The 144,179-nt window shown below is 46.5% G+C and overlaps 1 long non-coding RNA gene across 1 annotated transcript; it reads left to right on the top strand.

Annotated features, from left to right (window-relative positions):
• Positions 1–68,888: 68,888 nt before the first annotated feature.
• On the top strand, positions 68,889–69,742 carry LOC138515597 (uncharacterized). The gene is made up of 3 exons (XR_011282095.1): positions 68,889–69,297; positions 69,403–69,525; positions 69,633–69,742. It is a non-coding gene; the product is annotated as an uncharacterized lncRNA (long non-coding RNA).
• Positions 69,743–144,179: the final 74,437 nt, after the last annotated feature.

Genomic DNA, 144,179 nt, shown 5'->3' with positions numbered 1-144,179 from the left:
CTCACTACCAGCGCACCCAGGCTACCACAACACATTCCCCCCTCACTAGCAGCATACCCAGGCTACCTCAAAACACTCCTCCCTCATTGCGTCCCTCACTACCAGCGTACCCAGACTACCACAAAACATTTCTCCCTCGCTGCGTCCCTCACTACTAGTGCACCTAGGCTCCCACAAAACTTTCCTCCCTCACTGCAGCCCTCACTACCAGCGCACCCAGGCTACCACACAATGTGTATCCCTCACTGCGTCCCTCACTACCAGTGCACCCAGGCTACTACAGAACATTCCTCCCTTGGTATCAGCACACCCAGGCTACCACAACACATTCCTCCCTCGCTGCGTCCCTCACTACCAGCATACTCAGGCTACCACAAAACCCTCCTCCCTCAATGCGCCCCACACTACCAGCGCACCCAGGCTACCACAAAACACTCCTCCCTCTCTAAATCCCTCACTACCAGTGTACCCAGACTACCACAAAACATTTCTCCCTTGGTGGGTCCCTCACTACCAGTGCACCCAAGCTAACACAAAACACTCCTCCCTCTCTGCATCCCTCACTACCAGCGTACCCAGACTACCACAAAATGTTTCTCCCTCGCTGCGTCCCTCACTACCAGTGCACCCAGGCTACTACACAACATTCCTCCCTCGTTGCCTCCCTTGCTATCAGCACACCCAGGCTACCACAACACATTCCTCCTGCGCTGTATCCCTCACCACTAGCATACCCAGACTACCACAAAACATTTCTCCCTTGGTGCGTCCCTCACTACCAGTGCACCCAAGCTAACACAAAACACTCCTCCCTCTCTGCATCCCTCACTACCAGTGTACCCAGACTACCACAAAATGTTTCTCCCTCGCTGCGTCCCTCACTACCAGTGCACCCAGGCTACTACACAACATTCCTCCCTCGTTGCCTCCCTTTCTATCAGCACACCCAGGCTACCACAACACATTCCTCCTGCGCTGTATCCCTCACTACTAGCATACCCAGGCTACCACAAAACCCTCCTCCCTCAATGCGTCCCACACTACCAGCGCACCCAGGCTACCACAAAACACCCCTCCCTCACTGCGTCTCTCACTACTAGCACACCCAGACTACCACAAAACATTCCCCCCTCGCTGCGTCCCTCACTACCAGCGTACCCTGGCTACTACAAAACACACCTCCCTCACTGTGTCCCTCACTACCAACGCACCCAGGCTACCACAAAACATTCCTACATTGCTGCACCCCTCCCGACCTATATTTGTAGCATATATTTCCTGCCTTATCTTCCCACCCTAAAACGGGTGCCAGCATAAGTGCCTCCAGTGCCATAAACGAGAATCTGCGTCTGGAGTTCTGATGGGTTTAGCTAGCAAAGCACTAGCTAACAGCATGGCAAAACAATACAGTAAGTGTCTGGCCACTGTACTAGAAGTTACAAATACAACACACATAGAACAGATAACAACCAGGGAAGTCCACACATTTTCGGAATGGGCACACGCTCATAACGAAAGGAAGGATTGGGCAAGGGGGCATTTGTCAGCTGTAGTATACGTTGCAAAACTCCAAGGAAACTCAGACCCTACACAGAGCGCGTAAATCAGTTACACCCTCAAAGGTTGGGGAAAAATGGAAGGAACACATAAAGACAAGAGGCGCACACTAAATTTCGAACAAATAGCAATACTTCTAAGTACCTGGGGAGAAACATGCTCTCCCAAATACGAAGCACAACTTTTCAAAACGGCATTCTCGCTAGCATATTCCAGAGCATTGAGAGTTAATGAACTTATACCATCAAGCACTAAGGCAGATGATGGGCTAGGAATGCTAGAAACACGGGTAAGAGAAAACAGCATTTCCATAGAAATATTAAAAGCAAAAACGGGAAAAATGAGAGTGATAAACCTGTATTGCATAGAAGACCAGTGAAACTGCCCAGTGTGCATAGCAAAGTATTACTTGAAAGTTTGCCCCCTTATTGGGGGTGGTTTTTGATTCACGAAGACGGCAAAGCACTCAGCCGCTTCCAGTTTCAGGCAGTGCTTAAGAAAACTATAACAAAGACAGGATGGGAGAGCACAGAATTTGGTACACATTCCTTCAGGATAGGCGCAGCCACATCAGCTTGGGAAGGGGAACTGGGTGCGCAGAAAATCAAACAGATTGGGGGGGGTCTCTGACTGTCACAAAAAAAACATAAGACCCAAACTAATATAAACACATTTCTTTGACAGAACACAGAGAGCCCCGTGGAATGGCCTTAATCGTGGGTCACTCCTTTATTTTTAGGACAGGCAGATGGGCACAGGAATGAAGGTTGAACCCATCCTTCAGGAACATCAACATACTCTGGTGGGGCACCAGGGGCATGAATTGGGATGAGATCCATATAAACTTGCTGATTTGGTGGCTTTTAGGAATCCCCCAAATGTCCTAATTAACCATCTAGAGGGCAACGACCTGGTGCAGAGGGGCAGAAGACAATTGCTCAACGACACATGCACGTCCTTAGCAGGGATAGCGCACAGCTGGAAGGACACTGACATCTTTTATTCAAAGATCCTCCCCAGAAAGAAATGGCAGGGAGCGTTATCATACAAAGCGATAGACATCGCTAGATAAAAGCTAAACAAAGGGTTGGAAAGATTCGGCATCAGCAGGGGCATCACTTTAATCAGACACAGTGCAATAACTCTAGCAGACACAGATCTCTTTCATAAAGATAGGACTCACCTCTCAGAGAAAGGCATGGAGAAGCTTCACAATGCAATTCTCGCCATCCTAAGGCAAAGAGGGTGGAAATAGGAAAGGGACCTTTTGGGGGGGATCCTGGACAGCCGGGAACCTATCCAGGTGTGGCGGCACGGACCAAGGGGACTTTTTCATGTTTGTCATGCAAATTTTATGAATACAATTTTTATTATGATATATGTAATTGTGCAATAAAATCCACAGCCTGTTATTGCCAACACTAACTACAATGTATCAGCAAGGTTGGGAGGAGGGGGTTAATAACATAAAGGCCCAGTGGCCATCGCTGCTCCTCATTGAAGGGCTGGCGCCGCAAAATAAGGGCACCATATGGAGCTAGAGAGCACAGGAACTTAAGCGGGTGCTGCGGGGACACATAAGGCACTATAGCGGCACAGAAGCTTTACAATATGAGTAAGGAACAGTAGTTACAAAACACAACTGTGCCTATCCAACTCTTCCCACCTAAGTTCCCGCTTTCCTGCCCTCTCAGCCCCTCCTTTAGCCACACAACTACAAAGAGGGCAACCTTTTGGGAACTCAAAGGGCAAGGAAGGATCTCACCCCATGGTGCCAAAAGAGCCCAGGTGTGAACACTCAGAAACAAGAAAGGAAGTTAAGTAGGGGCTGCCAAAGGAGGAACGGGGACACACACACATATGCATAAATTGTGTGTAGGCAAGGCCACCGCCAAACGAATGGCCCGAGGCTACTAAATGCGAATAAGAGGAGAGCCTGGCAGCAAGGGTCTCCAGATTGCACAGCACTCCGAATGGAGCGCAAAGGAGCCATTCTGCGACCCCAGAAGACTTCTGATTTTTTCACCCAACCCACCCGGGAAAAGAAGAAGGAAGACGGGAGCAAGACACAAAAGGGAGGACAGGACAACGAACGTTGTCTCACAGTTTTGGGATAAGAAGGTGGCACACGCCAGGGGGACGCCCACGTGATCAAAAGGACTTTTTTCATGCAAATTTTATGAATAACATTTTTATTATCATATATGTAATTGTGCAATAAAATCCACTGCCTTTTATTGCCAACACAAACTACAATGTGTCAGTAGTCTTTGGACAATAACCCAGCAAGGCTGGGAGGAGGGGGGTAATAACATAAGGGCTCAGTGGCTTTCACTGCTCCTCGGCTTATGACAAAAGAGAGAAAGGTTAATTAGGGTTATCCAGAGTGTTCCTACCACTGAAATTCTCGGATTCCCTGCAGAGTCCAGGCTACCAGAGGCAGACGATCCAAAAGGAAACTCCACGGCAGAGTGAAGTGCCAACGATGACCGAACAGTGCTTCAATACGACGAGACAAGCTTGGCTGGAAGTGACAACAGGGTGGGTCCCAAAGGCAAAGCACTGACAGGTGAAATCTTCAGACTGAATCTTGATGATGTCTGTGTTATGGGCTACCTGTGCCCGTAATAAGACGCAGACTCCAGATACATCTTAACTCTTGCTTTATTCAACATTAACTGCCGCCTCTCCCTTTCCCGCCTCCCCTCCTCCCGCCCCGCCCCTTTTCCCTTTTTACTTTCACTTCAGCTTAAAGGGCCCCATGTCCTTTTCCTTCCACAACACCCCTCCCTTACTTATCGACTGAGTCCGTGGCCTACATTTCTTCGATGAGCCGAGTGGGCTTTCGGGTCGACTTGTGAGGTCGTCCGGCTTGTTCATTTCTTTTGCCGCCCGGGCAGGCTGGCAAGGGTGCCTCGGGTGGGTCTGCGGGAGTCTCTGGGTCCACGGGGTCCTCCTCCTCTAGCGGCATGTCCTGAGTCTGATCTTCTTGGAACATTCTCCTAAAATATGATGCGTTTCTGGTTATTTCACCTTGGTCTCCTATTGCGGTGACCATGGTTCCTTTTACTTCCGTCACTATCATAGGCTCAAGCTGATGTCTCAAGTCTGTTTTCCGGCGCTGGGCTTGCCGGACCAGGACGGTCTCTCCTACTGGGATTAGGGGTTCCCTAGCTTTCCGTTTCCTGTCAGCCCATTCTTTGGCCCTTTGTCTTTTCTCCGCTTCTCGTTGTCGGATCTTGCAGTCCTCCTCTGGTGTCTAATCCTCGAGTTGGGGAAGTCGGGACTGTGGCTTGTACTTGATCATGAGTTCGGCTGGGGTACAGCCGGTCGCCTCGTGTGGGGTGTGCCGGTAGCTCTGTAACATCTGTGAGATGGCTTGTGGCATCGTGATTTGGTCTGTCGCCGCCTTCTGGTGCGTGCACTTGATGTCCGCCATGAAGCGTTCCACCATCCCATTGGCCTGGGGCCATAGTGTTGTGATCCTTTGGTGGTGGAACCCTAGGTGTGCTGCCAACTTCTTAAATTCCTGTCCCTGAAATGGGGACCCATTGTCCGTTTTCACCATGTTGGGGATGCCCCACTCGCTGAACAGTTCATCTACTATGCCTACCACGTGATGGAAGGCTGTGGACTGCACGTGCTTCACCAGTGGGAATCGTGAGTACTCGTCAATAGCCACTAGAAGGTGGCCTCCCTCTTCCAGTGGGCTGTAAAAGTCGAGTGCTACGCGCTGCCATGGTCCATCCGGGAGTGGAACTATCTGCAGTGGGCATGGTGGTGAGCCGGCTGCATTTACTTGGCACGGGTTGCAGTGTCTTAGTATGTCGTCCACAATGGTGTCCATGTGGGGGAACCACACCTGGTTCCGTAATATCTTTTTCATGTTGGCCACGCCTCGATGGCCTTCGTGAGCGATCATGACCAGTGGCTTCCTTAGGCTTTTGGGTGCTACCAGGCGATTTCCTCTGAGTAGCGTGCCTTGGCTTGTTGTGGCCTGTCTTTGTGTATTTTCTCCATTCTGGCTAGGTCTCTTCTGTCTACTTCCCCCCCAACCCCCAGCTCAAAGTGTTTGTTGGCCGCCTGTCGCCACTTGTTCGTGTTGGTGAGGTGTACTGCTGCCCTGATGGTGGGGTCTGCTCTGCTCTTTTCCGCAAACAGTTGTGCTGTGATGGCTGGGGGAAGGGCGTTTAGTGACAGGTATGTGACATATCCGTCGGCTTCTCCTTGCATGGTGGTGTCGGACGCCCCGTCCGGGTGTCGTGACAGATAGTCTGCGGGGTTTGCATCGCCTTCAGGTTTGTGAATGATTGTATAGTCGTAATCCCGGAGGTGGATGCCCCATCGTTCGATGCGCGGTGGCATTTTTATTTTCGGGTTGCAGAAAAGGGCCAGCAGGGTCTGGTGGTCCGTTATGAGTGTGAAGGTGTGTCCGATGATGAAATGGTGAAATTTTTTGCACGCCTACACGGCTGCCAAGCTCTTGCGCTCCGCCTGCGAGTATGCTTGTTCGATTGTGTTCAGTGCATGACTGGCGTATGCTACGATGTGGGTTTTGGTGTTGTGCTGTGGATCAGTTTGAGCCAGAATTGCACCTAGCCCTACCGGACTGGCGTCTACGGTCATTTCGGTGTGCCATTGTGGGTTGAAGTATGCTAGTTGGTGATTGGTAGCCAGTTCTCGTTTGATGGAGGAGAATGCCTGTTGGCACTGGTCTGTCCATGTGAAAGGTTGATCTTTCTTCAGCAGCTGTCGGAGCGGGCACGTGAGTGAGGCGTACTGTGGGAGATAATGGGAACAGTACCCTGCCATGCCCAGGAATGAGCGAAGTTCAGATGTGTCCTGTTGGGTAGGTTTGTTATAGCGCAGATTTTGTCTGGATCGGCTTTGATGCCCTGGTCCGAGAAAATGTGGCCAAAGAAGCATATGGTTTGGGTATTGATTTCGGATTTCTGGCTGTTGAGTGTGAGCCCAGCGTCCTGCGTCCTGGAGGATATGGCAGACTTGGTGTAGAGCTGCGTTGTGTTGGTCTTGGGTGACTCTGAATATGAGGATATCATTACTGCAATTGAATGCATTGGTGACCGGGCTGATGAATCTGTGGATTGTTTCTTGGAAGATTTAGGCGGCAGATGAGATGTCGAAGTTTAGCCGTTGTAGCGAAATAGGCCCTCGTGAGTAGTGAATGTAGTGATGGGTCTTGATTCAGGATCGATGAAGAGCTGGTGATATCCTTGGTTGAGATCCAACTTTGAGAATTTGGTGGCTTGGTTGAGCCTAATTAGCATATCTTTGATGTTCGGGCCTGGATGCCTATCCCGTTGGATGGCTGTGTTGGGAATCCTCATGTCCACGCAGAGGCGCAGGCGTCCGTCTGCTTTGGGGACGACAAGTGGGGACACCCACGGTGTGGGCCCTGTTGCTCTCTCTATGATATCATTTGTTTAATAGGGTCTGCAGTTCATGGGTGACTTTCGCTTGTAGATGGAAACCTATCCACCTGGGGTGTTGTGGCACCGGTCGTACCTTTGGCTCGATGTGTAGTTTGATAACACTGTCTTTCAGCATGCTCACTCCTTCGAATAGGGCCGGATAGGTGGTTTTTAGGATTTCAATGTCTAGGGCCTTGTGGTCGATGGCCTGTATGAGCTGAGAGTTGGGCGGGATCCCTTGAATTGCGTCCGATTCATTGTAGTGGATGTCGATGAGATGCAGGGTGACAGCGGTTTTGTGGCTGAGTAGGCACCTTCCTGTTGCTGGGCTGTGGATGACGTGTATCGTCATCTGGGTTCTCTTACCACTGTGGATGAAATCACACACAAACTGTCCTTTGGAAGTCAGTGGTTGCGTTGCGCCCCATTGGAATATGTGGGCGTGTGATGGATGTAGTGGGAACTTATCTGCTACGTGTTCATACGTTAGGTGGCTCATGACATTTATTTATTTATTTTACATTTATAAAGCGCTCACACAGCCCGCAGGCATCGAGGCGCTGTTACAGGAATTGTTAGTTTTTCTTAGTTGTGTAATTGTGTTTTTTCTTTGTCTTAGTTACGTATTTATAACGCGCTTAAACACTCAGAGGTTTCTAAGCGCGGACCCGGGCATCGAACCTGTTGTTGCTTTGTGTCGTCTTGCTTCCAAGACGCGCACGCTGCCGCTGTGCTATCCTCCCGGGACATTGACAGTGGCACCGGTATTTACCAGGAACGGGGTTTCAATTCCCCCTAGTGGACTGTCACCTGGGGTGCAGTGCTGTCGTCTGAGGCTTCTGAGATGAGGCGGACGTACTCTCGGCTGTATCGGTCATATTCTGTGTATTGTTCCTGTTCCGTTGGTGGTTCTTCAAGTGGTGGGTTCTCATAGGGGTCCCTGGTGACACTCTCCCTCTGGGGTTCTTCTTCCGGGTAGGATTGCATGTGGTATATGTGTTCTTGGTTAGCATAGGTCTCATTCGCCTGTTCTACTTGCAGGTTCTCTACTGCTCTGATGAACCCGGTGTTGGCCGCGGGTCTGGGGTTGGTGGCGGTCTTGGTATGCTCCCGCTCAGGGTATGGTTGTGGGTTGAAGGGTCTCGGCACCTCAAATCACCTCACTGTTGTTTGTTGGTTAGGCGGCCGGTATGCTGGTAGTAGGGGTGCCTTTTCCCAGCACATGCTCTGGAAATGATTCTCTTGGCCACACCTCATACACATTTGGCCTATTGCGGGGCATTGGCCCTTGTGTGGAAACTCAAACCCGCACCGGTAACATTGTCTTTCTGGCGGTGTACGTCTCGTGTTGTTCCACTGGTCTTGTCTGTACGTGTTGCTGTGTTGGCAGCTTGGTTGGCTGGTAGTGATGGCCGCAATGGAGTCCAGCTTCTTTGGGTTCTCCATGTGGGCAGCCTGGATGTCCACCCTTTCATACACTCTGGCCAACTCAGCTATCTCTTTCAAGGGTAGCGGCTTCTTCAGTAGGTGTTTGTGGAATATTGATGACAAACATCCTTCAATGACCCTTAGACGGATAGCTTAGTTGTCATTGAAGTTAGCGAAGTCGCAGTACGTGATTTTCCTTTGCAAACGTAATATGCACTGTCTGATCATTTCTTGGGGCATAGGGGTGCTCTGATTGAAGAGGTAGCGTTCATAGTCTCTATTTGGAACGACTGCTAGGCAACTGTTGATGGCTTCGATGAGTTTTTGGTATGTTGTCCTTTCTGCTGTTGGGATGGTCTTGATGACACTCTTTATGTCTTTCCCCACCAGATTTGTGAAGATGTCTAGCGTGTTTGGTGCGTCTTGGTTTCCTACCACCCTCATAAATTCTTCGAACTCGTCCATCCACTCTTGCCATCTCTGTCCTTGGTTCTCCTGGGGTTTTAGTGAGAACGGGTTCGGGCGGTGTAGGAAAGATACCGAGTTGGTGGGCGTCACTCCGGGTGTGGTGAGTGCTGTGGTGTCTACCGCTGCGCTCCCAGACTGTGACATGGTCAATGATGCTTGGGCATGGTCGTGGTGCCGTGGCTTCGGCCCTCGTGTTCAAGTGTCTTTTGATTGGCACTAGCACGTGTCTTTGGCTCCTCGCTTTCAAGTGGTTTATGGTTGGCACTGGCATGGGCCTTTGCTTCCTCGCTTTCAAGTGGCTTATGGTTGGCACTGGTGTGTGCCTTTGCTTCCTCGCTTTCAAGTGGCTTATGGTTGGCACTGGCGTGTGGCTTTGCTTACTCGCTTTCAAGTGGCTTATGGTTGGCAATGGTGTGTGCCTTTGCTTCCTCGCTTTCAAGTGGCTTATGATTGGCACTGGCGCATGCCTTTGCCTCCACGCTATGGAGCGTATTATGTCTGGGCAGTTGCGGTCGCCCTGTGTCCCTCCCCCCACGTGTTGGGTCCTCCCAGTCTTCGTTTTCGTACCTGTGTGTACGTGGCTTCTCTGACTCTGCTGGGCAAGGCGTGCTGCCGTCCTCTCGTGCTGCTGTTACGGGTCTCCTTTGGTCTCCTGTGGCAGTCGGCCTTCTTTGTTGGTGGTGTCGCTCAGCGCCTCGCTGGAGTCCCTCCTCGACTCCGGCATCTCCCCGCTTGTCTCCTGTTCCTTTTCCCTTCGGCCGGCGTGCTGGATCTCCTCTCCGGCGCTGGCACGTCGCTGCTGTGTGGTGGCGCTGGATCCCTCTGTGACTTTGCGGCTCGCCGAACTTCTCCGTCTGCTGGATCTCCTCTCCGGCGCTGGCACAACACTGCTGTGTGGGGGCGCTGGGTCCTTCTATGACTCCGCAGTTTGCCACACTTCTCCGTCTCCTTTTGCTTCTTTTGGCGTGTATTGCCGGACCTCCTCGCAGGTGTCACTCCTCCGCGTACTGCAGTCGGCGCTGGGTCCCTCCGTGACTCCTGCTGCTTCCTTCGCTTCCTCGAGAGCTGGGTTCCTCCTTGCTCGTCGCCATTTGTTATGGGCCTACCTGGGCCCGTAATAAGACACGTACTCCAGATACGTCTTAACTCTTGCTTCATTCAACACTAACAGCTGCCTCTCCCTTTCCCGCCTGCCCTCCTCCCGCCCCGCCCCGCCCCTTTTCCCTTTAAACCTTCACTTCACCTCAGGGCTCCGTGTCCTTTTCCTTCCACAACAGTCTTGGCCCATGAAACAAACTTAGTGAACCTGTAGAGCAGTTAATGTGCGAGTGAATCTGAGCAGGTTCCTGGCAATGGAGAAGACATAAAGTGCACGAATCACTGAAGCGGCGGGCGAACGCGCCGGCGAAGCAGGCATGGCGAGCGCCGCCCCTTAGTGGGGGCGGTACAGGCCGCCCTTCCCCTCCCCCCACACACGTAAGGGAAATGCGCCGGGGGGGCGGAGGATGACGGAAAGGGGCCCGCCCCCCCCTGGCAGGGCGCGAAAGCTTCGGGGCAGGGCGGGAAACCGGGGAGAAGCCGGGTATAAAAGCCCGTGCTGGTGTGAGCATTCACACATCCTCCCTCGGTTTCCCGTCTTGCCGGAGCTGCGTTCTTTTTTTTTTTGGGCCGTCGAAGGTGGTGGACAGCGTCGTCGAATCTCGTCGGGATAGGAAGCAGCGGACGTGTCGAGGAGTTCCTGTGTTGCAGCGGTCGGTTCCAGATACAAACGGTGGAGGTAGGCAAGGGGGGATACATGTTCGTTGGGTCGGGGGGAAACGGGGGAGTCGAGGTCGACGGGGGCCGCGGGCGGATGGGGGGGGGTAGGAGCATCCATTCGAAGGGGTGCAGCTCCGCTTAGGGAGCCGATGATATCGCGGGGCGTGGGCCTCTGAACGTCGTCCGTGTGCACCACAGGGGTGGCTAGTTTTGTAAAAATCAGAACTATGTTTACGCGATCGCTGCGAAATATGTGCTTTGGGCATGCTACATAACGTGATAGGATTGGGAAAATGCTAAGATGTAATATGTATCAGAGTCCAGCCAGTGTGGTTGGCAAGTGCCCGTGCGCCCCCTTCCTAGCCCGCCCCGTGCCAGAAAGAACACGTTCTTCTAACGGATAATTAATATCAATAATGACTATGGGGATCTATGGACTCACTGTGCGCCCCGTAATTTCATGTATGATATGTATGTAATATGTTTGGGAATGCATATTTCAGGGAGTCTCCGCGGCCGCAGTATGTGTTTGATTTGCCATAGGGCCGCCGTCCTCCGTGTGCCCCACAGGGGTGACTCGCGCAGTTTTGTTTGGAGAATCAATACCGTTGTTTTAAGCGTCCGCAGCTTTCGTTCGCGCCTGAATATTCCCGGGGACAGGCGAGATCACGCAAGTCTGCCACATGCCGCACTGGCGGGGTAGCGAGTGGGGGGCATGGGGGCTCCTCGTTTGCTGGGGCGCGAACACATTATCACCTCGGAGCCGATGAGTTACGCGCTGACGCAGGTTGTGCGACTACTGCTTAGAGAGTTACTCCATCTACTAACCCCCTCTCTCTAACCTCACTCCTTATTGTTCATGGCAGCCCGCGGTGACTAGGTCTGGCGCGACCTCTTATCCGCTGGGTCCGCCAGCCTCGCTACCCCATCCCCTCTGCAGCCGCAGCACCTCCTGGATCTGTTAACATTTAGTTGTGCTTTTCAGCCTTTTAAAAACCGACTTTGCTTCTACCACGATCCAACCGGTTCACTGTGTGTGCCGTATCCCAGTCCCTTCCCTCATTGCCTCTACTGGCTTTCACTCACTACCCCATGCCCCTATGGAAGACGGCCATCTTGCCTTCCTGTTTAAGCCGCCTTCTCAGTGTTTTTTCACGGTCTCTGCCTTGGTCCGTGTTTCTGGCAGCGAGCGGGATGCAGTGTGTTTGGGGGTGGCTGCCGCGGGATGTGTTTGGGTGGCCCTGGGGCCGCCGTCCTCCGTGTGCCTCGCGGGGGTGGCGCGCGGTGGTTCGGAGGGTGGAGAGGTTGTTTTAGCGATGTCGGCGCTTGGGGGTGTGCGCGGTTTGGGTTGCCCCGGTCTGATTCGTATGTACCTTATGTACCGTACCGTATTCGTACCCTCCTGAAACGATGACAGCATTCCTGTGCGTTACGGATTTCATTAAATGAGAAGTCACCGGGGGAACCAGACTCCTTGTTATTAAATAGTGCTACCACATCACGTTATTGATTCCCCATGCAAGTATCTGGTCATTGTCGGCTTGGTTAGCTAGTCATTGCATTTTAATTATTTCTTCTGTTTAATTAGCACTCTATCTTCACAAAGAATTAAGAGTCTAAAGATGTTGGCGCTACTCATTCCTATGAGATTAGAAAAGCACCTACTTCTGCAGAAGAAAATTATGTTAAGCCATTATTCCAATCAATTACGCAGCCATTTTGGTTTATTATGACGGAAGGCCCAATTTCCAGTGAAACTGGGTTTAGAAGCAAAAACAAAGGTGATGGCTGGAAGGTTTAGACTGAATCTTAACCTCTGGGCCCGCGGGGACTTCTCCCTCGCGCTCGGACACGGCCTTGTCGGGGGGGGGGAGAGCCATTGTGGTGGCGAGGGACGACGCTCTGCATTGTGCTGTTGTGCATGTCGTGGGTTTTTCGCGGGCCTCCCTGGGAGGGGTGGGTGCCTTGTGGAGCCCAGTCCCAGCGGCGGGGGAAGGAGGGGGGATTGCAGGGAAGAGGGTCAACGCGTGGGAAGGAGGGTGGAGAGCATGAGAAATAAAGGGGAGGAAGAAAAGGGAGGAAAAAAAAAAAAAAAAAAAAAAAAAAAAAAAATATTCTGTGTGGGGGGGCAGTGGTGGGTTAGTACAAGTTTTTGAAGGGAGGTCAGTGAGAGAGCGGGTTCAAGTTGTGTCGGTGGTATTCCGCTGGGTTTCAGGTTGGGGCTAGTCACTGAGGGTATCCATCCTCAACATGGGTTAGGAAGGAGTCCCCAGTTTGCAAGGGGGCACACCATTAGGGAGATTTGAAGTTCTTCGGTGCAGAGTATCCCGCAACTTTGGTTTGTGCGTTGAATTCACCCGGAAAGGCGCTGGGGCTTGATGTTCGCAAATACACAGATGCGTCCTCGATTGGGGCCAATTCCTGCCTGGAAGTGGGCGGCCAGACTATGGATTGTGTTGGTTAAATTGACTTGTGCCCAACGCCTCGCCTTAGCATGGGCACACGTGGATAGGGGAAGACATGTATAGGACTGCTAGGAGGGAAGTGGGTACAAACGTCTTGGGGCATATGTTCATAAATTGCGGGCATATATAGACATTGTTAGGACTGCTGGTAGGGAAGTGGTGTCAACTGGATCTTTCAGGCCGTCTTGCCGGAGCTGCGTTCTTCGTTAGCTCGCTCTATTCTCTGTGTTCGAGCGGCTGTTTGGTGTCTGGGTTTCCCGCGGTTCGGGTGGAGGAGCGAGGAGTTCGCGGTTCCAGTGGAAGAGTGAGGAGTTCGGGAGTCGCTGGCGAAAGTTGCTGCCCGGAGATCGTTTGTCGCCACATGGTGGATTGCAGGTAAGCGCTCGAACGTCGGGCCGGTTGTGCGGGTCTCGTGTGGACGGGTTCATGGGGGGCGATAGTGGGGGGAAAGAGTTCTCGGGGTGGTGTGGCGCAGGCCCTCATAACGCAGAAGTTCGGGTGGGGATTGTGCGGTGGCCTCGACGCTAGTGCGCAGGTACTGTTGGGTAGTGAGCGAGGGCACCGTCCGAATCCCGCCCAGGGAGGATTATAAGACGGTGGATTTGGTAAGTATGGGGGGGGAAGGGAGAAGGGTCTGCTCGCTGGCCGCCGCGCCAGCTGGAGCGGACCCGAGGAATACAATATTTTACGGGATCAATCTCCTTTTCTTTTAATTGTACGTCAGCATCAGCAGTGGCTGTATGCAGGCTTCAAAAAGGGGTTGTGCAGTGGAAGCAGCCTGCACTACAACAAGTGCCGAATCTTCTGCTCCCGACCACCTTGTGGATTGTGTGGTGGGGAGGAGCAGAACTGGGGCTGTCTGCCGTGTTACTTGTGTGCTTTGGGGCCGCCGAGTGCGGCGGTACCGATCGCGGTGGCGCGGGCAGCAAATCTGCTGGCTTGGCTGGCTTGGGTGGGCGGGGGGTTCGTGGGTTCACGTTGGGCACCCTGACTTTGTGGTTAACTGGTACCGGGGCCGCCGTGCCTCGGGTGTCGACGAAGCAATTTTAAAAGCGATGGTGTGTTTTTCGTTTTAATTGGGGCCGCCGTGACGATCAGGGCCCCGTGCCTCGTTTGTTCAAGAAATGGGCTGTTACCACGACGGCATTGTTATGGCGTGATATGTTTACAGCATGGAAAAACTAAATAAAGCAGCTTTAACGAAAGCTGCTTTATTTAGAGTGAATTTTACGTTTGTTTAGCGCAGCCGCCAGTGGCGCAAGCGTTAAGGGCTTGGACTGGTAATGCGGGAGACCGGGGTTCGATTGCAAGGTGCGGAGTCTCGTGGGCATGCGCCTTTTCGTATGGCGCGCCGAAAGTTTTGGTTTATATGATGGCCACTGTGCCTCGGGTGCCACAAAGTAATGTTTTGTTTTAAGCCCGTTGTACGGCTTGTCTGTTTACATTGGGGCCATCGCGAAGGCTTTCTGTGCGTCAGGGAGCGCCATGGCCTCATCGATGCTCGAGGCAGGTAATTCGGCGCACTTCTCACTCTGCATGGGGTCCTAGATAGAGGTGGGGACGAGAGGGGTGGGTTCACACAGTACCTGTCCCCTCCCGTCGAACGCGTGGTGAAGACGGACCTACAATTCCCAGAGTTCGCCTTTCAAGACTACAACCCCCGGCAGCCCCTCTGCCTCCCAGGAGGCTGCAGAGTCTCCGCCAGGCCCAGCTGGTAACACACCCCCTTCCACATAGAATGGTCCATTCTAAAACAGCCCCCCAACCGCTCAGAACAACCAATGACTCAATTACTCCCACTCGCCACACAGCCCTCAAATACGCCAACACCGGCCACGAGGTTACTAAAACGAAACATGACGGGATACTAGAGGGGTGCCATGCAACAGGGATGGGGGGGGCGTATCAATGTGCGAGGGGAGTAAAGGAGGGTGGTCAGCTGAGAATACCCCCCCCGTGCAGAAGCCAAATGCGCCGTTCAGGACTACGTGTTGCCAACGGCCACGAGGAATAATTATATAAAAAAAAAAAAAAAAAAAAAAAAAAAAAAAAAAAAAGTCCCCCGGAGATAGCAGACGGGGGATTGGAACTGGGGTCCTCGGCGCTCCAAGACCAAGCACTTACCACTTGAGCCACTGGAGGCTGCTCTAATGCCAAAAACAAATAATCAGCTGTTGTGTGGCGCGGCGACCATCTGCTGAGCATAAAGTGAAGACATGGAAAAACATTGCTTGCAATGCATATTAACTAAGTAAAACGTGACGGCGAAATCTATTCCTTCCTCCCTAAATAGGGCCCGCTCAAGCTGACGCGGCGGTCGGCGAGCAGACCCGTTCGCCTACCCCCCAATACTTACCAGATCCGGCGTGGGTGGATGGTGATTAGGACAAGGCGGGAGCTGCTAGAACAAAGGGGAGAACTCGCGGCACCCTACCAGCCTCTCCGAACTACTTCTGAACGCCTCCCGCCGTCAGTGTAACCCGCGGGTGTGTCCTCTAGGGGGCGCTATTCTTTGGTTCGCAGATGGGTTTGCACTTTATGAATCCTGTACATTATAATAGTAAGTTACAGCAGAGCCCACAACTGTAGAGAGTTGCCCTATGGGTTGATAGACTATAGTAAGAATTCCCAGGAAACCTTTGCTCCAGCTGTCTGTCACATAGTCGCTGACATAGCAGTCATCTCTGCGCCTCAGCACAATCCTCTGCATAATTTTGCAATGTTTTTATACCAGTCAGCTCTGCTAGCAATTGAATATGAACCCAATTCTAGTCATTATTTGCATGTAATGTGATGCTCTTTTCAAGTATATGTTTGCACAGACTATGGTCTTCTGAAGGGCCTTGCAACCCACAGCTCTCCACAACCTCAAGACTACATTTGAGGCGCTAACTTCAGCGATGGTGGGGGAGGGGCACACTTATTGGTGTGGGGGCATCCAACTTCTTTACGCATTCTAATAAGACTGTTCTAGTGCAGCTTCAATGTTACAGGCAATTAACTCTCTCCTTTAAGTCTGAAAGCACCCACTCCAGGAGTGCTGTGAGGATGGGAGGTCTCCTGTCCCCCTCTCCATCATTCCAGACACCCCCCTTACATGCAAGTTCTAAGCCCCCGTCATGACTTTAATTGCCCTAAAAAAAAAAAAAAAAAAAAAAAAAACAGGGAGTGCCCTGTGGAAGCAAGCTGGGTGTGGGGGAACTCTCTGCCGCCGGCAACCAGCAGAGAGTCTTGGAGGAATCACAGGCCAATCCCTGAAACAAAGCACTGCTAGCAGACCCACAGGGGAACGAGCAGCCAAGAGTTTAGATGCACGGCGCCCCAAGAGCAATCGGCTTGGGGGAGGCCCTGGGAAAAAAGGGGAGGGATGTAGGGGACTTGGGAGGCAATTCCAAGACCCAAATTGCGGGGGGGGGGAGGGAACGAACAACAAACTAAAAAGAGGGCAGCAAGTGAAGCTGGTTGGAGGGGAACAAGAGGAGAATACGGGGGGGTATGCTACCGGGACAAAAATTTACAGCAGGGGTAAGTCGTCACGGAGGGGGAGGGGCAAGAGGGAGGAGCTCGAGGAGGGAGGAAGAAAGGTAGGAGCATCGGGGGCGGGGGGAGTCCGGACAAGGAGGGCCAGCAAGGACAGGAAAGAGGGGGCCTGGGGGGGCGCAGCATAGGGGACCGGGGGAATGGGGGAGACAGTTGGGAAAGGAAGACAGTACGAGGGACAGGGAATCTGGAAGAGATATGACACCAGCCAAGGGGGGGAGGACACCTGCTAAGGCTGCAGTTGGAGGGGGGGGCCCCTTGAGTGAGAGGGAATTGCGATGTTTCTGGGGGGCTCGGGGACACAGCAGGGAGACCTGGGGGGGGGGGGGTTTGGCATAACGGGGGTAAGACTAGGATGCCAATAACCGGAACAACGCGAAGGCGTAGGGGGGGCTGAGCAGAGTTTGGCAAGAAAAGGTTAGATGGACGTCGCAAGCGACGGCCAACTAGGCAGGCAGAAAGTGGGGGCCGGCATCGGAGGGCGGTGCCGGCCCAAATACGGATACGTACATAAATTGTAAGGGCACTTGTGGTGGTGCCGGTATAGAAAAATGTAAGGGCACTTGTGGTGGTGCCGGTATAGGAAATTGTAAGGGCACTAGTATGGTGCCGGTATAGGAAATTGTAAGGGCACTAGTACGGTGCCGGTATAGGAACCTGATGTTAGCGAGGCACCGCGTGGCTGCCGGTTTTAGCTAGAGCCCGAGCAGGAAACGGGGCAAGTGTGCGGGGGGTCGGGCACCCGCAACAAGACCTAGACATGGGCACGGGGGGAAATGGTGGGCACACCAAAAAATTCACTGCAAACAACGGCCGGGGTAGAGAGAGGTGGATAGTCAGGGCCGGGCTCGATCCGAGGCGTCCACCGGACGAGGACGATCAAGGGGGGGGAGGGGGAGGGGGAAGCCCTAGGTAGCCGCACTCGAAATAGTGTATCGGTGACGGTGAATTACGGATTGCCTGTAAGATAACTCCAAGACTTTATGCAAATAAAGCTGCTGAGGCATGTTAACTTTCCACACAAACTGGTGTCGTGTCAATTTTCTACTGCTTGCATGGTATGACTGATTAGGAATAGAGGGGGGGGGTAAGAAAGGACGGATAAAGGGGGGGGGAAGGCAAGGCGCTGAGTGCCCACGCTACGGCGGGCGAACGCGCCGGCGAAGCAGGCATGGCGAGCGCCGCCCCTTAGTGGGGGCGGTACAGGCCGCCCTTCCCCTCCCCCCACACACGTAAGGGAAATGCGCCGGGGGGGCGGAGGATGACGGAAAGGGGCCCGCCCCCCCCTGGCAGGGCGCGAAAGCTTCGGGGCAGGGCGGGAAACCGGGGAGAAGCCGGGTATAAAAGCCCGTGCTGGTGTGAGCATTCACACATCCTCCCTCGGTTTCCCGTCTTGCCGGAGCTGCGTTCTTTTTTCCCACCCACCCTCCCGACAAAAAAAAAAAAAAGTATGTGAATAATTTTTCAATTTTGTTTTACAGGTCGCCCAGCGGAGTTACATTGCAATCCCTTTACAAAGCACTGCTAGCAGACCCACAGGGGAACGAGCAGCCAAGAGTTTAGATGCACGGCGCCCCAAGAGCAATAGGCTTGGGGGAGGCCCTGGGAAAAAAGGGGAGGGATGTAGGGGACTTGGGAGGCAATTCCAAGACCCAAATTGCGGGGGGGGGGAGGGAACGAACAACAAACTAAAAAGAGGGCAGCAAGTGAAGCTGGTTGGAGGGGAACAAGAGGAGAATACGGGGGGGTATGCTACCGGGACAAAAATTTACAGCAGGGGTAAGTCGTCACGGAGGGGGAGGGGCAAGAGGGAGGAGCTCGAGGAGGGAGGAAGAAAGGTAGGAGCATCGGGGGCGGGGGGAGTCCGGACAAGGAGGGCCAGCAAGGACAGGAAAGAGGGGGCCTGGGGGGGCGCAGCATAGGGGACCGGGGGAATGGGGGAGACAGTTGGGAAAGGAAGACAGTACGAGGGACAGGGAATCTGGAAGAGATATGACACCAGCCAAGGGGGGGAGGACACCTGCTAAGGCTGCAGTTGGAGGGGGGGGCCCCTTGAGTGAGAGGGAATTGCGATGTTTCTGGGGGGCTCGGGGACACAGCAGGGAGACCTGGGGGGGGGGGGGGGTTTGGCATAACGGGGGTAAGACTAGGATGCCAATAACCGGAACAACGCGAAGGCGTAGGGGGGGCTGAGCAGAGTTTGGCAAGAAAAGGTTAGATGGACGTCGCAAGCGACGGCCAACTAGGCAGGCAGAAAGTGGGGGCCGGCATCGGAGGGCGGTGCCGGCCCAAATACGGATACGTACATAAATTGTAAGGGCACTTGTGGTGGTGCCGGTATAGAAAAATGTAAGGGCACTTGTGGTGGTGCCGGTATAGGAAATTGTAAGGGCACTAGTATGGTGCCGGTATAGGAAATTGTAAGGGCACTAGTACGGTGCCGGTATAGGAACCTGATGTTAGCGAGGCACCGCGTGGCTGCCGGTTTTAGCTAGAGCCCGAGCAGGAAACGGGGCAAGTGTGCGGGGGGTCGGGCACCCGCAACAAGACCTAGACATGGGCACGGGGGGAAATGGTGGGCACACCAAAAAATTCACTGCAAACAACGGCCGGGGTAGAGAGAGGTGGATAGTCAGGGCCGGGCTCGATCCGAGGCGTCCACCGGACGAGGACGATCAAGGGGGGGGAGGGGGAGGGGGAAGCCCTAGGTAGCCGCACTCGAAATAGTGTATCGGTGACGGTGAATTACGGATTGCCTGTAAGATAACTCCAAGACTTTATGCAAATAAAGCTGCTGAGGCATGTTAACTTTCCACACAAACTGGTGTCGTGTCAATTTTCTACTGCTTGCATGGTATGACTGATTAGGAATAGAGGGGGGGGGGGTAAGAAAGGACGGATAAAGGGGGGGGGAAGGCAAGGCGCTGAGTGCCCACGCTAAGAGGTGGAGAAGCATAGACACATGAACGCCATGGAAATAAGACAGTCTGTGCAATAGTTGCATTTATAATTTATTGGATCTTAAAACGATAACCAATGATTCGTTCCACCATTTCAAAAAGGATTTTCAGATTCTGTTAAGGATGATCTCATCGTTCCTCACCCTGAGCGTCACTTTATGCAAGGAGAGCTGATGGGAAAATGTCAAGCAGCACTTTGCGCTGCCACTTCTTAGCTGCTTGTCTGGTCCATGTTGAGGTGAAAATGTCAAGCCAAGAGTGGGACAGCCTCCCTATACCCAGTGCCTTAAGTGGCACTGGAAAATGAGTCGGAGCTCATCAAGGGGGTGTGGCCTAATGGCAGGGGGGTCGCCTGTCAGTTCGTTATGCCACGCTCCCTTGACGAGCTTTGGCTTAATGGGCCGCAGGCACCCCTGCCAGGCAGTCCGTTGTAGAGATGAGCACCCTCTCTCTGCATTATGTACTAAAGGCTTGCATGGCAGGAGACAGCGCCTCGCCTTTTCAGCCTTAATGGAGGCACTGCCCCTTGCCAGGCATCATACCTGGGGAGGGACAGCAGCACCATTAAGGCTGAAAAGGTGAGGCTGTTGGAATCCGAGGCCTTTTTTCCCTAAAGCCTGAAGCTCCCATGAATGAGTACGGGCAGGCAGGAGAGGCAGCGACACACAGAGCAGCCTGCAAACTGGCCCCATGAAAGGAGACCACACGGCAGTGAGGCGGAGCCTCGTTGTGCAGTTGTCATGTCTGAGGTGGCCTCATACACCGTACATGTATACACTATAGACATCCTGCGGAAAATGACACCAGGCTTTGTGTGTTGCCGCCACATTATAGGTAGGCTTCAAAGTGGTCAGATGCGACCAACACCCAGCCTCCATGTGGAGTACAGTCTCCAGCCAACCAGTGAGTAATGCGGGGGAGACACAAAGCACGGCACTATGATTAATTACCCCAACAACAATGTTGAGGTTGGTCTTCATTTTCCAATTTCTTTCTATCAAGAGTTTTGCAACGACTAGTGATTTTGTGAGGCACATCCTGTTATCTCTTATAATGCTAACAAAACTAAAAAAGATAGTTACAAATTACTGATCCGGGCTTGGATGCAGTTTGTTTTTAGTAAAGAAGTTGTAATTCACTATCTTGGCGCAAATGCATTTTATACAAGTACTGTTTTATGGAAAGTAATATCGCCCCATCTCCCCACCAATCCCAAAGTTAAAAGGTCAATGCAGTTACATATCTGAGTGGGTCCACAAACCATACACAAAATAAGTTTTATCTATACTCAGAACTCTTCCTTGGTCCAAACTCAAACAAAGCACTAATGTCAGGACAATCCTTCCTCAACGGATGCACCACTTCAAAGGTTTCTTTCTCAAGTTCACCAGAATTTGGGGTGCTTCCCCAGCACCGAGTATCTGTGCTTGTTTTCCAAAAGTCTTCTAGTTGGTCGCTTCCCAGATTCCTTCTGAAGATTGTGTAGATGTCACTGTGTCTCTACCACTAGCCTTAGAAACTGCTAGAACTAGACAAATAGGGTTGCCGGCCCCAGTTTCCAGGGAGGAGCTTCAGAGGGCCTCATCACTTCCTTCCTCTCGGGTCCTGATCTCAACCCTTCCTACTCCTATTCAGGTTCTGGCCCATCTCCATGCAAGGCTGCTTGCTCATTCTTGTTGTAGTGGGTTCAGACCTCTTCTGGTCGGGGTACTCCACATTCCCCTTCTTTGGATGATGCTTGCCTTCTTGTTCTTTCCTACTCTCTCTAACTAGTAGCTTACCAGTTCTGAATTTCTCCTGCTTCTTTCTGCCCCATATATTCTCCTACTACCACTTCAATATGTTTACTCCCTTCCACATCCTGATGGTCACCTCTTGGCATCTCTTGATACTATCTGCCTGCCACATCCAGATACTCCCATCCTACCACCTCTTGATGTTTTGTCTCCATGTCTTGTCTACCAAACCATCCACTTCTCACTTCTCTCACAACACAACCCGCTTCTCTCCTGAATTGCCAACCCGCTCCAAACTTTGAGTGTTTTGAGTAAGCCATGCGCAGTGTATCCTCTTTTGGGCTGGACTATCGGGGGTCTGCAGCTGTGCGGTGTGGTTGTGCAAGACTTTGGAAGGCTCTTTGTAATTTCTTTACAGTGATCAGCTGTGTCTGATTTGGTAGCATTTTCCTCTCTCACGATGAGGTCCTCAGCTTTAACACCTGGGTCATCCATTTGGAAATGGATAAAGGGCCTTTCCACACATGCATGCAAGTACTCGGATCCCGAAGCAGAGCCGCATCTGTTTTCCTCTGTGCTGTGTTTGTGGGACGCTATTTGCTAGAGTGAAATTATCATGAAATTTGGATTCCTTCCTGTGATGCTGGCAATGCTTTTGGAGGGACATGGCCTCCTCGTCCTTGTCCTACCACTTCCCTGTATGCGTTTTATGTATGTTTTCTGCACAGGAATCCCATTTGGACTCTTGGCAGTGCAGCTCTTCATTTTTTATTCTTGGTGAACAAAGACCCATGGGATACCCTTATGGCACCCATGGGTAGGGGTACCCCTTGGTACCTCTAGTTGTATCAGGTAATATTGACCCCGTATACAATGTCGCCATACATATAGTCACCAGGAAATGGCATAGGTGACATTTTATATGGGGACAATGTATGGGGTAAATGGAAGCAGGGGTACCAGGGGTCCCCCCACAGGTTCCCTGTGATAATGTCTCTGCAATAAAACGGCGACATTCTTGCATGGCGACATTTTTGCGGGGACATTATCACATGAAACCACCCCTAGTGTGTGCTTTTGGTCACCTATGTGTTGCCAACAGAGCAGGGTATGAGCTGGTGGCAGCTACATGCTGACTTGACAGTGGCTCTGGGACTACTCCATTTTGGATACCCAGGTCCAGCCATAGGAATCAATGGATGCCTGAACAAAGGCAAGATTACCAGTGTAGCAAGTCCTGAGAAGCCCTGGCTCTGTTCTCCCCCCTGATTGGATGTTGGGTGGAAGGGCATGTATGGCTCTCGGGCTGCTCCTGCTAGACTGGTAGGAGCCTTCCCAGGGACTGCTTGTTTTTAGGTACACCAAAGGGGTGGGACCTGAATGGATGGAGAGAAGAGTCAAATCACATCCTGTGTTGTGGGTGTCTGGTTTTGGTTGCGTGCCACAATGCCTGTGGTCTGCCTGAGCCAGCCCTTACTGAAAATGGAATGAATGCAGGGTGTGCTCTGAAAGGCTGGGAGTTGCCTCCAATACACATTCACTCTTTTGGGTGTCTGGTTTTGGGTGAATGGCCTGAACACAAATAATGGCAACACTTGATAGAGAATCACTCTATACGAGTATTCCACAAATGGTGACATGGTTGATTGTTGATCAAATTTTGGGAGAGAAAACACCTACATTGAAATTCCAAAGATACTGATTGTTCAATTGGCAGAAATTGCCTTGACTAAAAATGTACGACACCAGCGTACCCAAGTCTGAAATGCAACATGCTGATTGCAGCACAGTTAATGTGTTTTTCAGAATGTATATGTCAAGGTCTAAGTGATGAATAGTGATGTTTCTCCTGAAGAAAGTTCTAATACGCTAGAACATGAACTGAAACTTGTCGAGGCATTATACTAGTGACTAAACAGGTTCGTTTTTCCAATTGAGATCTAAGTGTAGATCATAAATTCATCTCTATATCGAAATTGAATTAGAGGGGTGGAGCTAACCGAAGTCAGATTGACATCGGGGATGAACGATCGCGACTTATACATGTTTGTTGTTATCACAAGCACTTTGCATATTATTGATAACCTTTTATCAATTGGATTACATCTTTTTTATATTGTTTTTATGTATATTTAATAAAAGAAAATGTATATATATTTTTTAACAGTGTTTTATGGGTTATTGCTGTGGGTATTCTGCCCTACCTTGCTGTTATGTATAATTCTCGTTAAAGAAAACACACCATAATGTATAGAAAATCTTTGGGAAATGGTGACATCATTTGGTCCAACATTTACAAGATCTGCATGCAGAATCCACCCCACTGGCCTTTTCTTAGACCAGAGTGGTGACCCTGGCAGTAATCTGTTTGTTACATAGGACGATTTGTTTTTTACACAATTCATTTTCCTTGTATTGTCTGTTGCACCGTCCACACATGTATATTATTTAATTGAAGAGCCCAACACCGGGGAAAGGAAATATCCTTGAATCTATGGTCTACTAGCTGGGGTACCCGGCGTTACCCGTGTCCTGATCGAGTGGTGTCATGTGCCCTAGAGGATGTTGCTCTTGTCCTCTTGTCAGCAGGTCTTACTTCAGTTTGCTCTGGAATTTGATTTGCCCTGGAGAAAGTTGCTCTTGTCCTCGGGTCGGCAAATCGTGCTGCTGTTTGTTGTTGTGTTTCAGAAGCTCTTGATATTGATTTTCACTTTGCATCAGATGGAGCTTTTCCGAATGATGTTCGTTTTTTGTACGCCATTTTTCAGTCACTTAATCAGCACATTTTAGAAAATGTCCAAGAAAGATTGATTAATTGTGCTGTCTTCTCGTGAATGAAATTAAGTAAACTGTAACCTTGCCATTTCCCATATTTGGAGTGGCGTGATAAAAAAAATTCCCTTTAAAAATTATTTAATAAACACTTTCGAACTGTACACAGCAATAATACATTTTAAAGGGATAAACAACATATCAATCATTTTGCTTCAGACACTTTCCAAATTTTGCCTCCTCCTAGCACCTACTGTAGTGAATCAGGGTGAGATTAATTAAATGAGGGTGTCTACGGAGTACATTTTTTGCATCCAAACATAGACTACGATCTTGCCCCCAGACAAAAGAAGAATCCATGCAAAATTTTGTAGACGTGGGTTGAACGGTGTGGATTTTGTATAGCCGTACAAACATACATATACAAAAATGTTTTGCATATAAGATTTTTGCATCCAAATATAGACTACGATCTTGCCCCCAGACAAAAGAAGAATCCATGCAAAATTTTGTAGACGTGGGTTCAACGGTGTGGATTTTGTATAGCCGGACAAACATACACACATACATACATAAAGATTTACAGAATCCCACATTGGGAAGGCAAAATGTCTTTTCATAAAGGGCCATATCTGTTTGGATGTGCCTGTGGCAGTCCCCTAACCACTGGCAGAGACTAGGTGGGAATGGCCATCGGATTCTCCCTATGCCAGCCCGCGCTCCATCATCCACTAGTTTGGGGAGGGACCCAGGCCCTTAGACACCCCACTAAGTGTCCACAAAATAAGACAGGGGACACCTTGTGTGACACATACCTTTGAATAGCTAAGTCCTGAATTGTAAATGCTAAATCTAAGAGCCAACCTACCTCTAAAGTGAGTAGCTAGCTAGGACTTAATCTAAAGATTCTGTGAGGTTAGTTAGCTACATAAACATTGCTATCTTTAAAACAAATGATATCTTTCATTTGGGTTCTTCCCCGTACTATTAACTTCAAGTTGTTCACTGCATTATATTATTGCTTGTGACTGGCCTTTGGTTGCCTGTGACAATACACATGATATGATATGCTCAACCTAAAACGAACTTCAAACTGCTCAGAGGCTGCATTTGATTATCTGGCATTGCGAGCTGCATTGGGCTCTTGCCGGCATCGACGTACCGTTGTGCTTCCTGGAGGAGGCGGGGCATCATCAACACGTGACCTGATCACGTGACTCTGGGCTCCTTCAAAGGACGGAGGTTGCCACCCGCACTGTGTGTTGCTCAACCTAAAACGAACTTCAAACTGCTCAGAGGCTGCATTTGATTATCCGGCATTGCGAGCTGCATTGGGCTCTTGCCGGCATCGACGTACCGTCGTGCTTCCTGGAGGAGGCGGGGCATCATCGACACGTGACCTGATCATGTGACTCTGGGCTCCTTCAAAGGACGGAGGCTGCCACCCGCACTGTGTGTTGCTCAACCTAAAACGAACTTCAAACTGCTCAGAGGCTGCATTTGATTATCTGGCATTGCGAGCTGCATTGGGCTCTTGCCGGCATCGACGTACCGTCGCGCTTCCTGGAGGAGGCGGGGCATCATCAACACGTGACCTGATCACATGACTCTGGGCTCCTTCAAAGGACGGAGGCTGCCGCCCGCACTGTGTGTTGCTCAACCTAAAACGAACTTCAAACTGCTCAGAGGCTGCATTTGATTATCTGGCATTGCGAGCTGCATTGGGCTCTTGCCGGCATCGACGTACCGTCGTGCTTCCTGGAGGAAGCGGGGCATCATCGACACGTGACCTGATCACGTGACTCTGGGCTCCTTCAAAGGACGGAGGCTGCCGCCCGCACTGTGTGTTGCTCAACCTAAAACGAACTTCAAACTGCTCAGAGGCTGCATTTGATTATCCGGCATTGCGAGCTGCATTAGGCTCTTGCCGGCATCGATGTACCGTCGCGCTTCCTGGAGGAGGCGGGGCATCGATACGCGGCCTGATCACGTGACTCTGGGCTCCTTCAAAGGACGGAGGCTACCACCCTTGCGGCGTTAAGCCCGTCAGGAGTAAAGCCCAGTGACTGTTGAGCGACTGTTTGGCGCACTGGGGTCGCAGCAAAAAGGTAAATAAATCCAAGGTATATTTATTCACCATTTTAACAATATTTTACATTCTACGCTTTTAATGAGATTACGGAGCTCTCCTTCCGAGGAAGAGATGGCTACCCAGGATGGTCCATACCTGGAGACGGGGAGCGAGGCTTGGCAGGAGGCTTCTAATGTCTCTGACCCTGCCCCAGTACAGCTGGATCCAACTGTCAGCCAATCTCTCAGCCACACAGACAGCCAGCAAACCCCTGAGGTGGTATTCCCAAATCTCCATATTCAGAAGGGTTGGAAACGAGGGTTAGAGTACACCTTGACGACAAGAAAAATTCAGAGCAGAATCAACGATCATTTCCTTAGAAAAAGAAATAAGAGTGCTAATGACTTGGTCGATATCATGGATACCACCTGGCAGCCACCTGTCTATAATCATATGAATCTGGGAAATACCATAGAGAGTCCCCAAGTTAACCCAATGACTACAGACATTATTCAAGAAAATAGGGCTAGTTCGCCTATTCACCAAGATTAACAAGGAGGGCCAATAGCCTCCTTTCCTGACGAATCACCTGCAGCCAGCGAAAGCACATTGGCAGCCTTGAGCTTTGTTCTAAACTCGCTGGTCTCCATATTTGACCAGAAGTTCAAAATCAAGCAGGCCTTCTTTTGGAAATATCACATGAGATTTCTAAGAATGACTCAGCATTGGTTGCCACAAATAACATCATGAACACTATTCTGATTCCAACTTTAAAAGAAACACAAATAGAGGCAGTTAAACAAGGCTTGGACATTGCCCAAATTTACAATCTATTGAAAGAGGGGGCAAAAGGCAATGCCACAACTCACAAGCTTTTAAAGAAGCTCCCTCTGGAAATCCAAAATCCTCAAAGCCAGACTGAGACTCCAGAAGGAGAGGGTGCCAAAGATTGTTTTGATGACACCCCGCTCTCGGATTCAATCCTGGAAGAATTCCGAAGATTGGCAAATGTTGACATCGACGTAATTGAAGAAACTGAAGACAGTACCCAAAAAATTCATGGAGAAAATCCACAAGAGCATTCGACTGGTAGAGCGAGTCAGAGTTCAGAAGCACTCCAGAAACCCAAGAGTAAAAAGTGGCAAAAAAAGAATAAAGGGGGCAGAACAAAAGAGGCCGTCTTTTACACACAACTGGACAAAACTATGAAGAAATCAAAAAATCAGAAAAATCAGGTCCCAAAAAAAACAGGGAAAAATACTTTTCTGAAAAATCTGACAATTCCTGTGAGTGACAAGATGGTTGAATCCTCTGTAACTGTATCCCCAGTCACTAATTCCTCACAGACTTCAAACTCGACCGATCCCCAGGCCAGCAAGTGGGCACCCGGGAAAAACGGGAAAAGGAAGGCACTCAAAACACTCAAGGAGGGTCTTAGTGACACCAGAGTTCAAACCTCAAACTTTGGCATGCAAACGGAACCCATAATCCTGTTACCCGCTACTTCCAATAACTCAAACCAAAAACCGGCCCACACAAACATCAAGATTGCCCCGATATTTTTAAAACAAAAATCGCACAAGGGGAAAACAATTGAGGCTAATGCGGAGAAAAGGCAAGTTGCCATAAAACTGGCACCAATTTTCTTAAAACCACTAGGGGAAACAGTTTATGCACTACCTCCATCTAATGCACCTCCCCCATCAGTTCCTCAAGCTGAGACGCCATCAAGTTCCAAACCAGTTGAAGTAGACTGTTGGAATGGGGCACAAAAACAGAAGAAACTGTGATGCCAAACTTTACAATTCCAAAAGTATGGCTTAGATTAGAGAAACAGAACAATAAGAAATCGCTCTGTAGATCTGCTTTACTGTCGGAAATTAAAAGGAACTAAAACCTGTTTCTCTTTGCCTCAGAAGACATTGGGTACCTCTCCTTTCCGATCAGCGAAGAGAAGTTCTTCGTGGAGATAGCCCTTACCTCAAGAAAGGCACAACAGGCTCTCATTTTCAACAAAGACGACCTCGCTAAAGAAGGCCTCTGGGTATATGAATCAGAGGAGGAAGGCAGGTGCGGAAATCGACCGGGTTCAAAATATACAGGGGGGGAGGATGCACCTACCATTATGGCCACCGCCGGAACATCTAGAGAGCCCCAAAGTAAAGCTTCTTCTGGGCTTACACTAAATGAAAATGTGATAACAAAACTTCCAGAAATCATTACTCAAATCTTTTTGAAACCTGGCGAGGAACAGACCAGTCTTTAGACAAAGGGGTCTTAGACTAGTCTCCTGGAACACGAGAGGCCCGAGCTTCCTGAGGAAAAAGCAACTTAAAAACGATCTTCTTGAACATAATGATATCTTGTTGCTCCAGGAGACTTGGTTGGTCAACTCCATCGAGATAGAGGGCTTCACAGTGCTAAATCTCAAGGCCTCACAAAAATTAAAAGGGAGACCAGCAGGAGGTTTGTTAATAGCAATTAAAAATTCCAGCATCACAGAAATTGTTCCGTTACGTAACAACACGATGGGCATTCAAGCCTGTAAAGTAGAGACGGGACAGAATGCCTCTCAACTTACTCTAATTGTGGTCAACATCTATTGGAATCCAGCCAGCTCGAAACTTCAAGACTTCATAGAAATACTTCATACCTTATTCTCAATGGTAAAGATCAACTACGAGGGAGCACAGATCATTGTTGTAGGGGACCTGAACACAGACCACATTCACCCAGGACACGGGAGAAACGGCCAAACCAAACACTGCACCATACGAAAAAGCAAACAATGATGGGACTTTTTTCAGTCATGGGATCTAGATATGATAAATGAAAAAAACAGGTGTGGAGGATTGGCTGGGCCAACCTGGCACCAAGGGGCGCGGCAATCAACTCTAGATTACTTTTTCGTCTCATCGTCCCTCACCCTGTTTTGCCCTTGTCTTACTCTAGACTGGGAAGGGGGGAGTGATCACGCCAGGTTGGAACTTTTCTTCCCTGAAATCCAGAGATCCTCCAACTCATATATCATACAGGAACTGGAGGGTTTAAAGGGTAAACTGAAAGTGGTCAAATAGAAACATGGGGGGAAAAAGCTGAACAATCTTTTGGAGGAAGTCCCTCCGTCAATATGGGCCGAGGAAATCCATCCAGAAAAATTTGGAAAGTTTGTGTGGTCTATTTGCCAACCAAGTGAAGTAAAGAGCGTAGGGAAACAGACGCATCTCCATTATTTTGATGAGGAAACACACAATAAGAAAAGAACTCTGCGACAAACACTACGCCATATAAAACAGAATGCAGCAGAAGACCCCCTTGGCTGTACGCAAAAACTTTAAAATGCCAGACAAGCCTAACGGAACTGGACAAAGAACCACAAACACCAAAAACTCCAAGAAGACGGGGGAAAGAATGCTTTTTCTCCTCAATGCAAATAACTGTAAAAACTTCTGGGCAGCATTAAATCAACTTGAAACCGGCCAAAACAGTTCTCTTTGCAACCTAGTCTCGGAGCGTAAGTGGGTAGACTACCTCTCCAAAAACTTCGAAGCAACTGGCTCAAGAGACCTTATTCTTCCTAACATCTCCTGGTCCCTGGCATTTACCAAAGAAGAAATTGAGGACCTTATTACATCTTCTTCCGCCTCTAAAGCGGCAGGTCCCAACGGCCTCACTTACCAGGTGCTAAAAAACCAGCCAAAACTATGGGCAAAGCTACTATTTCATCTGTATCAAGAAATTCTAAAGAACATTTTTTTTCCACCATCATGGAAGACCGCACTCATCATTCCGTTCTTTAAGGGGGGCGATAGGCTAAGTCCAGCATGTTATCGACCAATCGCCCTTTTGGATATAGATAGTAAAATTTTCATGAGAATATTACTGAAAGAACTGACCGTATGGGTGGACTCTAGACAGATTCTTCCCCCGCACCAAACAGGCTTCAGGAAAGGTCTTTCTACCAGTCTTAATGGACTCATCCTGAACCTGCTGAGCGAAAGATCAAATGAGAAAGAAGGCTCTCCGTTGTATGGGGTATGAGTTGATCTGTCCAAAGCATTTGATCTCGTGGACAGATCCCTCCTCTGGCAGAAACTTTACAACTGGGGGATTCTGGCCCCCCTTCTGGCCATGCTCATAGAGCTTCATAAGAACACTACCACCAGGGTGAGGTTGGATGACCTCGGTAACCTATCAGAGACAATCCAGGTTTTCAAGGGAGTACGACAAGGATGTTTGGGTGCACTGTTCTACTTCAACCGATTTCTATCAGACATTGGAGACTTTTTAGCCTCGGTATCGCTAATTTGTCCTAGGATTAATGTTAGAAAACTCCATTGGTTGGCCTACGCGGATGACCTAGTGCTCCTGGATGGTTCAGCGATAGGGTTGCAGCAACTCCTGTCCAAACTTAATGAATACGCCAAACTAAACGGTCTCATAATTAATCCATCAAAATCTAAGATCCTCATCTTCAAACACCTGGAAAAAAAAGGTGACTTTGAGGAACTGGGTCTTGGACTGTAAAGTAATTCCACGCGTGGATGAACTGATATACTTGGGATATGAAATCCTGGCTCATCCAACTTTTAACAAGGTGATACCTTCCATCCTTGGAAAGACCTCAAAAATTATTGCACAAATGAAAAACTTGAATAGAAGATTCTGCAAGTTTTCAATACTTCCACTCAAGATGTTTTATATAGGCAAAGCAGTCCAGGTCCTCCTCTATGGCCTTGAGGCAAAGCCCTTGCTGTGGAATTACGACTGGAGCAAAACTGAGTGCCTCTTGTGGAAATCTTCTATTCATCTCCCAATGTGTACTCCTCTTGCAAGTCTGAGATTTGAATTGGGAGTGACCTCTTTGAGCTGCCGTGCGGAGTGGAAACTTCTGTCCCTCTTTCGCAATATAACCACAGCCAGTATGCAGACCATCTTTTTTGATGTAAACCAACATCTAAAAAAAGCAAAATCAAAGCAACTTCTAGGTTTAGAAAAGAAAATTGGACATATTTTGCACAGGCTGGAACTAACAACAGAAACACTCATGCAAAACCCCATGAAAGTGAAAAAAAACTAGAGATGGCTGACTGGATCCAAACAATTGCTGGAGTCAGAAGTCTCAACCCTCCAAACCACTTCCTGAAAGAGGACAGAAAACTCAGCACCATCCCACGCTATTTGGAAAAGTTTCCTGATCAAAGAATAAGAAACAACTTTCTCAGACTCAGACTGAACATAGCCCATACGGGTGAAATATTGGCCCAAAGAAACCAGGGAGAGAAGGCAATGAGACTCTGTAAGATCTGCCACTCTCTGAATTTACAATCTCTTAAACACCTGCTGATGGAGTGCGGAGGTACATGGCCCACTAGAGTGTCATCACTGGGGAGATTTGTAACTAGAGAGGAGAGCTTAGTTCACGATGCATTCTGGGATAGACTGATCTCTGGCCAAGAAGTCATGCTCACTGCTGCGACAGTAAAAGTTCTGGAGTCTTTTTCTATATTAATGAACTAATAATAGACAGGCTAAGACAGTGAGCTTCCTCGGTTATTTTGGACCAGACTATTCAGTCAAATCCCTGGTTTCTGTGCCTTGATTCTATTTTATTTTTAAGTATGAAATGTAAAATTCCGTTTTTTATATGATATTTGTATCTTGATTTTCGCTTTGTAAGGGTTTTCTGGTAAAACCAAAAACAAATAAAATAAAATTTTTAAAAAAAAGATATTGTGAATGTTAGCAATGCCGCACTTAGTTATATCTGTAAACAGTAACCTGCGTCACTTAGTAATAGGATGGTGAATGTTAGCAACACAACACTTAGTGGATTTGTGAACATTAGCCTGCGCCAGAGCCTGACAGGATTGTGAACGTTAGCCTGAGGCACTTCTAGACAGAATGCCAATGTCGTCATGTCCCACACTTGGGTGGAACTGTGATCTTTAGCCTGAATCACATCTGGATAGAAATATAAATGTTAACACGCCCCACACTTGTATCACTGTGTACCCTGCTTTCCTGTTCCCCATGCTGCTGCGATATATCCGCATCCCCCCTCCTGCTGTTGTAAGCCCACCCCCCTATATCTATCTGTCTGTGTGTCGCTCTGCTCCCTGCCATCCTGTTCATGTGCCTGGTCTTGGGCACTTTAAAGATAACCATCATATAACATCACTACGCTTACTCTCTACCATACACCATTAGTCAACTAGAACACAGCTATACCCCTGATTAATTCAGCCTAGCTGTTCACATACGAATACGACCCCATGAACACCTCATCACCCTAATAGAATGCACCTAGTCGAGCACATTCCAGCCTAGTCGCACACATAGGTGTCCTTCAGGCCTAACGCAGCCAGAGCGCAGTCTGGGTGTCCACCCACCAGACTGCACATATCAAACTGATATCTTCAGCACCACACCTAACGCTAGGATGCAGCTACAATCCGGCAATTACATCAGCTGCACACATATCTAGTGCACTCACACACTCTATGACTCTATCTCTCTCTACTGACCAGAACTATGGTTCTTTTTTTTTTTTTTTTTTTTTAAACATCTTTTTATTGAAGTAGTGGCAGGTTCACAACTCGTTCCAACATCATAACAAGAAAAAAGTATACAGTGGCACTATGCATTTTCACAAGTGATACATATTTACATGGGGTCTTCATTGTCGGACTGCAGTTCACATAAGTATGTCCTGAACGGGCCCCAGATATCTTTGGGTCGGCTCACTCTCGGCTGAGTCAGTGCATATTGTTCCTCGTTCTCATTCACATACGTCAATTCTCGTAAAAAGGTGTTCATGCTCGGAGGCGTAGGGCTTTTCCAAGCCTGGAGGATGCATTGTTTAGCGACTGCGCAAGAAACATTAAAGAGTCTTCTAGTTCTCTCCGAGCACTTCCCAATATCACCAAACAGGTATTTTTGTGGAGACAGGAATGGGGATATTTGTGTTAGTTCCGCCAGTAACTCAGCCACCCCCCCCCCCCCCCCCCCAGAACCACTGCAGCTCAGGGCAGTCCCAATACATGTGGAAAGACCCTGCTTGTGGGGCGCCGCATTTGGGGCATTCGCTCGAGGAGTCTGGTACAAACCTCGCTACTGCGGCCAGTGTATAGTGCAGTCTGTTCAGAATTTTAAATTGTATCTGGCGCAGCCCTGCATTGAGCGAAACTCTTTTGGTGAGTGTACAATACTTTACCCATTTCTCATCAGGAATGGCTGCCTGCAAATCTGCTTCCCATTTTGTTTTCACATTATTGATCGTGGGGGTGTGGGCCTGCACCGATGCATACAATTTGGAGATTCCGAGACCCCCCTGAGTTGTGATCATTTGTAAACAAGGGTGTGAGAGTGGCTCATCAGGAAATAGGGGCCATGTAGCCTGGAATAATGATCTCATTCGGTAGTATTGGAGCGTTCGAAGCGGTCCTCTCCCCAGTGCCCTTAAAATATCTGTTAAGTTAACAAGTTTCCCCTCTATGAACATATCCCTACCACCATTTCCCTAATGGGGTCCCATGCTTCCTGCATGTCCGTGTCGAATGTGGGAGGAATGCCGGGAAAGTTCCACAAGGGAATCTGTGGGTTATAGGGCCTTTCAATTTTAAGTCTCCGGCATATTGCCCCCCAAGCCCGGACAGTGCAGCTTGCCGGGTCGTATTCACACACGTCTCTATGTCGTGGGGCGAAGATAATTGATCTCACATCCGAGGGTGCAACTGTGTGTGTCTCCACCCATGCATGCGGTGCTTCTTCTGCCGTCTCATACCAATATCTCGCGAACTGCGCCTGGGCAACTAAATAATAAAGTTCAAAGTCCGGGGCCGCTATGCCTCTGGTACTGTATGGTTCCACCATTTTCTCCCATCCCATTCTAGCAGTCTTCCCGTTCCATAGAAATGTGGTCACCATTGATCGCAGCCTGGAGAAGAATTCCCTGCCTGGCCAAATCGGGATATTCACAAACAGGTACAGCAGTTTAGGAAGGACAGTCATTTTAGCACTGCTATCCTGCCATGCAGTGAGATAGGGAGGTGCCTCCATATCGCAAGCCTCGCATTAATTGACTGTAGCGCCCCTTCGCGGTTATCAGTAAATAGAGATTGTCTGCTCCCGGAGACCAGAACGCCCAGGTATCTAATATATCTCTCCGTCCATTTAAGGCCCTCCGTCGTTTCCGGGCATTTAGTACAAGGGGTGAGTGGGAAGATTTCCGACTTAGAACTATTCACAGTCTAACCAGAGTAATCAGCAAATTCGTGTATATCTGCCATTATGGGCACCAGGTTTTTGTCGGGTTCACGGATATATAACAGCGTGTCGTCCGCATAAAGCGAAATCAGCTGATTAGAGCCCTTCATGACTATGCCTTTATCTTTATGGCGCAATCTGACTGCAGCAGCCATGGGCCCTATTGTAAGAGCAAATAGGATTGGTGAGAACAGGCATCCCTGTCTTGTGCCCCTTCCCAGTTCGAACATGTCAGACATGGTTCTGTTAGTGTATACTCTTGCCCCGGGTTTTGTGTAGAGTAGGTGGACATATCTGATAAAATTGGGTCCCACCCCGAACGCCTCCAGCACTGAGAAGCGGTACTCCCATGAGACTGAATCAAATGCCTTCTCGGCGTCGAGGGACACTGCGACCGCCTGCCTGCCCGGGTCTATTTGTGCCATGATTCCAAACAGCCTGCGGAGGTTTAGCGCTGTAGACCTTTTGGGAAGGAACTAATTTTGGTCCGGATGAACCAGTTCTGGAACCATGGGTAACATACGATTGGCCATGACCTTCGCGAAAACGGTTGCATCAGTATTTATGAGTGAGAGGGGCCTGTAAGAGGACATATCCTGGGGTGGGCATCTGGGCTTGAGAAGCACCGTAACAATAGCTTCCCTCATTGTAGGGGGCAGTTTGTGCTGTTCGAGGACCCCCTCCCAGGTTCTGAGTAGAATAGGGGCCAGCTCCTCATGGAACTCCTTATAAAATTCGGCCCCCAGTCCATCAGAACCCAGAGCTTTACCCGACGTGAGATCCTTGATGGCTTCAGTGATCTCTTCTATTGTGACAGGTAGCTCCAAAGCCGATCTATCTTCATGTGGGAGTGTCGGGAGACCCAGTGAGGCCAGGTATTCTTTCGTCTCAGTGGGGGTTTTCTGGTCTCTATTCGTGTAGAGTGTTTTGTAATATTCAACAAATTCATTGTTAATACCTTTATCGCTTGTGACCATTACAGTTGGAGCTGTTTGAATAGCGGCTATTGGGGCTTTATTTGTTTCATTTCGAAGCAGGTTGGCCAGCATTTTCCCCGTCTTATTCCCCTCCCCATAGCGACATGCCCGCATGGGGGCCGCAATGTATCGTACCTCCCTCGTGGCTAAATTGTCAAAGGTCCTAAGGAGTCTATGAATTTCAGCAAGGGTGTCCCTATCATGGGTGCGGCTATATATCTTCTCCAGCTCTTTCAGTTCCCGTTCCACCCCTTCAAGGTCCCGTCTCACCCCCTTCAAGAGTCCTGTTGATTTGGACATAAGGATCCCTCTAACCCAAACCTTAAAGGTTTCCCAGACCGTGGATATCCGGTCCACCATCCCCAGATTGTCTGCAAAGAAGTTGGTTATCTCTTCATGTAGTGATTCGGCCACGTTTGCATCTCCCAACAGTCCCCCTGGCATTCTCCACCTCCTGGCCTGTCTAGGAACATCTTGGAAAACGAGGCTCAATAAGACCGGAGAGTGATCGGACAGTGTGCGGGGAAGGATTGTGCAGTGTCGCAGCGTATTCGAGATGTCAGAGGATATGAACCAGTAGTCTATACGCGATTCACTGTCATGCACTGTTGAGTAATATGTATATTGCCTGTCATCCGGGTGCAGCACCCGCCAAGCGTCTATCAGTGACAACTGTGGGAGGAGTTGGTCCAGGGTTATCGCTGTTTTAGTGGGAGCCCTCACTACACTGGTTGACCTATCCAACATGGGGTCGAGTGCAACATTGAAATCGCCGCCCCATATAATGATTTCTGTGTCGTGTTTGTTGAGAGTGTTGAACATTTTCAGATAGAAATCCGGGTCATCTATGTTAGGGCCGTAGGTGTTAACCAGGGTCACTCGTCTGCCAGCCATTTCCCCCCACACCAACACATATCTTCCCATTGGATCGGCCTCGTGCCCCTCAGTGCGGAATCCCAGCGCAGGATGTATGAGTGTTATGACCCCCCTGGATTGTGAAGAATATTCTGTATAATAACGTAGCTTGCCCCATTTAGCCATTATGTTACGGTTAACCGCTCCCTGGGCGTGTGTCTCCTGGAGCATTAGGATTTGAGGACTGTGTCTGGTGACATAATTTCCTACCTTTTTGGCTTTCATCGGGTTGTTTAGCCCTCGGACATTCCAAGATGATAAAGTTATTTTCACCCCGTTACCCATTTCTCCATATATAGAATCCATGCCGTGCCATTGCTTCCACCATGTCTAGTGTTTATCTGCTGTAGCCGCATCGTGCACCCGCCAGACCTGATTTCAACCAACCTGGAACTGAAATTAAACCAATCTAAATCCCAGGTCCCAAACATGCCCTGGCAGCAATAACAATCTGTAACTTCCAGACTTCCCCAACCCCACCCTCCACCCACATCATCCACCCCAACTTGACGATGTACCCTTAAACTTTTTTGGAACTTTGCTGTGGGTGCCACGTTGTCGTCACGAGGCCACCCAGAGCGGGCTCACGACCCGTTTCGAAGGTTACTCAGAGCCCCCCAGTGGGAGCAGCATCCCTTTAAACATCGACAAAACAGCTGCATAGGATAAGTGCGCAACCAAGTTCAATCAACAGCACCCCGGTCTCCCTCAGCAAAGTCCGGATAGACATGTATGCAGTTCTCCTCATATTGTAGTGTCCCAATTTCTCTGGCCTTCCTAAGTATTGCATCTCTGTCCCAGTAATTCAACAGTCTGGCAATGATAGTACGCGGTGGGGCTCCAGGCTTCGGCGCGGGGGCCAGAGTGCGATGCGCTCGCTCAACCAGGAATTGGCTTGAAAAGGATTCTGTTCCAAAAAGAGTCTTAAGTAGGTTTTCCACTTGCTGTTCCATAACGCCTTTCCCGAACTTTTCAGAAACTCCCACAATCTGAATATTGTTCCTTCGGGATCTGGATTTTAGGTCTTCGCACTTACTCTGCAGTGCGTTCATGCCCGCCTTAAGCTGCGCTATGTCGCAATCATGTCGCGCAATAGTGTCTTCGCTTGTACCAATTCTGTCTTCGGCCTCGGTGATTCTAAGGCTCTCTTTGTTAACTCTGGTTTTCAGTGCTCCTATAGTGTTGACAATGTCATCTAGTTTCACATTCAGGGATAGGAAGCCATTCTGCACTATCGTGGTAAGGCGATCAACCCTGTCGCCGCCCTCCACGCCAGGCTCCGCCATTGACGCCGTCGACGGATCCGGCTCGTGGCCAGCTGCCTGGCTACTGGTGTACGAATCCATCGGACCTTTCTTTTTCCCAGTCACCCCTTCAGTCGCCTTATCTTGCATCCTAGTGTTGCCCATGTTCGCCGCACCTACCGGTATCCCACCACAACCCGACAGGGGCAGCGGAATCTGTGTGACTTTACCGCGGAGGCAGACCGCCTGTGCCGCGTAGGATATTGTTTGTCAAGCGGGCTCACTCAGGCCTGGGTATCGCAACAATAGTGTTCCATGGAGCCATCAACGGTCAGGTATCAGCGGTAGTTTGCTACTTCGACCCCTCACGCGTAGAAAAGAGCTGCACCGTCCTGCCAACTTGCAGGGAATGTAGCACGCGGAGCGCGCCCCGGCTGCCGGCCAAAAAATGCAGTCGATTCCTCGGTCGGGGAGGAGAGGATATCACACCGTCCCACGATGGCCTACTTTCCAGCACCCGCCGCGCCGCGGCAGGGAGCTCCAGCTCTCGCCCAACAGGATGGTCTCAGTAACTGCGAAGGCAGGGTTCCACCGGGCACACCCGGTCAAAACCTCGTTTCCGGTCCGGAGCAGGGCCCACGAGCCAGCAACGCTTGCACAGCCACGCGTACGGGGCCCAGGGGGGGTCACTCCAGTCACTCCGCAGTGTCCACGGCCCGACACCGCGACTGCGGCACAGGAGTCCCACCTCTCTATGTCTCTCAGGCTAGAGCGTCAGCGGCGCGGGGCGTAGACCAGCCGGATGCACTCTGCGGCCAACTCCCGGGCCTTCTCCCGCTCACCACACCAACGCCGATATCTCTGTGAGTTTTAGCCCGTCGCTCTCAGGATTTCGGTCGGGTGTGGACTGGGTCAAGGTGCACCCTCTGCTCGACTCCACTATCTGCAGGGGGCTCCGAAACAGGATTCAAATGTAGTTCGGATTTCTGTCGGGTCGGAGCTCTCACATCAGGCGGCCATCTTGGTCGTGCGCAACAGCGCCCCCAGAACTATGGTTCTTGAGGGCATTCAACCTACCAGCGCTTTGAGGTCAAACAAATGATATATAGAGCGCTATATATATGCCAAGTAACATAACAGAACATAACATATGATATGATACGATAAGACATTTATAACGCACCTATATGCAAGTGTTTCAAGGAACGACGAGGCAAGGGAGGGGAAACAGAGGGAAGACAGAGACAGCGATACTACTAGGCCAGGTGACATTGAGATCACGCAAGTGCAGGGGGGAAGGGGAAATGTTCAGGGGGAAGAGCGGGCAGTGCAGTACATAGGATAACAGTAAATAAATAAGACAATAAACAATAAATAAATAAAAGTGCGGTCAGCTGGTGGCAAGTACAAGGGTAAGTGCAGACATCAGGTTTCAAGTGCTAGTAGGGGCTGTAGGGATACAGAAACAGTCCCCAAGTGCAGGGGGGCAGTGCAGGTGTGCAGCTGGCAAGGAGGGACCTGGGCCCTAGATCAGAGGGTAGCCAGGTGACCAGTGCAGTTTCAGAATCAACCGGGAGATTAGCAGGGGAGAGGAGGAGAGAAAGCAGAAGTAAAGAGGAAGGTCTTGAGATGCTTCCGGTACCACAGATGGTTCTCCTCAAGTTACAGAGAGGCAGGGAGGCTGTTTTAGAGGGAGGCCCTGGCAGAAGAAAGAGATCTACCACCAACTTGCTGCTCAGAGAAGCGACTAACCCTGAGGGAGTTGGAGGCAAATGAGCGAAGAGCCTGAGAAGGAAGATATTTAGGAAGAGAGAGTTGAAGGTATTGAGGCCCCAGGCCGCAGAAGGCCTTGTGGACTATGCAGAGGGTTTTGAACTTAATTCTTGCAGCCATAGGGAGCCAGTGCACAGATTTCAGTCCTGGAGAGACACGATCCCTGGGCTTGAGGCCAAGGACAAGTCTCGCAGTCCTGTTTTGGATGAGTTGCAAAGGGAAGAGAGTAGTGGCAGGCAGATTTAGGCTGTTGCAATAGTCTAGCCTAGAGAGAACCAGAGCTCTGGGGACAGTGAGCTTCTGGGGGAAGGAGAGGAAAGGAAGACTACCTCTCAGGAGCTGCAGCTGGTAGTGTGACTTCTTAGAGACGTCAGTGAGGAGAGAAGGACAGTGTGAAGTCAAAGATGACCCCAAGGTTTTTAGCCTCATAGGTGGGAACAGGGAGAGGGCCAAGAGAGGCCGGCCAGAGAGTGACCAGAAAGGAGGGAGCGAGTGTGCCGATGAGTAGAATCTCAGTCTTTCTGGCATTAAGGCAGTAATCATTGGCGGCACACCACTCCTGGATGGCGGCGAGACAGTCAGAGATGAGAGAAGGGGAAGAGGTGGCAAAAGGGACCCTGAAAATGAGTTCAGTGTCATCCGCATAGCGCTGAACGTTGGGGCAGAGAGCGGCAATGCAGTGGGCAAGAAATGCAAGGTATTGATTGAACAGCCAGGGAGAGAGGTTAGACCCCTGGGGGACACCACAGGTATAGATAGAAATAGAGGAGAGGAAGGACCCAAGTTGGACGTGGGAGGGTCGGTCAGAGAGGATGGAGGTCAGCCAAGCCAGGGCCTGATTGGTGATACCCAGGTTATCACAGAGACAGTTGAGCAGGATGGCATGGTTGACCGTGTCAAAGGCAGAAGAGAGATCAGATAGGATGAGGACACAGAGGGTGCTAGAATCGAGGTTGGAGAGCAGGTCTTCACGGTTGTTCAGGAGAGCAGTTTCTGTGCTTCTAGCAGCTCTGAAGCCAGATTAATGGTTATGGAGAAAACCAACAAATTCAGAGTGAAGACTGACCTGGGTGATGGTCAGCTTTTCCAGGAGTTTGCCTAGGAAGGGAGTGATGGAGATAGGACGATAGTTAGCCGGGCAGGAACGGTCGGCAGAGGATTTTTTAAGAAGCGGGTGCACAAGGGAGTGCTTCAGGGGGGCGGGGAAGACTCAAGTGGCGAAGGAGTGGTTGCAGAAATCAGCCAGAGCAAGAGCCAGAGCCATTTTATTTGTATTGCGTGCCTGGCCCGACGGCATCTGGGTGCATTTCTTGAGAAAGGTACAATTAGTTACATAAATAGGTACATAGGTTAACAATTGAAACAGTACTTGCAAAGGTACTGTAGGCGCTTGGTCAAGAGGCCAAGGGCAGAGTTTCGTAAGAAGGTACAATTATTTACAATAAGGCACAGTTTCTTAAGTAGGTACATATATATAGAAAAAGGTACATAGGTTACATATAGTGCAATAGTAACAGAGGTACAATGAGGCACGATATTAGCAGAATACCGTGTGAGGAGAGAGGAGAGAGATACTGGAGATGCAGCGGGGGAGCGAGAGAATAGGAGAGGAAGCAAACAAGGGGGCGAGAAGCATGTAAATTAACAATCCTAGTATATGTGGAAGAGGTTTACGCACAAGAAGCCACACGGTCCTGCTCAGAGAGCCAAGTTTTAACTTTGTTCTTAAAGGAGTGATAAGATGGTTCAGATCTGAGTGTGGGGGTAGTGTATTCCACAATTTGGCTGCAAGGACTGGGAAGCTGGATCTCCCCACTTTCTGGAGCTTGAATCTGGGTATCGATAGTGATTGGGCTTGTGCAATTCTTAGTGGTCTGCTAGAGGTGTTGGCAGTGAAACGGTTAGCAAGATAGACAGGGGCCTGGTTGGCCTGGGACTTGTGAGTCAGAGCAAGGGTTTTGAGTGATAATCTAAGGGCAACAAGGAGCCAGTGTAGGCTTCAGTGAGTGTCCGAGATATGACGTTTCCTAGGAATGTTAAGGGCAGCCCTAGTGGCATTGTTCTGGGTTACCTGGAGCTTGTTGATGTTTCTTGGCTAGTCCCTAGCTAGAGGGGATTACAGTAGTGTAGTCAATTTTAGCCATAACTATGGTTCTAGTGAGGATGGTGCAGTTAGGGGACATTAGAAAGGGTCTACATGCTGTTATAAGTTTGCATGTGTCGGCCGAAACTGATACCACAGTATTAGTTTGTCTTGTGAGTGACAAGGTGGAATCAAGGTAAATGCCTAATGTTTTTGTATCCTTAGAAACTTTAATGGTGTTCCCATAAATAATAAAGGATTTGAAGGCAGGGTCCAATTTATTGAGTCTGATATGTGAGCCTAAAATGAGTAACTTGGTTTTTTCATCATTTAAGCAGAGCCCATGATGCGCCATCCACGCCTGGATGACTGAGTAAACATCGTTGAGTGCTTGGAGTCAGTTGTGTGATCACCAGTGATAGGGATGAGTATCTGGGTGTCATCTGTGTAGTTGGTATAGGTGAACCCAGATAGTCGAGAATATCAAAGAGAGGCTTCGTAAACACATTATAAAGTGTTTGGGAGACACAAGACCCTTGTGGGACCCCACATGGGATAGGTTACAGCTCAGCAGAAGTGGACGGTGAAAAGACCTGCATGGTTCTGTTTGCCAGGAAGGATCGGATCCACAAGGTAGCTTCGTCTGAGAAGTGGGCGGCTGATTTAAGATGCTGCCAAAGGATTTGGTGGTTGACCAGATCAAAAGCTGCCGATAGGTCGAGCAGAAGTAAAAGGGCCAGCTTACCCTTGTCTTTTAGATCCAGAATTTGTGTTCAAATTTGTGCTCAAGGAAGCATCCTTGAGGTTGTCTGGGACAGTCCCAGATTTAAAGGAAGTGTTTCTAAAGGTAGTGATGAAGGGAGCAAGGTCGTGGGTGGCCTCCTTGATGACTGGTGTCGGGCAAGAGTCACCTTGACAGTTGGAAGGTTTGAGCTTTTTGATAATGTTTGACACTTCCCATGTAGAGAGTGGTGAAAAGCGAAATGGTTTAAAAGGATATGATGATGCAGTGGTGTTATAGGCAGGAGAGTTAGGCACTGGCTATGGGAGTAGGCTACATTTTTTTGTATTGATTTTTGTTTGCAATGAAGAGATTTTATCGAGGAGTGCTTTTTGGATGTTAGTGCACCATGAGGTGTCAGTGTTACACCGGTCCAAAGGGGCTATGGGAAACTGAAGTTCTTTGAGAATCTTGAAGTGCTCTTTAGTGTTGGATTCAGCCTGCATGATACAATTGTTATAGGCATCTTTATTAGCTTGGAGTATTGCTGCTTTGTAGTTAGAGGATGCAGTAGTCAGGGTACTTTTTGTGGCGTCAGATGGGGTACTTTTTCTGAGCGCCTCTGCATTTCTTTTAGCTTTGCGGAGATCTCTAAGATGTGGTGTAAACCAAGAATTGAGATGAGGACTTGGTTTTGGTTTGCGCAGTTTTAGCGGGGCTATCGAGTTTAGAACTTTTAGGATAGTAGGATTATAAATGTCCACTAGGACTGTGGGGTCGGAACTAGATGAAGAGATATTATTGAGAAGGGGAAGGATTAAAGGGAGAAGCTTCTCCTTTGGGATGTCCTTCTTGTTACGGGTGTGGATGGCAAGAGCGATGTTCGTTTTAGTACTTGGAGGGGTGGCTTGAATTGTGAAGGTTATTTTGTGATGATCGGACCAAATGCACAGTGTGACGGACGTCAGGTTAATTGTGCAATTCAAGTCAGCAAGCCAATCAAGAGTTCTCCCCTTGATGTGAGTGGGTTCCTGGATGTGGTGGGTAAAACCTAGATCCGATAGAGAGCTGTCTAAGTCAAGGGCTTTGGTATCATTAGAGTCATGGAGGCCAAGATTGAAATCTCCAAGTAGTATAATCTGTGAGTTTGGCTTGGTGTTGGCAGCAAGGAGGGTGGAGATATCCTCGGCAAAGGAGGTGATGGGTCCTAACGGCCAGTAGATGAGGTGCAATGTGGCAGTTTGGTTAGGTGAAATGGCCAATTTGATAGATATAAGTTCAGCAGATGGCATCTGAAGGTGCGGAATAGGTCTGAGCTCCAGGGAACTCTTGAAAATAATGGCCATCCCACCACCTTTTGATTGGTTTGTACTCCTATTACATCTAATGATGGCGTAGTTATCTGGTATCGCCAGGGACAATGCAGGGCCAGCTGCACCGTGTAAACATGTTTCCGTAATGGCGAGGAAGTCAACCTCTAGTAGGTTCTTCAGATACCCTGGTATACACCCCTGCCAGGTATCTTATCACAATGTCTTATACTTCCATATACTTTAAGTGGAATCCCTGGTATACTCTCCTGCCAGGAATCCCTTTCTGGGGTCTTGCAGTTCCCCTTCTCTGCCAGGTATCTTCCCACACACATTTCACTGCCTGATGTGTTCCTTTCACCAGGACTTCTTCTCAATTTCTCTGTCCTTCAGTATAGCACAGTTCTATTACTTCATTGGTGTTTTACTTTTATTTGCTTGAGGTATTACTTGTTTAAACTTTTCCCACATTGATGGGGACTTATTCAAGTTCTGCTGCTGTATTTATGTCTTAATTTGTTTGTTTAGGGTTACACTTGCTGCAACTTTCCCAACATTGGCATCTCATACATGGGGTCTTGTTGAAGTTCTGCTTTTGTGCTTTATTTGTTCGGTATTCGAAATATTCGTATTTGTTTTATTGACTTCCATGCTTGTCGGTACGCCCCAGGGTCCCCAAGGGCTCTGAACAGAGTCACCAGTATTTCACAGTGTTCCCAACCCATGGCATGTCATCATGATGAAGTGTCCTCTCTAGGACGGCCTCCTTTGCACTGCAAACCTTCCTCCAGCTCTCACAGCAGCTCCACGCTCACCCGCCGACTTCTCTTCTTGACCAGGGACAGAAGACTGCTGCTTTCCAGCACAACTGCGTCACCGGTAACTCTGCTGCTGCTACCGGTGCTCCAGTGGTCCTCCGACGGTGCCCGCACCATCTCTCCTGATGTAGCTCCACACATGGATGTAGCTCTTGCAATTGCAAGCTGCCGTCTAGAATTGCTGGCTTTCTCAATCTCCTCCAGCACTGTCCTTTTCCGTGCCACTTCCTTCTCTGCATTCCTCTCGAGTGCGTATACCATCTTTAAATGCCCCGCGCACTTGTGATTTATCAAACTAGTCCGCGTATTAAGCTTTTTGTTTCTCTCAATCTGTATCAACTTCTTCTTCTTCCTCTTCCTCGTCTCAGTACTTGAGATTTTATGGGAGTTGGAGTACATAGAATTTCTAAGATACATAATATACACCTAACAGGAGATGTTAGGTGTATATTATGTATGTGTGAGGAATGGCATTCTGTCTAGAGTGATTTGCTGGAAGGGGTTTCTGTGTTTTATAATGAGGGATTTACACAGTGACAACAAAAAATCAAGAATTTAGGAATTATGAAGTCTTCCTCTCTAGAAAGGGAAGAATACGTCTCTCCTGATGGGGTCACCAGTTTTCCCCGACATCCGTCTCCTCCCATGTGATCCTCCCTCATAATACCACCCCCAGGGTAAGGATCAAGTAGCGGCAGCCATCCCCAGCGACATAGGAGGAGATCCTTGTCGGAGAATCAGTGATGACTCCACAGGATTCATCACACATGATTCCTCCCCACTCCTGCTCCTTTCCACCCCCTATCCCTACTCCATCCCTGTACTTCACAGCACTCAGACTGTCTATCCAACCTCATATACCCACCTTGTCTTCCTCCTGCTACTACTCTCTCAACTCCCTCTTATTCCTGCCCCATCCCTTTAACACGTGCCCAATCACTCTGTAATAAGATTTCCTTCTTTACTGGCCACTTCACCTTCGACCACCCCCCAACCTCCTGCAATGGCTATCACTGAGATGTGGACCAACCCTTATAACATGCTTGCTGTTCTGCACACAGATTCCAGCACTTTCTATTAATCTCCTCAGCATTGCTGGAAATGGACAACATTTGCTCTGGGAACTCTCCCCTCTTGGGGGTGAGATCAGGGGAGGGTGGGGCAGGGCAGGTGAGGGCGGGGGCCGAGGTCTCGGGCCAGGCCACATCTCTTCATGGAACCCAAATCTCTGTGAATTGCAGGACATGAGTACTAGTTTGGACAGCCTCTGAACAGTATGTGAGGCGTTGGCTGTTTCTGTATTCAGTTTTCCAGGTCTAGCCTCTGGGCCTCAGGACAGAGCAGTGCTCTGGCAAGAGAAAATGTGCCCAAGTTCCCCTTTGTCTTGTTACGGCCCATTTCCTACCCTGCTCCTCAGCTGAATAAGAGAGGTAAAAGGATTGGTCTCTGATCAGCATGGCTCCCCATCTGTACCCTCACCCAGTCAGACTTTGTCCATTTTTTCATCACCCTGTGCTTCAACTTCTCGTTCCCACCCCTTTTACTATTCTCCTCATCTTTAGGTCTCCTGGCCCACGCAACCCCTTCTATCCTTGCCCAGACTTTCTTCTCGACTCCCTACCCACTGAGTGCCACATTACCCTCATGGGAGGCTTCATCCCAAAATCCCCCACCCACTGGCTAGAACCTGACTCCATGCACTCTGACCACTCTTAGTCCAAGCTTCACAAACAACCAAAACTTGATTGCAGCAACTTTCTGGACCACATCGTATTAGCCTCCTTCATCTCATCTGTTCTCTCCATTGACAGCTCTGCATCAAAGCACTGCTTCTTGTACTTCATCATCACTGTTCCACCTCTTTTGTCTCTCCTCCCAGCATCTCTGCTGACTCTGACAACCTATCTAGCCAAAGCCAGGACGTCACTGCTAACCCACTCCACACTCCATGGCTCCTCCATTGACCAGGCCTTCAACTATGCTTTCAACCCTGTTGAACACCATAACCTGTCTTGCACTTTCACTTCCTCTCACCCTCTCGGCATGCAAGACCCTGCCTTTGCCTGGTGTGACGAATCTGGAGTATTTGTCCCTTTGTTCCAAGGGGGAGCCACTTCCATTGAAACTAAAGCGATGGGCCTGCTATGCAAGAACCTCCCTAGGGTTATGGGCAAGCAGGATCTCACTGGGAGTGACTCCCCCTTGGGGGACAAGGACTGCCAATGTTTATTAAGATCTCCATTAAACCCCGTCTTCTCTGCTTACATGGGAGTAAAGGAAGTTGGTAATTTCACAAAACCTTTGTCTTTGCCTGATAAAAATGCTTACCCGCCCCTCGAGTGTGTAGTCTAGTAACTAACAGAACTTTATTTCTTGTTACAAAAATCCCTATAAAAACCCTTCGATTCACAATTGGAGAGACAAGAGACCAGCTGACATAGAGACAATCAGTGGGGGTCGAGATGCACAGAGCGGATGCTGCCCCTACCCCGTGCCACCAGTGCTACCTGGAGTACGGACTCCAAAGTGTATGTGGTGGGCGAGCAGCATGCGGAACGCCACTGAGCCCAGGAGCGCTGACCAAACAAGGTTCTCCGCTCACGTCGTAAGAGACTTAAACAGAGGCAGGAGAATAAATGCCAGCAAGACCCCAAGAAGGTTGGCCCCAGAGAAAACCTGAGAAAGAGATACCGGCAAGCCCCCGAGAAAGTTGTCGCAAGAGGAAACCCAAGAAAGAGATACCAGCAAGACCACAGGAAGGTTGCCGTCCAGAGGAAACCTAAGAAAAAGGTACTGGCAAGCCCAAGAGAAGGTTGCCGCCAGAGGAAACCAGAGAAAGCACTGGCAAGCCCAGGAGAAGGCGGTCGCTAGAAAGACCCAGAGAAAGCAGTGGCAAGGCCACAAGATGGCTTTCAGTGGAGGAAGCCAAAGGAAGCACCACCAGAGCCACCAACCCTCCATGGAGAGAGCACTGGAGAACAGCAGGTATGCGATTTGGGCTTGAGAATGGTAGGTGGGTGGTAGAGCTCCACAACGACCATATGGAACTACAGGACCTGATGATATGCAAGGCAGGTGAAGCTTATGAGAATGCTAGTCATGGAACCCATAAAAGCCAAGACAAACATATAGACGAGACAGAGAGTAAACTTGAGGAATACCCGAGCAGGGTGTAAGCCAACGGGCTAGAAGGCCCAATCAAGGTCTAAAGCGACCAAACCAAGATAAAGATAACGAGGCGGGCAAAGAGGTCCATGAGAGAAAGTTAATTAAAACACAGAGACTGATTACAATCCTGAGAAGAGGTGTAGAATCCCTGGAAAGGGGGATGTCAATGTATATTGCAAGTGTCTGGGAGGAATGAGAAAAGTAAACCTTTTCCAACTTCAGTAAAGCTTCTAAGTCTGGAGGACTAAAAGGAAAATCAATTCATTTGAAGTGACTTTTGTACCAGGAAATGTTGGCAACGGTCAAATACTGAGAACTGTAATGAACATGAAGGGGGTAATTCATGGATTATTTGCGCCGAAAAAAACGGGATTTGTGCGCCATTCTGCCCGCAAATCCCTGTTTAACAAATGGGGATTTGCGGGCAGAATGGTGCACAAATCCCGTTTTTTTTTGGCGCAAATAATCCATGAATTACCCCCTTATTTTCAAGAATTGTTAAGCAAGCAGAGGGTCAGCTACAAGACCCTAAGCCTAGCAGGCAATTACTTTAGGTCTCATCATTTGTATATAGTAATAGGGTCATTTCAGAAGATCAGGTTTTGGATTGATGACAGAGTTTTTATGTTGACCAAAGATCCTGACGGGCACCATACATTTTTTAGTTTCCCCATCGTAGCAATAGGGCGAGGTAAGGAAGGTGTTTTTCATTTCGTTTAATACAAATATTTTGTTTGAATCATGTCCTATGGCCCTACTCCTATTTCTGGCACACCACACTGGATAGACGCTGACTTATTCTGATTCTTCTCTCGCTCTTGCATTGACCCCCAAGGCTCTGTGTGTCACGACCCTCGCCCAAAACCCCCTCTGGCAAACCCATGGGCGAGGTGGAGTCAGGACTCGGGCCTCTAGAGCCTGGCATCCTCTTCAAAAGCCCTCATGGGGCCAGTCCTGGCACCTATGGCACCAGACTCATACACCATGAAAAACAATGTGCTTGGGAACTACTTTATTGCATTGTCAGCCAACATGAAGGCATCCACATAGCTTGGTTCCTAAGAACCAAGCTATGCGGTCTAGTGTTTTGGGTGTGGTAGCCTAGGGACTACTTTACCTGGACTATTTTGTTGGGGCTATTTAAATCACACCCGAACAAGACAACACGCTTCGCGTTACTTTGCAGCTTGCATCGTGACGCTCACCGTGTCCAGCTATTCCCTAGAACCTCAGAGAAGCAGAACCTGCAAGAAGGCAAAAGGAACATCATTAGCAGCAGCATCTTACCTGCAGTCTTCATCTTTAAACACTTGCAGCTACTGAGAACAGCTTCCTCGAATCTGCACGCCTCCCGGACAGATCGACCTGAAAGAGGAAGACAGAGGCAACATTAAAGAAAGCAGTAGAGACATTTACAAATTACGAACTGCTCAAAAGGCTTACCTGGCTGGTCGCCTCTCGGCTGGCACCACTCCGGACATTCCACTCGCGCTGAAGAACACCGCGACGTACAAGGAAGAAAAACACAGGTTAGCAAAGGCAAGACTTCGCAGCGCTGTGCATAGCGCTCACTTACCGCATCATAGCGCTCTTAATGCGCCATCATTTACCAGCGGGGCTCAACCAAGCCAGTTCGCCGCGCTGAAGCTCCGCATACCGAAGGGAGAAAAAAGAGATATTTTAAACAAAGAAAGGCATGCAGGATAGCAACAAAACTAAAGAAGAGCAATAAGACCTACCTGAACAATATCAAACGGGCCGGCGTCAGTGAAGTAACTGGACCGCACTAGCCCATGAAAGACAACGTGCCCCTGCAAAGAAGGCAGGACGGAGAGCACGCCTAATTCTACCACAAGGTGAGGAGAGGGCGCCAGAGGGACTGAAATCATACGGGGATGGAGGGAGGATACTTACCCCAGTCGGTCAGTCTTGAACACAGTCCTCCTGTATTTTCAGGCAGAACCGTCCCCGCAGACCACATCAAGGCAAAGCTGAGAAGCATACCAGCGAGTAACCCGGCTGGGTGGCGTCCCTGTGGATACCAGATGAGCGTAACAGAACGCAAAGCCTACCATAACAAATCCACTTGGGCGCCATGGAGACATCAGAAATGGACCAATTGGCCCAATTACTGGGAGAGCTTCTTGCTGAGGTTCATTCTGCCCGACAAGAGACTAATGCCCTCCGGAGAGACCTAATAGTGACCAAAGAACGCACTGAAGAGATTAGCAGGCAATACTTGCAATCACAGGCAGGACAGACGCCTCTACCTAGAAGCAATCCAACGATGCAAAACCCTGCCATACCACCCACTCCAATACAGATCACGTTACCTGGAACAGTGCCCTTGGCACCACCAGAAAGGTTCTCAGGTGACCCACGGAAGTATGCCGCCTTCATTTTCTTTGTAGGCCTGGAGCATTTCCAAACGACCAAGCTCGGGTAGCTTTTGTCTAATCATACCTGAGTGGTAGTGCAGCAGATTGGTCGGTGCCATTGGTAACCCATAACGATCCTCTGTTACATGACTTTGGGGGTTCCAGAGAGAAATGGAAAAACGTTTTGCTCGCCATACCCAGGAACACGCAGTAGACAATGAACTCTTGTCCCTCCGACAGGGGAATCAGGACTTGTTAACGTACATTGCTACCTTCAACAGACTGGTTGTCGAAGCTAGGTGGCCAGAAAACAAAAGAACCACGTTATTCCATCGGGGCTTACGAGGCGAATTAAAGGACGCTTCGGGGTTTACGAGGCAAATTAAAGGACTTTTTAGCCCAGGTGGTTGATCCACCAAGAGAATGTGCAGAATTCATAAATCTGGACGTGCAGCTAGACCACCGGTTGCAGGACCGAAAGGCAGACCGGTCTAAGATGGACCCTCGGACCGTGTATGTTCGACCAAGGGAAAACACACCCTGTGTACCTGAAAATGCTGTAGAACCCATGCAGATTGGAGGGATACGGCCTCCATTAACAAAACAAGAGGGGGACAAAAGAAGACAACGACAGCTTTGTTTGTATTGTGGGAAACCAGGACATTTCCTGAAGGACTGTCCAGTAAAACCCCCAAGAAGAACAGTCGGGGCCACAGAGAAGGATGAAGCTAAGGAATCGGAAAACTACCAAGCTCGACAAATGTAGAGGTCAGTTTGTCGAGTAAGAAGAAAGAGTTGCTGACCTCGCACTTTGCAATACCAGTGATCTTAATTAACCACCAACAGTTGTCAAGAATGCATGCCGTTGAAGCATACATCGATAGCGGAGCAGTTTGAAATTATATTGGACAAGAACTGGCAGCAGAGATGGGGCTTCCTTTGTGTTCTAAGCCAACTATGGACAAGGTAACCACCGTGGATGGGACAGAAATCGCTTCCGGACCAGCAACCCAGTGCACAGCCAGGGTAACCTTGCTGTGCCAGGACGGACATCGGGAGTCTATTTCATTCGATCTCATCAAGGCACCTCAGTTCAGGCTAATACTTGGGATGCCATGGTTGGTTGCTCACAACCCTTTGATAGACTGGCGGGCATGAAAATTAACCTTCCCTGGTGACTGCTCCCCTGCCTGCTATTACCAAGAGGAGAAACCCGACGTCTGTATCCCCATGACTCCCGGAGCGACAGTATCAACCCTGGGAGCAACTAATACCTTGCCAAGTGAATACCATGATTTCCAGGATGTTTTTCGAAAGGACCAAGCCAATACATTGCCACTGCACAGGCCCTATGACTGTCAGATTGACCTTGATCCTGGTGCACAAATCCCTTGCGGCAGGACCTACGCTCTCACAGAACCAGAAAACCTTCATTTGAAATCCTATTTAGACCAGTACATTGCAAACAGATTTATCCGCCCTTCAAAGTCCCCCGCAGCCAGTCCTTTGTTATTCTTACAGAAAAAGGAAGGAGACTTGAGAACCTGTATTGACTACGCGCATTGAACTAGATCACCGTGAAGAACCGCTACCCCTTGCCACTTATCCCTGAGATGCTAGACCAAGTTAAAGATGCCCAGATTTATACCAAATTGGACCTTCGAGGAGCGTACCACCTGGTCCGAGTCAGAAAAGGAGATGAATGGAAAACCGCCTTCTGTACTAAGTACGGCTTGTTTGAATATCAAGTCATGCCCTTCGGGTTATGCAATGCTTCTGCGGCATTCCAGTATTTCATGAATGACGTCTTAAGGTAGTTAATTGATGTGTGCACCTTAGTGTACATAGACGACATCTTAGTATACTCAGTCTTGGAACAAGATCATGTCAGGCACGTTCGTTCAGTCCTCACCAAGCTCCGTCAACATCGCTTGTTTGCAAAGCTTTAAAAATGCTTTTTTCACGTCACCGAAGTAGAATTTCTTGGTTTTATACTTACTCCAGGAGGCATCAGAATGGACGTGCAAAAGGTAGATGCCATTCTGAAATGGCCTTCACCGACGTCTCTGAAAGGGGTACAAAGCATGCTGGGCTTTGCGAACTTCTACCACCGGTTCATCCCAGACTTCTCTCAGGTTGTGCACCCAATCACAGTACTATTACGAAAAAACAATAAAAAGTTTGCTTGGACCGAAGAAGCTGAAGAAGCCTTTTAGGAACTTAAACAAAGGTTTACCTCCGCTTCAATCCTGCGACATTCTCGTCCAGACCTCCCTTATGTCGTTGAAACTGATGCGTCCAGTCTCGCAATGGGGGCTGTTCTTTCACAGAGAGACCTGGAAACCGGCCAGCTACATCCTGTGGCCTTCTGTCGAAAAAGTTCTCACCTCCAGAGATTAATTATGCCATCACGGACAAGGAACTCCTGGCTATCAAATCTGCCTTTAAAGCCTGGAGGCACTACCTTCTGTGGGCAAGACACACCATTGCAGTCACCACAGACCACCGAAACCTGCAATATCTCAAAACAGCCAAGGCCCAGTCCTCGCGCCAATTACAGTGGGTCCTTTTCTTCGCCGAATATGATTATGTAATCACATTTCGACCAGGAGTCAGAAACTGAAAGGCGGAAGCCTTATCTCGCATGGGCATAGATGAAATAGTATATACACTCCAGACTCAGTACCTGTTATACCTGAAGACAAACTCTTGGGTATCACGACAGCCTTAACACAAGCAGAACTACGAAAAGAAATCCAACGGACAATGAATCCTGATGCCTACCTCGCATGGCAAACTCAAGGAGAACAATATACCATCAAGGGCCATCTACCCTTTTTTAGGGATCGCCTATATGTACCCAAGAAGGAATTACAACAGCATATTATTTCAAACTATCACAATTCACTGATCGAAGGGCATCCTGGGATCGCCAAAACCCTAGTTAAGGTGAAAGACAACTTTTGATGGCCTACCTGGCTAAGGACATCATTCAGTATATTCAGTCCTGCGGTGTCTGCGCACAAAATAAATCAGAGAAACAAAAACCATCTGGTCTCCTACAACCATTGGACATTCCTCCAGTTTCATGGTACACTCTTTCCCTTGACTTCATCACTGATCTACCTCCAAGCCAAGGGTTCAACACCATCCTTGTAGTTGTGAACTTATCCTCGAAGATGGCCCATTTTATTCCTCTCAAAGGCCTCAGAGACGCAGCCACTTTAGCAAAAGTGTTCCTGGAGGGCGTGGTTAAGCTACATGGCTTCCCTTCGGTTCTGGTCTCTGATCGAGAGAGCCAGTTTGTTTCAAGCTTCTGGAAAAAATGTTGTGCAATGGCGCAGATCGACGTTCGGCTATCTACCAGTCACCATCCCCAAACAGACGGCCAAACCGAGAGAACCAATCAGACACTCGAGCAATATTTACGGTGCATGCTGCACCACGAACAAAGGAATTGGAAATACCTACTATGGATAGCCGAATATGCATATAACAATTCTTTGCATTCAAGCACGGGACAAACGCCCTTCTATACCCTGGCAGACATCCACGTACCTCTGAACTAGACATTCCAGCCAGCTTGGAAATGCCAGCAGTTAAGACTCTACACACAACCATTACTCAGGCTTTCAAAAGGGCAAAGGAACACCTTATTCATGCCAAAGAGAAACAAGAGATTCGCCGACCAACATCGGAAAAAGGCCCCTGATTATCAAGGCCCCTGGAGACAAAGTTTGGTTAGCCGCTAAATTTGTACCCATCAAGGGAACCCAGACCTTTCATCACAGATTCTTAGGACCCTATACCATTAAGGCAATTATCAACCCAGCAGCCGTGAAACTGGATTTACCACCTCATCTACACCTCCACCCGGTATTCCATGTGTCCCTCCTGAAACCAATGCAACCCGGCACAGGGATTGGGACACCACCTAAGCCCATACTTGTTGACGGAGAACCAGAATTCTCTAGGACCAAGCTATATTATCTCGTCGATTGGAAAGGATTTGGACCACAAGATAGATCCTGGGAGCCCAGTGAGAATATCCACACACCACGTTTAATCAGGAAATTCCATCGGAACTTCCCAACCAAACATGGGCCAGACAGAAGGAACGCCATGGGAGGGTCCTTAGGGGGGAGTGCTGTCACGACCCTCGCCCAAAGCCCCCTCTGGCAAACCCATTGGCCAGGTGGAGTCAGGACTCGGGCCTCTAGAGCCTGGCATCCTCTTCAAAAGCCCTCATGGGGCCAGTCCTGGCACCTATGGCACCAGGCTCATACACTATGAAAAACAATGTGCTTGGGAACTACTTTATTGTATTGTCAGCCAACATGGAGGCATCCACATAGCTTGGTTCCTAATAACCAAGCTATGCGGTCTAGTGTTTAGGGTGTGGTAGCCTAGGGACTACTTTACCTGGACTATTTTGTTGGGGCTATTTAAACCACATCCGAGCAAGACAACACGCTTCGCGTTACTTTGCAGCTTGCAACGTCACACTCACTGTGTCCAGCTATTTCCTGGAACCTCGGAGAAGCAGAACCTGCAAGAAGACAAATGGAACATCATTAGCAGCAGCATCCTGCAGTCTTCATCTTTAAACACTCGCAGCTACTGAGAACAGCTTCCTCGAATCTGCACGCCTCCCGGACAGAACGGACTGAAAGAGGAAGACAGAGGCAACATTAAAGAAAGCAGTAGAGACATTTACAAATTACGAACTGCTCAAAAGGCTTACCTGGCTGGTCGCCTCTTGGCTGGCACCACTCCAGACATTCCACTCGCGCTGAAGAACACTGCGACCTACAAGGAAGGAAAACACAGGTTAGCAAAGGCAAGACTTCGCAGCGCTGCGCATAACGCTTACTTACCGTATCATAGCGCTCTTAATGCGCCATCATTTACCAGCGGGGCTCAACCAAGCCAGTTCGCCGCGCTGAAGCTCTGCATACCTAAGAGAGAAAAAAGAGACATTTTAAACAAAGAAAGGCATACAGGATAGCAACAAAACTAAACAACAGCTATAAGACCTACCTGAACAATATCAAAAGGGCTGACGTCAGTGAAGTAGCTGAACTGCACTCGCCCATGAAAGACAACGCGCCCCTGCAAAGAAGGCAGGACGGAGAGCACGCCTAATTCTACCACAAGGTGAGGAGAGGGCGCCAGAGGGACTGAAATCATATGGGGGTGGAGGGGGGATACTTACCCCAGTTGGTCAGTCTTGAACACAGTCCTCCTGTATTTTCAGGCAGAACCTTCCCCGCAGGCCACATAATGGCAAAGCTGAGAATTGTACCAGTGAGTAACCCGGCTGGGTGGCGTCCCTGTGGATACCAGGTGAGCGTAACACTGCTTTGTTCACTACTCTTTACTATCTATTGCTCATCTATTGGAATGCTTAACTCCTCCTTTGGTTTCTCCTACACACTTTTCTCTGATGCACTCGGATCTTCTCCATTCAATGCTTTAGCCCTGAAATCACCACACGCATTCCTAATTTTCCCTCTGGCACTTTGATGTCTTATGCTCAACTCCTCTGAGACCAAAGTCATTTATCTCCCTGCCTCGAACACCTCTCCCCTCCAACCTCTTCTAAATTCCTTCCCCCTGACCTACTCCCGACAGTCGTTGCGCCTTGCTTGCTCGGGTCGTCTATGATAGCAAACTTAAATTCCACCAAATCATTGCCACCACAGCTTCAAGGTTGAACCGAATGAGCATTGGGAAGGAAGCTCTGCCCCCTCTCAACGTAAATAGAAGGTTTAGCTTTGCAACTCACACTCTTCACAACCTCCCTTGCTCTTCTGTCCCCTCATCCCACCTTTTCCAATGTCACATTTTAGTCTTCAAATCCATGGGGCACATCCCTCCCCCTGACCCACAGCGATCCCCCAGTAGTGCCAATAATGGTTTAATGGTAAGTCTATTGATATTGATATTTTATTTGTATCACGCTCATACACTTGTATTTCAGGGCGTGACAAGGCAAGGGAGGGGAACAAGGGAGAACAAAAACAACGATCTTACTAGGCCCAGTGACATTGAGAACGTGCAAGTGCAGGGGAGAGGGAAGGGGGAAAGTGCAAGGGGAGAGGCGGAAAGTGCTGCTCAAAGGAATAAAGAACAACAAGTGGTAGTGCAGCCAGCATGTGGCAAGTGCTAGATTTAAGGCACAGGCAAGGGGTGTCTGATAAGTGTAGAAAAAAGGGGTGGGCTGTAGGGTTACAGATACAGACCCAAGTGCAAGGGTTGCCAGGAGGCAGTGTGAATGTGTGGCAGGGTGGGCAAGTACCTGGGCCCGAAATCATAGAATAATCAGATGCATGATGCCGAAACAGAACAGATCAGCAGGGGACAGGAGGAGAGAAGGCAGAAGCAAAGAGGAGGGTCTTGAGGTGCTTCCGGAACCGGAGATGGTTCTCCTCATGTTTCAGCAGTGTCGGGGAGGCTGTTCCAGGGGAAGGCCTCAGCCGAAGACAGAGATCGAATTCTGCTACTTGTGCATTATAAATAATGGTAATAGCTCTGTATTGCCCCATTATACGTATTCATTTGGAGCCACAGAGGCGTCGCTAGAAGGAATGGTTGGCTGGCGAGGCTATAGCCCCGGCTATTTTGGTTGGAGCCTCGGATATAAACTCAGGGGTGACACCCAAAAGGTTAGCTAGCCTGAGTCCCAACAGTCCCGACATTAGCGTAGCCCCGGACCGTTTCCAGACCAAGCAACACTCCTGACGAGCCGAGTTACTAACTGGACCATAACCAACTATGAATGCTATCAGACAAAGCATCTGACCATGTGACTGCTCTGATCGCTGTTGTGACTTGTGCAATGTGCTTCTGGTCCAAAATGCATGCCCTTCATCAATAAAAATAAACTCACTATTTGTACCCCTAAATAAGCTTCTGGGGAAAGACAGTTCTCTTGAACTACATTTGTGGGTTCAAAATTGTGCATTACTCCTAGAAGTGTAAGTGCTCATAATGAAACCCTAATATCGAACCCCACATTAGTCAAAAAGTGTTAATAATGCAGATTGTTGTACTATCAGGGGCACAGGGTGCACATATGCACTATTTTATCATGGGGCTATGGAGGAGAAGCAAATAAAAACCATTAATTCTAGAACATTCCCATGTTTCAAATGGAGGAGCATGTTTATTTCTTGAAGATGAAACCTTCTTCCCACACATGAAGAGGCTGGAACAAGAAATAACCTATTGCATGTGGGCAGATTGGGCCACTTCTGTGGTAACATGAATTAACATGAATAAGTATTGAACCGTCTGATGACGGATTAGTAACAGTGTGCAGGGGACAGGAGGGTTCCACATTTTTGGATCCTCTTTTTTCTTTACATATTTGTAGTAGTAGACCTGTGCCGGATCTACTTTTCCTCCTCCGCACCTTAAAATCTTTAAGAATATCCTTATAGTAGCCTTTATCCCCAAATCAAACATTTTGGAGTGCATCCACATATCTTTCTTTTTGCTTGCATTTGCTTGACCACTGGTAGGATACCAGTGTGGCACAAATTGTTGATAGCACCCAGGTTCTGAAATCACACACCTAAGAGTATGTCTTTTTCATGTATAAATGAATTAACAGATAAACATGCTTCAACATTAGCATTCGATGCGGACGAAGCAAAACAGATTTTGTCCCTAATTAAAGACACTGAGAAGTCTTTACAAAGCAAGGTCAGTCCAGACCGGCTAATATTCCAATTGGAAAAACTAAATAGAAAAGAAATAGCACAAAAATGACATGCTAGTACTTTGGTTGAATATTATAAGTCCAAAACAATCCCTAAAGGATTAAGAGTTTACTTGAGACCAACGCTCTGCAGTGAGAGTAAACCCTTTGTAGAGAAATGGGACTGCATTTTGAATAAGTGTTCTTTGGACTTGATCTTACTGACGATAGAGGAACTATCTAAGTCAATTACCTCGATTGATACAGAAATTGTGAATCTGAAAACCCAATTTAACGAATTCAAAACATTAGATGAGCTTACACAACTTTTAATAGACATTAATGAAAAACTATCAACATACAAATCTGATATAGAACAAAGAAAGTTGAGGAAATTCAAGAGGGATACTTTTGACTACTTAAATGATATTGTATGCAGCTGGCAGGAATATTATCACCATCGCAACCGCAATAGACAAAAGTCCTGTCAACCGGACTCCTCCAATTCAGGTAACGAGAGCAGTTCCAGCAGCATAGGCGAACCTATGCAACAAGGAGACAAGGAGCCACAGGTTCGAACTCAAATAGAGGAGGCACACAAGTACCATCTGCAGGAGGAGATTTACGCTCCACAGAGAATTTAGAACTACATCATCACCAACATCACCAAGACCAGACAACGCAGGAGTTTTTTTAGGACTCAGAGACAAATCAAAAGAAAAACGCGGAGAAAACAAGGCCACACAAAAAAGAAAGAACAAATGAGTGAAAACTTAGTCGTTAACATCTCTAACACGACCCTCACTAGTGGTCAACTTCAGTGTTGAACCGAGGACTATCCATTGTCCCAACCAACAATACAACATTATTTGAGGAAGAAATCTGCTTCCATAGGCTTCTGAGGAAACTCAGATTAAAAATCGTTTTTGACTCAGATGAAAACCGTGAGTCCATGGAATCTGAAGGTGATATGTTAGAAATAAGACCAAAAAGCAACTTTGATCCCCAGACACAAAATTCCACCCTGAACCTCTTTGAGAATAAATAGGGTATTAACTGACCTAAAGCGTATCAATTACCGGTCTACAACACCCTTCAATGTGAGAAAATGCCAATTGGACCATATTGAGGCGCTCGCCATAGATGAAGATCTAACCATCAAACCAGCAGACAAAGCGGGAGCCATTGTGGTTATGGACACGACAAAATACACACAGAAGTGCCTTAATCTGTTGGATGACGAGAACACCTATATCAGATTAAATGGTGATCCCATCATCAGGATAAGATCACTCATCGAGAAACTAGTGGAGGAGGCATATGCCAATGATTGGATAAGCAGCAAAACTTGCGAGTTCCTTTTCAATCAACACCCCATCACGGCAGTTTTCTACAAGCTTCCAAAAATTCACAAGGACCAGAATGACCCACCACTGAGACCCATAGTTGCAGGAACAGACAGCATATTTGCAGCATATTTGACCCTCTGTCCATATACATCGACCAGCTGTTGCAACCACTCATTCAAGAGATTCCAACGTACTGTCATGATGCCTACCCCCGGGCATCCAGACCAAGTCCATTTACCCCGGAAGCAGACATCATGTTACCTGGAGCAAACCCAGCAACCAATCGGTTAGGGGCTATCTGGGTACAGTCCTGGCGCCTATGGCGCCAGGCTCATATGTTAAAACTTACCTGATGCAGACCATGATGCAAGGGATCCAAGCATCCAAGCCCATGTGAGGCATGAAGGGACTATTTTATCTTAGGAACTATTTTGTTCCTCGGCTGTGGTGTGAAGGAATACTTACCCGGGACTACTTTGAAGGCTATTTAAACCACGCCCGAAGAGCAACACATGCTTCGCGTTGTTCTGCATCCAGCAGCGTAACGCTCACCGTGTCTGCAGTCAGCATCCAGCATCCTGCCACGCCCGCCTCGAGACCAGAGAGCCTAGAAAGAAGGGAAAGAAGAAGAAAGGTTAGAACAAGAACTTTCTTACCTGATTTCGGATTCAGCGCATCTTCGAACCAGAAACAGACTTCATTTTAAACGCGTCGCATCCCCAGCAGCAGCGCCGCGCCATACTCACTGTTCCTCGCAGCATCTCTACGATCCGGTGCTGTCTCCATCACCAGGTTGCCGCATTCCAGCACGCCAAATCTTCCTACGCTGCACCTGCAAGAAAAGAGAAAGCAGCAAGTTAAACCTTGGCATCATTTACCAGACAGTGTTACAAAACACAGACCCTTACCTGAATGCTTTCAGCTGCCACAAGATGATCATCTTTTGGGTCTAAACTGCAAAAGAAACAAGGAATTGGACAAGAGTGATTATTCGGACATTTTGAACTCTTTAGAACAATATACTTACGGCCTTTCGCCCGGAGGTTTGGAGCCAAGATTTGTCCAGAACTCTTCCAATACCCTCAAGCCAGTGAAGTAACTGGCCATCAACGCGCCCCTGCATTCTTCGCAGGATGGAGAGCTCATCATACAAAACTATAAGGTGAGCTTTGTGAAAGGGAATGTCAGAAGTGATAAGTGGAGACGAGTGAGGTGTTACTACTCAAATCCACAGGTGGCTAATTCCCTTTCCCCGTCTTTAGGAGACTACTTCTATGGGTCAAGCAGACGAAGCTAGGTGGGCCAGTCCAGTCAGTCATCTCTGCACTACGCATCACGTTGGTGGAGACCGTGGCTGTCCAGTTCCGCTCGACACCCCTGTGGGAGCCAGGTGAGCGTAACAGAACGCGAAGCCTTCCTACAAATTCTCACCCGAGTGTCATGGAGACCTCAGAAACTGACCAACTGGCCCAATTATTAGGGGAACTTAGGGCTGAAGTACATGCCGCTCGCCAAGAAACTAATACACTCAGGAGAGAGTTGATTGTTTCGAAGGAACGCACTGATGACCTTGCTAGACAATTACTGCAAAACCAAGCAGGGCAAACACCCATACCGGGACTCTGGGGATTCCAAACCCTGTTTCACCAAGCAACCCTGTGCAAGTGATTTTACCAGGCAATGTCCCTTTAGCCCCGCCAGAACGCTTTGCGGGGGACCCGAAAAGATTCGCTGTGTTCATCAACCAATGCCGTTTGCACTTTTTATGCAGACCTGGAGCCTTTCCAAACGATCAAGCCAAAGTAGCCTTCGTATTATCCTATCTCAGCGGCAGTGCAGCGGATTGGTCAATCCCACTAGTCAATCAGGATGACCCTATTCTTCGGGATTTTCAGGGTTTCCAAATGAGCATGGAAAGACTATTTACCCGGCACTCCTGGATAACAAACTTTTGTCCCTACGACAGGGTAACCAAGACCTTCTAACCTACATAGCAACCTTTAATAGGTTGGTGGTGGAAACTGGATGGCCCGAGGAAAAACGGGTTACATTGTTTCATCGGGGACTTCGAGGAGAACTCAAAGATGTTTTGGCTCAAGTTGGGAACCCACCTCAAGACTGTGCTGAATATATAGATTTAGTGGTCCAGTTAGATCACAGACTTCAGAATCGAAAGTCTGATCGAGCCAAGTTCGAGAACCGGGTGGTGGTTAAACCCAACGCTACCCCCAAAGGAACAGATGCCTCAGAACCCATGCAAATCGGAGGAGTTAAAGGACCCTTGACACAGAAGGAAAGAGAAAAGAGGCGGCAAATGCAATTATGTCTATACTGTGGAACTTCGGGACATTTTCTACGGGATTGCCCTGTAAAACCACCCAAGAAGGTGGTAGGAGCTGCTGATAAAAGCCATATGGAGCCTGACTCGGGAAACGACCACGCCCGACAAGTGTAGTGGTCCGCTTGCCGAGCTTGAAGAAGGATACTCAGACCTCGTATTTCATCATACCAATGGTCCTTGTAGATCCAAGGCAGCCATCACGTTTGCATGCAGTTAGGGCATACATTGATAGCGGGGCCATAGGAAACTATGTGGACCACGAATTGGCTTCTAGGATGAATCTACCTCTCTGCAGAAAGACCACTTCGGATGTCATCACCACAGTCGATGGAACTGAAATTGCCTCTGGGCCTGTAACTCATTCCACCTCAGAGATGACATTATTGGGTCAGGATGGGCATCGAGAGACTATTGTGTTTGATTTAATCAAAGCCCCGCAGTTCCAAATAATACTGGGGATACCTTGGTTGGAAACACATAATCCTTGTATTGATTGGCGAGAGAAGAGAATAACCTTCCCGGATTGTGCACATACTTGTTACCCAATAAAAACCTTGAACAAGGACCTGGCCACAGTTGCTACTCCAGTTGTGCAGTTACCGCACGAATATCAAGAATTCCAGAACAGGCAAACACCTTACCACCTCACAGATCATACGATTGTCAAATTGATCTCATACCTGGTGCACAACCTCCATGTAGTAGGATCTACGCACTTACGGAACCCGAGAACCTTCACCTACGACAATACTTGGACCAATACCTTGCCAATGGCTTCATTTGTCCATCCAAGTCCCCTGCATCTTTAGCTTTGTTCTTCGTGCCAAAAAACGAAGGTGACCTCAGAAAGTTTCTAGACTACCGTGCCTTAAATCAGATCACGGTTAAGAACCGATACCCATTGCCTCTGATCCCAGAATTACTAGACCGAGTAAAGGACGCTTGCATCTACACTAAATTAGATCTCCGAGGGGCATACCATCTGGTACGTGTTAAGAAAGGTGACGAATGGAAGACTGCTTTTCGCAGTAAGTACGGGTTATTCGAATACCAGGTGATGCCCTTCGGGTTGGGCAAAGCACCAGCAGCCTTCCAGTATTTTATGAACGATGTCCTTCGTGAACTCATTGACGTCTGCGTTGTCGTATACATAGACCATATTCTAGTGTACTCCTCTTCAGAATCAGACCATGTGAAGCACATTCGTGCAGCCCTTGAGAAACCACGCCAGCACAAGTTATATGCACAATTGAAAAAATGCGTTTTCCATACTACAGAAGTTGAATTTCTTGGATTTATCCTGACTCCAAAAGGAGTTCGAATGGATTCTCGAAAGGTGGACGCAATTCTCAAATGGCCATCACCCACTTCAGTTAAAGGAGAACAAAGCATGCTCGGATTTGCTCATTTCTATCGCAGATTCATTCCGGATTTCTCACACGTTGTACACCCTATCACAGCGCTCTTGCAAAAAAACAAACGCTTCTTGTGGACTGAAGAAGCTGAGAATGCCTTCCAAGAACTCAAAGCGAAATTCACGTCTGCACCTGTATTAAAGCATCCACGTCCTGAACTCCCATACATAGTTGAAACCGAGGCATCCAGTTTAGCCATGGGAGCTGTCCTGTCCCAGTAGGATCCTGAAACCGGTCAACTTCACCCAGTTGCATTTTGGTCCAGAAAGTTCTCGGCACCCGAGTTAGACTATGCGGTTACCGATAAGGAGCTATTAGCTATCAAATCCGCCTTCAAGGCTTGGCGGCATTCTCTTCTCGGTGCCAGGCATACCATTACTGTAATCACCGATCACCGGAACTTGCAGTATTTAAAGACAGCCAAAGCCCAATCATCACGCCAACTTCAATGGGCATTGTTCTTTGCCGAGTTCGATTTCGTGATCACTTATCGACCAGGCTGTAAAAATGGCAAGGCAGATGCCTTATCCCGAATAGGAATGGAAGAAGCATATGCGAAGCCGGAGCCGGTGCCTATAATTTCAGAACAAAGAATTCTTGGCATAACTAGATTACAGACCCTAGAAGATATTCAGGTAAAGATCCAACAACTCTTCGATCCAACAGCCCTGCAGGACTGGATAAAGAAAGGCTCAGACTACTCTGTCATCAATGACCTACCTTATTATCAAGGGCGTCTATTTCTACCACATAAGGAACTACAAGAACTAGTCATCTCCAATTATTATGACACCCTGATGGAAGGGCACCCAGGTAACGCAAAAACTGAAGCTAAAATTAAGAGACAATTCTGGTGGCCCACCTGGCGAAAAGACGTAAAGTCATTTGTAATGTCCTGTGGCATTTGCGCCCAAAACAAAAGTCAGAAGAAAAAACTGGCTGGCCTTTTACAACCGTTGGATATTCCACCTACACCATGGCACACCTTATCGTTAGACTTTATTACAGACCTACCTCCATGTAATGGATTTAACACCATTCTCGTTATTGTGGATCTTTTTTCCAAAATGGCCCACTTTATTCCTTTAAAGGGATTACCTTTTACTTCAATTCTGGCCAATGAATTTCTCGAAAACATTGTTCGAATACACGGATTTCCCTCCGTATTGGTCTCTGACCGAGATAGTCAATTCATTTCACATTTTTAGAAGAAATGTTGTCAATTGGCGCAAATCGACGTGAGGTTATCGACCAGTCACCATCCCCAGACTGATGGTCAAACGGAGAGGACCACCCAGACTCTTGAACAGTACCTGCGTTGTCTGTTACACCAGATTGAAAGTAATTGGAAGGACATTCTATGGATTTCCGAATATGCATACAATAACTCTGTACATTCTGGAACTGGACAAAGCCCCTTTTATACCATATACGGGCACCACCCTCGAACCTCAGAGCTTGACTCGCCTCAACACTTAGAAATGCCCGCAGTGAACCATCTGCACGCTACTATTACACAAGCCTTTCAGGAAGCAACTGAACTTTTGAAACATGCGAAAGAAAAGTACAAGAAAAATGCTGATCAGCATGGAAGTGATGCTCCACAATACCCAATTGGGGATCAAGTTTGGTTGGCCACAAAACACATACCTCTAAAGGGAAAGTGGACCTTTAACCATAGATCTTTGGGACCTTACCTTATTAAGGCCATTATCAACCCGGTAGCCGTCAAATTGGAATTACCTGCTAGTATGCGAATTCACCCCGTCTTCCATGTGTCACTTCTGAACCCAGTACAACCTGGGACAAGACTAACCAAGCCACCTGACCCCGTCCTTATAGACGGGGAACCTGAATTTGAAGTGAAAAGTGTCCTGGACTCCAAAATGGTTAAGTCAAGACTTTTTTATTTGATCGACTGGAAAGGTGTTACTACTCAAATCCACAGGTGCCTAATTCCCTTTCCCCGTCTTTAGGAGACTACTTCTACGGGTCAAGCAGATGAAGCTAGGTGGGCCAGTCCAGTCAGTCATCTCTGCACTACGCATCACGTTGGTGGAGACCGTGGCTGTCCAGTTCCGCTCGACACCCCTGTGGGAGCCAGGTGAGCGTAACACGTACTTAAAAGATACAACAGATTTCCTCAATTGCATTCACGAGATCTCAGCTATAAGTCCAGAGTGCATATTTTTCAGCCTGGACGTGTGCAGCCTGTACACTTCAATCCCTCATAGGGAAGGAATAGAATCGGTAGAATGGTTGTTGCTTAACTCACAAGCCACAAGAGGTGATCCACAATTCATAATGCAACTTCTGAGCTTGATACTCAACAATAACTACTTCAGATTTCAGGGTAAATTTGATCTCCAAGCAACTGGTACATCAATGGGGTCAGCAATGGCCCCAGTTTATGTAAACACTTTTATGTACAGATTTGAGCGGATACATGTACTAGAGAATACAGTATGGTCCAGCAAGATTATAGTGTAGAAGTGGTTTTTAGATGACATCTTCGGGATATGGTGTGGCACACCAGAAGAATTGACCACCTTCTATAACTACCTGAACTCAGTGGATCATAGCATCAAATTTACAATGGAAATACGGTCTCCTTCTTTGCACTTCCTAGATGTCTGTCTGGAAATCAAGGACAATCACATTACCACCAATGTTTACCATAAGCCAACGGACGTAAACAATCTTCTGCACTTCACATGTTTTCATCCTAAATCAATGCTAGATAGTTTACCATATAGCCAAATCTTAAGACTAAAGAGGATTATCTCAGATCCAGCAGGATTAGATATAGAATGCACAAAACTCCTGAACAAATTTGAAAAGAGGGGATACCTCCCCCCTGTCTTGGAAGAGGCCAAATTAAGATCATCGAATGTGAGTAAAGAACATCTACTGACTCCCAAAATAATAAATAAATGAACACCATTACTCTACGTATCGAAATATTCTCAACAAAGTTTCCAAGTAGGCAAAGTAATAAAGAAACATTGGAGCATTCTACAAAGCGACCCACTGCTCAAAAGATTGTTTCCCAAGTCACCCATGATGGCCTTTAAAAGAGGCATAAACGTTAGAGATAAATTGGTAAGAGCAGAAAAAACACCAAAAGACAAGCAGTTATTATTGAGTACTAGAAAGAAAGGTACCTACCCTTGCTTAAGTTGCTCCAATTGTAACAGTGTGATCAAAGGAGAAACAGTGGCACATCCACAAACAGGCAAGAAGTACAAACTTAAAGATTCCGCGACTTGCACCTCTGTAGGTGCTATCTGCGCGATTAAATGCCCCTGCGGGAAACTTTATATGGGTCAAACTACAAGACCAGTGAAAGACAGAATCAATGAGCACAAATCTAACATCAGATGCAAGAACACTAAATCTTCACTGGCCAGACATTTCACAGATCATTGCCACACAGTAGCTCAAGTCAAATTCCAAATCTTGGAAGTTGTGAAGTAACCATACAGAGGAGGTGATTACCACTCGATCCTCGCCCGCAGAGAGAAATTTTGGATTCATCTTCTGGATACCCTTAACCCCAAGGGACTCAATGAGGAGTTTTCCCTGAGGTGCTTTATCTAGGGGATCAATGCAGAATAAGATTAATATCCATGGGACCTGAAATGTCATGATGCCTACCCCCAGGCATCCGGACCAAGCCCATCAGCCTGGGAGCAGGCATCTAGACATTTAGTAAAACCTCAGCAGCCCAGGCTAAGGGCTATCTGGGTTCAGTCCTGGCGCCTTAGGCTCATAGTCATTACTTACCTCAGGCAGACCATGCTGCAAATGACTCCAATCCAACATGAAGCCTGAAAGGGACTATTTTTCTACAGGGACTATTTTTTACTCGGGTGTGGTTCTAGGGACTTCTTACCTGGGACTACTTTTGTGGCTATTTAAACCACACCCGACCAGCAACACACGCTTCGCGTTATTCTGCATCCAGCAGTGTAACACTCTCCATGCATGCAGCCTGCATCCAGTCTTCTGCCACGCCCGCCTCGAATCCGGAGCTCCTAAAACAAAGAGGAAAGAAAGGGACAAGGTTAGAAAACAAACTTATTTCTATTCCACACCTGATTCTGGATCCATCTTGTCTCCGGACCTGTAAAGAACATCATTTCTGCACGCACCGCACCTCCAGGTGCAGCGCCGCGCCATACTCACCAGTCTTCACAGCATCCTTCAGGTCGGCGCTGCCTCCATCATTTCTTCGCCGAACTTCGGCACCTAGGAGACAAAAGAAAACCACAAGATGAGCCGAGGGAACCAACAAATATAATTCTTACCACCATAGACTTACCTGATTTACCACCGGAGGCATCCTTTTGTGACTCTCCATATTTTCACGTGCCGCATCTGTAAAGAGAGACAAAACAACACGTTTTCCTCGTGCAACATTTACCGGACAGCGCCGGGTGACACAGACTCTTACCTGAGCGCCACCAGCTGCCACAAGAGCATCTTTTCACAAGCCAGCTGCAAGACAAGAAAGGAAGGGGGGAACAAGAGTGAACATCGGACATATTGAACTCTATGAACTTATTACTTACTGGTCCTCACCAGGAACCTCAGAGTCAATACTCTCCGGAACTCTCCCGAGCCTTCAAACCAGTGAAGTAACTGGAATCGATGCGCCCCTGCAAATCCACGCAGGATGGAGAGCTCATCTTTCAAGAATATAAGGTGAGATTGCTGTGAGGGCATTTCGGAGGTGATTAGTTGGGGAGGACTGTGGGGGTGCCTTCACTTGAATCCACAAGTGGCTAAATCCATCTCTCCACTTGCAGGAGAATATTTCTACGGGTTAAGCAGACAAGATTAGGGGGGCAGATCCAGTCAGTCATCGCTGCACTACGCATCACGTGGGTGGAGACTGCAGCTGCCTGGGTCCGACCGACGCCCCTGTGGGAGCCAGGTGAGCGTAACATGAAAGTGAACTGGCAGGTCGAGACATTTGCAACTTAAGATATAACCTTCATCAAATTCTGATATCTCCCAATTAGTAAACAATTTGGATTTACCTTACTAAATAACATTCAATGGGCCTCATTACATTGTAGGCGGTAGCCATGGCACTACTAGCGCCATGGCTACCCCCTTACCGCATTCCGGGTCTGTGTTCCCGGAATAGGGACTTACTGGGTCATTCTGACCTTGGAGGACCAGGTAAGTCCCCATTCCGGGAACCATTCCCCATTCCCATTTGATCCCCCATAGGGCTCAATGGGAATGGGGAAGTAGTCAATAACGGTACTGCAATTTGCGGTACCGTTATTAACTCTGAAGTCCCTTAACGGGTCCCATCCTTAATACCAAGTCAGACCTGGCGTTAAGGAATGGACCCGCTAAGGGACCTCGTATTAGGGCGGTAAGGGATTACCGGCACCGGTGCCCTTACTGGTGCCAGTGATCCCTTATCGCCTACCATGTAATGAGGCCCATTATCTTTAACTGAAATGCAAAAGTTTGATATGATCTCAACACCCCAGTTGGAGGTAGAACACCTGTTAATTTCACCATAGTCGGGGATCTGTTTTACCGGCCCACCTTTTTACCTTATTGATAGAATGAACAAACAATTATTAAATGCATGTCTGCTATAGCATATACAATGTACATTAACACACAGTGGAACATCTGTTAATTTAATAGTAGTCTGGGCTTTGTCCAACCGGCCCACCTACCTATATACATATGAGAATTATCTTATGGCAGGAGATAAATACCTTTAGACTATGCGTTTAACTGAGATTATCAACCCGTGGGGACCAGTATATATTCAGCACTAATACACACCTGCGGTGACTAGTACCCACAGCAGGATTATGAGGTATCAACATTGAGGATATTCTATATCATGTGGACTGGTTATCAATGCACCACTTATCAGACCTTACGATCATTTAGAGACTCCGATATTGCCTTACTCACGGTTATTCAATATGTTCTATTGGAACATTCAATCTTTTACAGCCTCTTCCTAATAGATTAGGGAGTCATAATTACTCACCTGAGCATAGTTTTTCAATTTAGATTAACATCCTTAACAGTTGGTAACGATTGTTAGAGACCACACTTCATTCGTTTTCAATAGACTATTCACCAGGCTAAGATGGCGTTCCTCTCTTCTTTTATTTTTTACTCCACCACAGCAGCTTCCACGTTAGTCCGCTTTCTATTTCCGTTTTTTCCTGAATCGAACAGAGGTCTTAACACACGGACGGACCCTGCAGCGTCTTGGACAGTTGTCAAGGCGACCTTTGAAACCCATTGCACTGTGCCCTCTAGGCTCTCTCAATGCATACCTTAGTTTGCATCCTCTGATCAGCCACAGGACTATTGATGCCACTTCGCGCATTGCAGCGCACAATTAGCCAGAGCAACCATGATTTTTTAGCAGCTTTGCAGGTGCAACGCTTTTTCACTAACATGAGAGGCTTTTAAATTGATTCTTAGCACCACCATCATTCTTGGCTCTCCCAGTTTACACATTGACTCTTTGTTTCTGAATAGAATTGCGGCATTCTACAGATGTGCAGACTCTACTATAGAGGAACTCAATGCTAATATAGCGCGTATTTCTGACTGGCCTCAAGTTATATAATCATCCCATCAAGAAGGGTGAGTGAATAGCTTTCAACTATTTTCCATGTATTTCAACCATTGTTGATTATCCTTTATTCACAATAAAATGGCTTACTATGGATATCTCATTTTTATCCACAGTTTGCACGCATGTGCCCGCTGTATGAAAATAACGTCCCGGTTACAAAGTCTCACATCACAGTGAAAACGTATTACTCTGGAGTGGTTCCGTCTGAGACAGGATAAGATCACAGGCTCCAATAGGTGAGATTAAAATAATCATATGCCTATTAACAAGCATATATGAAGCTTTTTGATTAATGTTTGGATATTTGGGCATCCTTACAAACAACTATCTTTGAAACCAACAGCAACCTGTTTTTGCGAGGATAAAGAGAATTGTTAGCCAGCGACCACGCTTGAGCCGGTTCGAGTGCTTTCTTAAAAAAGAATAAAGGAGCAACTACTCAGTACCATTAAGGTATTTTTGCTCATTTTGCTCCTTGACCACAGAACTGATTAATTTACATTATTATCCCATAGTTTTCACTATCCACTCTATATTGCTGATTTGTAATATCTCACAAGCAGTAATTTACATTCAAGCCACTTAAGTCATCAGGAGTATCTTTTTACTGATATATCGTCAGTGAAAGGCATTTGTGATTTTAGTTAATCACAAGAATCTTCCGTCTTTTTTAAGTGCTGGTCCCCTCGAGTCATGATATTTCTGATTTAGTTAACATTAACGTGCTTATAGTTGGTCTACCCCTTGACAGTGCCATCTAAAATGCATTGGTAGATTATGTTGATCATTAGGTGTTGTGAATCTCGTTGTTAAATAACTAACGTTGGATTGAGATAATATAAAACCCATTTCTGTGTATATTTCTAAAATAGAATTTGTTGTTTCTTTTCAGTTCAAATCTTGGCTCTTGAAGAAGAGATTGAATTCTCGAAACGTGTCACCCAATTTAATTTTTCATTTACAATTTCATTTTATTTTCATTTACAATTTTTCTACATAATCCGTTGTTCCTTTGTATTTGTTTTCTGCATCTAAAGAAACAAATGTGAAAATAGTATTGGTTAAATAAATAACTGCTTTTTTAAAATCAAATTATGATTTGGAATGTCGTATTCATAATATATATTCATTGAAAAGCATTCATTTAACATGAACAAGTATTGAACCGTCTGATGACGGATTAGTAACAGTGTGCAGGGGACAGGAGGGTTCCAAATTTTTGGATCCTCTTTTTTCTTTACATATTTATAGTAGTAGACCTGTGCCGGATCTACTTTTCCTCCTCCGCACCTTAAAATCTTTTAGAATATCCTTATAGTGGCCTTTATCCCCAAATCAATATTTTGAAATACATCGACATATCTTTCTTCTTTCCGCTTCTTTGGTAACCCTGTAATTGTAGAGACCTAGGTTAGGAACATTTAGTTATGTATTGTCCGAAGCTGAGGTCTAATAGACACAAATATCTGGGGGGGGTTTCATTACCTCCGAACAATATGTTTTAGCTTCTGTTTTATGGGTAACAAGTACTTCGGCTGAGCAGCTGTGTGTCATTAGCCACTGTTAGATTCTTGTTAGAAATGTTTCGAAATTCTAAAGTGTGACTCAGGAATTTATTAATGTTTTTCCATCCGATGTTAGCCATTGCTGGATCCATGGCTTTCGTACTCTCTTAATTAGATATTAATCATGGTCACTTGATTGGATTACGCGTTGCTGATAGGTTTATGCAGCCCTATGGGTAAGGGGGTGTATCAGCAGCTTTTACTCTCTAAAAATAAGGAAATACTCCCCACAAATAAAAAGAGAGAGTAACATGGGCGTAGGACATGGGGAGACGGGGGGGACAAATCCCCCCCACAATTTTAAGTGGGGGGATATAAACGCTTTTACCCTCCCCCAGATTATTTGTGACTCGCTGCTTGCAGCATGTAAAATATGACTGCAGCCTGCACTGCAGGCTGCAGTTGTCATGTAAGCTTGCAAAAGTTAAAGTAGACTGACTGTCTGCAACTTCTGCTGCTGCCCCGTGCCTGCGCATAATGAACGTGCCCAGGCCGGGGAACAAACAAACAAACTCAGCCTTCGTTTTTCAGAACGAAGAAGATGCCAGGCAGCGATGCATGCTCCAGCCTCCAGTTACTCTGTGACACTGTGTGTTGTCGAGAGACAGAGTGAGACAGACTCTCCCAGGTGCAGGCCGGCATGGGGAGGATTTTTTGGAGGGAATGTGCCAATGTCAGATATACAGTTCTAAACACGCGCAGCGCGTTGCAAAACTAATCAGGGAATCCTGGCCTCTTAATGTTTCATGATGAAACATTAAGAGGCCAGGATTCCCTGATCAGTTTGCAACGCGCCGCGCATGTTTATAAACTGTATATCTGACGTTGGCACACTTTCATGAGTTGAAAAAACCTGAGGCCCTGCCAGTGCCAACCTCAAGTTTTTCAATTAAAGAAAGTGTGCCCCAGGCCCTGCCAAAGAGGAACATCACATTGACATACTTGTCAACATTCTGTGACCAAAAAGATGTAGGATTTTTCAAGTTTGAAAAATAATATTTCTCATAACAATGACATCACAGGAAAATACAAAACATACAAACAGCACAACATGGAAAGATGTTAAAATGTTAAAAATGTATAATTCTGAATGGTAACCCCAAATTGTCGGCAGATGCTGTGTGATGGTATTACACTCTGCCACTTTCTTTCACTGGTGGTTCACCTAAGGGTTGCCCCGGCAAGAGTGCAGGACATAGTCAAGTAGCTTTCAGGTCAGTGGATTGGTCCTAGTGCAGTCAAAGTAATCACCTACCAGTTCACTGTATAGACAGACTAATTAATGTATTGCATGCTTTGTAATGGAGCCTGCCTTAGAGTCACATAAATTACTTGCCACTCTAAAAAGCAGTAGGATCTGTCACTGAACTCTGTACGCGGTAGGACTGCTTCAAAAGCAGTAGCCTACTGCCTAAATCTGTAGGGTTTGCAAGTATGCATTCGGAGCGGCTCTTTGTTCGTTCCTTACTGATGGGCAGACAGGGCTCACATTTAAGCTCCAAGCATTGGCCAACAAGGGCTTGCAAGGCCTCACACAAAAATACGGAGGCCTTTCCCCGATACAGCGGAGGATCAAGGGATCAAGGGTTCACAATGGGAGCCGGTATATATTGACATGTACATGCAGTTTCTATACAAATGCCACAACACTGTTTAATATATTATGTATTGCCTTTTTTAAAGAGAAGGGCGGGACGATTATTTTTGCTGCTTACACTATACTAGTGTCCCTAAACCGTCAGGTTACTTTGAGATTGTTTCTAGTTTATTTCCTTAGAGTTGGATCATGCTGACTGCACCTGACACGTTTCTCTGCAAAAATACATTACAAATGCTATGTATCTATAACTGCTTCTCAAAATGAGACCTGGTGCCCCAGCTGGAGGTGACATCTATTGCTGTGACACTTTGTCCCTCTTCACACTCACTCAACATGCTTACTATACATGGAGCAACAAGAAACTGTTAAAACATTTACGATTGAGGCATTTCGTTATAGTGTACACTGCCAACTGAGACACTTCTAGGTGATCCCAAGTAAACCTACAGAGAAAATAATACACAGGGGGAGGGTGAGGGACAGTCACACGATTCGCCCAGGATAATGCAATCTGGCGAAGACTGGATTTTCTCCAAGATGTCCCTGTACCCCAGGTCTGGCTTGCAAAGTGCAGACAATCCCTGAGATATCAGCCTGACATTGTATAAAAAATCCTCATGAAATCATATGAAGTAAAATGAGGATGAGCCAATCTCAAGAAGAGCCGCTACGTGGGATGTGTGCTCTTTTCCATAGTAATGTCTAAGGTAGGCAAGGGAAAACAATTGATGTATATTCTAATATCAGTAGGCCTCACTTAATGCACACCCCTCCACCTCTTCCCACCAACTCACACCTGCTTGAAGTTTGGATGGTACCACACCTAAAGCTTGGTCTCTGACATGAGGGCTAACTGCTGAAAGCATCTAGCATGAAGAGCTATGACCAAAGTGTTATTATATTCCATAAAACAAACTATTACCTGCACAGACCTGAACTCTGTCCCTGCCCAAAATAAACCATTTGTTGGTGCCGATCCTGCGCATCTCTGAAAAGAAATCAAGGTCTTGGCTAAGCTTCACCCTGTTTTATTCAGCCTGGCAGTTTCTGTCAGCATACTTGAGTGGTCGCAGTGCAATCAGATTTTGGGAGTAGAGCCTCGGCAGTGTGTGGATTTAGTGATTTCTGTGTCTGCCCCCCCCTCCAAATATCCATGCTCCTGACTATTTCTTAAGAGCATATGCTTGCATGTATCAATGGTCCCTTTTAAGGTCATGGATCTGGCATGCCTGTTTCAGCTTATTCTGAGAAGCTATATGGAGTGGTTGGCCATGCAAGGCGTGCAAGAGGAAACCTGTGAAATGTAAGCCAGGATATCAAGGGTGCTCTGAAGACTGAGGAGAAAGTGCTAAGTAAGTGTAGATGATAGTTGTGGGGTGCTGTCCATGGGGGAATGGGAAGCGAGGGACTGGGGTGCAGTAGAGTGCGGGACTGCAAAGTGAAAAAGGGTAAAAAGGGTGCAAATGGCAAAAAAAGAGAGGAGCAAGGGAGGGGAGAGATCAGAACAAGAACAGAGTGCAGATGATAGATAGGGATGGTTTGCAGGAAGGGGTGACCAGTGTATGCGGGGGAGAGAGGGGTGCAAGAAAGACCAGAACACAGGTAGAGTGGTGTAGGGCAGAAATGGCATAGGAGGTGCTTCAGGTTTTGCAAATGAGAGAGAAGTACACACACGTGAGAAAGTGCAGAGGGCAGTGTGTCAGAGGAGTGACTTGGTGTGGGGTGCAGGGAAGGGACTTGGGAGAAAAGAGTGTACAGAAGACGATAATGTGGAGTGGAAAAGGGTACAGACGGGAGATTTGTACAAGGAAGAATGGTGCCTCGCCTCATGTTCCCATATAAAGGGTGCAGTCATGAATGCGTCTTCTTCTAACGCTTGGTCCATGCTCACAAGGCTTTTATGAGGACGATTAGAAGTTGTTAGTTGAAATAATTGTAGATATATACACTACACCATATCTGTCTGCCCATTGATTGGGCCTGATAATACACACAGTGTCCCCCCTCTTCCAGGTACAGGCCGGCATGGGGAGGATTTATTAGAGGGAATGTGGGAGCTCGGGCTCGGTGCTCTCCCACTGCCCCAGTGTCATCTGCGCTCCTGTCTGGTTCCTCTCCAGGAAGAGACAGTCACAGCAGGCTGTTCCTGCACCAACTCCCTTTTCACTTAATCCTACCTGCAGCCTAGATCTGAAGTCAGGACTATCCTTAAATGAGGTATATATTCACCTCTGACCTGACCTGTAGTGGGAGCTGGTGCCAGGGTGCGTGGCATCTTGACATGTAACACAACATCATGTTATTTGGGCCATCTTAGCAACTTTCATGGGTTTTTGGTGGATGGATGCCATGCGGGCCGCATACTTATTTTATGCCATAACCTATTGCTTTAAAAAAAAAAACTAGAATGATCTATAAAGGGCACGTAGAGTGCCAGTTCTGGTTTAGATAAAGCCACTGGCATTGGGATGTTTACTACAAAGCCCTGTGTAGTTAATAACTTAATTGGAGCTGGGAACATTCTACTGGTGTAATACAAATGTCTTATCCAGAGATGCCTTCAGCCACTCTATTAGCACTATGCATTTCCTTAACTGAAGTCCTGTTAAAAACCAGCAATGGCAAGTGTTTGCTTGTGTATACGTATTGGGCATTTGCCAGTCACAGCTATGAAATGTCCCAAGTACTTGGTGATTTGGTGAGGATTAATATAGGCCAGACCAGACCACTACAAAATAATTGACAGGTAATTTTACTCTGTGATTTGTGTCTGCAGCAAAGCCCCTGTTAAGAGGGTTGTAAAGTTTGTGATATTTGTGGACAAGCCAGGAATGGTGGGTGGACACCCAATCTTTTTGGGACGAGCTATGCTCAGGCCATGAAAGCCTTTTGACCGGGGAAGTGGTAACATTTTTACGTGAGCTGAGCCTTCTGAAGTGAGACGCTAAATTGAAGGATTTTATACTCTGAACTGCTTTTATTTTTCTTAATTTTCTTCTGTTTTCTTTTCTTGTTTTTTCTTGTTTTATACAGTGATGGTATATGTAATTTAAGACGTACTGCTATTTAAATATTGTGAAAAGTCGAGTTCTTTAACTAAAACACAATAATAAAAATAAAAAAGCAAAGTCCCCAAGGTGTCCCCTGTCCCCCCCAGATTTTATGGGGCTCATACGCCCCTGTAGAGTCAATATACTCCTCCATAAAAAATAGAAAACAGACATATAGCACCTTGTGCCCCTGCTTTCACCCAAACAGCTCCATGGATATGTACGGACCAGTAGTGTACGTAGTACAAGAGGACACCATTACTGTTATTAATGCCTGATCGGAAAAGTAAACGTGTATCTTTTGATATACATGAAACACTATTAGCAAAGAAATAATTACAAAACCATTTCTGTTTTTCTGTTAAAACATATTTTTACTCGATTTTAAAGTACTGCCAATGGAAAATGGATTTACATTTTAACTCCCAAGAAAATCATTTTACTCCCAACTTGTGTTATTAAATATTGTGTAATGTTTGCTTTTTAAAGCATATGACAAAACATTTAAAAAAAGAAATACAAGTACTTTTTCTGTATCATTTTTGCTCAATGAGAAAACTATCCTAATATTGATCAACAGGTGGCAGTGTTGGAAAGAGATACTTTTTCGCTTTCAATACCATTTGTTTTTTCCAATATTAGGTTTGGTAATTTAAAAGGCAGACTGGAAAAGAAGGCGAGTAAAACTATATAATCATGGTTTACAACAAAACATTTTAAGCTGTTGCATTTTTTAAATAAATCCTTTTACTGCACTTGCACGTCTTAATTCCCTGGTAAGATTGTGGCAGAACAATGCGTCTAAAAGCCTCTTATAGTATCGTATTTTACGTCAAGAAGCGGGTGTTATATGATTAATCATTTTATTTACAGCCCTTAACAGCAGCAAATAAACAGAAAAGTAGAACTTGCCTCTAAAAGGACATAGCACACTACCTCCCACACACAACACTCTATGCTTTGCGTGCCCGCCAGCTAAGTAGTTACCTTCACGTCCCTCTTCCTCGTCCTAGTACTTACTTTTGAAGCCCTGCCTAGTTGACAAGAACCCTTTTCCATTTCTAATTAATCCACTCTGTTGTATAGAAACTCAGACCCTCAGTGAAGTTTTAACCTTGGATTGAACGAACAGTACTGTTGGCAGCATACAAAAAGGTAGTTGCAATGCACAGTTAAATTCACTCCAATGTAATGTCCAAGTCTCTGGGCTTTCTCATAGTCTTTAGTCTTTAGGGCTAAGAGAAGTCTCTGACTCCTCATGTGGGAGGCAGGAGGAGCGCTGGGACCTGCTGCTGCTCCGTGGCTGTCTAGCCTTCCCCAATGCGGATAACGCTCGCTACAGCCGTCCACGCCTCTCGCATCTAATTTCGCAAGATCTCGGCATTGCGCGGTCTCATGAGTAGTCCTACATACCTCCCTTTGATAACACAACCAAAGTTTTAATTCATAATATAGTCATCGTACTTCATCATACTTCACTGGTCTTCTGCGCTCTCTCCTTGGCCGATCCTCCTTCTTGTGCTCACCGAATGGCATAGGGATTGTTTCGTAGGTCATCGCCGGCAGCTAGTTCTCTGTTTCTCTCTCTCAGTAGGATGCCCTATGTGCCTCCACCTCCGGCTTCCCTGCTGCCTCCAGGTCGTGGTTCTCTTGACTGCTTGACTCTTCGCTTGCTCTCTCCACTGGCTGATGCCTCTCAAACAACGCCACACGTTCCATGGTCCCCGTCCGGCCATTTTGGGTGCTGATGTGGTTGGTGCCTCTGTGTACTACCTTGATTGGCCGACTGACCTTGGATCCCGTCACTTGATCTTTGAGTGGTAGACGAATTTTTATCCTGTCCCCTTCTCTGACTTCTCAACTTTGTGCCGCTGTCCTCCGATCATTCCATTTCTTCAATTGGGACTTGCTGTTCTTTATCCTCCACCACGTCTCCCATATTCACTTCTTCGTCTTCTCTCACGCTAGCTAACCATGGGGGTACCAACGTGGGTGCTGCTCTCCTTCCCCTCAGCATATGGAAGAGTGACACTTGTGCAATGCCGTTGGGGGTCAGGCGGTGAGCTGCTAGGGCTTCTTTGACTGTTTTCAAGGGATCCATTTCCAGATGCCATGGCCAGCTGGATTGCTCCCTTGTTGAACTGATTAGCTCTTTCCACCAGCCACTGGCTTGGGGGTGGTATAGCACTGCTTTCATTTGTCGTATGTGTGTGCCTTTTCAAGAACGTCTCCATTTCCCGTGAGACTAAATGGACTCTGTTGTCGGTGACCATGTCCTTGGGTATCCCCTCTACCTGGAACATGTTTGTCAATACTTCTATGACAGTTGACGTGGTGATGTTTGATACAAATTCAGCTTCTACCCAATTTAACAAATAGTCGACCATGACCACTCCACAGCAGTGCTATGCAGACATCGCCGCCAGGGGACCAATAAAGTCGAGTCCTATCTTCTGCCACACTCCTTCTGGGACTTCTGTGGGTATGAGTGGACCCTGTCTTGTCTTTAACCTCTTATCCCTGTTCAAGCACTCGTGACATCTGTCGATCATCATGCAGATACCCTGATTCATGGCTGGCCACCAGTAGGCCTCTCTCGCTCGACGTCGTGTGATGGTATTTCCTAAACGTCCTGAGTGGGCCCTACACAGGATGACTTTCCTCATGCCCAGTGGTGGAATTACCTGATCGCCCTTGATGATCAGTCCTTCTTCAAAAATGTCCTCTGCTACTTTCCAATAAGTCTCACCATCGTGTGGTATTTGGAGGCTTCCTCGTTCCAATGGCCCTTGCTCATTGCCAGAAATTCAGCACTTCTCATATCCTGAATGGACGCTACCAAGCATTCATCTTCTAAGAACGTGGTTGCCTTCTCCTTGTTTCCTGGTAGCCTAGACAGGCAGTCCTCTTGGGCGTCCTTCCACCCTGCTATGTGCGCTATGTCAAATGTGTATTCGTGGAACTTTGCTGCAATGCGTGCTAGGCACAGCGTGGACGTTTTTGTCCCTCATGGACTTCTCATGTGGATCAAGGGTTTATGATCTGTGACCAGCTTGAATTTTGTGCCACAGATGTAGGTCCTGAAGTACTCCACCACCCAAGTGCAGGCTAACATCTCATTTTCCACTGTCAAGTCATTTCTTTCAGCTTTGGATAATGCCTTGGATGCAAACGCTACTACATGTTCTGCATCCCCTCTCTTCTGAGTCAGAACAGCTCCCAAACTGTATGCACTGGCGTCGGTGGTGATGATTGTGTCCCACTCAGGAATTAATGGCTGTAAGCACAGGGCTTTCATGATCCTTTCCTTAATTGCCTTGACAGCTTCTTTCTGCACCTGGGACCATGTCAACTCAGCTCCTTTTTCTGTTGTTTTTTAATGAGCACCACCAGACTTAGCCGCTCGGATGCTTCTACTTCTTCGATGGCGCCTTTTTTCACAATATTTTCCAGTTTCAACCTTAGTATGTTTCTAGCTTGCACTGGCACGGGACGTACTTTGTGCTTCACCGGGACTGCATTGGTTTAGAGCATTATCATATACACATACTTCTTGATTTTTCCAGGCCCTTTGGAAAACAGTTTTGGGAAGTCTTCTTTCGACACCGGCACTCCTCCTGCATTGAATGCGAACACTTGATCCTCCATGCTGGGATCCAACTTACAGGGTAATTCATGGAATAAATGTATGCCGAAAAGGGGAACGCAAGCGTGAAAATCGCAGCGCATGCGTGCTAAAGCTGCGCACGCAGCCGTTGGTTGATTCATGGAATGCGCTGCACGTGTAAATCCTGGGATGTGCGTCAAATCCGTGGGTGGCGCACACGGGCACACACGTCACTAAGCGCTGTGCACGACACGCAAAGCGAAAGCGCACAACGTGTAGCGCACACAAGAAAAGTGGGCGGAACACGGGGCATAACACGCGGAATGAAAAACAACCTGCGTTACAGGGGAAGTACCAGAGGTAAATGCTCTCAACGCCCACACGCACGCTAACAACACGTATTCATGGAATCGAACAGGGGAAACCCGTGCGCCAAAAAGGCGCGCTAATCCATAAACACGTACGCCAGCAGGAAGCAGGTGCAAGCGGCCCTGCACAGCATAAAAGTGTGCGCAAACAACAAACATTTATATGCAGCTACGATGAATGTCCCATTCTGTGGCCCCCTAGGAGAAATGAGATGTCACGCAATGCTCAGGCACCCGAAAAATTCAAGAAAAAGAGATATGCGACCCCTGTAGCCCACTTGCAGGTGAAAATCCCGGCGCACCCCTGAAATACACGTACCCAGACCAATAGCGTGTGAAAATCCACACGCACCCCCAAAATACACGTACCCAGGCCAATCGCGTGTGAAAATCCACACGCACCCCCGACATACATGTACCCAGGCCAATCGCGTGTGAAAATCCCTGCGCACCCCCGAAATACACGTATCCAGGCCAATCGCGTGTGAAAATCCACACGCACCCCCGAAATACGCACAGGCAGCCCATCCACCCTCCCGATGCCCTGCAGGGAGCACACACCATAGGGGGGGGTACCTTTCCACGCTATTTACCTGACACAAGCGGGGTACACGTATTTGGAGGGGTGCGCCTGGTTTTTCACACACGATTGGCCTGGGTACGTGGTTTCCACGCCTTTTGCAGCCACGAGCGGGGTACGCGCATGCAAGGGGGTGCGCAGGGAGATTTCCATGCGTTTTGGCTCCCGCGAGCGGGTTACCCGTATTCAAGGGGGTGTGCGAGTACATTTCCACACGTTTTGGCTGCCGTGAGGGGGGTACGTGTAATTTGTCACAAGATTACAGTGTAGCGGCCCTGTAAACTGGTCCAGGATTAGCGCGCCCCTTTGCACCGTATTGGGGATTTCGATGGCTTTTCCCTGTGCAAGGGGCGTTCTTGAGGGCGTAACTGGCACTGCGGGATGTTTGCTGTGCCACGGTTCCAAATGGCTTGGGAAATCCATGAATCCATGGTGTTTAGCGCACCCGGCTGGCGCACGCTGGCGCATGCTCCCTCTCTGCGCTGCTCGCGTGCGCTGCTTCTGTGCTGAATTCTATGAATTACCCTGTAAATCTTAAATTTGGCTTGATCATTTCAGCCCAGGACCGCTGGAGCTACCCTGGCCAAATACACTCTGATCCTGGTCTCCCTTCCTTTGAACTTGACAACGCTGTTGATGTATCCCAATAACATACAGTGGTGCCTCCAAATACCGTGGGATTTTCTACTTTATCACTTCCCATCATCTCTTTATACATTTGTATAAAGAGATGACTCAGGAACCGACTTATTGTTAAGTCAATTCCTGAGTCCGCCATCACTTTCGTTTCCATTTCGTCCACTCTGATGATGCAGTGAGATTTTCCCCTCCTAGCTCAAGAGCTGTTGACCATTATGACGATGGGTCTGCCTTCCTCTTTTGGACGATGTGTCTACTTCCTCACCGTCCTCCGTATTTTCACTTTTTTGTTGCGCCACCTGCATGCGCTCCCAAAGTGTCCAATCCTTTTGCAAGCAGAGCATTCCTTGTCCCTCGCAGGGCATTCTCTGTCGTTTGCCAAGTGCTTTGTGTTAGTACATCTATGGCATTTGAGGGGTTCCTTCCTCCCCCACCTTCCTTCCCCTGGTTCAGCTGGTTGCCTCTCTTTTTTCCCTCTAAACGTTAAGGCCTGGACTTTCAGATTACCCGTGCTACCAGTGAACTCTTTGCGTCTGACTGCCGTTTAGTGTAAAACGGCGATGTGTGTTCCATTCTGCATGCAAATTCCTGTTTGAAGAATGGGGATTGCTGGCAGAATGGCAAGCAATTCCCTGCTTTACATGCACATAATTCCATGAATTTGTGCCAAAGAGTGTACTTCAAACAGGACCACATGGGGCTTGGCTGCAGAGGTTAACAAAGGAGACGGGACACCCCAACAACCTTTCATATGCACTGTGTCAACCTGAAGCCAGCTCCTGCCCTTAGTATCGATTGACAGTGAAATGTCATGTCTGGGACTGCATGTATTACATTAGTCATTCCCACAGGTGGACACTATTCAAAAGTATGTGGATTGACGGCGCCAGAAAGTCTGCTCTCAGGCAGCTTCCAGGGAGACCTGCCGCTTTAATCAGAAACTGCAGAGAGCTCCATTGACCAGAGAGACCACAATAGACAGGTAGATGGGTGGACCTTAGTATTACATGTTTTCACCCCTTTACCTTTTCTGTTGCAAAGCACTCTGGTGATGACCTCATGCATACAGGAGATTGTTGGTGGCGACCCAAGATTGGTTCATTAAGGTAGGCTTAGCCTACACCAATCACTGTGGCCCATTTAGCTTCAAAAGAGGGATCAGCCCCTCTTTTGGACGGATCAACTGAAGGCTTCACCAGAAGCAGAAGGAATAACTCGGCATTGGACCCTGGCTGAAGGTACAGTCTGCCTTACATCTTCCACCAGTGAAGGAAGGCCAGGATTTCCAAAGAGGGAACAAGATCCCTCCCCTTAACATCTCACAGAGAACAGAGGGAGATTTCAAATCCAGATGACACTCCCACAGCTCCAGAACCGGTACCCAGCCAGCACACAGCATGTCCTGCTAAGCACTCCAGCAAGCTTCCTAGGTGGGACATGCCAGAGAGTCTCTGAACCAAACCAAGGACAAGGCAGCTGCCTGAAACACTATCCTCAGCTTTGGGCCCTCCACCTTAAAGGAAACATAAGCCCAGTAAAGTAGCTAGGAGGGGTGTGTCGACAAGCATCTACGACGTCCACCTTAAAGGACATTTTTGTGCCAGTCGGGCCCCTCAAGCTGCAACCAACTAGACAACTGACTGTTACATCTGAGATGCCTCCACCAGTGCTTCAGAATGGCGACCAGCACTGAGACGATTCCTGAACCCAAGCCAGCATGTAGGCCAGCCTGCAGCCGTCGGTCCAGCCTCGCTCGCCGAACTGCCTGCCGTCGGATATCCACAGCTGTCCTGAAATCTGTTGCAGGAGCACCAGGAACATGTACAGCACAAGGTACATTGTGGTTCTGTCCCTGTGATCCTTCTCTGAAGGCCCCTAGTGACATTTTATGACCAATTGCTCCCTTTGTGTTGAAACCAGGTATACTTGAACTATTGCGATACATTTCTATACCGACCAGCCTCCTGCCAGTACCCAGAGTGCATCCCTATTCCTTATGTGAAACTGTCTGTCATCTGCATTCATTTCCAGGGTAGGTTGTTCTTTGTAGTGTGATAGAACTGTCTGTTGTGATAATAATAAAGTGTTGTAAATAACCCACGATCCACAACCTTTCAGAGATAAGCCTGCTGTTCCGTCCTGTTGGGTGTCCTGACCCACGTTTAAGCTATCATGCTACAACATTTGGTGCTGTGGGCTTAGAAAATTCAAGATGGCGGAAAACCCACATGTGCGCCGAAATCCAGGAAAGCTGCGCAGTTTGTGCGCACACCAAAATGGTTGCCTCACTTGCCACCCACCAGTGCGAGAATGATAGGCCGGGTTGCCATGAGGGAAATGGGTTGCCAAAGGAAAAACAGTAGCGCCGGTTAGCTTCAAAGCGCTTTAAAACCACCCTGTGTTTCTCTGAAGGCAGGCTCAAAATGTCTATTTTAAACGTTGCAACACATCTAAAAACTCACTGGACACCAGCAGACATTTGGTAGAATGGAGTGTTGTGTGCCTACAAAATCTGGGAAATGAAGAGCCCAAAACAATGCTTATAACAAAACTGCTATGGAGTCAGCAGTTTAAGTTGCACTGGATTTAAAGACACTAAAATCGAAAATGTTTAGATTAAATGAGTGACCTATGTTTGGTGTCACATGCCTTTGTAACTGTTGAAATGTCATAGTTTTGCACTTAGAATCAGCATTCTAGCTGCATGTGTAAAATTGCAAGTTAATTTAAAAAGCAACAAAAAAAAACATGACAGTTAGCTGAAAGTCTGGCTTAAGGAACTTGATTTTGCTTGACAGCTACCCCCATCAGGAGTGAAACTTGAGTCACAGCTGTGTTCCCAGGCCTAGCTGCCCTTTTGCTGCTCACACCAAAAGGGATATGACACTTCCCTGATTGAATTACCTGGGCTCTGCAGGAAATTGAACAAAGCCCTGTCCTGACTCAGGCAAATGTTTTATTGGCGGGAGTCGTAAATGGAGCTTCCTCTTGGCAGAAGCTGGGAGGGGCAGGGTCTCTGAGCTTGCCAGAAACTGGAAAGACTGGTTTCTGTACCATGTGACATGAAAAGACACACCTCTATAGCCAGAATATGGTTTTAGAAAAAGATGAATAACTCATAGAGCGGACATGTGAAAATTGTATAAATGACACCATAATTCTTGTGATTTTTCTGCCCACATTTTAAGAGGTTTTTCGAACCGGTGGTATGTTCAGGGGGGTTTTAGCGGAAAAGAGGATATTACTCAAAATGTGTGCATGTGAAAAATCTGACACTTCATCAACTAATGTCCATACTCCTTGCGCACATGTGTGTAAATTTGGGGTAATGTCCGGAATTGCAAAATCAGTTAAAAAATGAAATATGTGCCATTTCTGAATGCAAGCCCCCAGGAAGAGCAAAGTTTGGACAGGGTATATCTCCTGTGATATGTGATGGGTGCATGTAATTTTAAACCAATGTTTACCTGTGCAAATATGTCTTTTATTATCAAATCTAGATTTGTGTGCAAGTTGACAGGAGGAGTGGACTCTCTGCAGGCTGTAAAATGACATCACTCTGACACAACTTAGCTCCCCCAATCAAATGAGAAATGGAAGTTTGACCAATTAGAAGCTGAGAGAGAGGTAGGGTCAGTGATGCATACACACCCACTCTCAAAACCCATAAAAGCAGACAGTCAGGACAGATAGGGACCTTCATTTCCATCTGCCGCTGGAAGCTCTGCCGGAAAAATCCATATTTACCTCCATCAAACCTCCAGAGAGCCAACCTAGAGACTTCAATCTATCCAGAACTAGAGACCCAGACCAGACCAGCAGAGTAGAGCTGACCTGTTAGCAGAACCAGAGAGAGCTGACCCAGATCACTGTGAAGTGCAGAGACCAGAGGCGAGTCTAAAACCTGACCAGATCCGTGGCGAGGTCCATTCTAACTCAACAATATCGTGTGAGTACCTAGCAAGACTGTGCAGAACCAATCTCTTAGTTAAAATAATATAATCCAAGCTATTTTAATCTAAGTAGAACTGTCTCCTAACTGTCTCCTGTCATTTGTAAGCTGTCACCTGTCATTTTCTAGTTGCAAGCTGCACTTGTCTTTTTGAACTTTAAAATTTCAAATCTGAAAAACGACCTTTATTTAATCGCTCATATCTCCGCGACCGTTTGTGCTAGAGACTTGCAGTAACTTTCATCTGGAAGCTGAGATCCTAGGCTTTCCTAGGACCCCAAAACGATATTGCTAGCCCTTGTAGCTCCTCTGTAATCGCACCAGACGCATTCGCGAATTTTACCGCGATTTGCAAATTTCTCCACTTGCAAAAAGATAGCTGCTTTTGCTTTCCTCTGAAAGAAATTCGTTTGCCTCATAAAAACCATCCCTGCATCATGGCTAGTGTGAGCCTGGACTAATATTAACTAGATACCACTCACCCTGAACTTCTAGAGGGAATTAAAAGCATTTTAACATATTTTCACTCCATTGCCAGCACATATCAAAGCATTTTGCCTGTGTTTTCAACGTCTGTAGTCTAAGTTGCTGGGGTTAACTGAATCACATTTAATTGCATTTCTGAGAATTGTGTGCCTTTCCTCCATTTCCTTGCATTGCATAAAAAGGGGGGGTGAATTGTCCAAGAAAGTGATTACATTGTCTTTTGCTGAAATCCTATCAAGTTATTTTCTGTACTGCATTTCATTCCACATTGCATTCATTTGAAACCATAAAAGTATTGTTGCTATCTTATCCATTTCATGTCAACTCCTTAGTGATTATAAAGAAGTGTGCTAGTGCCAGATTCTCCGTTGTTAATCTTTATCATATCAGATTAAGTGTGCTATTCAATTATTTTATTATAAAGCGTGATATATATATATATTGTTTAAGTTATCAAATAAACCTTTAAACTTGCAAAACAGAACTACTTCTTGGCTCAGTGGGGTCAGGGGGATTCCAAGGGAGGGGTGTTATATAGGGGTAGTCATCCAGAACGCTTGAACTGGACATAAAGATATATCAATAAGGGTTTTCATTCAGTATTCTAGACTAGGCGTTGACTTAGCTGTAGTGTTGAATTGAATCCTCTTACAAAATTGGGGGCTCGGGCCGGACGTTTGGGTTAGATTTACCATTTGTGCAGATTAATACAGCGTGCCAGCTGACCAGATACACATATCCGGTCGGATCACCACGCTGTGTTACGCTGTAAAGCACTCCTCAAAAGGGACACTCCAAGAAAAGTTCTGTTCTGCAAAAATAAAATACAAACTTCTGTAAGTCAGGACAGAGACCAATCTCTAGAATGACGACCTTAGTAGACATGAAAATAGCCAGAGAGCACCTCTTGCATAAGCTATTTGTGAGAGGTGAATGGACCGAACAGGGCCAGGATACGTGGTTGCAGGCCATCACACAACAGGTCACTGAAACAGGGTCAGATATATATAGAGATCAGGGTCCCTTACATGTGGCCCTGAGTGAACTATATATGGCTCCTAAAGCCAAAGAGGAACACAATAAGATTGCCAGGATAGCAGCATACCTGTACCTATACATGGGAGACATGCAGGATAGATGTGCTGAAAGCCAAAATCTGGCAAATAGGCAACAGATGGCATTACAGAAGGCCCAATCTGATCTGGACTCTTCTGAGCAGAGGCTGCAGAGGAGCCAGGAGTCAGAAAATGACAGCAGACGGTACATCACTAAAATAAAGGAGGATATGGATATACTGCAACAGGAAAAGGCTGACCAGGATACTAGATTTCTGGCCCTGCAGAAGGAGCACCAAGACAGTTTGGACTCCTTACTGCAGAGCCAGAAAAAGCTGGAGCAACAATTAGACTTTAACAGGGCATGCACGGAGCAGGTAGCCACCCTGCAAAGTCATCTAGATAGAGTGAAGGTAGAGAGCAACAAGCTGATTTTGAAAGACCTGAATACCCAGGCAGAGTTTGATGAAGAACGCCAGAAAGCTGGTGCCTTTCAAAGGCAGAGGGACGACCTGGCGGCACAAATGCAGGCTCTTAGTCAGGAAAGAGACGCCTTAGGCCAGGAAGTCTGCCATTTAAAAAGGAAAATGGAAGAAAATCACCTGGCCCACCAGGGACTGGGTGACCTCCAAAAAGAACACCAGAACTTGTTAGAGCACACCAGGAGGGTGGAGGATGCTCTAGCAAGAAAGGAGCAGGCCAATAGGGACACAGCTCAGGAGGTAACCCTCCTGCAGCAAAGACTGGCCCAGTGCTCCAGGACCAATCAGGAAACACAGAGAGAGAATGAGGCTCTCTGCCAGCACAATGATAGACTCCAACAACAGGTAGCGATGCAGGAGAGACTGATAGAGTCTAGTAAGGCCTTAACTGAGGAACTGAAGGCACAAATGCAGGCTCTTGCATTGCAACAGGGAGCAGGGGCGGATAGAGATGAGGTTCGCTGGGAAATGGAAACTCCGGAGCATAACCTCAGGAGCCCTAGTTCCAGAGGCCCTCATACCTCTCAGTCCCTGGACTCTGCCACCTCCATGTCCCCTGGCGCACATGAGCACAGGGCCACAGGGATGGCAGATTACTATCCAACCAGAAGCATGGGGCTCATAGGCCAGTACCACCCAGGAATGGAGGGGCGGGCATCCGGGTATGGGCACCCAAGTACAGTACAGTTTAGTGGGGAACCCCAGGAGAATAGGCCCATTAAGGGCATCCTGAAAACCTCTGCCCAGTTAGGTCGGTGGGGGGGTACCCATCAAATCCGGGCAGCAAGGAGGAATCTGAAGACTCCTCTGAACTGCGCAGGACACAGGAGACCAGGTCCCCACATTCTGCCAGCCATTCCCAGGCTCGCAGAATCCGGGAAAACCTGGAAGAGCAGACAGGAACCTCTGGGAGCAGTGCCTCTGAGTCCGAGGACGATTGGACCAGGGTTACCCGGACCAAAAGGGCCAATAAGACAAAAAGGGCCTTGCTTAAGGACCCCTTAAAGCAGATTAAGGCGATCAGGAGCGTCATCACGCCTTACCATAAGAACGCTAAGTATTCTGTTTGGGAGCACTTAGAGTTGTTTGAACAAATGATGGAGACTTTCCATTTGAAGGACAGCCAAAGCTGTATTCAATATGTAAAGTGGACCTTCTCCCCGGAATACTCCAGTTTCTTTGCGGGGCTGAAGAACCAAAATCATTTAAGATGGTCCACCTATAAGGCGGCCATCTTGAAACATTTTTCTGTTCACAGAAATCCTCAAGAGGCTCGCAAGGCAGCCTACAATTTGCAATGTGGGGAGGATCAGGCCCCACAAGAATTTGTGCAGGAGTTAAAGCGTGCTTTTGCGCAGACCACCAGAAGGGTGCGCACAGATAGCAGAGAATTTATAAATACGTTTTTCCATGCCTTGCCCAAATATATCATGACCCAGCTCGTGAGGGATTTTCACGAGAAAAGATCTTTAGACTGGGTCATTGAACAGGCTACCCGGATCTATGAGGTGCAGAAACCGATAGATAGCAAAAGTAATGCCAAGAAAAACCCCAAAGCCAACAGCACCCCTGCTGCTGCCAAGGTGGCAGAGGTAAAGGTCACCCCCGTTTTGGATTTGGAGATGGGGGGGCCTAAAAACCTACCTGCACCTAATAATGCTAGGCCCAGGAGGTCCTCGGGTCAGTCACAGACAGGGAGCCAAGGAGGCAGCCCCACAAATGGGGTCCCTCGCTCTCCTGATTATGTAAGTCCCCGTTACAAGGGAAATCGACCCATCCTGGGTTATGTGTGGACTCCTCCAGCCCAAGGGGGGGGGATCCAGCCAAGCACCTAACCCAGGGAACTTCCCTCCAAACTTCCCACAGGAGGGCAGAAATTTACCAAACCCTGGGCAGAACTTTTTCCCCAGATATCCACCCGACTTTCAGCCCCAAAACCATCCATCCTTCTTTCCCCAATTCCCTGAGCCCAGACCACTGAATCCGGGAGAGGGGAGGCCAAGGGTGGAGGGGTACCCAAATCTTCCCAACCCGGGGTATTACCAGAGGAGGGACAGCTACCCTTCCCGGGATCAGCCCAGGAGAGAAAACAGGGCCCCGTATCAGCCTGAGCGGGTGTCCCAGTTAGAGCGCCAGGTTCAAAACATGGCACGGGATCTGGGTCACATACTGAGGGCTCAGCAGAACCCTCAGATGGGCGTGCCGGCGCAGAACGCACCCAACTCTGGACCTGGTGCTCCAGAACAATGACGGGGGCAGCACCCCGATAACTCACCGGTTCCCAGGGAGGAGGCACAAAAGGAAGGGGGGTGTAAAGCCTTGGAGGAAGCTTCCTTCCTCACTTGTAAACAGCCCCTGGAAACCCAGGAACCGGAAACAAAATCTCTTGCCCCTGAAAGTCTGCCTCCTAAGGAGCAGAGGGGGGGTAGGAGAAACAAAAGACCCAAACAGACTCAGTTTGAGGAGGAGGTACAGATCTTCCAATTTGAGGGAGAGGGATCCTCAGAGGATCCTGGGAAAAGGATCTTCTCCTTCAGAGAGGGGGGAACTCCTCCCAAAGAAAAATGGGTCCCTAGGGATGCAAATCCAGACTGGGGAGATGTGGAGACTGAGCTACCGCCGCCCACCATCTCATCCCAGAACCAACAGCAAGAAAATCCCCTGGTTCAAACCCATCCTGGTGACTGCCTCCAAAAAGGGGGGGGCGGCCCAGAACCGGAGCCAGGGGAACCCACAATGGCTCTGATCTCCAGTTGCCAAATTTTTCTTTCAGATTCCCAAGGCTCTCCACAGAATTCTGCCCAAATCTCGTCGCTAGCGATGTCCAAAACCAGAAAATTAGCCCACCAGTTGTCCAAAAATGTACATTATCTGTGCCCCCTTGAGGAGAAGGAGGGAAGATATTATGCCCCGGTACAAGTACAGGGGCAGGGTACAATCTTGGCACTGGTGGACACTGGATCTCAAGCTACCCTTCTGTCCAGAAGGGCCTTTGACGAACTGAATGCAGGAAGGGGAGAGAATTACCAAATTCCTCTCACCTCTCTTCCTGGACAACTGCAGAACTTTGACGGGAAGGAAATTCCCGTTGAGGGGACTGCAGACTTGGACATTAAGATCGGGCGACACAAGTTGAAACACCCAGTCATAGTTGTGACTCCAGAGGGCACCCTTTGTTTACTAGGGAATGACCTCCTGAGAAGGTTGTCACCCCTAATAGATTGCGTAAACAAGGTCCTCTGGACCCAGACTAGCCGACCAATAAAATTAAAACAGAGTGTCAACCATGTTAGTTTAAACGGCACCTGCCACATGGTTGAACAAAAATCTGACCAAGTAGAATTCCACTTCCAGAATAACCAAATTCCAGACGTGACAGTAATAGCAGTAGGACAACAGACTGATGATGGGGGGTCCTCTCTATTTCTGAAAATCAACCTTCCTTCCAGTTTAAGGTGGTATTCCACGCTGGAAGGAAACACTCTGAAATTCTATACTAATCCACAATCAGAAACTCCCACTCCTATAGTCCAGAAAGATGTGAAATCAGCTCAGAGCCTGGCTGATATTCAGCAAATTGGAGAGCAGTTGTTCATCCCTGTTCAGTTAAATGATGGGAAGGACTCTGTTCTCGCTCGAGTGTGTGTGAACAACGGTAAGAGCTTCATCAGTGAAGCCATGTTCCGCCAACTCCCAAAAGATCCAGCCATTCCCACATTCAAACTGATAGACAAATGGGAAATGGACCTGGAAGCACCTAATTTCAAACATCTCCTGCCAAGCAGGTGTATGCTCAAAATCTCCATTGGCAACAAGAGCATAGTCCACAATTGTTGGGTCGTGCGAGACGTCACTGCCGCCTTTTACTTAGGCAGTGACATTCTCAATCGCTTTGCCATTAGTTTGGACCTAATAAACTTCAAAGCTTGGTCCCGATTAGCGGATAATCCCATGGGCTTTGATGATCCAGAAAAAGCATTTAGGTCAGCTCAATTGCTACCTTATGCAGTTGAAATCCAGATTAAAGAGGAGGTCACCATCCCAGAAAGGACCCGACAATTCTCCCTGGAAGTGAAAGTTAAAAGGGGACAAGAGTTGAAAAACCCTGATGCTTATATACATCTAAATGCTTCTCTCCAACAGCAAGGGTTGGGGGTAAACCCAACTCCATTAGTCAACATAGAACATGACACCATTCCAATAGAGGTGGATAACAGCGACTTAAAGAGTATTACTCTAGCCGCAGGCACCATTATTGGAATGGCGGTTGATGACCGACATTTTTCCATCGACTTATTAAATGAACTGTTAGGACCAATCCCCAAGGACTGTTTTGACAGTGACAGTGAGGACAATACAACACCAGACAGGATTTTTACCCGGCATGGGGGGAACTTCCTGGTGTACACTTCCTGCCCCTATGGTAAGGAAGATGTGACTTGTGACTTCAGGAGGGATGAGGTGATTTTCCAGGTCCATGAGGGCTGCCTTTCCCACCTGAAGCCTCCAGTCCAAATCAGCACTCTGACCAGGGACTTCTCCACCCAGCTGGAGGAGGCCGCTGAAATAGCCAAACCAGAAGTCTTTCCAGGCTTCAGGCAGATGGTGGAAGAGAGAGTCAACCTAGCTGATGCCTGTGTGACTCTGGAACAAAAGCAAAAGTTGAAACAAGTTTTCTTGGATTTCCAAGATCTCTTTGCGGTAGACTCATATGACTGTGGTCACACCGACATCCACACCACAACAATCCCCACGGACCCTGGCATGACTCCTGTGTTTGTGAAGCAATATCGCTTGCCTCTCGCATCAATGGAGTCCCTTACTGAAATAATTAAGAACCTTGAGTCCCGGGGAATAATCCGTCCAGTCCACAGCAACTTCAATAATCCGGTGCTGGGAATATTGAAGCCAAACGGCCAGTGGAGACTCTGCGCTGACCTCAGGGAGCTCAACAAACGGGTCCATACTTCCCGATGGCCTCTGCCCTACATTGACCAAGGGCTGGCCCAGATTCAGGGGTCACAGGTATTCACTGCAATAGACCTGACCAATGGATACTGGACTGTGCCTGTCAGTAGGGAGGACCAATACAAACTGGCTTTTACCTTTGGGGGCCAGCAGTACACATGGACCCGGACTCCCTTCGGATACCTCAACTCCGGCAATGAATTCAACATTTTCCTACATAAGGCCATGCCCGACCTGGGTGCGAGGGGTAACCTGGCTTATGTAGATGATGTCCTCATCAAAAGTTCATCTGTGGAGGAACACATAGCGGAGATCCGTTATGTTCTGACACAGTTGAGGGCCGCCGGAGCAAAACTTTCCTTTCAGAAAGCACAGTGGTGTAGAACCCGTGTTAATTTCTTGGGGCATGAGATTACTCCTCAGGGCCTCTGTCCCCAGGAAAAGAAAGTGGAAGCACTTCAGAAACTGAAAGACCCCACAACTCTGCGGGAACTAAGGAGCCTCCTTGGACTGACTAATTACAGCAGAAAGTTCATTGAGGGCTACGCAGAGATCACCAGACCCCTGATTCATCTCCTGAAGGGGGGGGTTCAAGTGGGAATGGGGTCCAGAACAATCCGAGGCAGTAAGACAACTCAAAAGAAGCCTCTCACAAGCGCCTTGCCTAGCTTACCCTGTCAGAAACAAGGAGTTCTTCCTGGAGACGGGGTTCTCTAATACGTGCTTGACGGCAGTATTATACCAAAAGCATGACAAGGTTAATAAAGTAATCTCCTATGCGAGCAAAACTTTATCCTCTGTGGAGGAAAAATTCAACGATTGTGAGAAGGCACTCCTGGTAACGGTGTGGGCATTGAAGAATTACCGCCCGTTTATCCAGGGGGAACACATCATAGTGGAGACTCCACACCAGCCTCTGCAATATCTCCAAAGTGACAGAATCCGGGCCGGAAATGTGAGTAATTCCCGAATTACTTCCTGGATTCTGTCAATGCAAGGCTTTCCTGTGGAGGTCAGATATGGCCAAAACAAGAAGAGTCCACTCGCGCAAGGTCTGGCTGACTTGCATGATTGTGCCAGAGAAAACTGTCTCGAGGACGAAAGTCTAAAAATAAAGGACAACACGGAGGCATACCTTAATTCCCCACACAAAGTCTTTGAAGAGGACAAGTGTGAGGGAATGCCCACTGTCTATGTGGATGGATGCTCTTACCATGTTGACAACGACGGGGAGAAAGAACTGGTGGCCGGCGTAGGGAATGCATGGGTGAATGAGTCCCCAGAACCCTCCGCTGGATACAAAATTGGTCCCCGAAGTAGTCAGGTGGCAGAATTGATGGCTGTGCATCAGGCCATCCTCACTGCTGTCCAGCATTAACTCCACGAACTGGTCATAATCACAGATTCTGATTATGTACGGAACGGGTTTGTGGAGCACCTGGTTAATTGGAAAACCAGAGGCATGTTATGTGCTAACAACAAACCCTTGAAACATGGGAAGTTGATCCAAAACATTGATGATCTGGTCACCTCGAATGAGATGACCATCTATTGGAAAAAGATCAAGGGTCATTCCAAAGTAGAGGGACCAGACAAAACTGGAAACGACTTAGCTGATCAGCTGGCCAAAACCGGGGCCATCCAAGGGGATCTAATTGAGATTGAGTCCCTGTTGGGGGAAATCCAGGTCACTGCTATCACTAGGTCCCAGACAAATGCTCACAACGACCTTTCAATTGCACAATGGAGTAAGGAGACCCCTGATGCTGATTTGATTACCGCTCAGAAGGGGGATCCAATAATTGGTAAATTTTACCAGCACCTTGAGGACCCTGAGAACTTTCCCCTGACGGATACCGATTACATTGGGAAAGAGGACCTAAGAGTGTTGATGAAGTGTCCAAAAATGTTCCGGATCCAAGACGGTTTGTTGGTAAGGAAATCCAAAGCTGGCCACGATCAGTGGGTGGTTCCTACCTCATTCCGAAGCCTGATGTTAAGTCACGCCCATGATGCGGCCACCGCCGGTCATAGGGGGTTTCACACAACACTGGAAATCTTAAGAGAGGTTGCATACTGGCCACACATGGGGCAGGACCTCGACCAATACTTGAAGGGGTGTCTTGTGTGTGCACAATTTCAGCCATCCTCCCTCACGCACCGTGCGCCTCTCCAAAAGAGGGGGATGACACTGCCATAGTCAGATTTACAAATCGACTTTGTAGGCCCCGTGATTCGCTCTGCTAGGGGGAATAAGTACATGTTGACCGTCACATGCTTGTTTACCAAGTCGGTGGAATGTCTCCCAGCCCCAAATTGCAAGGCAGAAACGGCAGCTGCCTTGATGATTAACCACATCTTTTCCCGTTTTGGTCTACCTCAAAGGATTGAGTCAGACAGGGGTAGCCACTTCACCAGTGAAGTAATGACAAAGATGTGGGAGATACTGGGGGTCAAGAGAAAGCTGCATATTGCTTATAGACCAGCTTCTTCTGGGGCAGTAGAGAGATATAACCGAACCATTGTGAGCATATTAAAGAAGTTTGTGGCAGATTCTGGGCCAAGTTGGGATATCCCACCTCTGGTCCTAATGGCCATCAGATCTACCCCTTCATCTGCAACCAAAATGTCACCATTTGAGTTGATGACTGGGCGCAAGATGGTGCTTCCCCAGCATTTGCTCTACAGGACCCAAGAGCAGACACTGATAAATGCCTCCACTACTCATGAGTATGTGGAGAATTTAAGGAAACACCTCCAACATGCTTTTGCTTACGCTCAGCGGAATCTAGAAAGATCGGCTGATAGCATGAAGACCCAATATGACCTGAAAACTTCCAGGAAGGAATATCAGGTGGGGGACCGGGTCTATCTATACAACTTCCAAAGGAACCAGGCCAAGCAGCGCAAATTTTTGCCTACATGGAAGGGACCCTTTGAGATCATCGACAAAATCTCCCCTGTGGCCTACAAAATCCACATCCCCAAAGGTCCTTTGGCAGCGGGGGAAGACAAGTGGGTCCACATAAACCAGTTGAAGTGTTGCCATCCCAGGCACGCTCTGCAACAACTGGAGGAATCCTCTGGAATCCTAGCGGGTACTGTCTCGGACTAATTCAGTTCCAATCATAAAACATACCACATCTAGTCTCTAAAATATTGTGATTTGCATGAAACTGTCTATTAGTTATACTGTTTTTTTTTCAAAATAAGAATGTAATGTTTTGTGATGATGAAATGCATATGCTGCCCCACTATCTCAACAGTGGTGGAAAAACGTCTATGAGTAGGTATTGCCGCTCTTCCTTTGTCGTCCTAGGAGAAAGAAAACCTGGAGACGGGCCAAGGAGGACGATCCGGAGACCGGGAGCAGAGACGCGATGGGCCCTGTGTACCGCCCAAAACTCCCATCAGGACCGGCGAGGAGAACCGATCGATCAGTACCGGATGGAGAAGAAGATGCTGAGCTGTGCCATTTGCAGAATTGGAAGAAGATTATGCGGATAGACCGGTGCGTGGGTCAAAACCCTTGTGCACCCGACTCCCCATCGACTCAAATTCAAAGTGCAGTCGCGTGGGGGGGCTTGTTGGGTGTCCTGACCCACGTTTAAGCTATCATGCTACAACATTTGGTGCTGTGGGCTTAGAAAATTCAAGATGGCGGAAAACCCACATGTGCGCCGAAATCCAGGAAAGCTGCGCAGTTTGTGCGCACACCAAAATGGTTGCCTCACTTGCCACCCACCAGTGCGAGAATGATAGGCCGGGTTGCCATGAGGGAAATGGGTTGCCAAAGGAAAAACAGTAGCGCTGGTTAGCTTCAAAGCGCTTTAAAACCACCCTGTGTTTCTCTGAAGGCAGGCTCAAAATGTCTATTTTAAACGTTGCAACACATCTAAAAACTCACTGGACACCAGCAGACATTTGGTAGAATGGAGTGTTGTGTGCCTACAAAATCTGGGAAATGAAGAGCCCAAAACAATGCTTATAACAAAACTGCTATGGAGTCAGCAGTTTAAGTTGCACTGGATTTAAAGACACTAAAATCGAAAATGTTTAGATTAAATGAGTGACCTATGTTTGGTGTCACATGCCTTTGTAACTGTTGAAATGTCATAGTTTTGCACTTAGAATCAACATTCTAGCTGCATGTGTAAAATTGCAAGTTAATTTAAAAAGCAACAAAAAAAACATGACAGTTAGCTGAAAGTCTGGCTTAAGGAACTTGATTTTGCTTGACAGCTACCCCCATCAGGAGTTAAACTTGAGTCACAGCTGTGTTCCCAGGCCTAGCTGCCCTTTTGCTGCTCACACCAAAAGGGATATGACACTTCCCTGATTGAATTACCTGGGCTCTGCAGGAAATTGAACAAAGCCCTGTCCTGACTCAGGCAAATGTTTTATTGGCGGGAGTCGTAAATGGAGCTTCCTCTTGGCAGAAGCTGGGAGGGGCAGGGTCTCTGAGCTTGCCAGAAACTGGAAAGACTGGTTTCTGTACCATGTGACATGAAAAGACACACCTCTATAGGCAGAATATGGTTTTAGAAAAAGATGAATAACTCATAGAGCGGACATGTGAAAATTGTATAAATGACACCATAATTCTTGTGATTTTTCTGCCCACATTTTAAGAGGTTTTTCGAACCGGTGGCATGTTCAGGGGGGTTTTAGCGGAAAAGAGGATATTACTCAAAATGTGTGCATGTGAAAAATCTGACACTTCATCAACTAATGTCCATACTCCTTGCGCACATGTGTGTAAATTTGGGGTAATGTCCGGAATTGCAAAATCAGTTAAAAAGTGAAATATGTGCCATTTCTGAATGCAAGCCCCCAGGAAGAGCAAAGTTTGGACAGGGTATATCTCCTGTGATATGTGATGGGTGCATGTAATTTTAAACCAATGTTTACCTGTGCAAATATGTCTTTTATTATCAAATCTAGATTTGTGTGCAAGTTGACAGGAGGAGTGGACTCTCTGCAGGCTGTAAAATGACATCACTCTGACACAACTTAGCTCCCCCAATCAAATGAGAAATGGAAGTTTGACCAATTAGAAGCTGAGAGAGAGGTAGGGTCAGTGATGCATACACACCCACTCTCAAAACCCATAAAAGCAGACAGTCAGGACAGATAGGGACCTTCATTTCCATCTGCCGCTGGAAGCTCTGCCGGAAAAATCCATATTTACCTCCATCAAACCTCCAGAGAGCCAACCTAGAGACTTCAATCTATCCAGAACTAGAGACCCAGACCAGACCAGCAGAGTAGAGCTGACCTGTTAGCAGAACCAGAGAGAGCTGACCCAGATCACTGTGAAGTGCAGAGACCAGAGGCGAGTCTAAAACCTGACCAGATCCGTGGCGAGGTCCATTCTAACTCAAGAATATCGTGTGAGTACCTAGCAAGACTGTGCAGAACCAATCTCTTAGTTAAAATAATATAATCCAAGCTATTTTAATCTAAGTAGAACTGTCTCCTAACTGTCTCCTGTCATTTGTAAGCTGTCACCTGTCATTTTCTAGTTGCAAGCTGCACTTGTCTTTTTGAACTTTAAAATTTCAAATCTGAAAAACGACCTTTATTTAATCGCTCATATCTCCGCGACCGTTTGTGCTAGAGACTTGCAGTAACTTTCATCTGGAAGCTGAGATCCTAGGCTTTCCTAGGACCCCAAAACGATATTGCTAGCCCTTGTAGCTCCTCTGTAATCGCACCAGACGCATTCGCGAATTTTACCGCGATTTGCAAATTTCTCCACTTGCAAAAAGATAGCTGCTTTTGCTTTCCTCTGAAAGAAATTCGTTTGCCTCATAAAAACCATCCCTGCATCATGGCTAGTGTGAGCCTGGACTAATATTAACTAGATACCACTCACCCTGAACTTCTAGAGGGAATTAAAAGCATTTTAACATATTTTCACTCCATTGCCAGCACATATCAAAGCATTTTGCCTGTGTTTTCAACGTCTGTAGTCTAAGTTGCTGGGGTTAACTGAATCACATTTAATTGCATTTCTGAGAATTGTGTGCCTTCCCTCCATTTCCTTGCATTGCATAAAAAGGGGGGGTGAATTGTCCAAGAAAGTGATTACATTGTCTTTTGCTGAAATCCTATCAAGTTATTTTCTGTACTGCATTTCATTCCACATTGCATTCATTTGAAACCATAAAAGTATTGTTGCTATCTTATCCATTTCATGTCAACTCCTTAGTGATTATAAAGAAGTGTGCTAGTGCCAGATTCTCCGTTGTTAATCTTTATCATATCAGATTAAGTGTGCTATTCAATTATTAATTTATTATAAAGCGTGATATATATATATATATATATATTGTTTAAGTTATCAAATAAACCTTTAAACTTGCAAAACAGAACTACTTCTTGGCTCAGTGGGGTCAGGGGGATTCCAAGGGAGGGGTGTTATATAGGGGTAGTCATCCAGAACGCTTGAACTGGACATAAAGATATATCAATAAGGGTTTTCATTCAGTATTCTAGACTAGGCGTTGACTTAGCTGTAGTGTTGAATTGAATCCTCTTACAGTCCAAGTTTGGGAAGGTCAATCAATCAATACCATCATATGTTAGAAACCATTTATAACATACATTGTGTCATTGTTCGATTATTGTTAGCAATTACATATTCTTAGTGCATTGACAGGGTGCCCCCAACATAGTACAAGACATATAATCACGAACAACATATACGACAAGAGATAGCAAAAGAAACTCAGTCAGTTAGACATATATCATTGTGTAATCATCCCAAGTTTCATTATTAATTTTAAATCACAGTCCTTTAACTTATTGGTGATTGCACAGTATGCCCGATTTAACAATGGTCACATAATCTATGTTACATTCAGCATTTAAACTGGTGCTCATGTTAGAAGAAGAGTGTGCTAATGAATGTGTTCCCTCCACCCGGGTTTCTTGGTGGTGCTTTAAGCATAATTGACTCAGTGACGTGTTCGCCTGTGTCTATTAGTAACAACCTAATTTAGATTATCCTTACAAGTAGAGGTAAAATAGATAATGCATATAGGGTTGGCGTGTATAAATATGCATGGTGTCTCAATTAGGTTAAAACACCGGTGTTTACAGAACCGTACAAATTGTTTGTGACATGTTACTATGTGCAATGCGATCTGTAAAGAAACATCATTCTGAGTGTCAATGTCTGTTCATAATAAATGCTATGTGACATTGATGTTGTCTACAACAAACAGATCTTACTGTGGTTATTAATCGAGAAGACGCAAAGCACGGCAGCAGCAACAGAAGCCTGAGCTGTCGTGTCTGTCTCTACTTAGGTGGCTATGTTGCCATGGGGATGGTAACGATGGTGTGCCTGACAAGATGGCCGTTCCGCTGTGACAGCGGCGGCCATCTTTGGAAGGTGCAATGTCGTAAAGCTTACAAGGTGTGCGCAGTGGAGTAACTTTGCTCAAAATGTTGGGGGGGGCAGGTGTGGCATGGAGGGAGGGCGGATGGTGGCTCTTAGGGATCATTTCTGCCAAATTGTTTGAAAGAATTTGGTTGAATGGTGGATTTGACTGAATTCATTCACCACCATTAGTTCGAAGCTGAAGATACCGAACATGAAGAGCTGGGGTTGCGGTGGTGTCCCCCGGCCCCATGTTTGGTATTTTTGGCTTTGGGAGTTGCAGGGGTGTCCCCTGCTTCCTCAGCATTGGTGGCAGGGGACCCAACAGATAAAGAAGAAAAAGGAACCTTGCAGCATCAGATCCGACCCGCGTTAGATGGATGGATCTGACGCTGCAGGGTACACTAGAGGCGGCGGATGGAAAAAAGGTAAGTAGGGAGGCTTATGGGTGTACTGGCAGTTTGGGGGTAAATGGGTTTGGTTTTTTGTACCGAGGTAAAACGTATTTGCAGCTAAAATGACTACGGTCAATTCCGCCGTGATTTTGTACCTGGGTCAAATAACCTAAATCCTATCCTAAAAAGGGATAACACTAAACTACTACACCACAAGAGTCCATTGCTGACACTCTTTTATAACTTTCATAAGACTGGTGGCATATTTTTCAAATTCAATTGAGCCCCCACACATCTTCTGTCGGCCTGCCATGCACCCAGTGACACATCATAACATTCACAAACTTAATTCCAATAGAAAGAAGAAAACCCCTCACACTTCACGCTTGGTAAATGCAGCTCTACAACATGTTTTAAAAAAGATTATTCGGATTGGTTTTAGTAACGCTTGAGTTAAAAGTCATATAGTCTTAAGTGGGCTTGTTAAGTCCAGTTTATTTTCTTGTGCAAAAGACCAGCCAACACGTGTTTCGACATGATGTCCTTTTCAAGGTTATTAAATTCTTTATGCATTACCAGATTTGATACTTGAAGCGTCCTTTAAGGAATCGTATGTCAGGTCCCTCAACCTGTCTGGCCTGCCTCAGTCAGCAGCCAGGGTGCTGAACTGGGTGTTGCAGGGCCTGGCGCCTGTGCTGCTACACTAGCAGCAGCACCTCCAGGGGCCGCAGTGCAGAGAATCGCTTTCAGGCTTTGTGTTTGTGTGACACACAGAAAGGAACTAGGAAGCTCATTCAGCTTGCTGGTTTCTGTCTGGAGGTGCAGGGGGGGCCACAATCATCACATTCAGGGCTGTGAGATGCCCTGCGTCTGGAGGTGCGTGAGTGCGAGGTTAGGTTGGTGTAACATGTGACGTGACCCGGGCGGCATTTGAAAGCAGAGCAGGGGTACTTTTTATTTATTTTATTATACTTTTTAATTGTGTTTGTGTATGTTTGTTGGGGAGCTGGGCTGCTGGCTGACCCTAGTGAGGGCGCGTGTCACACTTGGACAATGTGAGCAGAGCTCACAGTACACATTAAGGCCCCAGGTATGAAGACACACAAACAATAACAAATGGTGCATTCTCTGTGGCAAGCCACAGCTGAACAACACCTCTAAAATTAGTCTTGCTACTTTTCAGAGGCTACTAAAGCACCACCATCCTAATTTCAAAATGAAGTTGGCGAAAGGTGCACCCTCCCCAAGTAGAGTGGAAAGAGTCAAGCTGAGAAAACCTGTGACCCAAAACTGTCGTACTCTGAAAATTCTGTGAAATGAAGCTGAGTGCTATACGCCTTCCAAACATGGTGAACTTTTGTTAAGCAGTTTTCGCTCTTGGTGCGCAGAAGGAACTGAAGTGGGAAAATGGAAAAACAGACTCCCCTCTTTCCCCTCTCGCGCCTGGCCTAAAGGTTCACGGCCCAAGCACCCGCCACGAGAAGAGTTTGCCCATCTACCAGACGACCAGATACCCTGGTACAGGAACATACGGATGTGTCCATCTGACTGCCCAGCAGCCCGCCCTGCTCATGCCGATGCCTGCGGCATGGATTAACTGGACTAAAACTATACGTCGTTAGAGATGCCATGACGACTTAGCCAACGGATAGCACACCTGTGCCAACATACACACTGGACACTCCCGCACCAGTCTACATGAAGAATATACTCAGTGCTATGACGTAGGCGACAGACATACTCACGGACGTGCATCTTTATTATTTTCCACATAGGCTTTCAAAAATGCAGAAATGCAAGACGCACCATGAACTCATCTAAAGAGCTTGCTTACGCTTCTCCTACACTTAGGTGCCGTAATGAGAATTATAACAAAGACACGATACTGGTCATAAGACAATATGAGACTATAACCTAAAGCGCCTGTGCACCAGACGGTTCCACCTATACACTAGGCCTAAGTAGGCCGCAAGCAAGAGCTCTCGTGGACGATTAACAGAACAAGAGTCAGGTTGCTGATCCTGCAGAATGAGCCTGGGGAAAGCAGACAGCCAAGGTTGTAATGTTGCAAACCCACAATCCAAAAGCAGACCATCAAGGGCACGATGTTGCAACCTCGCACGCCGCGCAGCAACATCAAAGTCGCACCTGCAATTAAACCAGGCACACAGTGGAAAAACAATATTAATTGTGCAGAATTCTGCCTCAAACACGGTCCCATCCCACGTGACCAAGCCGAACCTGACGAGATGCCAAACCCAGGAGGAAGGAGGCGTCTGGATCCCTCGTTACAAGACACAGGCAGATACACTTGAAAGGATCAATGGACATCTGCAACGGTGGGAGTAGTCGGCCGTCCAGCTCATGAATAAGTCTTCACATTGTCTGCATGTACCAATAGTGAAACATTGTTGCAAATTGCAGGTACACCGAGAGCTGGGAACAGCGATGGTCCCAGGCTGGGAAGCTCACGGGCGCACCAATCAGAACATGGGGCTCTTATCACTGACGCCATTAACATCAACCAATCATTAGGAGTCTTCATGTAACAATTCTCATGTATCTAATTGTAGGGACAACCCAGATATATCACCTGACTAACCCTCGGCCACTCATTATTCTCTATACGTATGCTATACTAACCCTACCACTCGAGCAACCAATTAAGAGTGGCGATAGGTTCTTTGTTAATTTTCTAAAGTGACGCAGGTAGCGCGTCATACTACAGTAAAACGGGCCTGCGAGCCCCACGATTGTGTGTGTGTCAGGTCAGACGTGTATGATCCTTGACCCATCCCTGCCGTTTGTGTTTAATAAACAGCAGAGTCACATTGCTTCTTGTGTGTGTCTCATACTCTATCTACTTTGGGATATACGGGAGGAGTTGGGGCCTCCCTGCCCGGAGGTCTGCGGACGGCCCGGCCGAACCCGGCAGAATTTCCCCCGACAAGCTGGAGGCACTGCTGAGATCTGTTTAAGATCGGCATTTTTACTTTTACTTTTTCCAGGCACTCCAGTTGCGAGAAGGCCCGGCAGCGCGGCCCCCTCTGCCGTCGCCCCCTTCTGAGGACTACAGGACCGTCGCGGAACTGCGAGAAGACCGGACAGCGCAATCCGAATATTGGCCCTCGGGAGCCGGTTGAGAAGTATCCCGCCCGCGGTTGGCGAGTGTCCAGACGTGGTCCAGACGAGGGGAGGTGGCGAGCCGCTTGGAGGGGTGCACGCAGTCGAGCGGCCCCGCATCAGGAGAACTTGGTGAGCATGCCACGCACAACAAACAATGTGAAATTGTGAGGGAGGGGGGAAGAATTAAATACGGGAGGCGGGAGGTGTTGCACAGGTGAACGGCGAAGGTTTGATAGTTTAGTGTTAGAAATAGAATGAATGACAGTTGAACAAGCGTGAGAGCAGTTGGCTACGTAACGCGAGAGAAGGGGGCGGAGCACGAAAACATCACGTGCGGCCGCTCGTAGAAACTGATTGGCCTAGGCCGCGACTACGTGTAAGGGTGTGTGTGTGTGGTTTCCTACGATTTGGCATTTATTGATCAATGAGTAGATGAGGATCCCTATTGTTCGAGCAAGACACTCGATAGGTAGATGACGTTTCCTTGTAGGCGGTAGCTAGTTAAGTTGCCTAAATACGGAAGATAATTGGCTGGTTAAGCCCTCCTGTCGAGGGGCGTATCACACGCGAGGCGACGCAGCGTGCGCAGTCCGATTATAGTGTTGATTTGATTACCTTGTTCCAGGAGTGACAGGAAGACAGCTGTGGGGTTAACGGGGGTAGATTGCAGGTGTATTCTGGATTTAAAGAGTATATGAAGAACTTACCAGTAGCTCTACATGATCGGTGACGTCACCAATAGGGTTTTCATAGGATATCGCAAACACGAGGCATCCTCGTTGTGAGAGTGTTGAGAAAGAGAACGGTGGTAAGGGAGTAGAAACGGAGATAAACGGTAAAACGAGTTGATCGAGAAAAGGCGAAACGGGGAACGCGGCTGCGCACGGAGAACGCCGGCCACGGCAAGAGTAGTAGGGGGAGGAGCACGTGAAAACAGGACGACTGTATAAGCACGTAATAAGGGGTACGCAGCCGCAGGGGGCTACGTGCGCCTTGGCCGCAGGGGGCAGTAAGGGTGTTGTATAAAGGAAGAAGGGCAGAGGAAAATGTACAAATGTAACATACTATATTTTTATAATTTCCCTTAAGCAGACTATCGTAAGTCCCCAAACTTACGGGGCCAGGTAACGATATAAGGCTGTATATTGTAAACTACTAGTGGGATAAACTGACACCAGATTAAGGGAGGGTAGCGAGTGGAGCGCTACTATGTCATACGGAACAGGATCGGGAGGGTGGGGGAACACCCTCACCACGCCACTACAATACATATGCACAACACTGCCACCCCATAGGGAGAAACTGATTAAGTATAGCATAGAATGGACCCAGGGGACGGATAACAAAATGCTAACACCGTGGTCGCCTAACGGTAGCTTCGATCCATATGCCCAACATTCACTATTAAATCATCTGCACAATACATATAAAGGGAAGAAGTTGGCAAACCACATGGAGGTGTTTAACTTATGGAGGATGTTCCAGGGGTCCCGACCAGGACCAAATGGAATATTCATTATGGGGGAAATACCAGAAGAAACAGAGATTAAGGAGGAAGAAGAGAATGGGAAACAGGGGTATGAGGACCCAAAGAACACGGGGAACAGAGGTGAGGGAGGAGAAAATAATAATAAAGCAGATGAAATAAAAAAGGAACCGAGCAATGATATACCCATAGTAGCGGGAGTAAAAACAGAGGGAGGGGGGTTGTACCCTTTAAGAGAATTGGGAGAAATAGAAAGAGGACAGTTAAGGGCGGCTGAGTGATACTCGAACCCGGCATACAGCCCTCCACCATATGTAGCTCATAGGAAAATGCCAGCAGGGGAAGGGAGGACTGGAGAAGACCAGACTGTGGAGATAGGAAATGATGAATGGGTAGCTGCACAGATATTATTAAAATTACGAGGTTCATTAACGGGAGAAGAGAGGGAGGTAGTGAAGAAAACAGATGAGGATAATACCAGGGAGATTGAATTGAGGGGGGAAGAGCTGTTAAGACAAAAGGAAGAGATTTTGGAGGAACGATTAGCAAAACTAAGGGATGAACAGAATGAATTGACCAAGCAGCTTGAGAGGGAAGAGAGAGAGAGAGCGAGGAAAAGGAAAGAAGGTAAGAACGAATTGGAAAAAATAAGGGAACAAACTAAGGAGCAAAGGAGAGAAGCTGACAGGGTAAAAGCAGCAGCAGAAAGGGTATCAAGAGTAGTACTGCGGGAAAAGAAAAGGGAAGAAGAAGAAAAAGAAAAAGAAATGGAAATATGGAGGAGGAGGTTACTATCAGAATCAACTAAGAAATACGAAGAAGAGAGGGTGATGGAGAGTATAGTAGAAAAAGAAAGGGCGAAATGGGAGAGGGTGAAAGAGGATGAGAGAATATTAGAACAGATGAGAAGTGAAGTGATGGAGGAATTGAAAAGGAAGAGGGAGGAAAATAATAAGGAGATGGAGGAAAGGTATGAAGGAGAAAGAGGAGATAGGGGAAGGGAGAGTGGAAGATGGGGGAATATATATCATGACACAGAAGTATCAACAACATCAGCACAAAGGGGAGCGGTTGATAAAGGGGAAAGAGGAGAACTGGACCTAATAGATTTACATACAGTAACGATCAAGGGGAAAAAGACCGAGTGGGGGATGCCGTTTATGACTAGCTTTTGTAGTGAGGAAGAGGGAGCGGAAAATGAAGGAAGAAACAGTGAAAGGGAAAGCTTAGATAAACTATACATCACCCGGACCAACATGGACTCACCATGGATCAGTAGGAGAAAGGATGAGATGGAGAGAAGTGAGGAGGGAAAGACAGGAGTAGAGGAAAGACGGGCAAATGAGGACGCAACATCCCCATCCCCATCATCCCCATCACGCCCTCCCCTATCGCACCCTACAGGCTCAACCACCTCACGTTCGTTACGCAAAATAAAACTAGCTCCCTTCACAGACGAACTGACACCCTATACCTGGTGGCTTAGAGACCTCCCTAGTCGCAGGCAGGAAAGAGGTGTACACATGCCCACATTAAATACAGAGGAAGATGGAAGAAGGGGAAAAGATGGAGAAGAAAGAGGAATGAGCAGGGGAAATACAAACGAAAGTGAAAATGCGGAAGAAAGAGAAGAGGAGGAAGGGTGTGAGGACTCAATATTATGGAACACAAAGGGTGAACCGAAACATAATTTAATGCCACTGTTGGAGAGAGGTGGAGTTAGACCACAGTATGTCCCTTGGAAGCATACGATAAAGAAAATTTCAAATGTAGGCTCCCATCATTAAGTAGAGGTGCGGGTAAATGGATATATGAAATGGAAAAACACACCGCAGGACAGAAGCTAGCAGTAGGAGATGTAAAGGGCCTTTTAATATCAATATTAGGGGATAGAGCGGATGACATATGGAAAAGAGCGGGATTTCATGGGGTAACAATAACAAATACATCGCACGATGGGGCACGTTGGCAAACTGCAGACATGCACTATGGCAGGCATTGAGGGTACAGTACCCAGACACCTCAGATATAGGAGCAATCACATCCCGCAAAATGCATGAGAACGAAGATCCTGTTGATAATATTCAGGAAATCCAAGAGAAGTGGCGCATGGAAACTAGAGAACAATGGGATAAAACACCAGCAATATTTTACCATATACTGGTACAAGGGCTCCCGGAAGGAGTTCAGAAACAACTAAAGAAAGTAGTGGGAATGGAAGCAAAACCATGGCCCGAAATACAACTGACTATACTGCATCATTGTAGGACATGGCAAGGGAAAATGAAACAAAAGGAAGAGGACAGGAAAACGGAAGAGGCTAAACTAGTACAAAAAAAGCTTACTAAGTACACAATGGAAGGGGCACTAATAACTACACCTACAACAATGACCCAAAGCCCCACACAAGTAGTGGCTGCACAAGATTCCTCCCAAATACCACCTTCACAGATTACAACACAACAGGTGCCGCCACTCCAACCATACACGCCCAACATGGGAGGAGGATACCCAATGCAAGGAGCTGGATATTACAATTATAACAGGGGGAGAGGAGGATTTATGAGGGGGAGAGGGTATGGGTATGGTACCCAACCACAGGTGGGAGGATTTAGAAATTCCTATCCCACAGGGCAACCAGTATACCAGGACAACACAGGGAGCTTTCCATGGCAGAATAGGAAACCACCGGTGTGTTGGAGCTGTGGACTATTGGGGCACATGTCACGCACGTGTAGAGTTAGACCAGGAACACCATCATGGAGTAATCAGGGACAACCACGGCCCGCACAAGTACAGCAAGGCATACCACAACAGCAAATGTTGCCACAAGGAAATGAACAACAACAACAATTAACACAACAACAGCCCCAAACATTGCCACAACAACAGGTAGCGATCACACAACAACCACAAATACCACAAACGCAATTGGGTAGGGTGACGGTTTTGGGACACAACCCTTATACCGGGAATGGCCAGTCGTTGTACCCCCAATAGGACAGCCCACAGACGGCCTTGGTGTGTCCCATCCTGTCAGTAACACCTAATAGTGCGGAGGAACCACGCATAGAGGTAACGATAGGTGACAAAAAATTATCATTCCTTGTTGACACCGGGGCGACCCGGTCTTGCATAAGGGAAGGTAAATTTAAGATGTCAGGTGAGACCATGAACACCCAAGGATTCTCTGGTGCTAGAGGGTTGGTTCCCTTTACTGATAACATTCCCTTATCTATTGGAGATTACGATCTGTCAGTTCCACTTTTATATTATAGTGCTTCCCCAGTAAATATACTGGGGAGAGATATAATGAACAGGTTGAATATGATGATCTCCTTTACTGAGGACGGCATAATTTGCTCTACTCCAGGGATTAACATGCTCACAGCACGCCACATTATGCAGGCATACTGTGGACAGACAGCGATTAGGGCGGAGCCAGTAGATGGTGAACTGTTCCAGTATGGAACCGACATGGCAATTGCATGGATGCCAGGGATAGAAGGGAAAATATGGAGAAGGCCAGCAGCCTATCTGTTCAGACCAGAAACACCTGTTAATGAACCAGAAGGGAAGGTGGTTTCAATGGATATTGAGAGATTATTGCAACAGCTGATTATATTGCTGTACATGCCCAAGACAAAGAAGGAAGAGCATGGAGGGCAGTGATAGCATTAGCAGAAGGATGTAGGCTCACCCAGGTGTCAGATGAAGAGCTGTTTTCAGATGAAAAGGAGGAAGGTGAAATGGTGTTTATGATGAGTGTGGAAATATGGCTAAGAGTGGCCTACAAACAAGTAGCACAGAAAATTGCAATGGCACTTGAGGCACCCACATGCACCCCGGTCCCTTTCTTTAAGGACGATATGTCAAAGGTACCCAAATCATTGTGGACTACTGGCCTCTATGACGTGGGCTGCATAAAAAGTATAGGGGGAGTAAAAATAAAATTGAAAAAAGGTGCAATACTCCCCAGAGTAAAACAGTACCCACTGTCAAAAGAGGCAGATGAGGGCATATATGAAACCATAACGGCCCTTATAAATAATGGTATATTGGTCCCCTCAGAATCACCATGTAATACGGCTGTGTACCCAGTGCGCAAGGCTAAAGGAGGGTCTTGGCGCTTTATACAGGACCTCAGGCCCTTGAACAACAAGTAGAAGCGGAATATCCCGTAGCTGCAAACCCGGCCACAATATTGTGTGGCATTCCAGCAGAAGCATCACGATTTAAAGTGATCGATCTTAAAAATGCTTTTTTCTCAATACCATTACACCCAGACTCCCAAGATCTGAAGAGCTTCACTTACAGAAACGCTAAGTGGAAGCACACCAGATTACCACAAGGGTATTGTGAATCACCTTCAATTTTCAACAGAGTGATACAGATGGATTTGGGTAACATTGAAGTAGAAAGCACGGTGTTGCAGTACGTGGATGACATAATAATTTGCAGTAAAAACGAAAAAACATGCAGAGAGGACTCATTAAAGATGTTGACAATATTGCTGACAAAGGTTACAAGGTAGACCTGGAAAAGATACAGTACTGTCAGGAACAGGTACTTTACATTGGTCAGCTTATATCCCAACATGGAAGAAAGATAGCACCACAAAGAGCACAAGCTATTTCGGCCACTCCAATGCCACAAACTGTAAGGGAACTGCAGCTACTGTAGAGCTTGGGTATTTGATTACAGTTCATATATAGGACCCCTGCTTGAGGCGTTACGGGAAGCTAATAAAGGGGAGAACAAATTGGGGTGGACGAGGGAAATGAAAGAAGCTTTTGATGAATTAAAAGATGCGATATCAACTGCTCCGGTGCTGGCATCCCCAGACTATGAGCGGCGATTTTTTATATTTTCACATTGCGACTCAGCAGTAATGAAAGCCGTGTTGGCTCAAAAAACAAGCATGGGCTACAAACCAGTAGCATTTTACAGTGGCCACTTAGATCCTGTAATGTTAGGCCACTTCCCCTGCGAACAAGGTCTCGCCGCAGCCGCTTTTGCGGTGGAGAAAGCATCAACAATAACCATGGGGTGCCCGACTACACTATTTGTGGAACATGCACTTTTTGCAATATTGAATAAACCTAAATCCACCCTAACCACGCAAAGGGCATCAGGTTATGAGATCATTCTATCCAGAGCTGAACTGTCAATTGTTAGATGTAGCACGGTCAACCCTGCAAGGTTCCTAGCAGAAGTAATTGAGGAGGGAGACTATGCCCATGACTGTACTGAAACAACTGAAATGTACTCATGTACTAGAAAAGTTGAGGAAAACGCACTAGAGGGGGGTGAGCTGTTATTTATTGATGGGTCATCAACCATCGATCAGGGGGATGGTGTGAGGAGGACTGGGGCAGCAGTGGTGAAAATGATGGAGGTACCGGTGTGTGTGGCAGTGAAATGTGTACAATTACCACAGCATTACTCCGCTCAAGCAGCTGAACTGGTCGCACTGATCTTGGCGTTGAAGGAAAGCTTTGACAAACGAGTGACTATATATTCCAACAGCGCATATGTTACATCAACTGTCTACTCAGGGTTGTCGAAATGGAGAAGAAGAGGGTTTAGGAGAGCTGATGGCACCCCAGTGCAAGATGCTCTCTTATTGGCTGAACTGATTGAAGTAATAAATGACCCCCAGGAACTAGCTTTAGTAAAATGCACCGCACACACCAATGGTGAAGATCACGTCTCAAAAGGGAATGCAGCAGCAGACGCACATGCGAAGTATGCTGCATACTTTGGTGAGATATGGAACCCCCCAGAGTCACAGAGAGGGAGAGGGAGGGGAATAGCAAAAGAGATGTTGTTAAGAGAAGGGTACACCCATCTCCCAGCCACACAGATTATGGAGCTACAAGCGGCTGCACCAATGGCCGAAAAGGAAATATGGGTAAAAAGAGGATGTACAATGTCCCCAACTGACGCACTATGGCGCCAGGGTGGCACTGGAAAGGTTGTAATACCATTGGCACTTTTGAACACTGCCCTGAGCCAACTACATCATCCAGCCCACACAGGCAAGGAAGTAATTGCAGCACGAATTAGGGAAGACTGGTTCTGCCCCGAGTTAAATTTGCATGTGTCGAATTTTATCAGTAACTGTATCACATGTCAACAGTTTACGGCCGGCCACACTCTAAAGGTGATAAGAGGTACTATAACCCGGCCAGAGGGACCTTTCCGGCATCTCCACATTGACTATGTTGATATGATCAATATATGTCAAGGAAATAGGTATATGATTGTAGTAGTATGCCCATTCTCTAGGTCGATTGAGGCAGGGCCCTGTTCACACCCAGATGCATTTAGAGCAGCCAAGTTCCTAGTGAGGGAGGTCTTCCCCAGGTGGGGAGTGTGCGAGGTGTTAAGGTCAGACAACGGCCCACATTTTGCAAACGAGATGTTTCAGCACATCACATCGCTGCTGAACATTAAACATAAATTTGCATGTGCATACCACCCACAGGCCAACGGTGTATGTGAACGCCTGAATGGCCTATTAAAGGAGGCAATTGCAAAGATGCAGCAAACAACAAAGAAGAGTTGGTTATATTGTCTTCCATTAGCATTATTTGAGCTGAGGAATAGGCCAGGGTCCGACCACCACCTCACTCCCCATGAGGTGGTTACCGGACGTCAAATGCGCCTTCCCCTAACGCCAACGTCAAGAGCATTTACCGACCATGAAAGCTCTGCAAGTGTTCTGGGTGATGAAATGTACCAATATGTGTCTTCTTTGATTACTAGTGTAGTGTTTGTGTCTCAACAGCTCGAGCGCACACGGGGCGGGTCTAATAGAAGCCAACAAGAAGACGCGGATAAAGAACTGGAAAAGGAAGGACTGTGTAAGGTTGCTAAAGGTGACCACGTACTACTTCGCAACTTCAATAGGAGATGGAATGACCCACGCTTTACTGGTCCCCATCTGGTAGAGGAAGTATCAGCAAGAGCAGTAAAGTTACAGGACAAGCGTGCCTGGAACCACCTACACGACGTAAAGATCTACAGAAAACAGACCCACCCCAGCGCCACCGACAGGTCCATTGAGAGAACACCAACAACATCGACAACAGAAGAAGGAAGTTCTACCACAGCCAGCGGCCCAAGTATTCCCATACCGTGTCACTCCCCAGACTCCCCAGAGACAATAACTGAAGAAGAAAGGGGTGATCCCCATCCAGCCCACCCCATGATCACACGCTCAAAGAGTAAAACAACGCCCACCAGTTGAACCCAAACACCCCCTGCCCACCATCCACTGACCCCTGTACCCATTACAGTAGTAACTGTACTAAAGGACATTGCCTCGCACAAATACACATGTAAAAACGTGAATGCTCTCTTTTCTTTTCTCTCGCACATGCAGGAACCGCGTATTATTGTATTGCTAAGAAGTAGATAACTAACAAATTCACTGCCCAGGAGCAGATGGTACCCTCAGACGATAATTACCCAGAAGAATTGTCACACCAATTTGTATATGAAATAAAAAGGCCAACGTACCTGAAAAGGAAAAGGGTACGAGTTTACTACACAGCGTTCCTTTTGGCCATAGAATATTCGATGCCCCACCTCCACCCATACTTACCTGCCCTAAGAGATAGATCGCTCAGAGTAGCGTGGGAACAGCTCTTCGCCTGGGCACTGAATGACTATTTCATAGGGAGAGCTTAACAACTAACATTAACCAGCATATTAAGAATTTTCAGGCGGGCAACTCTAACATCGCAAGAATTCGCTGCCGGACTGCAGCAAGGTAAGAGCAAAATGCCGGTGAAATTAGCATATGTAATAAAGGTAGTAGGGATTTTGATAATCACCGGGTTCGTAGCTGCCTCTGTATGGCAGTACAGCTATGCTACCAATATTATTGCTGTACCCAAACCTAACACACCCCCATCCCCAGCTGCAACAGGTGTTACGTCAGGTGATATTAGCAAAATTGCGCACAAGCAGAATAGAGTACAACGCAGCACATACTCAGATAATAAAGGTATTGACAATTATATACAAGATTCAGCACACGTCTCAAACAACATATGGTATCAACACATGACCCGCATTGGTAAGCAGACAACAGAAGACAGCTGCTACGTTTGCTCATTAATACCATACGCCATGAGCGCTTCTCGAACATTTGTTGCCACAGAAATAGACGAAAAAACGGCACGGTGCATAATATACTTGGCACTGTTCCAAACGAAAGGAAGATTTCAAGGAACAGTGGTGCATATGACGTGGAAAACACGAGACTCATACCCATACGAAAACAACTTCCTCAAGACTTATTTGAGTTACCACAAGAGCAGTTTACATGCTGAAGCATTTAGATACATAACAAGTGGTCCTGCAAAAGGAGAAACAAAGAAAGTAACACTGCAGTACTTATCATGTGATTGGTACGCCACTGAAGTCCCTGGTAAATTAGGATGCTGGGAGAGGCCACTGGTGACGATAACAGGGAAAGTATACTTGGACAACAAATGGGAGATAGGAGTGGTTGGCAGCAACATGGTAACAAAAGAAACTATTTCAACTATCGATGCGCACAATCACAGATGTTGGACAACTTGGATCAAATACGTGCCCATGCTCACATGGATAGAAACGGATGAAGACCCGATAACAATACTGCCGTTGACTGCGCCTAAAGTATGCTACCAACATAAAGGAGAGGTGGACGTAGGATATAACACCAATTGTGGAAGCGTGATGGAGTTACCTGAGGGGGGAGCAGGAACAGCAGTGATAATGGGCCATTACTGGGCCTGTGGAGAAAAGGCATATCACACGCTGCCCCCTCTGTGGAATGGTGTATGCACGATGGTGCACGTCAATGTACCATCGCTAGTGGTACCCCAGAAGCATGTGAATGTGGCAAACTTTCCCAAAATGGATGAAGGGGACAAGAGAAATAAGAGATCTGCACCGCCTCAGGGGGAGCTAGGAAACAGGACCAACGGCAATGATACTGTCCTAAACAGACGGAAAAGACAAGGGGAACCTCTGACAGGAAATTACCTATGGGGAAGGTCGGAAACGGCACTCACTTCGATTCCGCCAGAACACAGACTATTCAGCAGAGCAGCAATGTTCTTCTCCTCAATAATACATCCAGGACTGCAGGCTTACGCAAACGCAAAATGGCTCCAGATAACTAAATGGGAACTCATGATGACCATCAATTCTACAGTAAACGGATTCAACGCAATAAAAGAAGAGCTGCGAGCAATAAGGATGGTAGCACTGCAGAACAGATATGTATTGGACCTCCTCACTGCCATGGAAGGAGGAGTTTGCGCAAAGATAGAACAATCATGCTGCACATTCATTCCTGCCAATGATGCTGACAACGGAAAGTAAGGGTGTGAAAAAGGATGAGAGCTGGTTTTCGCTATTATGGTCTTGGATGCCATCTTGGCTGTCAGATGGACTGAAAATTATAGTTGGCTGTATTATTTTGGCTGGAGCTACCCTGATCATAATAAGATTTTGGAAAGCCCGGAAGGCACGCACCACTGACGAGTTGCTTGAAATGGTCGGTATGCACCCACTGATGCCAGCAGATGACGGCCAACACACAGGCATAATAATACAAGAGAGAGAGAAATTGCGCAACCAGATCATCACCAACCATCTGGACCCACCATCGGTGAAGGTCGAGAACCCAAGAAACCCCAGGAGTTACATAGGGAAATGGGTATACTGTACTCCTGGAGGAGCCTGTGAGTATATGTATTGGTCATTTGAAGATCATGTTAACCATTATGGACATTTAGGAGGAATAACTAAAGTGTGCAGAGTAAGAGGAGATAACGAAAAGGATATGTTTGTGGTCGACAAGTCGACCAGAGGGGGGACTGAAGTGGGAAAATGGAAAAACAGACTCCCCTCTTTCCCCTCTCGCGCCTGGCCTAAAGGTTCACGGCCCAAGCACCCGCCACGAGAAGAGTTTGCCCATCTACCAGACGACCAGATACCCTGGTACAGGAACATACGGATGTGTCCATCTGCCTGCCCAGCAGCCCGCCCTGCTCATGCCGATGCCTGCGGCATGGATCAACTGGACTAAAACTATACGTCGTTAGAGATGCCATGACGACCTAGCCAACGGATAGCACACCTGTGCCAACATACACACTGGACACTCCCGCACCAGTCTACATGAAGAATATACTCAGTGCTATGACGTAGGCGACAGACATACTCACGGACGTGCATCTTTATTATTTTCCACATAGGCTTTCAAAAATGCAGAAACGCAAGACGCACCATGAACTCATCTAAAGAGCTTGCTTACGCTTCTCCTACACTTAGGTGCCGTAATGAGAATTATAACAAAGACACGATACTGGTCATAAGACAATATGAGACTATAACCTAAAGCGCCTGTGCACCAGACGGTTCCACCTATATACTAGGCCTAAGTAGGCCGCAAGCAAGAGCTCTCGTGGACGATTAACAGAACAAGAGTCAGGTTGCTGATCCTGCAGAATGAGCCTGGGGAAAGCAGACAGCCACGGTCGTAATGTTGCAAACCCACAATCCAAAAGCAGACCATCAAGGGCACGATGTTGCAACCTCGCACGCCGCGCACCAACATCAAAGTCGCACCTGCAATTAAACCAGGCACACAGTGGAAAAACAATATTAATTGTGCACAATTCTGCCTCAAACACGGTCCCATCCCACGTGACCAAGCCGAACCTGACGAGATGCCAAACCCAGGAGGAATGAGGCGTCTGGATCCCTCGTTACAAGACACAGGCAGATACACTTGAAAGGATCAATGGACATCTGCAACGGTGGGAGTAGTCGGCCGTCCAGCTCATGAATAAGTCTTCACATTGTCTGCATGTACCAATAGTGAAACATTGTTGCAAATTGCAGGTACACCGAGAGCTGGGAACAGCGATGGTCCCAGGCTGGGAAGCTCACGGGCGCACCAATCAGAACATGGGGCTCTTATCACTGACGCCATTAACATCAACCAATCATTAGGAGTCTTCATGTAACAATTCTCATGTATCTAATTGTAGGGACAACCCCGATATATCACCTGACTAACCCTCGGCCACTCATATTATTCTCTATACGTATGCTATACTAACCCTACCACTCGAGCAACCAATTAAGAGTGGCGATAGGTTCTTTGTTAATTTTCTAAAGTGACGCAGGTAGCGCGTCATACTACAGTAAAAAGGGCCTGCGAGCCCCACGATTGTGTGTGTGTCAGGTCAGACGCGTATGATCCTTGACCCATCCCTGCCGTTTGTGTTTAATAAACAGCAGAGTCACATTGCTTCTTGTGTGTGTCTCATACTCTATCTACTTTGGGATATACGGGAGGAGTTGGGGCCTCCCTGCCCGGAGGTCTGCAGACGGCCCGGCCGACCCCGGCAGAATTTCCCCCGACAGAACTGTATGGGATTTTGTGTTAAAACCACACGTTTAAGAGCCCTTGCCCTGCCGCCAAAAATAATCGTCACCAAACTGGCAGAAAGTATTTCGAGTTTTGCAGACACTTTTTAAGGAAGGTTTGGTGCAAATGAGTAAATGAGTGTCATGGTTCAGGTTACAGGCCACTAAAAACTGCTTCACTTACCAAACTAAGCAGGGAAGTATCCAACATCCTAATTATTATGTGGATTGCATCAACAGAAATGACTTCACAGAAAAGGACATTGAAAGGCGCATCATCAGTCTTTGATAGGCACCATGGAAGTGACTTTAGACTAAGTTGCCATAAATAAGACAAATGACAAATAACTTTGTGGTGCAAAATACCTAAATTGCACTATAGTTATATGTGGAGCAACTCTATAGTCATTAGGCATTTGCATTATAATACATAACATAAGCTTTGAAGTGAATCAGGGTCACTTGCAGAGCTGCAGAAAAGGCACACTGTGATTAAATGATTTGCTCAGGATCACATACTTGGTTAAATGGTGAAACTGGGATGTGGACAATTTAAGCGATTGCGCACATCTTTCCAGGTTTAGTTAATATAGATATTTATTAAGGTTTTCCATTACATTTCATGTGCTTAAATAATTATGTATAGCAATGCCTTGGAAGCAAACCACATTACATAATAAACTAGCCTTTCATAATAAACTAACCATCCACTATATTCATTGTCATAGAAATATGTTGTGAAATGGGAGTATGACTTAAGCCACAATAGCATCATGTAGATTAATGTGAGCCTAACAAATCCTTCTTGGGTTTTAAAGCCATAGTCATTATTTCATAACGCATGCAACATTATGCACCCTTCTCACTTCTGATCACTCCCTCCCATTCACATTTCTAAAGGGACAAAAGTCCCTGCTAATAGTACCCCCCTCCCTCCCATCAGTACCTTATGGCCCACATTGTAATGCTCTGTTGATAGAGAGCAACATGAGGATCCCCCTGCCCTCCCTCCAAAAGATGGGGGGGACAAAAAGGCATTTCACAGAAGTTGGGGGGGACAAAACCCTCTGTCCCCCCTATAATTATGCCCATGTGTGGGCGCTTGCTACAAAGGTATGGGATTAAATGAAATCCTGTCGCATTCTACTAAGAGAATAGTCATGCACGTGATAAAAATGAAAATAAAATAAAGAAATGTAATAAAAAAATGTGATGTATACGTTAGTGTTGTCCTTCTTTTCGTATGTCATTGTGTGCTTGCCTCTAACTGTTAAATCCCTTGGTTATAACAAGCAATAGATATGTCTGGCTAAACCTTTATTGTTGTAAAATGAGTGTCAAGCGCTAGTGTCCGTGTGAGTGTGTCGTGTGCGACTGGTGTCAACCCTCTCTAGTATGCCTATATTAAATATGGGGAGTATGCCTTAATGGTTTCTAATGTTATAACATCCTTAATCTATTAACAAAAGGTACAAATATCCAAGTGTGAGAGAAAAGGTTACATTTACAAATATCGATAGGACACCTATAGGTCGTTGTAAGTGTTCAAGATGTGACACTAATGTTTCTTTCCATCTCCCAGGCCATTCGTGGACAGTCTCATGTTCCTGGAGTTTCTACTGTTGTTAGCAAACGTACAATGTTAAATTGAACTGGTATGCAGATTCTTTCCTTGTCTAGCGCAGTACTGTGGGGTATCCAAAATAGAAAATTGGGGATATTTGCTATAACAAACTGTTAAGATTCCATTCCTCACTCATGTCGTTGGGCGCCATAGTGTCTAACCTATATATCCAGAAGGCCTTGCGTTGCTGTCTCCTTTTATTCATGTCTCGATGTTGTTCTTGGTTCTCAATTACTTTGAGCACTTGGAATTTAATTTGTGCTACATTGTAATTCTGTTCAGCAAAGTGTCTTGCTACTGATGATGTGAGGTTTTTGTTCTTGATAGAGGATGTGTGCTCGTTTATGCAAATTCTAACTTTCCTCCCTGTCCCAGACCACATGTGCACTTAATGCAATACACTGTGTTCTCTGTATTACAGGTAGCAAAGTCTCTGTCTAATTTTATCCCCCGTGTGGTGATGTGCAACTGTGTTCCCTTTAATTATGTTGTGGCAATTGCCACAATTCAGGTATGGAAAGGTTCCTTGCCTGTTGCTCTTTGTAGCATTCTTTTTGGTGCCTCTTGTGTTAACCAATAAGTCTCTTAAGTTACTGCTTCTTTGGTAAGCGAAGACTGGTTTGGATGTGAACAACTCCTTTGTGCGATTGTCACTAGTCAAGATATTCCAATGCTTCGTGATATGCTTTTTAATTTGTGCACTTTGAGTGGAGAAGCGGGAGACGTACACTACTGTAGGTGCTGCTGGTTTGATTTTGGTCTGTAGAAGGTCTTCACGTGACCGTGTGCCTACTTTCTCTGTTGCTGACTGCAAATCTGCATCTGGATACCTCCTTTCCTGGAGCCTCTTCCTTAATTTGTCCAATTTGATGTTGTACTCTTCTTGGTCGCTAATGATACGCTTCAATCTTATCATTTGGCCACACGGTAGATTGTGTAGGGTGTTGAGAGGGTGAAAGCTGAACAATGATGTGGTGATCCGTAGATTCACGACATTAACGTTGACATTGAGGTAGTGGATCTACAGTTGTATTCGCTGTGCACTCCTCTTCACGATAATTAAATTAGTCTTGTAGTATTCTTGAAAACAAAAAATGTTTTAAATAAATTTAAGGTGCAGGGGAGATAGCAGTCAACCCTGGCATATGGGTTGAAAAATATATAGAGATAGATTAAATTCCTAATGGAGGAACTCCCGTCCCCTGCACACTTTCACATGCTCAAAACTAGAGCGAAACAATCGAGGTTGGATTTTGTTGACACAATTAGTGTTTTATGCATAAAGTTCTTCAAGGTTTTCAATTTAATCAGCAAGCAGTTTTTCACTTCAATGATCACAAAATAAGTCATAATCCTTTGATTTCTTCATACGTGGGTTAATTTTCAAAAAAGGCCCAACGCGTTTCGAGATAACATCTCTTCTTCAGGGGCATATTTCTCTATCATTATCACATCTACAGAAAAATTTCAAAAACATATAATTATTAAAGAAAAATGAATACATTCATTACTGTCGTTTTTACATTAATATTTGTACAAAAGATAATATATTCAATATTGTTCAATGTAAATAGCATATGTTCAAAAGATAAGGCTTCAATGCAACCGTATCAGGGGGAAGTAAAGCTAATTTCAAACAAATTAAGCTCAGAATTCCAAGAACAGTAGTAGGTGTATTATGACCACTGATTGACCTCTTTATTAAGGACACTCAGGGAGTATCACAATCTTATTGCTGGTCTAATGCAGCCCTATGTAATGAGTAAACCTTCTATTGTGCTGGTTCAAAAAATGCCATGTGTTAAGTTTAAATTCCAATAGTTCCTGGATAGTCATCTCCACGGTTATATCAGTTATAAAAAGGTATATGTTTTGAGCAATCATATGACTTATCCTACTCGATTCAATGAATGTTAGGGACTCACAATGGCTTTTTACTAATTATAGAATTCAAAACAAAAATGACCTATGGATCAGATTCAACATACACTAAACAAGTGTGTAATCAAAACAATAATGTAATGTAGAGGATAATTCCTTACCCCATATCTTTACGTCAGGGATAACTACTAATGGAAGGTAGTTCCAAGTATGAGAAAAAGAAATCTCAGTCTGTGAACACTTCTCGGGTGAGCATGAGAACGGGTTTCTAAAAGGTAAGTAAAGTTTTTAAGTTCACTAATCTATGGTTGACCGTGTTAGTAGTTCCTCCCCAATCTAAAAGAGGTATAACATACCTAATTACGTGGACTAGAAGAAGGAGTTTCTTCTCATTGCCGTTTCTCGGTTCTGAGTGCTAACAAAATGGCTGTATTTTAAAGCGGCGCATATTAGTGACGTCATCACATAAGAACGTGTCATGACGTCACCAATATAAACAAAAGTTCGGCCGCTTGCAGGAGTCAAGAGGATAATCTAAAGATTTGGCATCAATAATCCTGTAATGATTTGTAAAACAGGGAAGTCCACTGTCTATTGTGAGAGATATGGAGGATTGAAATAGAGTAAAAGAGGTCATAACGTTGGAACGTGTCATGACGTTAAAAAAAGAGTGACATCATCAAGTAAAAAATGTGCAATGACATCACTATTGTAAATAACATTTCATCCGCTCACAGGAGTATGGACATTTCAAAAACAGGTCCCGAATAGGTTGATAAAATGTAATCAACCTTAAGACTTGGGCAAAGGACCAAGAGGGTGAAATGTGTGGAGTCAAATAGCAAATGTGCTAACTTGGCGTCATACACAGTTCATGGAAAGGCTTGACTGTAAAGATTTTGGTTATGTTAATATAGCATGCAGAATGAATGTTTGGATCTAGTGGGGTCAAGAGTTAGTAAGGAAAGGATTCCTTTACATGTTGGAGTGTAAGAGTAGTGTTCTACATCAAATCACCCACAATCTAAGGTGCTGTTTAAACTTAATCTCTATCTGTTATTAAATGCCTTTTGTGTATAAAGAAAGATCCACAATATGAATTGCACTATGCCTTGTTATAACTGGTATTCCCAGATACACTACTAACGGTGCAGTGGTGTTGTACTATAGTTGGAGTAATGGGATGTCACACACGTTTACTTTGTTGACAATCAAGTTATGTAGCCATCACTTTCATTAATGTTCTATCTATCAAAAGAGACTTTCAATCTGTAATACATAGGTAGTCAAGCTAAGTGACCATAACTCTCGTTCGTACCCTGTCTCTCTAACGAGACTTGCAATCTACAATAGTATTGGTGACTTATCTTTTTGTCTCTATCACCCAGAGGAGACATACTCTTCTGCAATCAGGGTTCCATTCTGAACATTTTGCACTTGGTTGACAACCACAATTCTTATCATACCGCAAAGAATGTATGTATCTCATAATCTCTGAGGCCGGCCTGATTTAATAGTATGTTCGGTGTTGAGTAATCTTACTGATTTTCTAAAGAAATTGACCCAAGTAAAAATCTTCATTTAGTCCCAGTGGGGCCATTGCATCCGACTTGTGTATCCAATATAGTTCTCTTTGTGCCAACCTTTTGGCTATGTCTCCTCCTCTTGGAGATGCTCGCATTATTTCAAATATCACACATCGTAATTGTGAAATGTTGTGTCCATTTTCTTTGAAGTGTCTAGACACTGGTGATTTTACATTCCCCGTTCTTATATTTGACTTATGTTCTGTCCATCGTTCTCTGGCTTTGCGTGCAGTCTTCCCTACATAGTACTTGCCACATGGGCACTTCAGTGCATAGATCACATTTTTGCTTTTGCAGGTTGCAAAGTCTCTCAGCATTATTTTCTTTCCACTATTGGGATGTCTTATATGGTCACCTTTAATCGGATTAAAGCAATGTTGACAATTGAGGCAAGCGTAAGTCCCCTTCTTTTGTTTTTTTAGGGTGATTTGTGATGGTTTTTTTGTTCTTTCTGCTCGTATAAGACAGTCTCTGAAATTAGTACCCCTCTTGTAAGCCAACATTGGCGGTTCTGGAAATAATCTGTTTAGATTCGGGTCTGATCTTATTAGATCACTATTTATGTTAATTACTCTTTTTACTTGGTAGCTTTGCCTTAAGTACTTGAGGGTATGGATGAGCCTTGTGGTATCTTTCTTCGGTTGGTCTTTGAGTAGATTTTCTCTGGTTATTGTGCCCATCCGTTGTATTGCTTTGTCTATGATTTCTTCTGGAAATCCCCAGGGTCCCCTATTTCTGCAGAGAACTGAATTTTATGATCAATGTCGTTGATGTCTGCTAGAAAATGTGTGAGTCTTTATCTCCATGCCAAATTCCAAAAATGTTGTTGATTCACCTTACCCAGGTTTCAATTATTTCTTTCCATATTGGGTTTTCAAGGATGTGTTGTTTTTCAAAATGACGCATGAAGAAATTAGCATACTATGGAGCCATAGTGGCACCCATAGCTGTCCTGGAGATTTGTAAATAAAATACATCCGTATATTGGAAATATGAGTTGACTGAAAACAATGTTAGTAATGTCATAATGAACTCCTTGGCTGCTCCGATGTCACCTTCTTGGAGTAATAGCCATTCCACGGCCTCCTGCCCCGGATTGTGTGGTATGCTCATATAGAGGCTGCGGACGTCAATGGTGAAGAAGATGTCGTCTTTGGTGAGCGTGATATTTTCAAGAATGTTCAAGAAGTGACTGCTGTCTTTGACATAAGTAGTGGTTTTTTGAAGGACCGGTTGTAAAGAATAATCAATATATGTTCCCAGCAGTTGCAGGATACCTCCTGTGGCAGAGACAATTGGTCTTCCAGGTGGTTTTTATCAAGCTCTTATGTATCTTTGGAAGGGGGTAAACGTGGGGTATCTGTGGTTGTTTTGTGTACAAGTATGCTTTCGTTTTCTGTGTAATGTATATCATTTCTTCTGCTCTGGTCAGTAGTTCATCAAGATTGTTTGTGATATCGCTGGTGGTGTTGTGGTCGATTCTGGCATAAACTGTGTGATCGTCCAATTGTCTCTTACATTCGTATTTGTAGTCATACTTATTCAATAGGACAAGGGCTCCTCCTTTGTCAGCAGGTCTGATAGTGATGCTGGCGTCTGTGTACAATGTTTTGATAATTGACAGTTCTCCTCACCTCAAGTTGTTATTCTTTGTTCTTCTAAAGTGAACCTTGTTGAGGTCTGCCAGTACCATCTTTTCAAATATGTCTATGGCTGGTACGCTGATAGGGGCCACAAACGTGCTCTTAGGTCTGAATTCAACGCCCAGGGGAGGAATGGCAACATTTAGCCTGGGAGGCAAGTTTACTTTTCTGACCCCTAGTGCAATGGCCCAAGAGGCCCACAGCTCAGCGGCTCAAATTTCCAGAACAAGTAATCTTAATACCAACCTCTCCACCTCCCACACATTCTCGGGTATATATCATAGACATTATTGCCATTACTTTCCTTTTATGCAACATATTTTACAGTTATGTTTGTGGATTCTTAGAGACCTGACCCCTGGAAATTCTCCCACTTACCACCAAACAGTAACATTATTTCACCAGGATAATATAATTGGTGAAAAGGGAAAGCTGGGATTTGAGCCCAGTTTTCATTGTGTTATAGTTTGTAATTTGACAGTAGGCTACATCTGCTCCCATCCCATCTCATGTCATCTTTAGCTTTAGAAAAATGTAAAGAGGTGGTGAAGGTCATCAGTAGAGCAAAAACATTGCTGAACCAGGGGGTCTGGGTTTTCTCTGAGAGTCCGACATGAGCTGGCATGAGGAAAGACCCATATATGGCATCCTGCCTCCTACGCCCACAACACAAAACCCATTACTGCACCCTGTGTACCCACCCCTACAACATAAGACCCTCACTTGTCACCATGCCTAACATAAATTGTTAACATTATTTAGAAAGTAGCACTATAATGTATATACCCATATGAGAGAGGCTTTCTCTACAAATATTTAAGGAACATAAGGAACAGTGATGAAAAGTGTTTTGCTTAGGATCACATAACCTACGCAGTGTGAAAGGTGGGGATCGGAGCACTGTCTTTCTGGTTCCATGGTTTCCAGTTCAGAAAGCAGGGGAGACTTCATCTTCTCCTATTCCATCTTCATTATCAGAAAGATAAAATGCTTTCTGCAAAGTTGTTATTCAAGGGCTAGCCTAGTATGGTGTTCAGTAGATCTGGTTTTCAAAGCGCCAGTGTATCTACAAATGGGAAGCCTATTAATCATCTGTATCCCGAGGCAAATACATCTGAGAAATAGACTAAGATCATAATTCTAATGAAATCTTACTATAATTATTATCTCAGTCTGTACAATTTTATATGCTATCAAAGCACCAATTCGCATGATAAAGCTACCTGAAAAAATACAAGAGAAGTAATAACTAAAACATATGTTCTTGAAGGTGGAGGTCAAAATCCAAACTTGCCCCAAATATTTTTAATCTTTCTATTTACAGTACATTATGGAAGCACAGGTGCTTCCCTTAAATAGAGTGAACTAAAGTATTTACAAATGTCCATGTTGAGGGGGTAAAGACGTGGGCATCTTTGATGGCCTTCTCGCACCACTTTACCCATATAATGCATAAAAGGATCAGCATTGAAACTTTGTGCATAAAGAAAATCAACAGCAATGATATGAGCCTCTACTGTACATATTCCTTTTCTCCATTCACATGAATGCTAAAAATGTCTGAGAAAATGCCACAAATGCTAAAGAAAAACGTTTGACATTGCCGCCATCGGAGGTGGTATTTCTGAAATAGCAGTGGAGGTAATCCGGAAATACCAGCTCAGCTGGTGGTAAACTTTCAGTATGGCAGATTTCCAAAAATACCATGGTCAGAGCTGGTAACTTTCCTCAGCTGTATTAAAACATTCACCCAGCTCTGAATGACCCACCTTAGTTTGTAGTCTTCTAATAATTAATACTTGATTATGAAATCCTTCTTTTTGTGTTTTTTTTAACTGTGTCCAAAAGTAAGTAGCACAAACAGTCCGACAGCCATTTCTATAACCAGTATATAAGTGACATCCATGGGTGCTATTCCGGTGCTATATAAATCTTTTTGTATGAACACACTGGTGATTGAGAAATTCAGCAGAACATAGGGGAAGCATTCGTACAGAATCAAACCAAGGACAAACTCTAATAAAATATGCTCCCTTCCTTCCTTGGCAAGTAGGGGTCATGATAAGCTGCTGTGGGTTGTAACAGACCAGTTGTGCATGGGGAGCAGTGCTGCCAACATTACTGTCCAGGGTCACAGAATCTGTTAAGTACATGCATTGTCAGTGGTCGGCGTGAACATGCCCCTGCAGCCTAGACTCCTCTCCATCTCACTCACTGTGGAGGCCCATGTGTGGGGGCCATCCAGGGACCTATACACCATTGCTGAAATCAAGACGAATGCTTTGCCCCGTTTACACAGAATCTGAGCAGGCTTTCCAGCACTCGGTTCCTTTGTGGCAGGCTGGATTCTGAAGGATTTTGTCTTTTTCTAGCCCCTTTGCCCCCCTTGCCAGTCTGCCACTGAGCACACCTGGCTAACAGGTGTGTGGGAGGTCAGTAATCTTTCAGGCAGCTGCTGGCCTTAACTACAGCTTAGCTCCTTTGTGCCTGGCAGTTTGTAGCTGGACTGAGAGGTGTTGGTGTGACCTGCTGCTGGTCTGTGTGCTGCCTATTGCTTTTGTCCTTGGATTCAGGGCTCTGGCTGGAAGAAGGCATGACTGCAAGCCCAAGCATGTGGTGAATGTGTCTGAGGCGGAGTCGGATTCCTCTATGCCCATTCCCAGTCCAAGGGCAGAGAAAAAGGAGGAATGGACATAAGGGACACGCCTCTGATAGGAGGGTGACAAAGATTCTCCCCAAAACGTTGCGGGGTGGGCACCAACGTCAGCCGATGTGTCTTCCTCCTCCTCGTTGCAGTAATCGTCCTCGTCAAGATCTTGGTTGTCCAGTGAGGTGGATGACTCGAAAGAGGATGATGATCCCAGAGGCAAACAGCTGGAAAGGAAGCTCTGGGGAAACTGCTGGGGCAAAATGAGGAATGCAAGGGGTTCCTTTCTTAGGCGGTTCCAGGGTAGGCGTGACCCTGGAGTCTGTCCATTTTGAAAAAAGTAATCCAAGATGGGTTACCTCTGATTTGGGACATCAAGGACAAGATTTTGTTGGAAGAGCTGAAGGTAGGGCGACTTTCTATACCCTGGTTTAAGTCTAAGGTGTACTTTGAAGGGGAGGAAGTCTCTTTGCCAGAGGTGGTAGAGAACGATCCAATTTTGGCCAGCTTGGCGGGTCGCTCTGTTATAGCAGCAGAGGAGCTGGCTGTGTCGGATCTCGTGGCAAAAAAGGCTGACGCTCCTTTCGAGAAGTCCTACGTGGGGGCACATATTGCTTTAAGGACTAATACTTGTGCTTCATACGCTGGTAAAACAGTGTTGGGGGGGCTTCCAGAGGCTGGATTCTGCAATTATGGTTGGGACTGATTGTGCGCCCACTCTAGAGACATACGGCTCCAGGTGCAGTTCTTGTCTGACCTCACCTTTGATGTGGTGCCGGTGGAATGTTCTTGGGGACTTGACCTCCGACTGAGCCACTTGTATTCACGTGACTGGTGCTCTGATCGTTCCCAGAAGGTCACACTGTTAAAATTGGCTTTCGAAGGGGTCAAGTTGTTTAGGGACTGGCTGGAGGAATAGGTGCACAAAGCTTTTAAGGTCGACAAGCAGGCTGATAAACTCAGAGACCAGTCCAAAGTGACGCATTCTCATCGGCCTATATTCAGCAGGTTTGGCAAGCTGGGGTCTTTCATTCTCAACAGAGGAGGCTGAAAAAAAGGTGCAGCTGCAGGGCGCCAAGTTGCTTCCTCAGTATGCTGGACAGACATCCCGATGGTCAGCAGTGGCCAGTTGAGGGTCAACTGTGGCATTTCTTCAACGTGTGGAAGAGGTGGTAGTCTGATGTCTGGGCTAATCAGGGGGTTAGATTAGGGTATGGGGAGACTTTCGGGGCACATCCCCCTGTTTTGTACTTGTCTTGTATGTTCTTTGTTTGCGCCCTTAATCCCGAGGGTACCGGGAGCGCGGTACAAATTAACAAACATAAACACAAACAGTCATGCTGTGCTGACTCCATGGCCCTAGTTGGACCGCACCCAAGAGGCTGACTTTTCAGGTGGGGAATCAAGTAGTTGTTGGACAAGAAGACCGTAGGGAGGGTGCCCAGGTTTTCCAGGGTCATGGTTTCTAGTATTGTATCTTTCTGGTTCTGCTTGGTTATGGATTTGTGGTGGCTCAACAGGTTTGTGGTAAAGCTCCTGTTCAAGATGGAGACTCTGTGTAAGATTGTTCCTCTGGTGAGGAGGTGGTACTTCATGGCCTCCATCAATCTGCACGATGCCGCGCCTCAGCAATAGTTGTGCCTGGCAGTGGGGAGGCATCATTTTTAGTTTAGGGCTCTCCTGTTTGTCCTACAGTCAGCACTGAGGGTGTTCAGCAAGGTCCTGGCTCAAGTGGTGGCCTCACTGCACCTAGAGGGGATACAGGTATTTCCCTACCCGGACAACTAGTTGGTAAAGGATCCCTCAAGGTCACTTTTGGAAAAAAGGCTTCAGACCATGTGTTTTCTGATCTGCCCGGTTTGGGCGTTCTAACCAATCGAGCCAAGTCCTACCTGGACCCCTCCCAGCATGTGACATTTATTGGGACACAGTTCTGGGTGGACCTGGGCCGGGCAATGCTCCTGTTAGATTGTGCAAGTCGTCTGCAGGTGTTGCTGCTGCAGTTGTGCAGGATGGAACTTGTGTCAGCCTGGGTGTTGCTCAGCGCTCGGGGTCATATGGCATCCTGTGTGTGTGTGGTACCCTTGGCACAGTTGCATTTCATGCCTTTGGTGGCTCATCTCTTATCCGAATCGTCATCTTTTTCCTTTGCAACAATCGGGTTTTTGCTCGGGTCACTCCACAGAAACTGCTCTCCTTCCTTCCTGCCTCTAATTCAATTCTTCATGCCCAATATTTAAAGTTATCTTCCATCTTAGTTTTATGAGATCTTAGTGCGCCATTTCATGCAGTAGATCATTGCCTGCTGCTTTCTACCTTGTCTGCCAAGGGCATTTTGGCGAATGGCTCTTCAGTGGTTTTCTTCTCATTTTCGTGATGATTTCAGTACGGACTGACATCCTCATTCTATAAACATATAATTGCATTTCGCCTAAACAGTTGTAAATGCGATAGTAGCAATTACTGAAAAAAGCTAATAACGTTTTTTTTTTTTTAAAGCATCTTTCCTGTCGTTCCTTTGTGGTGTTCTGGAAACATTCTTGATCCGGTTCCTTTCCTCTTTTTTTGTAGTACCCAACGGTTCTGTTCTTGGTCCCCTTATGTTGACCTTTTATACTTCACCTCTGGCTTCTTCGATTGCTTCTCATTGGTTTCAGGCCCACTTCTAGGCTCATTATACCACATGTTTCTTTCCTTCCCTTCTTTTGATATTATTCATCAGCGGCTGTCTGCTTGTCTTCTGGCTTTGGGAGGTTGGATGGCCTCGCGTTTCTTACATCTTAACCCAAAGAAAACAAACATTCATTTTTTCCTGCTTTTCCTACTATCAGTGGAGCTGGACATTCTTTTAGAGTGGGGGTGCTGGTTAATTATGTCGTGTCACCACAATCATAGGGGTGTGCACAATCCTGATGCTAATGAGCCAGCAGGTGTGGTAAATATGCAACCTCCATTCAGCGGAACAGTGTGGTGTGGGGGAAATGCCTTCAATGTATTTTGGAAGAAATTTGACCCAGGAGTGCATTGGAAGCACATTTTCCAAATATATAATTAATATATGATATGCCTGGTGTGCCTTTTTTTAAGAGCAGGTTGTAAGAGGATTCAATTCAACACTACAGCTAAGTCAGCGCCTAGTTTATAGTACTGAATGAAAACCCTTATTGATATACCTTTATGTCCAGTTCATGCGTTCTGGATGACTACCCCTATATAACACCCCTCTGTTGGAATCCCCCTGACCCCACTGAGCCAAGAAGTAGTTCTGTTTTGCAAGTTAAAAGGTTTATTTGAGACTTTAAACAATATAGATATCACACTTTATAATAAATTAATAATTGAATATCACACTTAATCTGATATGATAAAGATTAACAATGGAGAATCTGGCACTAGCACACTTCTTTATAATCACTAAGGAGTTGACATGAAATGGATAAGGTAGCACACTGGTAAATAGGGACAGAAGAATAATGTGGTAGAGAATGCTTTATAGGGTTCAAGGAAATGCAAGGTTGAATGAAATGCAGTACAGAAAATACTCAATATGATTTCAACAAAACAATGTAATCACTTTTCTCTGGCAATTCACCCCCCCCTTTTATGCAATGCAAGGAAATGGAAGGAAGGCACACAGTTCTCAGAAATGCAATCAACTGTAATTCAGTTCACCCCAGCAAGCTTAGACTACAGAAGTTTAAAACACAGGCAAAAGTGCTTTAATATGTGCTGGCAATGATATGAAAAATATGCTAAATTGCTTTTAATTCCCTCTAGAGGTTCAGGGTGAGTGGTATCTAGTTAATATTAGTCCAGGCTCACACTAGCAATGATTCAGGGATGATTAGCAGGTTAAACGAATTTCTGGCAATGAAACTGCTGTTTTCACACGTGGAGAAATTTGCAAATCGCGGTAAAATTCGCGAATGCGTGTTCCGCGATTGCGGTAAAACTATAAGGGGTAGGAATGTGGTTATTGGTGCGATTAAAAGCTAAGATTCTAAGCTTTCAGATGAAAGTTACTGCAAGTCTCTAGCCCAAACGGTTACAGAGTTATGACCGATTTAGTAGAGGTCGTTTTGGTTTTGCAAATTTTAAACGCAACACTTTTTCAGCTTTAAAAATGATGGCAGAATAACGCAATTTCTAAGCTGCAGTTCTACTTAGATTAAAAATGGATTGAATTATATGATTTTAACTATTAGATGTGTTCTGAGTTTTGCTGAGTACTCACAAGAGATTTTGAACCGGAAAGCGACTTGGTCACGGACTTCAGTCTGGTCAGGTCTTCCCGAGTTCCGCTCACAGCACCTGGCCTCTGGAACTGCTCACAGCATCGGGGTCAGCACTCTGGATACAATGGCCTGGTCTCTGCTAGGCACCGGTTCTCTGGGTCGGGTCCTGCCTTCTCTTTGGATATTTCTGTCACCGGGTTCTTGCAAAAGTTCTTGGCAAAATTCAGACGGCGTCAGCCGGCTGTCTGAAGAGTTCAGTTGCAAAAAGATTTTTAGGCCTGCTGACAAATACTCTTGCTGGCAGTGGCCTTTTTTGGTTAAGGTTCTGTAGTCTCTGTTTATCTTGGAGTCTAAGGGCCTCATTACGACCCAGGCGGTAAGTTACCGCCTGGGCCGTGACTTTACCACCATGGTGTAAACTACGTTTACACCATGGTGGTTGGCGGACTTACCGCCCCATTCCGACCTTGGCGGGGCGGTAAGTCCCCAATCCCCATTTACCCTTCCCCATTCCCATTTTTGCCCCATAGGGCATAATGGGAGTGGGGAAGGCGTTAATTACGCCACCGTAAATTACGGTGGCGTAATTAACTCCATGGTCCCTTAGCGCCATGGATTTTAACACCCGCTAAAATCGGGTGTTAAAACCTCCATGGCGCTAGGGGAACTCGGAATTGGCGGTAAGGGGTCGGCGCAGCTAACGCTGGCGTTAACCCCTTACCGCCAGGGTCGTAATGAGGCCCTAAGTGTTGGCTCCTTGAAGGTTGATGGAGGTAAGTATGGATTTTTCCGGCAGAGCGTCCCGCTGCAGATGGAAATGAATGTCTCTACCTAAGTTTCAGTGGTCCATTTATATGTTCTGCAAGTGGGTGTGTGTGTTGGTCATAACTAAACTTGCCCCTCTCACTTGTCATTGGTCCAGCTTTCATTTCTCCCCTGATTGGGGGAGCTAAGTTGTGTCAGAGTGATGTCAGCCATTTATGATCTCTTGAAAAAACTCCCCTGTCATCTGTGCACCCAAATCTATATATGGTCAAAATACGTATTTCACAGTTACACAGTTGTTTGAAATTACATACCCACGTCACATATCACATGAGGTATACTCTGTCCCAAATCTGCTGTTTCTAAGAGCTTGCATTCAAAAATGGCACTTTTAGCACTTTTTAATGTGCTAAACAACATTGGATCTTCATTAAATTTTATACAACTGTTCCTCACATATCTACCCACATACCAATGCATTTTCGTTTGTCTAGCTGAAACAGGGAGTCTGTAATATTAATAAACAGCAGGGTTTTAGACCCTGCTGTTATTAATATCCCACAATTTGGAGTTTGGGCTTGAATTAAAGGTACATTTTTTAAATTAAGTCTCTCAAAGTTATACATTTCTGTCATTTGATTACAAAGAGTTATCAGTGTTTTTGTAAAATATATATTTTACTTTCAATTCAGTCCTCAGAGTGTTGGAGTCCGCCTCCAAGACTTGGGTGGGTCAGTCACATGCATCCTCTGGCAGGCAGGCTTTTGTTGACAGTAAAACAGTCAAAATCAACATATTCCTTTCAGAGGAAAGGGTCCTTTGTGTGGTGTCCTGCAAGCTGACATCAGGAGGCCAGGGAGCCACTTTGCATTTAATTAACAGAACCCTGTGACTTCCTGGCTTCTTGTGTTGAGTTCTGAAGTATCAAGAGTTCTCAGGACAGGCAACCCCTTTGAACTTTTGATGAAATGAGACCCCTTTCTTTGCACTAGACAGTTTTGCAAGACAGCTCTCCTGTCAGAGTTTAGACCGCTAGTGCCGCCTTGAGGATTTTGTTGGTACTGCATGCAATTTTGGGATCTTTCTTGGATTAATGCATTCTAAACAGGAATGGTTCTTACATGGTAGTAAATCCTTGCTTAACATTGTTTTGATGGGGCTCCTTACAGTAAGATGGTTATGTGGAACCCCACAAAAAGGGTTGAATCTTTAAAGTGGTCCAATGAGTCACGATTTCAGTAACTTTTTGACATCAGTAACAGTGGATTTTGTTAACAAAGACCTTTCTTTACACTGGTGGGTGGCAAGTTAGGTAACCATTTTGGTGTGCGCACAACTGCGCAGCTCTCCTGGATTCTGGGATGAAATGATGGGCGGCGACAGCGCATCCCCATCTTTACCCACTCCAATGATTTATTTTTGTTCTGGGGTAAAATGATGGGCAGCGACAGCTTAATCCCCATATTTACCCCGTCTAATGATTCCACATGGGTCAAAACCCTCCACAAGGTACACCACTGAAATGGTGTCTTAAGCGCTCCTTCAGGTTCCCGTGAAATGGCTATGGTGAAGAACTAAACTGCTACAGTGACTTATTGGTCTGGCTTTTTCTGCCCACTTTGATTCACCAGAAAGCAGGGTGGAGACAGATCAGTAATTCACTTCATGAATGCACTGGCCGCATGTGCATTTGCACACAACAGGCCTCTGCAACCCTCTGGCACTGGTTTCTCAGTATAATTCCATAGATTGCACATGTTTTTTGTTTGCACAGAAAATATTGATGCATGCATTTGTAGAGAGAATGCACATTGCATGCTTATTCAGAGGTCCGTTTCTGATAATATTTAAAGTGACAAGGTACTATGCTCTACATATTGAGAGAAAGATCTGAATGTTGTGAATAATGGACGCAAATGTTTAATTTTTGAGGTAAACACTAATGCAATAGAGTCAAGGGTCCCCCTTTCTGCGGCAATTATAATAAATGTCATCATAAGTCCAATGGCAGTGGTGCACAAAGCTGAATTGTCATTAAACCTGTGTCTGTCCATTAAGTGGTGCTGCTCCATGGCATGATCTCTGTGTTATGCGATAGAGCACCTTCCAAGTGCAGACACTTGGCATGTGATATTAAACATAAAGCATCCTGGGATTTAAGAAATATATCCCAAGTTACAGCTTAATAAAGAGCTGTACAGCTAATTCAGTATCAGCCAAATGACAGGTATGGTGGAGGTTGTGAAATGTGTGGTTTTTGTACCATATCAGTGTTCCCCCTACTGGCTTATGAGGACCAGAAGGAGATCACATGTAATGTTAGTTACATTCTTGGACTTTATGCTGCAAATTTAAGAAAAAAGGGCCAGTGATGCACTACTAAACGTAAAGTAGTTCTCCAGAGAGACTTGTCGCATTAACGCATCCATGCAATGTATAGCAGCCATGCTGAGAAGTTCTTCTTCTGTCCTTTTTGGAGAGTCATTTTGAAAAGGGGTGTACTGTCCTATAGAAAGTACAGCAGCCCTGCTGAAAAAGGCTAACCTGTCCTAGAGGGATGGGTGGAACACCTGGATTCCATGGAGTGTAGTGGAATGGTGCATTAGGGGCACACTGACACTCTTGGTGATTCCAAATCCATGTCGGACCCCTACAAATTGCACGTAACAATGCAGGTGTTCCAGCTAGGCTGATTCATCACAATATCCTACAAATGGTGACACTGATCAATCTGATTGGCTCAAGTAGCTGTTGCCAGGTGGAAACGAATGCAAACAGTGAGGCCTTCCATTCTGGAATGGGAGATAAAGGGGCTGTAGAGTGTCATGTCTTGACAGCATAGTCTGTACAACCGCAATGCCCTATGTAGAGCATTGCAGCCATGCTAACAAGTGTTGGTACGATCTGACTAAAAGTAAAGCCATTTCGATGAGGCATACCTTGCAATCTCTTTAAAAAGTATGGTAATCCTGGAGAAAAGTACCATACTGTTCCATTAATTCTATAGCAGCACAGTAGAGAAGTGTGGCCCTGCTGCTACCAGTTTAGTTGATACATGGAAAGTTAAATCAATTTATCTGTTATTCAAACCAATGATCTGCATTTTGAACATATATTTGTGCAGCAGACACTAACTCACAAAGCAAACTCACCAGGATTGGAACCTTGGATCTACAGGTTAGGCCTAGATCCCCACAGTAGGAGCATTAACCGAATGAGATATGCTTAACACCAGGATGGTGACCGCAGAATATGGTCAGTGTCAATAACATTTAACACTTGCCTAACGTGTGACTGGCATTGCTTGAGCCCTTTGAGATAATGAAAGTTCTGTCCCCTATGCCAGTAAGGAGATTTTTCAATAGGCTGGTGTCTTTGGAATTCTGGTAGGTCTGGCACACATTTCATTGCATTTCAGTCATGTGAGATGGAGAGGCCATGAAAGGTGCTGGATTGAACACACTATGCAGGATGTCACCTGTAGCAATTCAAGACTCACACTGCCCGGAGGAGGTCCTTATACCTGCTCATGAATAGGGAGAGATGAGTTCAAACATTGCTTCTATTTATTTATTTTTTTTTTTATTGGTTTGTTACAAACCTTTGAAAAAGAACACAACCAAACAGAAAACAAAATTCACATCACAGCATGTACCATTACAAAAATGGGAAAGTGAAACGGATATTTTCAGTCTAGAAGCGAAAACTTAATCACAGAATCAAGGAACATTATTAGTTGTATTTTTGTGTTCAGCTTCTGCCTTTATCAATTTTTTCAACATTAATTCTAAAAAAAATGTTAATTCAATTGTCAATTTACGGTCCGAGTCTTGAAAGGACTCCCTCCGCCAATCGTCAACAGACAAAGATGGTTTTGCTAAAATAAACCTTCTCAAATGATTGCTACGTTCTTGTCTCAATTTTGGGCATGCTAAAGTTAGATGTTTCAAAGTTTCATTATTTTCTCCACAAAGACGACATATTAGAGGTGCTGTGCCCTCTTTTTCCCAGATGCTCAGGTTTTCTCTTGTGGCGAATTGATTTAAACGATACTTCATGAAGATGGACCTACGTTCATTTCCTGGAAATTTTACTAGGTAAGATTGAGTCTTGTTTAATTTCCTAGCTTCTGGTGGTGCCAACCTCATGATTCTGTGTTTTACACATTGCTTCTATTCGGTCGTTTGACTCTCCTTTGAGACAGCCAAGAATTGTCAGTACGGTGATGTTAACAGTATAGCAACACCTCTGAGAAGCGTATGTACTGTCTCAATGAAAACGTATATTAGTCCTACTGAGAAATACTGGCTCTGTTCCTTTAAAAGTATATGTTTACTAGCAAAAAGTACTCGAACTCTGCACAGGTTCTGTAGACAGACATATGTGCTCTACGCTTTAAAATAAACTGCACTGAGAATGGGTGCATGTGGCTGGATAATATATCCTCGGAACAGACATGGAAGGGAGGTGAGAGTTGGCATGCTGCAGCATACTGGGAGCTTCTGTGCGCTCTCCCCATCTGTCGCAGCACCCTGGCGTGGTGCAGTGCGTCGTGGTGCAAATGTCTCAGAAACGGTGCATCTTAGGTCCTTAAAACGTGTTTTTTTCGGCCCCATCCCATACAGAACTTTGAGTATTGTTCCTTCTGTCGCCCAGTATATCTTTACACAGACTCCCACCAACTATCTGCACTGTTTTACATAATTGAGCAGGGGTCCCTAGTGGGACTATAAAAGGTAATCGTCTCCAGAAGATAAGAAGCCCCCTGTCCATATAACACCCTTCTCCCAGGGTCCCTTTGTGCTAGCTCTGTGCTTCTTTTAAGGGCAAGCCTATGTTATTTCCAAGCCGTCTTCCATAAGGTAATGGCATATTTGGAATTATAGACCCTCTCCTGGTATAATTCAAATATCTCAATTAAGTGTGTCTTCAGGCACTTGATTCATAACAAATATGTCAGTCTTTGCATGTGTTTCTTGCACTAAATTCCAGTTAATAACAAGCATTGGCAAAGCCAATAGTGCTATCTCTTGTTTAGGCATTTGCCAGGCACTGTCAGAGTACATCCAGGTGGTAGAACCATTTGCCAGATGTTGCCATTTTATGGCCAGACAGTACCACCATGGCAGTACCTGGAAAGAATGCCTACATAAAAGCCAAAACAGCGGCCTTTGTCAATGTTTTTTTGGTTCTCTTGCATATTTCTTAAGACCTCCTGGGTATTAAGCATTGGATTCCACATATTGTGGTATTGTGGTAGATATTTCTATTTCCATTGTTTTTATTGTGACTCGAGATTGAAAACAATCTGTCACAAAGTGAGTTCCTTCGTGTACACGATGTGTGGAGCTTCTGTTCATTGGTGCTGTGGGCACTGGATATCAGAAATTGATGTGGATTTGTTGCTCATACTTATTACAATAAGTGGCAGAGGCGTACAATTGAATATGTTGCCCCTTTTTAGCATTATTCCACAAATTGTGCAGCACATTTAAAAATTACAAATCTTCGGTTTTTTGGTGCAGGCAAGAATGTCTATGAACTGGATAATCTCTTTTTTTCCTTGTAGTCCAACCCTGATTACAAAACCTGGGAACCCCATGCAGGTGAAAGGCCTCCATTACAGGCAATGTGAACAAAAGAAGAGGGAGCAGAAATGTAACTCCTGCCAAAGTCTCACACATTAAACGTCATATGAAAAAAAGGCCTTCAATTATTGTCTACTGTTTGACAATAATGTAAACACAATTGTGCGGCATCAATTGCTGCCCTGGAAATGAAGTGAAGGCTTGAATCTGAAAACAAAATGAGTCCAGCTTCCACGCCCATCATTAAAACGACCAGCCTCTTAAATGACCCAACAAAAGACATAGAACGCCAAAGAGTGTTCTGAGATGGAGAGTTAACAAAAACAGGGTATGCACCTTGCTTGCAATCTGCTTCTTTTAAGGAACCTAGCCACTGCCTGCATCCTTCCTAAAGTTAAAAAAAAAAAGAAAAACGTATGTACCATAACGTTTGCATTCATGCTGTCAGCAGTAAGATTTCTTGAAGATGTATGGGGGTGCTGCAGTACCTGAAAGCACCCCTACTTGAGCGACAACACTCCCTACTATCATGTCACCTTCTATCTATTTTCCCACTCTTAGTCTTTCAGTCACTCCTCATGCCTGTAACTTGGGTTTATTCTTTATACTGCCTTTTCTCTTCAAAATCGAATTTGTACCATCACACAATTGTGCGGGTACTGTCTTTATAACATTAAGAAAATGTGCTGTCTTCTAACTTTTTCTTCCACTAAATTATTACTACAAACTTGTGTTCTCTCTTGTCACAGTTCTTGCTGTTCTTTCAATATCGCTCTTCCAGCCTATTCCCCTTTTCCACTCTGTTCGGTTTGGATTGCAGCTTTCTTCTAATATAGCTCTTTTTTTAATCCAACTTCATTGGCTTCCAATAAAATGTAAATTTGAATTTCATGGTCTTTACATTATTTTGAAATGTGTTCAGACTTTGGCTCCTGATTATTTGGCTTGTTTAATTTCTTTATAGCACCCTCCTAGGGTTCTTCGTTCTTTGTCTCAATGTCTTCTGTCTGTTCCTTGTCCTCCCTGTGCTTCTTCTCATTTTGTTCTTTCCAATTACTTGTTCCTAAACTACGGAATTCTCCCCCTCTGGGTATTCAATCTTGTTCATATCTTATTCTTTTCAGGGAACTGCTTAGAATTCATCTTTTGCCGTCTGCTTTTTCTTATCATGAGTTCTCCTGACTTTTGGCTGTTTCAAATGTTTTCATTCCTCATCATGCTTTAACCTCTTAAGTGCCAAGGACGAGGTATCTCGTCCTTGGCAACAGAGAGGTAATCCCAAGGACGGGATACCTCGCCCTTGGCACTTAAAGGGTTAATTGTCACTCACTTTACTATATATCTTGTGTACTGGTTCACTTGTGTACTGTTGAATAAAGGCACTACATACATGCAATAAATACATCTCCATCAGCACTGGTGTCCGGCCTCACCGGAGTTTGAGGCACTGCTGCCGATGTCTCGGGTCTGAAGGACAGTTTTGTCTGGTGGTTGGAGGTGAACATGCTAAGGACAGGGGTTTCTCTGGTGTGGTCAGTTAGGATCACGCTTACCAAAGACGTCAGTGGAGAGGTGGTGGGGAGTGACTCTGGGGCATCTCACCCACCAGAAGCTGCGGTAAGTGACGAATCCAGGAAGTTTGTCACCTCTCACCACGGTGGAGCCACCCACTTTGGGACTAGGGAGGTGAGCCTGCTATGCTTAACACCCCGTAGGGGACAGGGTAAGCGGGATTTCTCTGGAGTGACTCCCATTAAGGAACAGGGGAACCCCCGAGATAGACTTAAGTCACCATCCCTTTCACCCAGAGACTAACACCATTATGGGGTATGCTGGAACTAAAGTGTGTGAGAATCCTTTAACAATGGCTGGCTCGGCTTCTGATCCAAACTTAATTTCATCCTCTTTAGTGAAAACAACTGAATGGCAGAAAAAACAGCTTCCTGGAAGCACGGCAGGCGAAGAACCAATCCAGAAGGATAATCCGCACAGCCCGCAGAGTTCAATTATGCTGCAGTGCACATTAGGAAGACTGGTGCTCGGAGAGACAGAACACCAGATGTGGCGTCACACCCGAAGGCCTGCACTAGGAGAATGCAATGTGGCCCGGTAGGCCAGAAACCAAGGTGTGGGATTTGCCATCCCGAGTGTGAACGGAGTATCTCAGCAGGACGAGAGGAGGAACCACCCGCAATCTCTGGCCCCAAGCAAGTGGTAACCATGAGGAGACCACGGAGTCCAGTTCAGGAGTTGTGTAAGCAGCTCCATGGCACGACAGGGGGCAGTAGGCCTACATAGCCCTCCCGTGGAGCACCACTCTGCAAATAAAGGTACGTGTTCGCTTCCGAGGAACGGGAATCAGGCAGCAAAGCCAGTGAAGGAAGCTCCAGTGTGGGGAAGAAACAGAGAAGCCCCAAATTGGAGAGAGAAATTGAAAGTAGCCACAGTATGGGAGAGCAATAGAAAAGCACCAGAATGGGCAAGGAAATAGAAATAAACCATGGGGGATGAGCCAAAATGAACAGAATGGAGAGAGAAACAGTAAGAAGCCTCATAGTGGGGAAAAGAAAAAGAGAGATGCCAAGTGTGGGGGAGAGAACCACACGGCCGAACGTAGCACATCCAGGCTGCTAACCAAGCAACTACTTGCCTCTGACATTTCTCTCGCACTAATACAGTCCAAGCATTTCTGCCATCTGCTGACACCCAATGGTGTATTCTCCATGATACGGAACACGCGAGGACCAGGCAGCCGGCGCTAACATTAGACTACATTCATATCTGCGAGAGTGGAACTATCAACAAGATTGGTCACTGCTACCCACTGGAACGTGTACATGCACAGTCACGCCATTACGGTAACATTGAGGTTCCCGTTGTGACTTCTAGTGAACTCACATCACCATACCAGATTTCAGGGGCGTTGCTAGGGGGGGGGCTAGGGGGGCTCTAGCCCCTGATCTTTTGGTTGTAGCCCCGGATAGAATCCCAGGAGCTACAGCCAAAAGACTAGCTAGCCCCCAGTCCCAACAGTTCCGACATCAGCTTAGCCCCGGGTCTTTTCCAGACCTAGCAACTCCCCTGCCAGATTTCCTCTTTGCATTTAAACAGAGAAAACAGAAATCACCCTGATGATGGACATGAGTCCGAAATGCATCGGCGAAGTTGGCGTCTACACCTCCAACAAAATATAACATTAAAAAGATTTGTTTTTTATTTCTTTTTTCTCCAATTATTTTGTTGTGTGATTACTTGAATATAGAACATTTGGTATGCTCTCTCTCCACCTGTTGCCTCACCCTGGTGTGGTGCAGTTCGTTGCGGTGCATTGCGGTGCAAATGTCTCAGAAACCATGCACCCTAGGGCCTTGAAATGTAATTTTCCTCGTTCCTCGTGTGGAGACCGGTCCTTCTATGACCACATTGATGTTTTGCCGATTTTAGGCAACTGTCTCATGTGTGAAGGTGCTGATGTCCAGGGAAAGGAGTGGGGTGTCCAAAGGTCATGTCACCAGTAATGTCTGGAGGGTCCGTACGGGTAACTTGGAACATTTGGTGCAGATTGGCCAAATAGCGTGTAATTGTATAAGGAGCAATGCTTTGCCAAGCCCCAAACCCACAAATTTTGACTTTTTTGCTGAAATACGGGGAAAGGGGTGGGATGTCCAAATGTCATGTAGCAAGTAACGTCCGGAGGGTCCTAACAGGTAACTCTATACATGATTTGGTGCAGATTGGTGAAATGGTGTGGAATTGTATAAGGAACAGTGCTTTGCCAAGCCACAAACCAACAAATTTTGACTTTTATAAATATAGAAGATGGCCTAGTATCACAGAGTTTGAATCAGAAGAGAGAATAACCCTTTTGAAAACCATACCGCCTGCTTCTGACATACCACGACACAGAGAGAGAAATCTCACTTCCCAACGGAAAGCAGCTGCAGGTGATTGCCAAAGCCCTGGTGGTCTTTACCGACGAGGTGCAGGGGCGATCTGTGTTGATGCAGACGGAGAATACATCAGCAGTTACATATGCATCTCATCAGGGTGGCAATTGGTCTCTGGGGGATCTGGCCAGAAGTCTGGGGATGTGGGCAGAGACTCACTTATAATCTCTGAGACTGGTGCATGTGAAGGGAATGGACAATGTCACCGAGGACTGGCTCAGTTCAGTGTTCCCCTCCTCGCAGGAGATATCATTGCACCTGTCTTTGTTCCAGGAGATTGGAGCAGGTTTTCAGGTTCAGTGTCTGGATCTCTTTGCTTCTTCACAGAATGTACAGCTCCTGTTGTTTTGCTCCTGGTTTCTGAGAAAGGGGAGCTGGTGAGTGGACTGTATGTCCTTGGAGTGGCCGGGGTGGGGGGGCTGATTTTTGAATTTCCTTTAAATTTCCTTTAATCCCATTGATTCTGGGTTGTTGGGTAGGCTTCTTCAGGACGGGAAGGTTGAATTGATCCCAGTGGTGCCCTATAGGCTGCGTCTATCATTGTCTCCCCTACTGCTGAATGTAGTGATGGCTGCAGTGTTGGTGCTGCCATGGCGCCCAGCCTGTTGACGTCATCGAAGGGCAGGCAGGAACTGCCTCTGGTGAGACGGTCTGCATGGAGACTGAGCGGAGGGACTGGCAGGAGCTAGGTTTTTACTCCGCAGGTAGCCCCATCACTGCATGTTTGTAGACACCCTGTGATGCTCAAATGCTACAGTGGGCATTGAAACCATTTTGACTCCTATTATGTGAGGAATAGGGTACAGGTCCTGTGGCGAGGGGGCTATCCTCCAATTCTTGCCTGCTGAATTTGAGAAGGGCCTTCCTATGTCGACCCCAATGGCGCTGTGAGCAGGTGAGAAGGCGTTTCTTGAACCTTGGGGGGATATATTGAAAGGTGACGCTCTAGTGGGGCTCATGTTTAAGAGCTTTGCCCTTTTCGGGCATGTTGATTATTCAGGTACTCCCCCCTGGGCATGTTGATTATTCAGGTACTCCCCCCCTAGGCATGTTGATTATTCAGGTACTCCCCCCGGGATCTTCCGCTGGTGCTGAAGTTTCTTCAGGATTCCCATTTTGAGCTGCTGGAAGAGGTTGATTTCAGACTATTGACACCTAAGTCTGTTTTTCTAGTGGCAAATATTTCTCCTCACAGATTCTGGGAAATTGGCGCTCTTTTGAATAAGGAGACATTTTTGAGAGGACTCCCCGAAGTGCTGTTACTACACTGCAATCTTGGATTTCTGCCAAAAGTGGCTTCACAGTTCCACAGGTCTCATGACATTGTGCTTCCGGCGTTCCATCCAAACCCATTGTCGCCGGTAGAAGAGAGATGGCGTGCCTTGGATGTCCAATGGGAAGGGCAAGCAACATATATTCGACCGACTGCTGGTGTTCGGAAAATATTTTGTGGTTTCCATCAGTCGTTGGATTCAAACACTTATTTGTATGGCCTATGAAGCAGCAGGAGTACCGCTAGATCTACGGATCCAGGGTCGGCCAAATGTAGGCATGGCAACATCCTGGGTGCAGTTTCCCTGCAGGACATTAGTAGGACAGCCACCTCTTCTGCCCCGAACACATGTATTCAACATTACGGTTAAATGTGGCCAGTCAAGAGGCCTGTGCATTTGGTGCCAGTGTTCTGGGTGCTAGCACATACTGAATACAGTGTGGCCAGTAGCCTGTCAATAAAGTTGATCATGGGAATGTTGCAGCATGCAAGTGTGTTGTGTGGTGTTTTATAGGCCATATTATCTTCAGCTTTGGTATTCCACAAATGTAAGTGCTGGAACAAGGACATAGGTAATCTAGGCATTACCGCCACACCCCTTATCATCCTACCAGTAATCCTCATAACTCGTAGTCCTACTCTTCCTCCTCACGGTATGCACAACCCACCTCTCCCACCCTCTGGGGATGGGTCCATGATCCTCGTTTGGAAATGGTTAACTGATTGGTAATGGGTCAAGAAGGTATTTATACCTCCTTGCAGGGGTTCCTGTCAAGGAGGCGGAGCCTCAAACGTAATTAATGTGACGAGGAAAAGTAGGTCTAGGAGTAATGAAGATTAGCAGTAAGTGATATAGGCATTTCTTGATGCTCTTGTGTTTTATGGATGTTTTTCAAGGTTACTTGACATCACTGTTATTTTCCTTAATAAACTGACTTGCAATATGTCTTCATAGGGCCGCTTTTCTGTGCTAACAATATGTAACATAATGGCATTAACAAAGCACAAACTAAACCCAGTAACTCAAATTATAAGACCCTGATTTAGTTTGCATTAAGGTATTTGTCACTATTCTGCATTGTTAGTTTCTACTTTGTGACATTCACCTCTTCCGGTCTTTTTCGCAGTCTCCCTCGTGTCTGGATTTCTCTCAAGCTGAATTTTAGTTCCACCATTCTTCCTCGCCCCAGTTTTGGACGTCTGTCCTCGTTGGTTTTCCTCTTGTTTTTGTTGTAGATTGGGCACTTTACTTTTCATATCATTGAGTTAACGTTGTTCTTACTGGAGAGCTGCCATCACAATGGTTGTGGGTTTCCATATTCTCGCTTTCATTTAGTGGTTCATGTTCGAACTTCCAGACTTTGCCCTTTTAATCTCAACTTTATCTCCCTAGGACCTTCCCATGAACTGTGTCGTAATCCTGTCCAGGTTGTGAACAAATAAATACTGCCTGCAAATGAGGTCTGCAGGTGGCATTTATTGATGGATTTCTATGGAATCTGCAGGTGGAAAACCGGGACGGATTCCATAGGAATCCATTAGTTTTACACCTGCACCAAAATATCATGCAGGTGTAAAATGAAACACACTGTCGAGGCAGAGGAGCTATGCCGCGCATACATCCTGTACGCTGGGTTCCAGTCGCGAATTGTCAGAATCTGTGGATGCGGTCTGCTTTTTTGTGTGGTGCTTTTTTTCTTGTCCTAATCTGACACGGGTGATAAAATACACCACCTAAAAGAATGGTGCACGAAGATGTACCAGTACCTCTTCTGCCATGCTGGTATAATTAACATTTCTGCATATAGACAGGTACCCAGTTCAATGCAGTTTTCTCCATTTTTCTGGGAGCGCTGCTGATGTGATGCCATCATCAGTAATGCGGCTGGCCTATTTCGTGTTTGAATTTCCTGACTTTATCGTGTTTCTGCTCTTTAACAAGGATTTTATAATTAAATAATTAATTGAACGCCGCTGAAGGTAGCTCATTAAGATCACTATGGGTGCATGTTTTCACGTTCTTTTTGTAAGATATTCCTCCGATGACTCTTCTACACAACTAAATTCAATTTCAAGATGTATCATCACTATTGTTTTTCTTTTAGTTTTGCATTTTTTTCCCATGTTGACTATTGACGGTTAAGGTAATTATATGACTCCACGTCGTAAGTAACCAGTGGCGGTTGGAGAATTGTTTTATTTTTGCGGCATGAATGCTTTCCCCAAATAGGCATCGGAAAACCACAACCAACTGATGGGGTTGGTATTTGGAGTGATCTGTCCCTGAGATATTTTTAAAATAATAGGTCGAAAGGATGTATTTTACAGCACACATTTCAGACATTGTGGGTAAAAATATAGACTTTCCACTAGCCCATGACATAATTCACTATATGCCAGGACACTAACTGTGTATAGGAGCATTGTGCAACACTTTTCTTTCCTGCTCTCTATGCCTAAAGAAAAGAATCGATCCTGATTCAAAAATATATGCCAGCAGTGCCAGCATAAAACACATTTTCATGCTGCGTGTGCCAAAAGGAAATTTCAAGACTAGTGTTGACAATACAGGTATTTAAAAAAAATATTTTACAAAAAATCCTCAAGACATCAACGCCAATCCAAACCATCAATTAAATCATTTGTGTAGAGCAATAACACGTTTATTAGCATAATTATTCTTTCTTCACCACTAACGCTGCTTCAATAAAGCATGTTAATAAAGCATATGAAACAATCTTTCATTTTCTAAAATCACTGGCTTGGACATTTTATCAAGAGCAAATAGACACATCATGTATGTCCATCCTTCACAAAACAAGCCCTCCTTAACAGCCTACAAAACCAAACATCTACTAGATCTACTGTCAGTGAAAGGGCTTGTGGTTGATTTTAAGACCCCACCTTCTTCAGGACAGCATACATTCAAGGACAAAAGTATATAAAATGAAAGCATTTGAAATAAAAAGGAAAACCATTATATCCTAAACATATTAGTTGTAATGTATCTTCGAGTAGTGATGATTTCTGTTTAAGCAGCAGCCACAAATTCCATTTTCATCTGGCCGTGATTATACAGGACCATAAAATCTCAAAGTGCTTCACTGTAAGGTTTGAGATTCAATACGAGGTTCTATGACTGGTGACTTTTGCAGGTTCTAAAATCTACCCATCTACAAATTCAGCAGGTAATCAGTCCAGTCTACATGCTTCCAGAATGCTAAAAATCATAGAATGCAGAATTTCTGGGCAACTTCCTCTTTATATTGATGTCCTGCATGTTGGCTTTTCCACTACATGAAATCTGATAAAGTATGCACACTTCATGAAACTCAGCATTTCATTCCCTGCCCACACAGATTCCTCTTATGGCAATGGGCAGGAGATGTGCAATTACAGCTGCTTTTGACATATGCCAGGAGAGCCACTGCAAAACACATGTAATGCTGATTGTGCTCGAAGAACATCCTAAGGCCCAATTCAGCAATATATGCCGGAAATGCCACT

This window comes from Ambystoma mexicanum, chromosome 6q (genome assembly GCF_040938575.1).
Source record: "Ambystoma mexicanum isolate Mex_15411 chromosome 6q, UKY_AmexF1_1, whole genome shotgun sequence".
In the NCBI taxonomy this organism is placed as follows: Eukaryota; Metazoa; Chordata; class Amphibia; order Caudata; family Ambystomatidae; genus Ambystoma; species Ambystoma mexicanum.
The sequence above is the reverse complement of the archived record's forward strand: the minus strand, read 5'-3'. Positions and strand labels throughout refer to the sequence as shown.